This window comes from Triticum aestivum, chromosome 4A, assembly GCF_018294505.1.
Source record: "Triticum aestivum cultivar Chinese Spring chromosome 4A, IWGSC CS RefSeq v2.1, whole genome shotgun sequence".
In the NCBI taxonomy this organism is placed as follows: domain Eukaryota; kingdom Viridiplantae; phylum Streptophyta; class Magnoliopsida; order Poales; family Poaceae; genus Triticum; species Triticum aestivum.
Genome location: NC_057803.1, coordinates 566,299,800 through 566,443,978, shown reverse-complemented (window position 1 = coordinate 566,443,978; position 144,179 = coordinate 566,299,800). Strand labels below are relative to the sequence as shown.

At 41.9% G+C, this 144,179-nt stretch overlaps 1 protein-coding gene across 1 annotated transcript; it reads left to right on the top strand.

The window, feature by feature from the left end:
* Positions 1–87,419: 87,419 nt before the first annotated feature.
* Positions 87,420–136,040, top strand: LOC123083918 (protein BZR1 homolog 1-like). The gene is made up of 4 exons (XM_044505782.1): positions 87,420–87,581; positions 129,910–130,173; positions 130,307–130,553; positions 135,928–136,040. The coding sequence occupies exons 1-4, from the start codon at positions 87,420–87,422 to the stop codon at positions 136,038–136,040; spliced, it is 786 nt and encodes a 261-aa protein (XP_044361717.1).
* Positions 136,041–144,179: the final 8,139 nt, after the last annotated feature.

Below are 144,179 nucleotides of genomic sequence, written 5' to 3'. Positions count from 1 at the left end.
ACAGGACGACTTGGAGTTGTACCTTGACCTTATGACAACTAGAACCGGATACTTAATAAAACACACCCTTCCAAGTTCCACAGACAACCCGGTGATCGCTTTTCCACAGGGCGACGAGGAGAGGATCGCCGGGTAGGATTATGCTATGCGATGCTGCTTGGAGATGCTACTTGGAGATGATACTTGGAGATGCTACTTGGAGATGATACTTGGAGATGCTACTTGGAGATGATACTTGGAGATGCTACTTGGAGATGCTACTTGGAGATGATACTTGGAGATGCTACTTGGAGATGCTACTTGGAGGACTTCAATCTACTCTCTTCTACATGCTGCGAGACGGAGGCTGCCAGAAGCGTAGTCTTCGATAGGACTAGCTATCCCCCTCTTATTCTGGCATTCTGCAGTTCAGTCCACCGATATGGCCTCCTTACACATATACCCATGCATATGTAGTGTAGTTCCTTGCTTGCGAGTACTTTGGATGAGTACTCACAGTTGCTTTTCTCCCTCTTTTCCCCTTTCCCTTCTACCTGGTTGTCGCAACCAGATGCTGGAGCCCTGGAGCCAGACGCCACCGTCGACGATGATCCCTACTACACTGGAGGTGCCTACTACTACGTGCAGGCCGCTGACGACGACCAGGAGTAGTTAGGAGGATCCCAGGCAGGAGGCCTGCGCCTCTTTCGATCTGTATCCCAGTTTGTGCTAGCCTTCTTAAGGCAAACTTGTTTAACTTATGTCTGTACTCAGATATTGTTGCTTCCGCTGACTCGTCTATGATCGAGCACTTGTATTCGAGCCCTCGAGGCCCCTGGCTTGTATTATGATGCTTGTATGACTTATTTATGTTTTAGAGTTGTGTTGTGATATCTTCCCGTGAGTCCCTGATCTTGATCGTACACATTTGCGTGCATGATTAGTGTACGATTAAATCGGGGGCGTCACATAAGCCTTGCAAGCATTGCAACTAATGAGTTAGTTGCGAGATGATGTATTACAGAACGAGTAAAGAGACTTGCCGGTAACGAGATTGAACTAGGTATTGGGATACCGACGATCGAATCTCGGGCAAGTAACATACCGATGACAAAGGGAACAACGTATGTTGTTATGCAGTCTGACCAATAAAGATCTTCGTAGAATATGTAGGAGCCAATATGAGCATCCAGGTTCCGCTATTGTTTATTGACCGGAGACGTGTCTCGGTCATGTCTACATTGTTCTCGAACCCGTAGGGTCCGCACGCTTAAGGTTTCGATGACAGTTATATTATGAGTTTTGATGTACTGAAGTTAGTTCGGAGTCCCGGATGTGATCACGGACATGACGAGGAGTCTCGAAATGGTCGAGACATAAAGATTGATATATTGGACGGCTATATTCGGACACTGGAAGTGTTCCGGGTGATTTCGGAGAAAACCGGAGAGCCGGAGGGTTACCGGACCCCCCCCGGGAGAAGTAATGGGCCATATGGGCCTTAGTGGAGAGAGAGAGGGGCAGCCAAAGGTGGGCTGCACGCCTCCTCCCCCCTGGTCCGAATTGGACTAGGAGAGGGGGGGGGGGGGCGGCGCCCCCCTTTCCCTCTCCCTCCCCACTTCTTTCTCCCTCCTAGTAGGAGTCCTACTCCTACTAGGAGGAGGACTCCTCCTTGGCGCGCCATAGAGGGCCGTCCGGCCTCCTCCCCTTGATCCTTTATATACGGGGGCAGGGGGCACCCCTTGACACACAAGTTGATCCACGTGATCATATTCTTAGCCGTGTGCGGTGCCCCCTTCCACCATAGTCCTCGATAATATTGTAGCGGTGCTTAGGCGAAGCCCTGCGACGGTAGTACATCAAGATCGTCACCACGCCGTCGTGCTGACGGAGCTCTTCCCCGACACTTTGCTGGATCGGAGTCCGGGGATCGTCATCGAGATGAACATGTGCTAAAACTTGGAGGTGCCGTAGTTTCGGTGCTTGATCGGTCGGGCCGTGAAGACGTACGACTACATCAACCAAAGTTAACGCTTCCGTTGTCGATCTACAAGGGTACGTAGATCACACTCTCCCCCTCTTGTTGCTATGCATCACCATGATCTTGCGTGTGCGTAGGAATTTTTTTGAAATTACTACGTTCCCCAACAGAAACCACCTCGAAGCTATTCTTTCCGATCGATCTATCCAAGAGTTCATACTAAAATAACACCAAATAATTTCAGATTCATAACACTCAATCTGACACAAAGAACCTCAAAGAGTGCCCCAAGATTTCTACCGGAGAAACAAAGACAAGAACGTGCATCAAACCCTATGTGTAGATTACCCCGATGTCACCTCGGGGATCCGCGAGTTGAGTGCCAAAACATATATCAAGTGAATCAATACAATACCCCATTGTCACCACGAGTATTCATATGCAAGACATATATCAAGTTCTCTCAAATCCATAAAAGTATTCAATTCATAAAACGAAATCTCAAAGGGAAAACTCAATTCATCACAACAAGATAGAGAGGAACACCATATGATCCGACTATATTAACAAAGCCCACGATACATCAAGATCGTGACATCTCAAGAACACGGGAGAGAGAGAGATTAAACACATAGCTACTGGTACAAACCCTCAGCCCCGAGGGTGGACTACTCCCTCCTCATCATGGTGGCCGCCGGGATGATGAAGATGGCCACCGGTGATGATTTCCCACTCCGGCGGAGTGCCGGAATGGGGTCTATATTGGTTTTTAGTGGCCGCAGAGGCTTGCGGTGGCGGAACTTCTCATCTAGGGTTACCCCCAGGGTTTTTGGAATATTTGGGAATTTATAGGGTGAAGAGGGGGTGCGGGAGGCCACCGAGGTGGGCACAACCCACCTGGGCACGCCTGGGCCCACTACAAAAAAGACACATCCGTGACATTTTGGGCCGAACGATTTTTTTCCTATCATGCTTATGACACTTCTATGACGATAATTGTGACAAAACCCGGTATCATCGTAGATGTGGTGGATCCTATTTCTATGACAAAGAATCATGACAGAAAATGGGCTTTTCGTCCTGGGCGGGCCGGAGACGCAGCTGCATGAAATACTTTGGGCCGTGCATGATGGAAAAAACCATGGTAGAAGCGAGGGCGAGGAAAATATCGGGGGAGTTCCCGGTTACGGTGGGTGGTCGAGGGCCGAGCGATGCGCGTTTCTCTCATACTTACGCGCGTGTGTGCGAGGCGTTCCACTCTCACTAAACCCGAGCGAGGTGTTGGGCTCTAACTGAACCCGAGCGATTGCACTCCAGGCCATGCGTTACTGAACCTGAGCGATCGATCCCTTGTTGTTAACTGAACCAGAGTGATTCCTTTTCTACTGCTGCTAACTGAAGCCGATCGATGCTGCCTCTTCATGAATAATGGAGCGTTGTTGGGGGGCTTGGATGAACAGTTCCCGGTGGGGGGTTGGATGAAAAGGACCCCGTGGAAGTAGAGGTTGTTGCCACTGGATGAACAGGACCCCGATCGAGCCGGTTGGGGGTGGATGAACAGGACCCCGTGGAGGGCTGGATGAACAGGACGACCCCGTGGAGGGCTGGTTGAACAGTAGCCGGTGGAGGGCTGGATGAACAGTATCCCATGGAGGGGTGGTTGAACAGGACCCCGTGTAGAGGGCTGGTTGAACAGTAGCCGGTGGAGGAGAGTGCGGTGGAGGCTGGATGAACAGGAGCTCATGGATGAATAGTCGCAGGTGTAGGCTGGAGGAAGTCGACGGTGGATGAACAGTAGCCCGTGGAGGAGGTCGACGGTGGAGATGAACAGTATCCCGTGGAGTCCTATTTTGTGGTACGCCACACCCCTCCCGATGAACAGGACCCCGTTTCGACCGTAGCGCTCCAACACAAGTCCGTTTCCTTCATTTTGCGGTATGCCACACCCCTCCCGATCAACAGGACCCCGTTTCGACCGTAGAAGGTCCAAGAGAAGTCTGTTTCCTCCATTTTGCGGTACGCCAGACACCTCCCGATGAACATGATCCCGTTTCGACCGTGGTCGGTCGAACACAAGGCCGTTTCCTTCGTTCTGCGGTACGCCAGGCCTCGTTTCCATCGGATGTTCCGTCCAAGCCAGTTGGCTCCTGATGAACAACACGTGTTCTGTTGCCTCCCGATGAACAAGGCGCATTCCGTTGCCCCCCCATGAACACGATGACGATGCAGTTTCTCCATTCCGACGCAGCCATGTACATGAGCCCTGGTCGTACGTATGCATGAGTAGGCGTTCGAGACCCTGCCCATATGTATGTACGTGGCCGTATTTACTTTCTTGCACCCTGGTCGCTGTACGTACGTGTACATGCTACGTGAGCGCCTCTACTACGACACGTGCGTGTCTCTACATCGACCAATATGTACGTACATGTTCGCGACCAGAATGACAATGCTACTTATGCTTCGACCAGGTGGGTCCTGACTGTCAAACACTTCCTTCCGTGCGAAGATGTAGCTGGTGGGTCCGAGAAGTCAGGGGGGAACATTTTTTCATGAAATACGGTGTCCCGTCCATGGGTCCCTGCTGTCAGGTGGAGGAATCATTATTTTGCGCGTAATAAGGAGGCATTTCCTTGTGTGCAGCCGTGGACCCAGCTGTTAGCCTCTCCACATACAGTCCACGTCCGATGGATGTCGTTCGTTGACCATGTTGACCACGACGCGCCGATAGCACCAGGGCGGTGGACGACGACGAGGCCTAAGTAGGGAACGACATGGAGCCGGGGAAGACTCGACAGTGTTTGCCCATGCGATGGGGAGTACGAGGGTTTACTGGCCCGGCTGCCGTTGCCAGAAAATAACAGGAGGTGTGGGTGAGTTGAGGAATGGCCTGACCAGCAATGGAGTAGTGTGGGGCAGTGCAGCCTGTGCGGCAGCACAACCGGCCACGAGAGGCGGGAGCAGGCAGTTCCACCGGCGTTGGTTTGGGCGGCTGGAGCAAGAAGACCAGAGGTTGAAGAAGCACTATGATCGTTGGATGGCCATCGTACGGTCTCTGCAACTAGAATCGTTTATATTGACTAAAGTTGACAAAGCCCTTGGTACGCATCAACTTAGTATGCCCACAGGTCAGCCTCCAAAACAGTGCGCCCTAGATGTCAGGGGTAGGAATCATTTTTTGGGCGGTTGAAGCTAGAATATCCGAGATTGAAGAAGAAGCACGACATCCGTTGGATGGACATCCAACGGCCACTGCTACTAGAACCGTGTGTTGACTATAAGTTGACAAAGTCTTGCATACGCGTCAACTTACTTTTTTCTTGAGGGGGCGCGTCAACTTAGTAGGCCCACAAGTGTGTGGCAGAGAACTTATAGTCCATTTGTGATTTGTAAGAATGTACAACCCATTTTTGAATTCTAATGGAATTTACTATAGCCCATTTACAGTTTGTTAAAAGTATAGCCCATTTTCTAGCTAGGACAATGATTAATGATTTCAATCAACCGTTCATAATAAAATTTCCCACATTTTGATGGGATCCGAAATATTTTTATCCCGAAATTTTTAGTCAAATTAAATACAATTTCAATATAAATTTGTATTACATAAAAATCCAACCATTGCGCGCGCAACAATTAATGGAATTAAAATTTTAAAAATCCAAAAAAAATTATAAACTAATTACGTGTTTGGTGCATTTTTCTATAGTTACTGCCCAGGTTTATAATTACATCTCATTTATTATTTCTTAAAGACCATTTTCTTGTTAAGCCTAATGCAACCCTCCTTGGAAAGATTTGCAGCCTAGCGGGGTGGAGAATAACAAGCTGACCTTACCTGGATATTCCTAAAAAAAGTATAGTTGGGCTAGCCATTTTCAGCTTGAAAATTTAATATCTGGACTGGATATTTGGCCTGGGCTAAACGGGCCACAACCCGCCTAGTTAATACCCCGCTCTCCTCTGAAGAACAACGAAAACATCACTCAAGAAAAACTCTGCAGTGCTCACACCTCAGAAACACAAATACTGCTCGAGCTGCTTGGTCCCAGCTGTCTACCTCTCCTTGTGCAATTCTCTCGTTTATTGACTACATAGATTGACAATGGTGTGGGATCGTGATGTTAGGAAACCAGGAGGAAGCAAAAAAATTATAGTTGTATATAATAAGGAGGCACTTGCATATGTGCGGCTAGGGCCCTGGTGGGTCCCCACTATTATCCTCTCCAAGTAAAGTAATCTCCTCATTCCTCATGTCCGTTGACCATGTTGACAACGCGAGACGGCGGTGCCACGGTGAGCGCAACAACTCGAAGAACGACGGAGAGGGCCTCGCGGGCCCTACGGATGGTCTGATACAGTGCCCGCTGCTCATTCGGGAAGACAGGATCATAGGGCCACATGTCTGCGACGACATTTTCATTCGCTTGTTCACCGGTGCTCGTTGAGGAGACGGAGGTTGCAACACAGGTCCTCTTGCGCTGGTAGCTCTTCCACCATTAGGGCGTCGAAGTGCGGTCGCACTTGCTCTATGATGAACACGACATGAACCGTCTTGGACAGTGGCGTCGGCTCCTGGTCGGAAGCTACGTCCATCGTCTAATTGTCGATGCTCAGCTCGGTGAGCTCACTCGCAAGCCAGCATGTCCGGCTGCTGGACCGACCCGCTACCATGCACGACTCTGACTGCCCTGGCCCACCCAGACCGCCTCCCTTGCCCGCGCGCGCTTTCCGTCCGAAACGGTCAGCGTCGCCCGCCCCGCTTCCTGGTGCAGGCGATTGCTCCGCCTTCAAACGACACAAGTGCCATCCGTCCATCCGTCTGACGCCCACATTAATGATACGCGGTTGCCGAGGCGACTACTCCGGCGCCACACGTCCGTCCCTCCGCCACCCACCATTGCTATATAAACTGCTGCACTGGCCATAGCCGCAGTCATCCGCCTCCATTCCCTTTTCCTATCCTGACCACTACTGCCCACCATGGCTTCCTCATGGTCCAGTGCTCTTCAGGACGGGTGGACGACGAAGCACAAGGAGATGGCAGCCATTACTGCTGACTGGCTGGCCGGCAGGCAGCCGGAGGACGACGACGTCCCAATGGATAACATGGTAGTCGATGATCTGGCGTCAACCCCCTCCTCCGCGCCATCATCGCCGGTGCATTGCACCATGACCATTGACGGTGTCCTGGACTAGGGGGTACTCACCACGTCGTCTCCCGACCTGTGGGTCGGGCCAAGGACCCCCATGGCGGTTCACTATTGGGCCACTTCGGGCAGCCCATGCCGAATACAAGGAGGATTCCACAAAGACTTGGCGCCCAAGACGAGGACTCCTCTAAACCTTAGGCCTATGGTGCATATATAAAGCGAGGCCAGGCTAGTCAATAGACAATCTCATATTCATTACTATCATCTCGTGGTAGATACATGTACTCTATACTACACCCATATCTATACAATCAAAAGCAGGATGTAGGGTATTATCTCTTCGAGAGAGCCCGAACCTGGGTAAAACTCTGTGTCCATGTTACCATCGTTCCAAGACGCCTAGCTTACGACCCCTACTACGAGATACACCAGATATAGAACCGACATTGCTGCTTTCATTGAGAGCCTACTGGTAGCCTCCACGGTGCGATGGGAATTCAGTTCATCCCCGACGCAATTTACGTGTCAGAACGGAGTTTTATTGTCGATGTCGGCATCTTCGTCGCCGGCTCAACTAGTAACCTTGGCTCGACCGAGGATTGCGCTCTATCTCAGATCATTATGTTCAGATGAGGGCCTTCATCATCAACTCTAATCTCTATCAAGATCATGGAGGAATCATCGATGGAGCTCGGGGGCTCAACGTCAACATTGCCCTTAGATGATCGTGCTGTTTTTTTGGACATCAAACTTGTATCCGCTGCCACCGCCTCCTCGAGCGTCGCTTTGATGATTTCCTCGTCGGAATTGTGCGGAATTGAGTGTACAACAACCCTGTAAAATTTCGTCGCGTTCCGATGGAGGAACCTTTTATACATTCCCGCATTCGTGTGACAAGCATGCCGTGTTTTTTTTGCGTGGGAGTCATTGGGATTTAAATTATAATCATGTCATGTGGCTCTGGTGGTAAGGTCTTTTGGGATTTAAAGCAGTGTTGGTAGTACAGAAATAATGCAGCCTTAGTCACCTTACCTCTCTCCACGTAGAAAAATTAATAAGAGGGTGAAACAAACAAATTAATAAGAAAAATTAAAAGCGCCAGCGGTGTATCTTACCTCACACATCTCGCTACTGCTCGTGAACACTGTCTAATTGATCCCTTGATATGTCTACAACGTATCTATAATTTTTGATTGTTCCATGCTATATTATATTTTTTTTTGGACGTTACTGGGCTTTATTATACACTTTTATATTATTTTTGGGACTAACCTATTAACCGGAGGCCCAGCCCAGAATTGTTGTTTTTTGCCTATTTCAGAGTTTCACAGAAAAAGAATATCAAACGGAGTCCAAACGGAATGAAACCTTCGGGAACGTGATTTTTGGAATGAACGTGATCCAGAGGACTTGGACCCTACTCAAGAAAGCTACCAGGAAGGCACGAGGGAGGGGGGCGCGCCTACCCCCCAGGCGCGCCCTCCATCCTCGTGGGGCCCATGTTGCTCCACCGACGTACTTCCCCCTCCTATATATACCTACGTACCCCCAAACTACCAGACACGGAGCCAAAAACCTAATTCCACCGCCACAACCTTTTGTACCTGTGAGATCCCATCTTGGGGCCTTTTCCGGAGCTCCGCCGGAGGGGGCATCGATCACGGAGGGCTTCTACATCAACACCATAGCCTCTCCGATGATGTGTGAGTAGTTTACGTCAGACCTTTGGGTCCATAGTTATTAGCTAGATGGCTTCTTCTCTCTCTTTGGACCTCAATACAAAGTTCTCCACGATTCTCGTGGAGATCTATTCGACGTAATCTTCTTTTGCGGTGTGTTTGTTGAGACCGATGAATTGTGGGTTTATTATCAAGTTTATCTATGAACAATATTTGAATCTTCTTTGAATTCTTTTATGTATGATTGGTTATCTTTGCAAGTCTCTTCGAATTATCAGTTTGGTTTGGCCTACTAGATTGATCTTTCTTGCAATGGGAGAAGTGCTTAGCTTTGGGTTCAATCTTGCGGTGTCCTTTCCCAGTGATAGTTAGGGGCAGCAAGGCACGTATTGTATTGTTGCCATCAAGGATAACAAGATGGGGTTTATATCATATTGCACGAGTTTATCCCTCTACATCATTTCATCTTACTTAAAGCGTTACTCTGTTCTTTTGAACTTAATACTATAGATGCATGCTGGATAGCGGTCGATGTGTGGAGTAATACTAGTAGATGCAGTCAAGAGTCGGTCTACTTGTCTCGGACGTGATTCTTATATACATGATCATACCAAGATATTCTCATAACTATGCTCAATTCTGTCAATTGCTCAACAGTAATTTGTTTACCCACCGTAATACTTATGCTCTCGAGAGAAGCCACCAGTGAAACCTATGGCCCCGGGTCTATTTTCCATCATATTAATCTCCCGTCAACAAGCTATTTCTGGCACTGTTTATTTTGCTTTCTTTACTTTGCATCTTTATCATAAAAATACCAAAAATATTATCTTATCATATCTATCAGATCTCACTTTCGTAAGTGACCGTGAAGGGATTGACAACCCCTTTATTATGTTGGTTGTGAGGATTTTATTTGTTTGTGTAGGTGCGAGGGACTCGTGCTTGGCCTCCTACTAGATTGATACCTTGGTTCTCAAAAACCGAGGGAAATACTTACGCTACTTTGCTGCATCACCCTTTCCTCTTCAAGGGAAAACCAACACAGTGCTCAAGAGGTAGCAAGAAGGACTTCTGGCGCCGTTGCCGGGGAGTCTACGCAAAAGTCAACATACCAAGTACTCATCACAAACCCTTATCTCCCGCATTACATTATTTGCCATTTGCCTCTCGTTTTCCTCTCTCCCACTTCACTCTTGTCGTTTTATTCGCCCTCTCTCTTTTCCGTTCGCCTCATTTTCGCACGCTTCTTGTTTGCTCGTGTGTTGGATTGCTTGCCTGTCATGATGGCTCAAGATAATACCAAATTGTGTGACTTTACTAATACCAACAACAATGATTTCCTTAGCACTCTGATTGCTCCTCTTACCGATACTGAATCTTGTGAAATTAATGCTGCTTTGTTGAATCTTGTCATGAAAGATCAATTCGCTGGCCTTCCTAGTGAAGATGCCGCCACCCATCTAAATAGTTCGTGGATTTGTGTGATATGCAAAAGAAGAAAGATGTGGACAATGATATTGTTAAATTGAAGTTATTTCTTTTTTCGCTTAGAGATCGTGCTAAAGCTTGGTTTTCATTTTTGCCTAAAAATAGTATTGATTCTTGGAATAAGTGTAAAGATGCTTTTATCTCTAAGTATTTTCCTCCCGCTAATGTCATCTCTCTTAGAAACGATATCATGAATTTTAAGCAACTTGATCATGAACATGTTGCACAAGCTTGGGAGAGGATGAAATTAATGATACATAATTGCCCTACACATGGTTTGAATTTGTGGATGATTATACAAAAAATTTATGCCGGATTGAATTTTTCTTCTAGAAATCTTTTAGATTCGGCCACGGGAGGCACTTTTATGGAAATCACTTTAGGAGAAGCTACTAAACTCCTATATAATATTATGGTTAATTATTCTCAATGGCACACTGAAAGATCTACTAATAAGAAAGTGCATGCGATAGAAGAAATTAATGTTTTGAGTGGAAAGATGGATGAACTTATGAAATTATTTGCTAATAAAAGTGTTTCTTATCATCCCAATGATATGACTTTGTCTACTTTGATTGAGAATAATAATGAATCTATGGATGTGAATTTTGTTGGTAGGAATAATTTTGGTAACAACGCGTATAGAGGAAACTTTAATCCTAGGCCGTATCCTAGTAATTCCTCTAATAATTATGGTAATTCCTACAACAATTCTTATGGAAATTATAATAATATACCCTCTGATTTTTAATCTAATATTAAAGAATTTATTACTTCACAAAAGAGTTTCAGTGCTTTGATTGAAGAAAAATTGCTTAAGATTGATGAGTTGGCTAGGAACGTTGATAGATTTTCTCTTGATGTTGATTCTTTGAAACTTAGATCTATTCCACCTAAGCATGATATGAATGAGTCTCTCAAAGCCATGAGAATTTCCATTGATGAGTGCAAAGAAAGAACCGCTAGGATGCGTGCTAAGAAAGATTGCTTTATAAAAGCGTGTTCTTCTAGTTTTCATTATAATGAAGATGAAGATCTAAAAGTTATTGATGTGTCTCATATTAAATCTTTGTTTTGCAATATGAATCTTGATAATGATGAGATTGAAGATGAGCCACCTTTACCTAGAAGGCGTTCCAAAAATTCGGAGTCTTTAGATCTTGATGCTAAAATTGTTAAAAATGGGATTGAAGAGGTTAAAACTTTAAATATCAATGAACCCACTATTTTGGATTTCAAGAAATTTAATTATGATAATTGCTCTTTGATAGATTGTATTTCCTTGTTGCAATCCGTGCTAAATTCTCCTCATGCTTATAGTCAAAATAAAGCTTTTACTAAACATGTCGTTGATGCTTTGATGCAATCTTATGAAGAAAAAATTGAGTTGGAAGTTTCTATCCCTAGAAAACTTTATGATGAGTGGGAACCTACAATAAAAATTAAAATTAAAGATCATGAGTGCTATGCTTTATGTGATTTGGGTGCTAGTGTTTCCATGATTCCAAAAACTTTGTGTGATTTGCTAGGTTTCCGTGATTTTGATGATTGTTCTTTAAACTTGCACCTGGAGGATTCCACTATTAAGAAACCTATGGAAAGAATTAATGATGTTCTTATTGTTGCAAATAGAAACTATGTGCCCATAGATTTCATAGTTCTTGATATAGATTGCAATCTTTCATGTCCTATTATTATTGGTAGACCTTTCCTTAGAACGATTGGTGCAATTATTGATATGAAGGAAGGGAATATTAGATTCCAATTTCCATTAAGGAAAGGCATGGAACACTTCCCTAGAAAGAAAATTAAATTATCATATGAATCTATTATGAGATCCACTTATGGATTGCCTACCAAAGATGGCAATACCTAGATCTATCTTCGCTTTTATGCCTAGCTAGGGGCGTTAAACGATAGCACTTGTTGGGAGGCAACCCAATTTTATTTTTATTCCTTGATTTTTGCTCCTGTTTAGTAATAAATAATTTATCTAGCCTCTGTTTTGGTTGTGTTTTTTGTGCTTAATTAGTGTTTGTGCCAAGTAGAACCGTTGGGAAGACTTGGGGAAAGTCTTTTTGATCTTGCTGTAGAAAACAGAAACTTTAGTGCTCACGAGAATTGCTGCCATTTTTATTTGGAAGGTGATATTTAGTTAATTATTTTTCAGATGATTAATAGATAAATTTCTCACATCCAGCAATTTACTTTAGACTTTTTGGGGTTCCAGAACTTGCGTTAGCTACATATTACTACAGACTGTTCTGTTTTTGACAGATTCTGTTTTTCGTGTGTTGTTTGCTTATTTTGATGAATCTATGGCTAGTAAAATAGCTTATAAACCATAGAGAAGTTGTAATACAGTAGGTTTAACACCAATTTAAATAAATAATGAGTTCATTACAGTACCTTGAAGTGGTGTTTTGTTTTCTTTCGCTAACGGAGCTCACGAGATTTTCTATTTTGAGTTTTATGTTGTGAAGTTTTCAAGTTTTGGGTTAAGTTTTGATGGATTATGGAACAAGGAGTGGAAAGAGCCTAAGATTGGGGATGCCCATGGAAACCCAAGGTAAAATTCAAGGACACTCAAAAGCCTAAGCTTGGGGATGCCCCGGAAGGCATCCCCTCTTTCGTCTTCGTCTATCGGTAACTTTACTTGGAGCTATATTTTTATTCACCACATGATATGTGTTTTGCTTGGAGCGTCTTGTATTATTTGAGTCTTTATTTGTTAGTTTGCCACAATCATCCTTGCTGTACACACCTTTTGAGAGAGACACACATAATTCAGAAATTGTTAGAATACTCTATGTGCTTCACTTATATCTTTTGAGCTATATAGTTTTTGTTCTAGTGCTTCACTTATATCTTTTAGAGCACGGTGGTGGATTTGTTTTATAGAAACTATTGTTCTCTCATTCTTCACTTAGATTATTTTGAGAGTCCTACAAAACAGCGTGGTAATTTGCTTTAATTATGATAGGCATTCAAGATTAGATTTTTTTTTCTTATGAGTGTGTTGAATACTATGAGAAGTTTGATACTTGGTAATTGTTTTGAGATATGGAGATGGTGATATTAGAGTCATGCTAGTTGAGTAGTTGTGAATTTTAGGAATACTTGTGTTGAAGTTTGTGATTCTCTTAGCATGCACGTATGGTGAACCGTTATGTGACGAAATCAGAGCATGATTTATTTATTGATTGTCTTCCTTATGAGTGGCGGTCGGGGACGAGCGATGATCTTTTCCTACCAATCTATCCCCCTAGTAGCATGCGCATAATACTTTGTTTCGATAACTAATAGATTTTTGCAATAAGTATGTGAGTTCTTTATGACTAATGTTGAGTCCATGGATTATACGCACTCTCACCCTTCCACCATTGCTAGCCTCTCTAATACCGTGCACTTTTCGCCGGTATCATACACCCACCATATACCTTCCTCAAAACAGCCACCATACCTACCTATCATGGCTTTTCCATAGCCATTCCGAGATATATTGCCATGCAACTTTCCACGGTTCCGTTTACTATGACATGCTCCATCATTGTCATATTGCTTTGCATGATCATGTAGTTGACATTGTATTTGTGGCAAAGCCACCGTTCATAATTCTTTCATACATGTCACTCTTGATTCATCGCATATCCTGGTACACCGCCGGAGGCATTCACATAGAGTCATATTTTGTTCTAAGTATTGAGTTGTAATTGTTGAGTTGTCAGTAAATAAAAGTGTGATGATCATCATTTTTAGAGCATTGTCTCAAGTGAGGAAAGGATGATGGAGACTATGATTACCCCACAAGTCGGGATGAGACTCCAGACTAAAAAAAGAGGCCATAAAAAGAGAAAAGGCCTAAATAAATAAAAAATGAGAGAAAAAGAGAGAAGGGACAATGCTACTATCCTTTTACCACACTTGTGCTTCAAAGTAGCACCATGATCTTCATGATAGAGAGTCTCCTATGATATCACTTTCATATACTAGTGGGAATTTTTCATCATAGAAGTTGGCTTGTATATTCCAATGATGGGCTTCCTCAAAATGCCCTAGGTCTTCATGAGCAAGCGAGTTGGATGCACACCCACTTAGTACCTTTTGTTGAGCTTTCATATACTTATAGATCTAGTGCATCCATTGCATGGCAATCCCTACTCACTCACATTGATATCTATTAATGGGCATCTCCATAGCCCGTTGATACGCCTAGTTGATGTGAGACTATCTTCTCCTTTTTTGTCTTCTCCACAACCACCATTCTATTCCACATATAGTGCTATGTCCATGCTCACGCTCATGTATTGCGTGAATATTAAAAAAGTTTGAGAACAACAAAAGTATGAAACAACTGCTTGGCTTGTCATCGGGGTTGTGCATGATTTAAATAATCTGTGTGGTGAAGATAGAGCATAGCCAGACTATATGATTTTGTAGGGATAACTTTCTTTGGCCATGTTATTTTGAGAAGACATAATTGCTTAGTTAGTATGCTTGAAGTATTATTATTTTTATGTCAATATTAAACTTTTGTCTTGAATCTTTTGGATATGAATATTCATACCACAATTAAGAGAATTACATTAAAATTATGCCAAGTAGCATTCCACATCAAAATTATGTTTTTATCATTTACCTACTCGAGGACGAGCAGGAATTAAGCTTGGGGATGCTTGATACGTCTCCAACGTATCTATAATTTTTGATTGTTCCATGCTATATTATATTCTGTTTTGGACATTATTGGGCTTTATTATACACTTTTATATTATTTTTTGGACTAACCTATTAACCGGAGGCCCAACCCAGAATTGTTGTTTTTGCCTATTTCAGAGTTTCGCAAAAAAAGAATATCAAACGGAGTCCAAACGGAATGAAACCTTCGGGAACATGAATTTTGGAATGAACGTGATCCAAAGGAATTGGACCCTACATCAAGAGAGCTACCAGGAAGGCACGAGGCAGGGGGCGCGCCTACCCCCCAGGCGCGCCCTCCACTCTTGTGGGGCCCACGTTGCTCCACCGACGTACTTCTTCCTCCTATATATACCTACGTACCCCCAAACTACCAGATACGGAGCCAAAAACCTAATTCCACCACCACAGCCTTCTGTACCCGTGAGATCCCATCTTGGGGCCTTTTCCGAAGCTCCGCCGGAGGGGGCATCGATCACGGAGGGCTTCTACATCAACACCATAGCCTCTCCGATGATGTGTGAGTAGTTTACCTCAGACCTTCGGGTCCATAGTTATTAGCTAGATGGCTTCTTCTCTCTCTTTGGATCTCAATACAAATTTCTCCACGATTCTCGTGGAGATCTATTCAATGTAATCTTCTTTTGCGGTGTGTTTGTTGAGACCGATGAATTGTGAGTTTATGATCAAGTTTATCTATGAACAATATTTGAATCTTCTCTGAATTCTTTTATGTATGATTGGTTATCTTTGCAAGTCTCTTCGAATTATCAGTTTGGTTTGGCCTACTAGATTGATCTTTCTTGCACTGGGAGAAGTGCTTAGCTTTGGGTTCAATCTTGCGGTGTCCTTTCCCAGTGACAGTAGGGGCAGCAAGGCACGTATTGTATTATTGCTATCGAGGATAACAAGATGGGGTTTATATCATATTGCATGAGTTTATCCCTCTACATCATGTCATCTTACTTAAAAGCATTACTCTATTCTTTTGAAATTAATACTCTAGATGCATGCTGGATAGCGGTCGATGTGTGGAGTAATAGTAGTAGATGCAGGCAGGAGTCGGTCTACTTGTCTCAGATGTGATGCCTATATACATGATCGTGCCTAGATATCCTCATAACTATGCTCAATTCTGTCAATTGCTCAATAGTAATTGTTTACCCGCCGTAATACTTATGCTCTCGAGAGAAGCCACTAGTGAAACCTATGGCCCCCGGGTCTATTTTCCATCATATTAATCTCCCGTCAACAAGCTATTTCTGGCACTGTTTATTTTGCTTTCTTTACTTTGCATCTTTATCATAAAAATATCAAAAATATTATCTTATCATATCTATCAGATCTCACTTTCATAAGTAACCGTGAAGGGATTGACTACCCCTTTATTGCGTTGGTTGCGAGGATTTTATTTGTTTGTGTAGGTGCGAGGGACTCATGTGTGGCCTCCTACTGGATTGATACCTTGGTTCTCAAAAACTGAGGGAAATACTTACGCTAGTTTGCTGCATCACACTTTCCTCTTCAAGGGAAAACCAACACAGTGCTGAAGAGGTAGCATCCCTCTGTTCGCTCACGTACTATTTTAAGTGAATCCTTATTATAACATGCACACAATTTTGGGCACTTGTATTCGACCTAAGTCAGTGTGCCACCGTATCTCATACTACTCCCTCCGTCTAGGTGTAATAAGTCATGTTAGAAGGTGCAGCGGGACCAAGGCGCAAGCAGATTGGAGGAGAATGAGAAACTTGACCGGTCCTTCCTCCAATCAAAGCCCTGATTTATGTCTCTAAACGCAACAATGAGTCACAACAACTAAGAGATGTCATTTTAGCTACCATGCAGGGCCACGTATTAACTCGCATGCAAGCCGACTTTGATTTCTTGATTAATCAACGTGTAGTTGCACTCCATGCATTGGGTTTTCGGGGGAGATAACAAGGCAGAGTAAGGAGCGTTTGGTTACATTGCTAGGCTGGTCATAGTGGTGAGTAACTTGGACTAGTAACATGCGTATGTTACTAGTCTATGTTACTACCTTCATAGTGGATAGTAACATATGGATGGTAACATGCAAGTCTTCATTAATTGAGATATAGACTCATTTTACCTTGGCGCGCGCGCGCGTGTGTGTTTAACAACATGTGTGTGTTAGAGAGAGCGACACATCAACCTACTCCTACAGAGAGATGATGTGTAGTGTACGATTTAGCCGCGAGAGTCGATGCATCCTCTCGTTTCCAGGCGTCCGGTCGGGACAGTCGAACAGCTGCCACGCCCGCTCCTGACCAGCCTGGTCCACCCAAAGCCCCTCCATCGCTCGCACGCACTTCCCGCCTGAAACAACCAGCACCGCTCCAAAGAATCGGTGCCGCATTCATGACCGGGCAGAGCGGACTTGACCTCTCACTGGCGCCTGCATTGAAGGGAGAAGCGGATTCAAGAGTGATGGTTGCTTCGTCCATCCAACTTACTGCTGGATCTATGTGATTTGAGGGCTCATTAGTCATTATTACCGAGGTGGTACGTCTGCTAGATGTCCCATGCTTTCGACGAAAGGAGGTACTACTAGATTACAATTTTCTCCATTCTTATAGCGGAGAAGTGCGAAAGTAGTGAAACACGCAGGCTCAGTGATTACATGGCCCATCTCACACTATCACCATATTTTCTGGACACCGTGCGACACCTAACTCTTTACATCGTACTGTACTAGTATAGTATGTACTGTAATTTCTCAACGAGATAAATTTGTACAATGCTATGAAGCTTCCAGCTTTTGTTTCATATATCTTGCGTCCAAGGTTGCCCGTTGCAACATTTCATAAAATACAAAGGAGATTAACATGTATGCTATTGCATCTCAATGATTGACAGATCATAGTTAATATGTACTCCCTCCATTCCAAAATAAGCGTCTCAACTTTATGCAAACTTTAGTCAAAGTTGTACTAATACTAAAGTTGACACTTATTTTGGAACAGAGACAACTAAAGAAAAAAAGATCCATGCAGTCCCTAGACCTTGAACTGTAAACCCTAACCAGGCTTTAATTTGCTGGCAATGTTGGAGCTTCTGAAGAAATGAAGTTTGATGATCATTTTGTGCAGTTTCACCAAAATCGAGATGAGCACCCCTGTGGCAAAGAAATTGAAGAAGCGTGATTACAATAAGATTACTGGGACTAGTTGATGAGACATGAAATCATCACAAATACAGTACGTAGAAGCCAGTAGAGGTATGTGCGGGGCAAAGAAGTAGAGAAATATCCACATGGAGTGATGTGGGCAGCTGGAGTAGTGGTGCAAGCCGGCTGTAAAGGAAGTTGTACCTGAGGGATGTCGGGACGTAGCTCAAACTAGAGGAGGGTGGGGGAGGCGGCAACTTCCCATGTCGCGGCATTGAGCAAGGGACGAAGGCAACCTCACCGGCTTTGTGAGAGAAAACAATGAGGACCCTTGACCGGGACGTGCCGACAGTGGGTTTTCGCCCTCGGCGACGGCGACCGCATCTACACTAAGCATCCACCCTTCCCCTGGCGGGCGTGATCTGCCAGGATGTTAGAGATGTGGCCACAGTCGTTTTGTGCGAGAGAGTGTGAAGAGAGCAACCCCAGCAAGCAACTGTGTAGGCTCGTCCTGGCTATATATATAGTGAAGCGGTTTCCTTTTCTCTCCATATGAACCTATTTATATTGTGTATGTGGCACTGAAGAAAAAAACCTTTATTTATAAATGACGCGGCACCGTTCACGCGTCAAATTATCACGTGGGCTGCATCATCTTACAGAAATAAGCTCCACCGTGTCACGTGTGTGGTTGGGGAGGACGCAAAAGACGCAAAGAGTGCTACTAGTACACTACGTGCGTGGGTGCGTGCACCTCTTCTCTTCGAGCATGGTTATTAAAAGTATAGCCCACTACTGTACTACCACGCGGTTACTATATATGGGCAAAGAGTATAGGTAGTGAAATAACGAGGCCCATCTTTCTCTATGTTTGACCAAGGAAGCAACCATCATTTCATTCCTCGTAGAATATCCATCCGCTTCTACCTCCGCGAATAAATAAAAATCCGCTTCTACCTCTGTAGCATGGTTAATAATATAGCCATGTCAATCACGACGTAGAAATATCATTCACTGATACAATAGGGCTGGATCTAAGGCTGGTGATTTTTTTTTACTTTGTCTCCTTCTCTGTTTGTCTCATTTACTCATTTTACATAGGAGCACATGTAGAGGATGGCTATTCCTTTTGATGGGACTTCTTCATGGGGTTTAAGACTAAGCAACTCCAAATCATGCCCACTGCCCACCACTGTGAATCATGCCATCTATGATAGGGAGTAGTCCCATTGCAACATGAGGTCCACTAGGTCTAGCATGTCCTGTAAGAGAGACTGTCATGCAAAACATACATCTTGTTGCCTTCTTCCTCATATAGTACGTACTACTACTACTACTCTTACTGATACTGCTACTGCTACTACTACTACTCTTACTGCTACTACTACTGCTACTCCTACTACTACTGCTACTACTACTGCTACTTTCCCCAAGTCTTCCCAACGGTTCTACTTGGCACAAACACTAATTAAACACAAAAAACACAACCAAAACAGAGGCTAGATAATTTATTTATTACTAAACAGGAGCAAAAAGCAAGGAATAAAAATAAAATTGGGTTGCCTCCCAACAAGCGCTATCGTTTAATGCCCCTAGCTAGGCATAACAAGCAAGAATAGATCTAGGTATTTTCATCTTTGGTAGGCAATTCTTCAATGAGGCATCTACCATCTTTAGGAAATTCTTTCTTTTTATTAATTATCAAGCTTTTAGGCACAAGATCAAAAAATTCATTTGTAACAAATGGTTCCTTAATGATAGCAAAAAGATTGGGATGAACACTTATAGATTTGAGATCCGCATTTTCCTTACTAGATGATTCACCCTTATTTTTAGGAACGTACATAAGTTTGGCAACTTTAGTGGAAGGACTCGGAGTGTTCTTTACGGAAGAAAAAGCGGTTCCCAAGTTGGAAATAATATTCTCAAGTTTATCGATCCTAACGGAATCGTGATTTATTTTCTCATTAACTATGGGTTCCTTTTCTTTAATATCTTTCAAAGTAACTCCTACTTTAGATCCATATTGAGAGATTCAGTTGTGCATATTTTTATCCAAATTTTCAATCAATTCTACGGTAGCAACCTTATTTTCAATAATCTCAAGCCTTTGCATAGTTCCTTTAACCAAGAGAGGGGGTGAGCCAAATAAATCTAACATAGCATTATAAGAATCAAAAGTATGGCTACCCAAAAAGTTCCCTCCGGTAATAGTATCAAGAACATAACGGTGCCAAGGAGTAATGCCTACATAAAAATTGTGAAGGAGAATGGTAGTAGATTGCTTCCTAGTAGATTTATTTTGAGCATTGCAAATTCTATACCAAGCATCTTTTAGATTTTCACCCTCCCTTTGCTTAAAATTTAGAATTTATTCTCGGGAGACAACGGAGAAGATAAGGGACTAGCCATAACGACAAGCAAGCAAACTAACACACAAGCAAACAAAAAGCAAGCGAACAAAAGGAGGCAAATAGAGGGAGGATAGGGAGGGAGAGGGCGAATAAAATGACAAGGGTGAAGTGGGGGGGGGGAGGAAATCGAGAGGAAAATGACAAATAATGTAATGCGGGAGATAAGGGTATGTGATGGGTACTTTGTATGTTGACTTTTGCGTAGACCTCCCCGGCAACGGCGCCAGAAATCCTTCTTGCTACCTCTTTTAGCACTGTGTTGGTTTTCCCTGAAGAGGAAGGGATGATGCAACAAAGCAGCGTAAGTATTTCCCTCAGTTTTTGAGAACCAAGGTATCAATCCAGTAGGAGGCTACGCGCGAGTCCCTCATAGCTGCACAAAACAAATAAATCCTCACAACCAACGCAAATAGGGGTTGTCAATCCCTATAAGGCCACTTACGAGAGTGAGATCTGATAGATATGATAAGATAATATTTTTGGTATTTTTATGATAAAGATGCAAAGTAAAGTAAAGGCAAAGTAAATAACTAAGTAAATAACTAAGTAGTAGTAGATTGATATGATAAAGATAGACCCGGGGGCCATAGGTTTCACTAGTGGCTTCTCTCAAGAGCATAAGTATTCTAGGGTGGGTGAACAAATTACTGTTGAGCAATTGACAGAATTGAGCATAGTTATGAGAATATCTAGGTATGATCATGTATATAGGCATCACGTCCGAGACAAGTAGACCGACTCCTGCCTGCATCTACTACTATTACTCCCCTCATCGACCGCTATCCAGCATGCATCTAGAGTATTAAGTAAAAACAGAGTAACGCCTTAAGCAAGATGACATGATGTAGAGGGATAGACTCATGCAATATGAAGAAAACCCCATCTTGTTATCCTTGATGGCAACAATACAATACGTGCCTTGCTGCCCTTACTATCACCAGGAAAGGACACCGCAAGATTGAACCCAAAGCTAAGCACTTCTCGCATTGCAAGAAAGATCAATCTAGTAGGCCAAACCAAACTGATAATTCGAAGAGACTTGCAAAGATAACCAATCATACATAAAAGAATTCAGAGAAGATTCAAATATTATTCATAGATAGACTTGATCATAAACCCACAATTCATCGGTCTCAACAAACACACCGCAAAAAGAAGATTACATCGAATAGATCTCCACAAGAGAGGGGGAGAACATTGTATTGAGATCCAAAAAGAGAGAAGAAGCCATCTAGCTACTAACTATGGACCCGTAGGTCTGAGGTAAACTACTCACACTTCATCGGAAGGGCTATGGTGTTGATGTAGAAGCCCTCCGTGATCGATGCCCCCTCCGGCGGAGCTCCAGAACAGGCCCCGAGATAGGATCTCATGGATACAAAAAGTTGCTGCGGTGGAATTAGGGTTTTGGCTCCGTATCTGATCGTTTGGGGGTACGTGGGTATATATAGGAGGAAGAAGTACGTTGGTGGAGCAACAGGGGGCCCACGAGGGTGGAGGGTGCGCCGGGGGGGGGGGGGGGTAGGCGTGCCCCCCTACCTTGTGACCTCCTGATACGTGTCTTGACATAGGGTCCAAGTCTCCTGAGTTGTATTCAATGAGAAAATCACGTTCTCGAAGGTTTCATTCCGTTTGGACTCCGTTTGATATTCCTTTTCTTCAAAACCCTAAAACAGGCAAAAACGGCAATTCTGGGCTGGGCCTTCGGTTAATAGGTTAGTCCCAAAAATAATATAAAAGTGGATAATAAAGCCCAATAATGTCCAAAATAGTAGATAATATAGCATGGAGCAATCAAAAATTATAGATACGTTGGAGACGTATCAGGGAACCATGTGTTTGGTAAGCAAACCTAACTAGATCTGTAGATCAATTGTTGTTTATCGGAGGAAGGGAGAGACATAACTAATGAGGTAGATCGATCGACGCGTGGGGAAAACAAGTTATAAGGACCTAGCTAGCTATATGTATAGCGGGAGATCGGTCGGTGTACATCCATTTGTTAGAGGCAAATAAGGCCCAGCGAGATGGATAGACAGAGAGAATGGAGTTAGGAGGTGGTGCGAGAGGTCGAGCTACTAGCTAGATAGGGGGAGGAGTGTGCGATTGTGAGATCGATGAAAAGATGGGCGAGAGTTTACATGTGTGTGGGACCATATGAGAGACACGATGCATGGACACAGAAAGGAGGATATGGAAGGTGCGTGTGTATGTTGTAGGCAGACATCGCTGGAGAGGTTTATCGATCGGTGTGTGTCAGAAAGGAGTTGTGGAGACTGTGGGAGAACGACCTAAAGAAAAAAAACGAATGTGCACGATGGATAGAATGCTGAGGGAGGGGAGGGCGAGGAGGGCGTGTGCATGCACGAGAGAAAGTTAGTGGTAGCTACAAAGGTTAGAGGATTGTGTGGGTGTAAGAGACTAACAAAGATGATAATTTGATATGAAAGTGGATTCATATATTTGAATAGGTGATCATAGTGTTATAAACATATGCATGCATGAATATAGCGGTGGTACGCGTGCTATGGTTTTGCACATGTTATACCATAACATGATAATGCATGGCGTTTGCAACTCACAACTAAATGTCGAACAATCTAAACCATACTATACATCGAACAATCTCACATTTTATTTGAATTTGTGATAATGTGTGGCGTTTGCAGCTTACAACTAAGTATCGAACAATCTAAACAATACTATATATCAAACAATCTCACATTTTATTTGAATTTGTGGTAATGTGTGGCGTTTGCAACTCACATCTAAATACTTGTAGGAGTAGGGGGCGGGGCACCATACATTATGTGATAAACACATTATACATATAAGACATGGTTTAGATTATGAAGATCTAGCTACAGCTTGAAATGTACTATGATTTGAAATCAACATAAAGTGGATTCAAATAATCGAGTTCAAGTTCATATAGTACACATAGTTCATATCTAACTCGACAGTAATCATGTGGTGTGCTATGAAGATAATACACAAACGATGGTTTAACTTGACAATAATGATGATTGTAGATCTTATTAAAATAGAGAAACAAATTCAAATGGTTTGACTTCTCAACAATCATTATTGCAGATCTTATTCAAATAGAGAAATGAATTCAAATTTAGTTCATATTGAAGCAGTAATATATATGTTTGGAATGCACTAAAGCGTTCATTTGAGTAGCAGCTTGCATGCATTATACACGTAGCGAAATATTTTAATTGAACATAACATGAATTTAAAGTTTTGAATGACATTTGTAGTGCAAATTGATTTGATACAGTACATGGGAGTAGACTCTCTTGTGTGGTGCGAATTGGTTTCTTTTTGTTTTTTCGTCGACGGAAGTGCGAATTGATTTGGTACAGTACATGTTAGGCTTGTCCGGAAATTTCAACCCGCGCCTTGTTACCCCGAAATATTTAAGATATATCTTTGTCTCGTTGTGCTTCGAAAACTCCCTGCATCTCAACCCGCACCTTGCTATCCCAAAATTACAACGCGCGTGAAAACTTCCACCTCCTGCGAAATCCTGACACACGAAATGCCCGTGATACCCCTGAACCGAAAGAACCGCCTAGCATAAATCGGTGGGGTACTTCCGTAACTTACCCCACATTTTGGACAGGTGTGTCCCTAAGCCATGGTTCCCCACTCCCACCCCATCAGCCCACCCATTCGTACACCGAGGCCGCGAGAACCCGCGAAGCCCCACACCCTCCTGCATCCGCCACCCAGCCAGAGCCTCTTCCCCGACGACGTCATCCACAACAACACCTCGACGTCCCTCATCCACCGTACCGGATGAGGATCCATCATCGATCTCGTTGTCGTGCCGGTTCAACCACCCCGTCCTCCACCTCCAAGGAGCTGCCTCGATGTTCCCCTCGTCTTTCGCGCTACCTCCATTCCCACACCGCCGTCTTCACCCGCACCATCGGAAGAGCATCATTATAACCGTTTCCTCAGATGAAGCTGAGACCTAATCGGCGCCACCAAAGAGGTTGTACACTAATCCCGCATTTTCTTCTTGATTCGATCTCATGGTGCTGCCCGGCGCTCGGTCCTGAGCCGACATGGCGCGGCTCCATCCACAGCGGCGTCACCGGCCACTTCCTCAACGGCGTCGCTCCCTCGGTGGCGACGTCCACATCAGTAGGAGTTGCTGCTGCTTTAGCTCTCGCTCGCGCTGCTGCTCTGCTCTTGCTCTTGGTCCCCTGCCTGGTCTGCTCTTGCTATTTCTCTTGCTCTTGCTCACGATGCTGCTCTCGCTCTTGCTCTTGCTTGCGATGCTGCTCCGATTTGGCTACACTTCAGTCGACTGAATCAACTTTTGGGTCAGTCGATTTTCAGGGGGTGGGGGGCTCGATGAGTTAAGGAAGAACCAGCCGCAGCGGGGAGGGGGGCTCGCCGGAGTGGTACCCCACTATCTATCTTAGGGTTTAGGGTGGGGACGGTGGTCGCCGGCGGCGGTGGGGCGGTGGCGTGGGGATTGCCGAAGAAAAGCTCGGCACGGGGGGCCTAGAGGGATGGACGGGGCGGCGGCGGACCGGCGGCGAGGAGTGGTTTCGGGGCGGGCGGGGGGGGGGGGGCTGTTTGGCCGATGGTGTTAGTCGACTGATGCTGCTACATGACCAGCTGCTCCGGATCTCGCACGAGCTGCAGCTACTGCTTTTCTGCTACTAGTGCGTTCTATTTCGATAGTAAAATTCAGTTTTGACAGCAAAATTCAGTTTTGACAGTTAAGTTCAGTTTCGACAATTAAATTCAGTTTTGACAGTTAAGTTCAGAGATGAGCGGCTGATGTATTTTACATCTAGCACTTTGTGGTTATGTATTTTACGTCATCTATTGGAGATGCTATTACAATTCCACTCAGATTAACGTTGTTTCTCTTGTCCTGCTTCAGCCTCGGCGTCGTACAACTCACCGGAGCTGCTCCAACGAATAAACCCTCCATCACATCGGAGCAGTATGCCAGGCTCCATCTCTAGACGCCTAAGATCTTCTTCCCCTCCTCCGACAACCAAGTCAGCTGGAGCATCTCACCGACCACCCCATCACGCTGAGATCAACATGGCTTCGCCAAAGAGGTTGTGCACTTGTTGCATCTCTTTTTTACTCTACATGTTATATATATTATCCACTGAGCACACGTAGTAACGTGAAATACGATTATTTTATCCTACTATATGACAAGCAGTGAGGTACTAGGAAACTTAGCTATTTGTGATGGACTTTCTTGAACACCATCATTATTTATCTCTGCGTGTTTGAGCCGTGCATTTGTCGATGGGCCTGGGAGTTTAGCTAGTAGGGCAGTGGCCTGGGTCCAAACTAGTAGAAGTAGCAGAAAACATTTTTTGAGTGTAGGATTTTCCTTGCTCAAGCCTGCCTACTAGAATCGCCAGTGCTTGAAAGGAAAAGTGAAGGAAAACCATAGGAATTGGAAAGTTTCCTATGGTACTACTATTCATGCATTTGGTTCAAAGGAATGGAGCAAAGGAAAATTGTAGGATTTTTTCCTTTAGTGTCTCCTTGAAAGAAAAACCATAGGAATTTAAATATCCACTTGTCCTCCTTTTCAAATTCCTATTCATGAAGCACAAGACTAAGAGATAGTAGCATAATAGCATTATAACTTTACATTTTCTTGTGGTTTGACTTCATCTCACCATTCTTATTTGCATCCTGTAATCTTCCAATTCTAGTGAACCAAACACCCAGATTGGCAGAAATCCTGTGTTTTTAAATTCTCTGTTTTGCACGTGCATTCCTATCCTATTACTGTGTATTTCCTATCCATGCATTGTTACAATCCTCCAATTCAAATGAGCCCTTACAGAATTACTTCTCTTACAGATATTTGTCAAAGAAAACCTTGTGAGGTTTGTCCTGCTCCTGTTGCGCCATCGTCCACCCAGCTCATCTGCTCCAACGACAGAAGGGTCCAACATAGCAGGGATCCAGCCTCCAGACTGTCTTTCACCTTCTCAGATCTTCTTCCCCGCCGCGGGCAGCCATGACAACTGCATTACCATCATCAACCGAGCATATGACCTCGAGGACTACATGGGTCCGCAAGAGAGGTCACACTCTTTCATGTCTGCTTACGTTATGCATCGCTTAATATTACATGCTACTTTATCATCCTGTTCACCTATTAGACTCTGAGTCAGCTCCAAACTAATGGTCAAACTTGAGTTTTTAAATGGTTGTGGGGTACATATCGGGGCCGCAATCAATAGTATCTATCTACTATCTGGTTAATCTCTGGTGTCTACTATGAGTTTCATGTTGGGTGGGAAACCAACAGTAAAGAAGCCATTATTGGTACTTTTTAACTGAAGCCATTATCTGCCTGCTATCATTGGTTTTGGGTCTATCCACATGTTGCTACCATCACTCTGGATTTCTGCATGCACTCCTTACATAATCTCACTATGTTTTATTCCTACGCATGTCAGTTATTGTACACAATTGAGCTGAACATGTAGAGCAAAAGAGACGAGCCTTGCATGGTAATAAAACTTCATGTAGACGTCGCTCCATGGTAGGCGCAAAGGCAGCCCCCCTCCACCCATTTCAGATTGTAATCGAGAGCAAGATATCTGTTCTGAGGGGGATTCAAAAGGAGAAGACCACTCCTATTTACCCCCTGAGGTCTTCGCTCTAACTTGACATGCTGATGTTGATTATATCATGCATATGGTGCCTTGCATTGCTTACTTTATACATCAAATATGTCATCTACTTAGTTTAGACATGCTTTGTGCGAATGCCATCTGTTTAGTATATTCATCATTTATGTGAATTATGCAACACCATCTTGTTTAGCCAGGCATCATATATGTGAATTTTGCAGTGCCATCCTGCTTAGCCAGTCATCTTATATGTGAATTATATCAGGCCATCCTTTTTTTCGTTACGTATTACATTTGTCAACAATGTTAGTACATTCAACTACTATTCGTGTGCATCAGCCATTTGACACGGTGATGGAAAATTCTGGAGTGAAAACAAGGTCTGCAGAGCAGACTATGCTATCTGATGAAGCACATATCTCGCTGGTTACGGATAGCTCCTTAGAGGAGGATTCATAGATAGATGACCAGTCCTATTCCCCCCGAGATGTATGCTCTAACTTGGCAGGGTTATGTTGTTGATATCGTGCATATGGTGTCCTGCATTGCTATGTCATTTGATTAGTTTAGACATGCTTTGTGTGAATGCCACATGTTTAGTGTCTAATTACCATATATGTGAATTATGCATTGCCATCTTGTTGCAAGACATTATATATGTGAATTATGCAATGATATCTTGTTGCAAAGGCATTATACATGTGAATTATGAAATGACATGCTGTTTAGTGCTACCTCTTGAGCATGCGTTGGTTTTCCCTTGAAGAGGAAAGGGTGATGCAACAAAGTAGCATAAGTATTTCCCTCAGTTTTTGAGAACCAAGGTATTAATACAGTAGGAGACTACACGCAAGTCACCTAGTACCTGCACAAACAAACAAGAACCTCGCAACCAACGTGATAAAGGGGTTGTCAATCCCTTCACGGTCACTTACGAAAGTGAGATCTGATAGAGATAATAAGATAAATATTTTTGGTATTTTTGTTGTATAGATGGAAAAGTAAAGATTGCAAAATAAACGGCGATAGAAATAGCTAGTTGACGGGAAAATAATATGATGTAAAGTAGACCCGGGGGCCATAGGTTTCACTAGTGGCTTCTCTCAAGATAGCATATATTACGGTGGGTGAACAAATTACTGTCGAGCAATTGATAGAAAAGCGCGTAGTTATGATGATATCTAGGCATGATCATGAACATAGGCATCATGTCCGTGTCAAGTAGACCAAAACGATTCTGCATCTACTAGTATTACTCCACACATCGACCGCTATCCAGCATGCATCTAGAGTACTAAGTTCAAAAGAAAAGAGTAACACATTAGGAAAGATGACATGATGTAGAGGGATAAACTCAAGCAATATGATATAAACCCCATCTTTTTATCCTCGATGGCAACAATACAATACGTGTCGGTTCCCTTTCTGTCACTGGGATCGAGCACCACAAGATTGAACCCAAAGCTAAGCACTTCTCCCATTGCAAGAAAGATCAATCTAGTAGGCCAAACCAAACTGATAATTCAAATAGACTTGCAAAGATATCAAATCATGCATATAAGAATTCAGAGAAGCAAATATTGTTCATAGATAATCTTAATCATAAACCCACAATTCATCAGATCTCGGCAAACACACCGCAAAAAGAATTACATCGAATAGATCTCCAAGAACACCGAGGAGAACTTTGTATTGAGATCCAAAGAGAGAGAAGAAGCCATCTAGCTAATAACTATGGACCCGAAGGTCTATGTTAAACTACTCACACATCATCGGAGAGGCTATGCTGTTGATGTAGAAGCCCTCCATGATCGAATCCCCCTCCGGCAGATCGCCGAAAAAGGTCCCCAGATGGGATCTCACGGGTACAGAAGGTTGCGGCGGTGGAAAAGTGGTGTCATGGTTCCCCAGGATGTTTTCAGGGTATAAGAGTATATATAGGCGAAAGAAGTAGGTCGGTGGAGCTATAAGGGGCCCACGAGGGTGGGGGGCGCGCCGCCCTACCTCGTGGCCGCCTCGCTGCTTCCTTGACGTCTGCTCCATGTCTCCTAGATTGCGTTTATTCCAAAAAAAATCCTCGTGAAGGTTTCATTCCGTTTGGATTCCGTTTGATATTCCTCATTCCGTTTGGATTCCGTTTGATATTCCTTTTCCGCGAAACACTAAAATAGCCAAAAAAACAGCAATTTGCACTGGGCCTTTGGTTAATAGGTTAGTCCCAAAAATAATATAAAAGTGTATAATAAAGCCCATAAACATCCAAAATAGATAATATAATAGCATGGAACAATAAAAAATTATAGATACGTTGGAGACATATCAAGCATCCCTAAGCTTAATTCCTGCTCGTCCTCGAATAGGTAAATGATAAAAACAGAATTTTTGATGTGGAATGCTACCTAACATAATTTTCAATGTATTCTTTTTATTGTGGCATGAATGTTTAGATCCGAAATATGCTAGACAAAAGTTTAATATTGACATAAAAATAATAATACTTTAAGCAATGCTAACCAAGCAATCATGTCTTATCAAAATAACATAGCCAAAGAAAGCTTATCCCTACAAAGTCATATAGTTTGGCCATGCTTCATTTTAGTCACACAAAATGCTCCCATCATGCACAACCCCGATGACAAGCCAAGCAATTGTTTCATACTTTAGTATTTTCAAACCTTTTCAACTTTCACGCAATATATGAGCGCGAGCCATGGATATAGCACTATGGGTGGAATAGAATATGATGATGGAGATTGTGTGTGAAGACAAAAAGGGAGAAAGTCTCACATTGACGCGGCTAATCAACGGGCTATGGACATGCCCATCAATTGATGTCAATGCATGGAGTAGGGATTGCCATGCAACAGATGCACTAGAGCTATGAATATGTGAAAGCTCAACAAAAGAAACTAAGTGGGTGTGCATCCAACTTGCTTGCTCACGAAGACCTAGGGAATTTGAGGAAGCCCATTGTTGGAATATACAAGCCAAGTTCTATAATGAAAAATCCCCACTAGTATATGAAAGTGACTACATAAGAGACTCTCTATCATGAAGATCATGGTGCTACTTTGAAGCACATGTGTGGAAAAAGGATAGTAACATTGCCCCTTCTCTCTTTTTCTCTCGTTTTTTTCTTTGGGCTCTTTTTTTATGGCCTTTCTCTTTTTTTCGAAGAACTTTCCTCACATGGGACAATGCTCTAATAATGAAAATCATCACACTTCTATTTACTTTACAACTCGATACTTAGAACAAAATATGACTCTATGTGAATGCCTCCGGCGGTGTATTGGGATATGCAATGAATCAAGAGTGACATGTATGAAAGAATTATGAAAGTGGCTTTGCCACAAATACGATGTCAACTACATGATCATGCAAGGTAATATGACAATGAGGGAGCGCGTCATAATAAAAGGAATGGTGGAAAGTTGCATGGCAATATATCTCAGAATGGCTATGGAAATGCCATAATAGGTAGGTACGGTGGTTGTTTTGAAGAAGATATAAGGAGGCTTATGTGTGATAGAGCGTATCACATCACAGGGTTTGGATGCACTGGCGAAGTTTGCACCAACTCTCGAGGTGAGAAAGGGCAATGCACGGTACCGAAGAGGCTAGCAATGATGGAAGGGTGAGAGTGCGTATAATCCATGGACTCAACATTAGTCATAAAGAACTCATATACTTATTGCAAAAATCTACAAGTCATCAAAATGAAGCACTACATGCATGCTCCTAGGGGGATAGATTGGTAGGAAAAGACCATAGCTCGTCCCCGACCGTCACTCATAAGGAAAGCAATCAAAGAACACCTCATGCTTCAAATTTGTCACACGACGTTTTCCATACGTGCATGCTACGGGACTTGCCAACTTCAACACAAGTATTTCTCAATTCCATAATTACTCAACTAGCACAACTCTAATATTACCATCTTTATATCTCAAAACAACTATCAAGAATCAAACTTGTCATAACATTTAATGCACTCTATATGAAAGTTTTTATTATACCCATCCCGGATGTCTATCATATTAGGATCAATTTCACAACCAAAGCAAATTGCCATGCTGTTCTAAAAGACTCTCAAAATAATATAATGAAGCATGAGAGATCAATAATTTCTATAAAATAAAACCACCACCGTGCTCTAAAAAGATATAAGCGAAGCACTGGAGCAAAATTATCTAGCTCAAAAGATATAAGTGAAGCACATAGAGTATTCTAATAAATTTCGTTTCATGTGTCTCTCTCCCAAAAGGTGTGTACAAAAAGGATGATTGTGGTAAACTAAAAAGCAAAGACTCAAATCATACAAGATTCTCCAAGCAAAGCACATATCATGTGGTGAATAAAAATATAGCCTCAAGTAAAGTTACCGATAGATGAAGACGAAAGAGGGGGTGCCTTTCGGGGCATCCCCAAGCTTAGGCTTTTGGTTGTCCTTGAATTTTAACTTGGGGTGCCTTGGGCATCCCCAAGCTTAGGCTCGTTCCACTCCTTGTTCCGAAATCCATGAAATCTTTACCCAAAAACTTGAAAACTTCACAACACAAAACTCAACAGAAAATCCCATGAGCTCCGTTAGTATAAGAAAACAAACCACCACTTTAAGGTACTATAATAAACTCATTCTTTATTTAAATTGGTGTTAAACCTACTGTACTACAACTTCTCTATAGTTCATACCCCCCGATACTTGCCATAGATTCATCAAAATAAGCAAACAACACACGAAAAATAGAATCTGTCAAAAACAGAACAGTCTGTAGGAATCTGTAGGTTTCAAATACTTCTGTAACTCCAAAAATCCTGAAAATTAGGACATCCTAAATGCTTTGTATATTGACCTACTACAGCTGGACTCTGTATTTTATCACTCTCTGGTTATAAATGAAAATTATACTCGTGAGCGCATACTTTTTGTTTTTTTAGCAAGACCAAATAACAATCATCCAAGAAGATCCTAAAGGCTTTACTTGGCACAAATACTAATTAAAACATAAAAAACACAATCATAACAGAATATAGATGATTTATTTATTACTAAACAGGAACAAAAAAAGCAAGGAACAAAAATAAAATTGGGTTGCCTCCCAACAAGTGCTATCGTTTAACGCCCCTAGCTAGGCATAAAAACAAGAATAGATCTAGGTATTATCATCTTTGGTATGCAATCCATATGTGGCTCTCATAATAGATTCATAAGGTAATTTAATTTTCTTTCTAGGAAAGTGTTCCATGCCTTTCCTGAATGGAAATTGGAATCTAATATTTCCTTCTTTCATGTCAATAATTGCACCAATCGTTCTAAGTAAAGGTCTACCAAGAATAATAGGACATGTAGGATTGCAATATATATCAAGAACAATGAAATCTACGGGCACATAATTCCTATTTGCAACAATAAGAACATCATTAATCCCTCCCATAGGTTTCTTAATGGTGGAATCCGCAAGATGCAAATTTAAAGAACAATCATCAAATTCACGGAAACCTAACACATCACACAAAGTTTTTCGAATCGTGGAAACACTAGCACCCAAATCACATAAAGCATAGCATTCACAATCTTTAATCCTAATTTTAATAATAGGTTCCCACTCATCTTAAAGTTTTCTAGGAATAGAAACTTCTAGTTCAAGCTTTTCTTTATGGGATTGCATCAAAGCATCAACGGCGTGTTTAGTAAAAGCTTTGTTTTGATCATAATCATGAGGAGAATTTATCACGGATTGTAACAAGGAAATACAATCTATCAAATAGCAATTATCATAATTAAATTCCTTGAAATATAAAGTAGTGTGTTCATTGCTATGTAAAGTTTTGACCTCTTCAATCCCACTTTTACCAATTTTTGCATCAAGATCTAAAAACTCCGAATTATTGGGACACCTTATAACTAAAGTTGACTCATATCCAGTCCCATCTTTATTAAGATTCATATTGGCAAACAAAGATTTAATAGGAGACACACCAATCACTTTTAGTTCTTCATCATTATTATCATGAAAACTACAAGAACACGCCTTCACAAAGCAATCTTTTTAGCACGCATCCTAGCAGTTCTTTATTTGCACTCATCAATGGAAATTCTCATGGCTTTGAGAGACTCATTGATATCATGCTTAGGTGGAATAGATCTAAGTTTCAAAGAATCAACATCAAGAGAAATTCTATCCACGTTCCTAGCCAACTCATCAATTTTAAGCAATTTTTCTTCAAGCAAAGCATTGAAATTCTTTTGCGAATTCATAAATTCTTTAACACTAGTATAAAAATCAGAGGGAACCATATTAAAATTTCCACAAGGGTTGTTGTAGGAATTACCATAATTATTAGAGGAATTACTAGGAAACGGCCTAGAATTGAAATTTCCTCTATACAGGTTGTTACCAAAATTGTTCCTACCAACAAAATTCACATCCATAGATTAATTATTATTCTCAATCAAAATGGACAAAGGAATATCATTAGGATCGGAAGAAGCACTCTTATTAGCAAAAAAATTCATAAGTTCATCCATCTTTCCACTCAAAAAAATAATCTCTTCTATCGCATGCACTTTTCTATTAGTAGATCTTTTGGTGTGCCATTGAGAATAATTGACCATATTATTATCTAGGAGTTTAGTAGCTTCTCCTAAAGTGATTTCCATAAAAGTGCCCCCCCCCCCATGGCCGAATCTAAAAGATTTCTAGAAGCAAAATTAAATCCAGCATCAAAATTCTGTACAATCATCCATAAATTCAAACCATGTGTAGGGAAATTACGTATCATTAATTTCATCCTCTCCCAAGCTTGTGCAACATGCTCATGATCAAGTTGCTTAAAGTTCATAATATCATTTCTAAGAGAGATGATCTTAGCGGGAGGAAAATACTTAGAGATAAAAGCATCTTTGCACTTATTCCATGAATCAATACTATTTTTAGGCAAAGAAGAGAACCAAGTTTTAGCACGATCTCTAAGCGAAAACGGAAATAGCTTCAATTTTACAATATCATTATCCACATCTTTCTTCTTTTGCATATCACATAAATAAACTAAGACGTTTAGATGGGTAGCAACATCTTCACTAGGAAGGCCAGCAAATTGATCTTTCATGACAAGATTCAGGAAAGCAACATTATTTCACAAGATTCAACATCGGTAAGAGGAGCAATCGGAGTGCTAATAAAATCATTATTGTTGGTATTGGAAAAGTCACATAATTTAGTATTATATTTAGCCATCATGACAAACAATCAATCCAACAAACAATCACACAAGAGGCAAGTGAAAAGAGGCGAACGAAAAGGAGGCAAATAAAACGGCAAGGGTGAAGTGGGGGATAGGAAAACGAGAGGAAAATGGCAAATAATGTAATGCGAGGGATAAGAGTTTGTGATGGGTACTTGGTGTGTCTTGACTTGAGCGTAGATCTCCCCGGCAACGGCGCCAGAAATGGCTAGTTGTCAGGAGATCAAATCTCGACTTGACTTGGTGCAAATCTCCCCGGCAACGGCGGCAAAAATCCTTCTTGCTACCTCTTGAGCATGCGTTGGTTTTCCCTTGAAGAGGAAAGGGTGATGCATCAAAGTAGCGCAAGTATTTCCCTCAGTTTTTGAGAACCAAGGTATCAATCTAGTAGGAGACTACACGCAAGTCACCTAGTAGTTGCACAAACAAACAAGAACCTCGCAACCAACGCGATAAACGGGTTTTCAATCCCTTCATGGTCACTTACAAAAGTAAGATCTGATAGAGATAATAAGATAAATATTTTTGGTATTTTTGTTGTATATATGGAAAAGTAAAGATTACAAAATAAATGGCGACAGAAATAGCTAGTTGACAGGAAAATAATATGATGTAAAGTAGACCCGGGGGCCATAGGTTTCACTAGTGGCCTTTCTCAAAATAGCATATATTACGGTGGGTGAACAAATTACTGCCGAGCAATTGATAGAAAAGCGCATAGTTATGATGATATCTGGGCATGATCATGAACATAGGCATCTGCTACCTCTTGAGCATTGCGTTGGATTTCCTTAAAGAGGAAAGGATGATGCAGCAAAGTAGCATAAGTATTTCCCTCAGTTTTTGAGAACCAAGGTATCAATCCAGTAGGAGGCTATGCGTGAGTCCCTCGTACCTGCACAAAACAAATAACTCCTCGCAACCAACGCGATAAGGGGTTGTCAATCCCTTCACGGTCACTTACGAGAGTGAGATCTGATAGATATGATAAGATAATATTTTTGGTATTTTATGATAAAGATGCAAAGTAAAATAAAAGCAAAGGAAGTAACTAAGTATTGGAAGATTTAATATGATTAAGATAGACCTGGGGGCCATAGGTTTCACTAGTGGCTTCTCTCAAGAGCATAAGTATTTTACGGTGGGTGAACGAATTACTGTTGAGCAATTGATAGAATTGAGCATAGTTATGAGAATATCTAGGTATGATCATGTGTATAGGCATCACGTCCGAGACAAGTAGACCGACTCCTGCCTGCATCTACTACTATTACTCCACTCATCGACCGCTATCCAGCATGCATCTAGAGTATTAAGTTCATGAAAACAACGTAACGCCTTAAGCAAGATGACATGATGTAGAGGGATAAATTCATGCAATATGATAAAAACCCCATCTTGTTATCCTCGATGGCAACAATACAATACGTGCCTTGCTGCCCCTACTATCACTTGGAAAGGACACCGCGAGATTGAACCCAAAGCCAAGCACTTCTCCCATTGCAAGAAAGATCAATCTAGTAGGCCAAACCAAACTAATAATTCAAAGAGACTTGCAAAGATAACCAATCATACATAAAATAATTTAGAGAAGATTCAAATATTGTTCATAGATAATCTTGATCATAAACCCACAATTCATCGGTCTCAACAAACACACCGCAAAAAGAAGATTACATCGAGTAGATCTCCACAAGAGAGGGGGAGAACATTGTATTGAGATCCAAAAAGAGAGAAGAAGCCATCTAGCTAATAACTATGGACCCGAAGGTCTGAGGTAAACTACTCACACTTCACCGGAGAGGCTATGGTGTTGATATAGAAGCCCTCCATGATGGATACCCCCTCCGGCGGAGCTCGAGAACAGGCCCCAAGATGGGATTTTGTGGATACAGAAGGTTGCGGCGGTGGAATTAGGTTTTTAGCTCCGTATCTGATCGTTTGGGGGTACGTAGATATATATAGGAGGAAGGAGTACGTCGGTGGAGCAACAGGGGGCCCATGAGGGTGGAGGGCGTGCCTGGGGGGGGGGGAGGGTAGGCGCGCCCCCTACCTCGTGGCTTCCTTGTTGGTTGCTTGACGTAGGGTCCAAGTCTCCTGGATCTTGTTTGTTCCAAAAATCACGTTCCCGAAGGTTTCATTCCGTTTGGACTCCATTTGATATTCCTTTTCGTCGAAACCCTAAAATAAACATCAATTCTGGGTTGGGTCTCCGGTTAATAGGTTAGTCCCAAAAAATAATATAAAAGTGGATAATAAAGCCCAATATTGTCCAAAACAGTAGATAATATAGCATGGAGCAATCAAAAATTATAGATACGTTGGAGACGTATCGGCATCATGTCCGTGTCAAGTAGACCGAAACGATTCCACATCTACTACTATTACTCCACACATTGACCGCTATCCAGCATGCATTTGGAGTATTAAGTTCAAAAGAACAAAGCAACGCATTAGGCAAGAAGACATGATGTAGAGGGATAAACTCAACCAATATGATATAAACCCCATCTTTTTATCCTCGATGGCAACAATACAATACGTGTCGGTTCCCTTTATGTCATTAGGATCGAGCACCACAAGATTGAACCCAAAGCTAAGCACTTCTCCCATTGCAAGAAAGATCAATCTAGTAGGCCAAACCAAACTGATAATTCAAAGAGACTTGCAAAGATATCAAATCATGCATATAAGAATTCAGAGAAGAATCAAATATTGTTCATAGATAATCTTAATCATAAACCCACAATTCATCGGATCTCGGCAAACACACCGCAAAAAGAATTACATCGAATAGATCTCCAAGAACATCAAGGAGAACTTTGTATTGAGATCCAAAGAGAGAGAGGAAGCCATCTAACTAATAACTACAGACCCGAAGGTCTGTGGTAAACTACTCACACGTCATCGGAGAGGCTATGGTGTTGATGTAGAATCCCTCCATGATCGAATCCCCCTCCGGCAGATCACCGAAAAAGGTCCCCAGATGGGATCTCACGGGTACAAAAGGTTGCGGCAGTGGAAAAGTGGTTTTGTGGTTCCCCTAGATGTTTTCAGGGTATAAGAGTATATATAGGCGAAAGAAGTAGGTCGGTGGAGCTGTGAGGGGCCCACGAGGGTGGGGGAGCGCCGTCCTACCTCGTGGCCGCCTCGCTGCTTCCTTGACGTCCACTCCAAGTCTCCTGGATTGCGTCTGTTCCGAAAAAAATCCTTGTGAAGGTTTCATTCCGTTTGGATTCCGTTTGATATTCCTTTTCTGTGAAACACTAAAATAGGCAAAAAACAGCAATTTGCACTGGGATTTCGGTTAATAGGTTACTCCCAAAAATAATATAAAAGTGTATAATAAAGCCCATAAACATCCAAAACAGATAATATAATAGCATGGAGCAATCAAAAATTATAGATATGTTGGAGACGTATCATTTAGCCAATCATCATTTTATGTGAATTATATCATGCTACCATTTTTTTGTATTATGTGTTCCATATGTCGACAACGTTTGTATATTGAACTACTTTTCGTGTGCATCAACCATTTGAAGCAGTGATGGAAGTATCTGGAGTGAAAACAAGGTATTCAGAGCAGACAATGCTACCTGCTGAAGCAGACATCTTGCTGGTTACAGAGAGCTCCTCAGAGGAGGATTCAGAGACTAATGACTAGTCCTATTTCCCCCTGAGGTCTATGCTCGAACTTGGCAGGGTTATATTACCCATGTCATGCATGTTGTCTTCCATTGCTTAGTTTTTACATCATATATGGATTGCTATCTGTTTACTTGCTTACTATATAAATCATATATTTGAATTATATCATGCCATCATGTTTACATACACAGCGTCTATCTGAATTATGGCATGGCAACCCATTTAATAAAGACACTGTATAGTTATATCAACTCATCCTGTTTAGTGTTTACAGTCATCATAATTTGAATTATGTCATTCTATCCGTGAATTATATCATGCTATCATGTTTCCATAGGCGGCATGTATGTGAACTATGGCATGCCAACCTATTTAATAAACACATTATATAGTTATATCATGTCATCCTGTTTACATAGTCAACATATTTTAAACTATGTCTTTCCATCTTTTTAGCTAGCCATCATAATGTGAAATTGTGTCATGCTATCCTATTTAGTTAGCCATCATATATATGAAATCATGTCTTGCTATCCTATTTGGTTAGACAACATAAATGTGAATTATTTCATGCCCTCTTTTATTCCCCACCATCCATTGCACCTGTCTATCATATGATGTTTGTACATTCAATTACTTTTCTTGTTTATCAGCCAGTTGAATTGGAGAGGGTGATGGCAGTATCTAAGGGAGTAACAACATGGTCATTTGCTTGAAATATTAACTTCAACTCCTGGAACATCTCATATGCTCCCTGATGTTCAAAACATCGTTGAAGTCTCGGTTCTAAGCCGTAAAGCATGGCACACTGAACTATTGAGTAGTCATCAGTTTTGCTCTGCCAGGTGTTCATAACATCTGGAGTTGCTCCTGCAGCGGGTTTGGCATCTAGAGGTTCTTCCAGGACGTAATTCTTCTATGCAGCAATGAGGATAATCCTCAAGTTACAGACCTAGTCCGTGTAGTTTCTACCATCATCTTTCAACTTAGTAGGAACACATTAAAATTCAACGGAACAACAGCAAGGGCCATTTATCTACAACAACATAGACATGCAAAATACTATCAGGTACTAAGTTCATGATAAATTAAAGTTCAATTAATCATATTACTTAAGAACTCCCACTTAGATAGACATCCCTCTAATCATCTAAGTGATCACATGATCCATATCAACTAAATCATGTCCGATCATCACGTGAGATGGAGTAGTTTTCAATGGTGAACATCACTATGTTGATCATATCTACTATATGATTCATGCTCGACCTTTCGGTCTCAGTGTTCCGAGGCCACATCTGCATATGCTAGGCTCGTCAAGTTTAACCCGAGTATTCTGCTTGTGCAAAACTGGCTTGCACCCGTTGTATGTGAACGTAGAGCTTATCACACCCGATCATCATGTGGTGTCTCGTCACGACGAACTGTAGCTACAGTGCATACTCAGGGAGAACACTTATACCTTGAAATTTAGTGAGAGGTCATCTTATAGTGCTACCACCGTACTAAGCAAAATAAGATCCATAAAGGATAAAGATCACATGCAATCAATATAAGTGATATGATATGGCCATCATCATCTTGTGCCTTTGATCTCCATCTCCAAAGCACCGCCATGATCACCATCGTCACCGGCTTGACACCTTGATCTCCATCGTAGCATCGTTGTCGTCTCACCAACTATTGCTTCCATGACTATCGCTACCGCTTAGTGATAAAGTAAAGCAATTACATGGCGATTGCATTTCATACAATAATGCGACAACCATATGGCTCCTGCCAGTTGCCGATAACTATGTTACAAAACATGATCATCTCATACAACAATTTATATAATCACGTCTTGACCATATCACATCACAACATGCCCTGCAAAAACAAGTTAGATGTCCTCTACTTTGTTGTTGCAAGTTTTACATGGCTGCTACGGGCTTAGCAAGAACCGCTCTTACCTACGTATCAAAAATCACAATGTGGTATAGTGATTGCTTTTTGATCTTTAGAAAGAACCCTGTTCATTGAATCCGATTCAACTAAAGTTGGAGAAACTGACACCCGCCAGCCACCTGTGTGCAAAGCACGTCGGTAGAACCAGTCTCATGAAAATGGTCATGTAATGTCGGTCCGGGCCGCTTCATCCAACAATACCATCGAATCAAGAAACAACTAGTGACGGCAAGCAATATGTATATACCCACGCCCACAACTCCTTTGTGTTCTACTCGTGCATATAACATCTACGCATAGACCTGGCTCGGATGCCACTGTTGGGGAACATAGTATTTCAAAAAAAATCTACGATCACACAAGATCTATCTAGGAGATGCATAGCAACGAGAGGGGAGAGCGTGTCTACGTACCCTCATAGACCGAAATTGGCAGCATTGAGTAACGTGGTTGATGTAATCGAACGTCTTCGCGATCCAACTGATCAATTACCGAACGCACGACACCTCCGCGATCTGCACACGTTCAGCTCGGTGACATCCCTGGAACTCTAGATCCAGCTGCGGCTGAGGGAGAGTTTCATCAGCACGATGGCGTGTTGACGGTGATGATGAAGTTACCGACACAGGGCTTCGCCTAAGCACTACGACAATATGACCAAGGTGGAAACTTGTGGAGGGGGCACCGCACACGACTAAGAAATCAACTTGTGTGTCTGTGGGGTGCCTCCTCCCCCGTATATAAGGGAGTGGAGGAGGGTGCCGGCCAGCCTCATAGGGCGCGCCCCAAGGGGGGAATCCTACTCCTACTAGGAGTAGGTTCCCCCCTTTCCTAGTCCAACTAGGAGGGGGAAGGAAAGGGAAGAGGGGAAGAAGGAAAGGGGGCCGGCCCGCCTCCATAATTCGGATTGGGCTTGGGGGGCGTGCCCCTCCTCTTGGCCGCCCTATCTCTCTTCCACTAAAGCCCACGAAGGCCCATAACCCCCCGGGGGGTTCCGGTAACCCCCCGGTACTTCGGAAAATGCCCGAACCTATCTGAAACCTTTACGGTGTCCAAACATAACCTTCTAATATATCAATCTTCATGTCTCGACCATTTAGAGACTCCTCGTCATGTCCGTGATCACATCCGGGACTACGAACAACCTTTGGTACATCAAATCACATAACTCACAATACATATCATCATCGAACGTTAAGCGTGCGGACCCTACGGGTTCGAGAACTATGTAGACATGACCGAGACTCATCTCCGGTAAATAACCAATAGCTGAACCTGGATGCTCATATTGGTTCCTACATATTCTATGAACATCTTTACCAGTCAAACCGCATAACAACATACGTTGTTCCCTTTGTCATCAGTATGTTACTTGCCCGAGATTCGATCGTCGGTATCATCATACCTAGTTCAATCTCATTACCGACAAGTCTCTTTACTTGCTCCGTAATGCAACATCCCGCAACTAACTCATTAGTCACATTGCTTGCAAGTCTTATAGTGATGTGCATTACCGAGAGGGCCCAGAGATACCTCTCCGACAATCGGAGTGACAAATCCTAATCTTGATCTATGCTAACTCAACAAACACCATCGGAGACACCTGTAGAGCATCTTTATAATCACCCAGTTACATTGTGACATTTGATAGCACACAAAGTGTTCCTCCGGTATTCGGGAGTTACATAATCTCATATTCATAGGAACATGTATAGGTATGAAGAAAGCAATAACAATAAACTAAACAATCATAGTGTCAAGCTAACAGATGGGTCATGTCAATCACATCATTCTCTAATGATGTGATCCCGTTCATCAAATGACAACTCTTGTCCATGGCTAGGAAACTTAACCATCTTTGATTAACGAGCTAGTCAAGTAGAGGCATACTAGTGACACTCTGTTTGTCTATGTATTCACACATGTACTAAGTTTCTGGTTAATACAATTCTAGCATGAATAATAAACATTTATCATGATATAAGGAAATATAAATAACAACTTTATTATTGCCTCTAGGGCATATTTCCTTCAGTCTCCCACTTGCACTAGAGTCAATAATCTAGATTACATTGTAATGATTCTAACACCCATGGAGTCTTGGTGCTGATCATGTTTTGCTTGTGAGAGAGGCTTAGTCAATGGGTCTGCAACATTCAGATCCTTATGTATTTGCAAATCTCTATGTCTCCCTCCTTGACTTGATCACGGATGGAATTGAAGCGTCTCTTGATGTGCTTGGTTCTCTTGTGAAATCTGGATTCCTTTGCCAAGGCAATTGCACCAGTATTGTCACAAAAGATTTTCATTGGACCCGATGCACTAGGTATCACACCTAGATCGGATATGAACTCCTTCATCCAGACTCCTTCATTTGCTGCTTCCGAAGCAGCTATGTATTCCGCTTCACACGTAGATCCCGCCACGACGCTCTGCTTAGAACTGCACCAACTGACAGCTCCACCATTCAATAAAAATACGTATCCGGTTTGTGACTTAGAGTCATCCGGATCAGTGTCAAAGCTTGCATCGACGTAACCGTTTACGACGAGCTCTTTGTCACCTCCATAAACGAGAAACATATCCTTAGTCCTTTTCAGGTATTTCAGGATGTTCTTGACCGCTGTCCAGTGATCCACTCCTGGATTACTTTGGTACCTCCCTGCTAAACTAATAGCAAGGCACACATCAGGTCTGGTACACAACATTGCATACATGATAGAACCTATCGACTGAAGCATAGGGAATGACTTTCATTTTCTCTCTATCTTCTGCAATGGTCGGGCATTGAGTCTGACTCAACTTCACACCTTGTAACACAGGCAAGAACCCTTTCTTTGCTTGATCCATTTTGAACTTCTTCAAAACTTTATCAAGGTATGTGCTTTGTGAAAGTCCAATTAAGTGTCTTGATCTATCTCTATAGATCTTGATGCCCAATATATAAGCAGCTTCACCGAGGTCTTTCATTGAAAAATTCTTATTCAAGTATCCTTTTATGCTATTCAGAAATTCAGTATCATTTCCAATCAACAATATGTCATCCACATATAATATCAGAAATGCTACAGAGTCCCACTCACTTTCTTGTAAATACAGGCTTCTCCAAAAGTCTATATAAAACCATATGCTTTGATCACACTATCAAAGCATATATTCCAACTCCGAGATGCTTGCACCAGTCTATAAATTGATCGCTGGAGCTTACACACTTTGTTAGCACCTTTTGGATCGACAAAACCTTTTGGTTGCATCATATACAACTCTTCTTTAAGATATCCATTAAGGATTGCAGTTTTGACATCCATTTGCCAAATTTCATAATCATAAAATGCGGCAATTGCTAACATGATTCGGACGGACTTAAGCATCGCTACGGGTGAGAAGGTCTCATCATAGTCAACTCCTTGAACTTGTCGAAAACCTATCGCAACAAGTCAAGCTTTGTAGATAGTAACATTACCGTCAGCGTCTGTCTTCTTCTTGAAGATCCATTTATTCTCTATGGCTTGCCGATCATCGGGCAAGTCAACCAAAGTCCACACTTTGTTCTCATACATGGATCCCATCTCAGATTTCATGGCCTCAAGCCATTTTGCAGAATCTGGGCTCATCATCGCTTCCTCATAGTTCATAGGTTCGTCATGGTCAAGTAAGATGACCTCCAGAACAGGATTACCGTACCACTCTGGTGCGGATCTTACTCTGGTTGACCTACGAGGTTCGATAGTAACTTGATCAGAAGTTTCATGACCATCATCATTAGCTTCCTCACTAATTGGTGTAGGAATCACTGGAACTGATTTTTGTGATGAACTAATTTCCAATAAGGGAGCAGGTACAATTACCTCATCATGTTCTACTTTCCTCCTACTCACTTCTTTCGAGAGAAACTCCTTCTCTAGAAAGGATCCATTCTTAGCAACGAATATCTTGCCTTCAGATCTGTGATAGAAGGTGTACCCAACAGTCTCCTTTGGGTATCCTGTGAAGACACATTTATCTGATTTGGGTTCGAGCTTATCAGGTTGAAGCTTTTTCACATAAGCCTCGCATCCCAAAACTTTAAGAAACAACAACTTGGGTGTCTTGCCAAACCACAGTTCATATGGTGTCGTCTCACCGGATTTTGATGGTTCCCTATTTAACGTGAATGCAGCCGTCTCCAAAGCATAACCCCAAAATGATAGCGGTAAATCAGTAAGAGACATCATAGATCGCACCATATCGAATAAAGTGCGGTTACGACATTCAGACACACCATTACGCTGTGGTTTTCCAGGTGGCATGAGTTGCGAAACTATTCTGCATTATTTCAAATGAAGACCAAACTCTTAACTCAAATATTCACATCCACGATCAGATCGTAGAAACTCAATTTTCTTATTACGATGATTTTCCACTTCACTCTGCAATTCTTTGAACTTTTCAAATGTTCCAGACTTATGTTTCATCAAGTAGACATACCCATATCTGGTCAAATCATCTGTGAAGATCAGAAAATAACGATACCCGCCACGAGCATCAACACTCATCGGACCGCATACATCAGTATGTATTATTTCCAATAAGTCTGTTGCTCGTTCCATTGTACCGGAGAACGGAGTTTTAGTCATATTGCCCATGAGGCATGGTTCACAAGCATCAAGTGATTCAAAAAACCCATCAGCATGGAGTTTCTTCATGCGCTTTACATCAATATGACCTAAATGGCAGTGCAACAAATAAGTTGCACTATCATTATTAAACTTATATCTTTTAGCTTCAATACTATGAATATGTGTATCACTACTATAAATATTTAGTAAAGATAGACCACTCATCAAGGGTGCATGACCATAAAAGATATTACTCATATAAATAGAACAACCATTATTCGCTGATTTAAATGAATAACTGTCTCGCATCAAACAAGATCCAGATATAATGTCCATGCTTAACGCTGGCACCAAATAACAATTATTCAGATCTAAAACTAATCCCGATGGTAGATGTAGAGGTAGCATGCCGACGGCGATCACATCGACTTTGGAACCATTTCCCACGCGCATCGTCACCTCATCCTTAGCTAATCTTTGCTTAATCCGTAGCCCCTGTTTCGAGTTGCTAATATTAGCAACAGAACCAGTATCAAATACTCAGTCCCTACTGTGAGCATTAGTAAGGTACACATCAATAACATGTATATCAAATATACCTTTCACTTTGCCATCCTTCTTATCCGCCAAATACTTGGGGCAGTTCCGCTTCTAGTGACCAGTCCCTTTGCAGTAGAAGCACTCAGTCTCAGGCTTAGGTCTAGACTTGGGTTTCTTCACTTGAGCAGCAACTTGCTTGCCGTTCTTCTTGAAGTTCCCCTTCTTCCCTTTGCCATTCTTCTTAAAACTGGTGGTCTTGTTGACCATCAACACTTAATGCTCCTTCTTGATTTCTACCTCGATAGCCTTTAGCATCGCAAAGAGCTCGGGAATTGTCTTATCCATCCCTTGCATATTATAGTTCATCAGGAAGCTTTTGTAGCTTGCTCGCAGTGATTGAAGAACTCTGTCAATGACACTATCAACCGAAGTTTACTCCCAGCCGAGTCAAGTGATTGTGGTATCCAGGCATTCTGAATATGTGCTCACTAACAGAACTATTCTACTCCAATTTGCAGCTGTAGAACTTATTGGAGACTTCATATCTCTCAATCCGGGCATTTTCTTGAAATATTAACTTCAACTCCTGGAACATCTCATATGCTCCATGACGTTCAAAACATCGTTGAAGTCCCAGTTCTAAGCCGTAAAGCATGGCACACTGAACTATCGAGTAGTCCTCAGCTTTGCTCTGCCAGGTGTTCATAACATCTGGAGTTGCGCCTGCAATGGGTTTGGCATCTAGCGGTGCTTCCGGCATGAAATTCTTCTGTGCAGCAATGAGGATAATCGTCAAGTTATGGACCCAGTCCATGTAGTTGCAACCATCATCTTTCAACTTAGCTTTCTCTAGAAACACATTAAAATTCAATGGAACAACAGCACGGGCCATTTATCTATAACAACATAGACATGCAAAATACTAGCAGGTACTAAGTTCATGATAAATTAAAGTTCAATTAATCATATTACTTAAGAACTCCCGCTTAGATAGACATCCCTCTAATCATCTATGTGATCACGTGATCCATATCAACTAAATCATGTCCGATCATCACGTGAGATGGAGTAGTTTTCAATGGTGAACATCACTATGTTGATCATATCTACTATATGATTCACGGTCGACCTTTCGGTCTTAGTGTTCCGAGGCCATATCTGCATATGCTAGGCTCGTCAAGTTTAACCCGAGTATTCTACTTGTGCAAAATTGGCTTGCACCCGTTGTATGTGAACATAGAGCTTATCACACCCGATCATCATGTGGTGTCTCGGCACGACGAACTATAGCAACAGTGCATACTCAGGGAGAACACTTATACCTTGAAATTTAGTGAGAGGTCATCTTATAATGTACCGCCATACTAAGCAAAATAAGATCCATAAAGGATAAACATCACATGCAATCAATATAAGTGATATGATATGGCCACCATCATGTTGTGCCTTTGATCTCCGTCTCCAAAGCACCGTCATGATCACCATTGTCACCGGCTTGACACCTTGATCTCTATCATAGCATCATTGTCGTCTCGCCAACTATTGCTTCCACGACTATCGCTACCGCTTAGTGATAAAGTAAAGCAATTACATGGTGATTGCATTTCATACAATAATGCGACAACCATATGGCTCCTGCCAGTTGCCGATAACTGTGTTACAAAACATGATAATCTCATACAACAATTTATATAATCACGTCTTGACCATATCACATCACAACATGCCCTGCAAAAACAAGTTAGACGTCCTCTACTTTGTTGTTGCAAGTTTTACGTGGCTGCTACGGGCTTAGAAAGAACCGTTCTTACCTACGTATCAAAAATCACAATGCAGTATAGTGATTGCTTTTTGATCTTTAGAAATAACCCTGTTCATTGAATCCGATTCAACTAAAGTTGGAGAAACTGACACCCGCCAGCCACCTGTGTGCAAAGCACGTCCGTAGAACCAGTCTCATGAACGCGGTCATGTAATGTCGGTCCGGGCCACTTCATCCAACAATACCGTCGAATCAAGAAACAACTAGTGACGGCAAGCAATATGTATATACCCACGCCCACAACTCCTTTCTGTTCTACTCATGCATATAAATCTACGCATAGACCTGGCTTGGATGCCACTGTTGGGGAACGCAGTATTTCAAAAAAATCCTATGATCATGCAAGATCTATCTAGGAGATGCATAGCAACGAGAGGGGAGAGTGTGTCTACGTACCCTCGTAGACCGAAAGCGGCAGCGTTGAGTAACGCGGTTGATGTAGTCCAATGTCTTTGCGATCCAACCAATCAAGTACCGAACGCACGACACCTCCGTGATCTGCACATGTTCAGATCCATGACGTCCCTCGAACTCTAGATCCAGCTAAGGCTGAGGGAGAGTTTCGTCACCACGACGACATGTTGGAGGTGATGATGAAGTTACCGACGCAGGGCTTCGCCTAAGCACTACAACAATATGACCAAGGTGGAAATATGTGGAGGGGGGCACCGCACACGGCTAAGAAATCAACTTGTGTGTATATGGGTGCCCCCTCCCCGTATATAAAGGAGTGGAGGAGGGGGCTGGCTGGCCTCATAGGGCGTGCCCCAAGGGGGGGGGGAATCCTACTCCTACTAGGAGTAGGTTCCCCGCTTTCCTAGTCCAACTAGGAGGGGAAGGAAACAGGAACCATTCCGACCGTGAAGCCACCTGGGAACGCGAGGATCACCTCCGTTCTGAGTACCCGACGTTCTTCCAGTCCTAGATCTCGGGACGAGAGCCTTTCGTAGTGGTGGAGTGTTGTAACACCCCGAATGTAATTTACCTAATATGTAATCCAACTCTTGCCGTTTCCGGCGTTAAGTTATTTTATTTTCTCGGTTTCGGGTTTTTGTCTCTGTGTGTTGTTGTCTTTGTCATGCATCTCATATCATGTCATCATGTGCATTGCATTTGCATACGTGTTCATCTCATGCATCCGAGCATTTTCCCCGTTGTCCGTTTTGCATTCCGGCGCTCCTATCTCCTCTAGTGGTCATTTCTACCCTCTTTTCGTGTGTGGGGGTTAAACATTTCTGGATTGGACCGAGACTTTCCAAGCGGCCTTGGTTTACTACCAGTAGACTGCCTGTCAAGTTTTGTACCATTTGGAATTCGTTTGATACTCCAACGGTTAACCGAGGGACCGAAAAGGCCTCGTGTGTGTGTTGCAGCCCAACACCCCTCCAATTTGGCCCAAAACCCACCAAAACCCTCTCCATCATCTAGAGCGTTCGATCACGATCGTGTGACCGAAAACCGCACCTCATTTGGACTCTCCTAGCTCCCTCTATGCCTATAAATATACCCCCCCTCCGAAATTCATGGTTCCTCTCCCCGAAACCCTAGATCTGCTCCTCCGCGCGCCGGACATTGTCCGCCGGCGCCGGACACGCCACCGCCAGCCACTCCCGCGCCGCCACTTGGCCCAAGTCACCGCCTCCCGCCGCCGGCCCGCGAAGCCCGAGCCAGGCCCCCGCGGCCCAGCTCGTCGCCGCCTCGCTCGGTAGGCGCGGCCCCCGAGCGCCGCCCGCCGCAGCTTCTCACCTGCGAGCGCGTGCCGCCACACTCATCCGCCGTCTCCCGCCGCCCCGGCGACCGTCCGCCGCCGCAGGTCGCCGCCTCGTCGCCCCCTCGCCATCCGTGCCAAGTCCCGCAGCTCTCCGGCAAGTTCCCCTCCGGCCGGCGAGCTCCTCGGCAAGTCCGGCGACTCTCCGGCGCTGACCCCGGTGATCCTCGTTTTGCGTGCCCATCCGGATCCAGATCCAGATCTGAAAACCCTAGGGTTGACTCCTTTTCCCCCCTAAGTCTGCAGATTATATTGCCATGCTCATCGTGCCATAACTTTACATCCGTAGATCTGTTTTGGGCATGTAGCATATCAAAATGTTCGGCTCAGAGAGCACATCATTTCATCTCATTGCATCATTTTCATTTGAGCTCATCTTAATGCCCGAAATGCCGTTGGAAGAGTGCTATTTGAGTTAGTTGTCAGATCTGCTGCTCCAAATTGCTATTTGTCATTTTTGCCATGATTAATGTGTGCATGATATGCTCATGAGCTCTACATGTGTTTTGTTATATGCTTTGCCATCTTTCCAGAGATGCTATCCATGTATTTTTGTGATGTGTGTGGTGACTAGCACAAGCTTGCAAAGTGGTGCATTCGTTAATGCTGATTTCAGGGACTTAGCAATTCCACAAAGTCATTGATCTGTTTTTATCAATATGCCATATGTCCATGTTGTTTCCTAGTGATCCGTGCCTCTTTTGAGGATGATCAGTAAGGGTGATTTGTTAATATTGTAGTGCTCTATCCATCCATGTCTTTGTTTGCATTATGGAGTACCCTAGCTTGAGTCAATCGAGCTCTACTTTTGCTATTTCCTGAATCTGGGCAGATTGTCTACTTGTTAGCGATTTTGCCAAGGATCTTGTGGTTGATCCGTGCATGCAATGTTGTTGTTCTTGCCATGTCTTGCTTGTATAATGTGTATTCTTGATGGGTGTATGCTTAGATTGTCATGACATGCTCTGTAGTGAGTGCATCGAGCTCGTAAACATGCCTACTTGATATCTGATTTGCATGCTCCAGTTTTTCACTAAGTCCGAGATCTGACTATGTTTTTGCCATGTTCACATGCTTGCAATTGTATTTTCTGATCCCTTTTGGCTCAAGGTCACTAAGGGACTTTTGTTAAGCTCTTTGAGTAGCTCCATGCCATGCTTTACTTTGCCATGTTAAGGTCCTGTAGAATATAGTTTTCTTGCTCCAAAGTGTGTTACCTGATCTGAAATTCCAGGCTTGTGTTAATTTCACTAAGTCTGAAACCTGTTTACCAATTGCACTTTTTCCATGCTTGTTTGAACCTGTTAATGGATGAATTTGCCGTAGCTCAGTGTTCATCTTTCGTTAAGCTTCATGAATGGATCCCTGCCATGTATTTTGTTGCCACGTTTTGAGTGCTGTAGCATAATTATCTTTTTGTATTTAGATGGTTACTTGCTGTATATCGCAGACCGGTGCCATATTTGAATTGCTTGCCATTTCCAAACCATGCCTCCGATTCCGATGATCTTTATATCGTTTTCAAGCGAAATCACCTCACCTTTCCAGTGGCACACTTGGATTTCCAAGTTGAGGCCATGTTCATTCATTCCTTGTCAATTCTTGCATATGCATCACATATCGCATCCCGCATAGCATACCATGGTTGCATCATGTTGTTTGAGCTTTGCACATGGTTGATTGTGTCATCTTTGCTTGTTTGTCTTGTTTGGGTAGAGCCGGGAGACGAGTTCGCTAACGAGGAGCCCGTTGAGTTTGCTTTCGAGGATCCAGTCAACTCTGACAACTTTGCAGGCAAGATGATCATGCCTCCCAAATTGCCATGCCAAACCTCTAACCCACCATGTCCTAGCAAACTGTTGATTGACTATGTTACCACTTTGCTCAGCCCCTCTTATAGCGTTGCTAGTTGCAGGTGAAGATTGGAGACCGTTCCTTGTTGGAACATTATTTTTCTTGTTGGGATATCACTATATTATCTTGTTATCTTAATGCATCTATATATTGGTAAAGGTTGGAAGGCTCGGCCTTTTTGCCTAGTGTTTTGTTCCACTCTTGCCGCCCTAGTTTCTGTCATATCGGTGTTATGTTCCCGGATTTTGCGTTCCTTACGCGGTTGGGTAATAATGGGAACCCCTTGACAGTCCGCCTTGAATAAAACTCCTCCAGCAATGCCCAACCTTGGTTTTACCATTTGCCACCTAGCCTCTTTTTCCCTTGGGTTTCCGGAGCCCGAGGGTCATCTTATTTAAACCCCCCCGGGCCAGTGCTCCTCTGAGTGTTGGTCCGACCGAGTAGACTGCGGGGCCACCTCAGGGCAACTTGAGGTTTGGTTTTACTTGTAGGATGTCTCATCTGAGTGTGCCCTAAGAACGAGATATGTGCAGCTCCTATCGGGATTTGTCGACACATTCGGGCGGTGTTGCTGGATTTGTTTTAACTTGTCGGAGTTGTCTTGTAGAACCGGGATACCGAGTCTAATTGGGATGTCTCGGGAGAAGGTATATCCTTCGTTGACCGTGAGAGCTTGTCATGGGCTAAGTTGGGACTCCCCTACAGGGATTTGAACTTTCAAAAGTCGTGCCCGCGGTTATGGGCAGATGGGAATTTGTTAATGTCCGGTTGTAGATAACTTGAACCTTAACTTAATTAAAATGAATCAACTATGTGTGTTACCGTGATGGTCTCTTCTCGGCGGAGTCCGGGAAGTGAACATGGTGTTGGAGTAATGTTTGCCATAGGTTGGTTCTCTAGTTCTTCGTTCGCGCTTTGCCTTCTCTTCTTGCTCTCTTTTGCGAACAGGATTAGCCACCATATATGCTAGTCGCTTGCTACAGCTCCACATATTACCTTGCCTTACCTATAAGCTTAAATAGTCTTGATCGCGAGGGTGCGAGATTGCTGAGTCCCCGTGGCTCACAGATTACTATCAAACAGATGCAGGGCCTGATGACTCCGTTCCAGATGATGCGCTTGAGCTCAAGTGGGAGTTCGACAAGGACTCACGCCGTTACTATGTGTCTTTCCCTGATGATCAGTAGTGGTGCCTAGTTGGGGCGATCGGGACCGTGTCGCATGTTGGGTTGGTCTTTTATTTTGGTACCGTAGTCGGACCATGAGTGATTGGATGATGTAATGCTATTTATGTACTTTGTGTGACGTGGCGAGTGTAAGCCAACTATATACCTTCCCTTTTATTATCTACTTACATGGGATGTTGGGAAGATTGCCTTACTTGCGACATTGCTTTCAATGTGGTTATGCCTCTAAGTCATGCTTCGACACGTAGGAGATATAGCCGCATCGAGGGCGTTACAAGTTGGTAATCAGAGCCTTCCCCGGCCTTAGGAGCCCCCACTGCTTGATCGTTTTTAGCAGCCGTTGTTGAGTCTAGAAAAATGTTTTGAGTCATTTAGGAATTATATATCGGAGAGTTTAGGAATTCTTTTTACTCCCCAGTCCCCTCATCGCTCTGGTAAAGCATCCTGACGTAGAGTTTTAACTCTTCTCTTCTCAAATTTCACTAAAAAAATTTCTGGATCACGCGGGTATCTTGGAATCGTTCCGATGGTTTTGTGATGAGAACATTGTTCTTGGTGCCTCCTGTCATTTAGGGGTTGTGGCAGTGTCCCGGGGAGTTGAGCTCCAAGGTGTTGTCGTCGCAATTTTATCGTTGCAGTTCTGGAATACTTGAGTTTAGTTCGCCGACATTGAAAATCTCTTTTATGCAGTTGTTGGTGAGATAACCTCGACGCCACCCAGTACTGGGGCGGGGGTTCGGGAGTATTGCCATAACTTGTATAACGGATGCTTTTCGAAGGTTGAGGTAGATGGTTTCCGAAGTTTTTCTCGGTTATGTGTTGAAGGATGGATACAGCTCGATGTAGGATTTGCTAGATTTGGGTGAGATATTATGCTTCCCCTGTATCCCCAACACATGATTGCATAACCGGAAAGGTTCGGGAGTTTCATAGGTGGGAATTCTTGTAGCTCTAGCTTTTTCTTCCACGGATATTTGGTTTGAGATTGGGATTTCTTACCGAGTATTCGTTCTTGACCCGTACCTTGTTGATTTATTCCTCTACCTAAATTCTAAGTGGCTTCTCAATTTATGGATATGTGACCATTTCAAGTGGAATGCATTTGTTCTTACGTTCGGATGTGAAGACTATATGTTGCAATTTCAACCCGCTTGATTCAGCTTCAATTTTATCTATCAATGTGCTAATGGATGTCACCCTCTTCAGGACGGCTCCCGCTAAGAGCAGCAATCAGAATCAGAATCAGGATCCGCCACCACCTCCACCTCCTCCGGAGGCATGGCAAGCTGTGATGGCCGCAACCAATGCAAACACGCAGTTGATCATGCAAATTCTTCAAGAGCGCAATCAAGCGAACCAAGGCAACCAAGGCAACAATTAGAATCACTTTGCTACACTCAACCAGTTCCTTGCTAACCAGCCAAAGACCTTCAGCAATTGTGTTGAGGCAACTGATGCTGACGATTGGCTCGTGGACTTATGCAAGCATTTCGAGTGCAGTAACGTCAGGCCTGAGGACTTTGTCAAGTTCGCTTCCTTCCAACTCAAAGACCAAGCAGCAGAATGGTTCCAGTAGTACAAATATTCTAGAGGAGGCCGTGTGATTACCTGGGATGAATTCCGTCAAGACTTCAAAGCTCATCATATTTCTCAGAGCGTGGTTGAAAGCAAGCGTGAGGAATTCCGCAACCTGAAGCAAGGCTCTTTGTCTGTCTATGACTACAACAAGTTGTTTCAGAAGCTCGCCCACTTTGCTAAGCAGGACATCCCCGACGAGAAGAGCATGATATACCAGTTCAGGGGTGGTCTCAGAGAAGAAACCCAGCTAGCTCTTGTTCTCTTTGAGCCCTTGAGGTACAATGAGTTCTACAACATGGCATTGAAGCAAGAGGCTGCTCAACTGAAGTGTGATGCTTCCAAGAAGCGAGTCAGAGATGCTACTCCTTCTTCCTCCACTCAAGTGGCCAAGCAGCAGAAGTATTGGCTTCCTCCTCCTCCGTTCCGTCAGCCATATCAACAGAAGAGCAAAGGTGGCAGTGGATCTTCCCACCCACCCAACCCTGGCTTTCAGAACAAGACTTCGTCTCAAGCTCCAAGATCGAGTGCTCCATATCACCGTCCGCTTTCAGAGGTCATGTGCAACAAGTGCCAACGGAAGGGTCACTATGCCAACAAATGCTTCAATCAGAGGCGTCTCCCACCTCCTCCTCCTGTGAGATCGGCAAGTACAGCTGTGGTCAAACATAACCCCAAGCACGCCAAGGTTAACTTGATGAATGCAGCTCAGGCAGAGGACTCGTCAGATGTCATCATGGGTAACCTTCTTGTTAACGATGTTCCTGCAAAAGTACTTTTTGATACTGGTGCATCGCATTCTTTCTTGTCATGCCCATTTGCATCGAAGCACAATGTTGATACTGAGGTCATGCCCAAAGTCATGCAAGTTGTTTCTCCCGGTAAGCTTTTGACTTCTAGTTTGGTTGCTCCCGATATCTCTATCACGTTGGGCGACTACAAGTTCCTTTCTTCCCCAATGGTCCTTGGTAACTCGAATATTGATCTCATTCTCGGAATGGATTGGCTTTCTAAGCACAAGGCGCATCTTGATTGTGCTGCCAGGCAGATTCAATTGACTCATTCGTCTGAGTATGTAATTGTCTTTGCCGCTCGTGATGATACCATCCGTCTGTTTTCTCTCAATGAGAAGGGTGAACTGGATGCCATCTCGCAAATTCCAGTCGTTTGCGAATATCAAGACGTCTTTCCAGAAGAGCTTCCAGGAATGCCTCCGCACCGGCCAGTGGAATTCGTCATTGATCTTGAGCCTGGCACGGAACCGGTTTGCAAGCATCCCTACAAGCTCGGACCTGAAGAGTTGAAGGAGCTGAAGAAACAACTCGATATTCAAGAGCGAATGGGTCTCATCCAACCTAGTTCCTCTCCGTGGGGTTGTGGAGTACTCTTTGTGAAGAAGAAGGATGGAACGGACCGACTTTGTGTTGACTACCGTCCATTGAACAAGAAGACTATCAAGAACAAATACCCACTTCCCAACATCAATGAGCTGTTCGAACAACTCAAAGGTGCCCAAGTATTCTCCAAGCTTGATCTCCGTATGGGTTATCACCGGATTCAAATCCGTGAGCAAGATATTCCCAAGACGGCTTTCAGAACAAGCTATGGTTCATATGAATACACTGTCATGTCTTTTGGCCTCGTCAACGCTCCTCCGACTTTCTCTCGCATGATGAACTTCATCTTCAACGCCTACACCAATGACTTCGTTTTGGTCTATCTCGACGACATTCTGGTCTTTTCGAAGAACAAGGAAGATCATGCCAAGCACTTGCGTTTGGTGCTCGATAAGCTCAGGGAATACCAGTTCTACGCCAAGTTCTCAAAGTGCGAGTTTTGGCTCGATGAGGTTCTTTATCTTGGGCATATCATCTCTGCCAAGGGCATTGCGGTGAATCCCGAGAAGGTGTCCGCAATTGTGAATTGGGAACCACCTCAGAATGTGAAGCAACTCCGTAGCTTCCTTGGTCTCGCAAGCTACTGTCGAAGGTTCATGGAGAACTTTTCGAAGATCGCGAAGCCTCTTTCAAATCTTCTCCAGAAGCACGTCAAGTACATTTGGTCTCTGGAATGTGACATCGCTTTCAACACTTTGAAAGAGAAATTGGTCACTGCTCCAATTCTGACTCCTCCTGATGAATCCAAACCGTTCGAGGTCTTCTACGATGCCTCTCTTCAAGGTCTTGGTGCAGTTTTGATGCAAGAGAAGAAAGTTGTGGCTTATACCTCTCGCCAGTTGAAGCCCAACGAGAAGAACTACCCCACTCATGACCTTGAGTTGGCGGCAGTTGTGCATGCTCTTTTGACTTGGAGACATCTCTTATTGGGAAGAAAAGTGGACATCTTCACTGACCACAAGAGTCTCAAGTACATCTTCACTCAGCCTAATCTCAACCTCAGGCAGACTCGATGGGTCGAAATGATTCAAGAGTATAATCCGAGTATCGAGTATACTCCAGGCAAGGCCAATGTGATTGCTGACGCATTGAGCAGGAAGGCTTATTGCAACAGCCTGATTCTCAAGCCTTATCAACCCGAGCTTTGTGAAGCTTTCCGCAAACTCATCTACAAGTTGTTCCTCAAGGTTTCCTCGCCAACCTTCAAGTCTCTCCCACCTTGGAAGACCAGATTCACAAGGCTCAACTTCTTGATGCTATGGTGAAGAAGGTGAAGATTGGGATTGCCAAGAGTCAACCCAAGTACAAGTGCTACCGCCTTGATGACAAGGATACTCTTTTCTTCGAGGATCGTATTGTTGTGCCCAAAGGCGATCTTCGTAAAGTTATCATGAATGAGGCTCACAATTCACTCCTCTCCATCCACCCTGGGAGTACGAAGATGTATCAGGACCTCAAGCAGGCTTATTGGTGGAGTCGAATGAAGCGCGAGATTGCTCAGTTCGTGAATGAGTGTGATGTCTACAGAAGAGTGAAGGCAGAACACCAAAGGCCAGCTGGTCTCCTCCAACCTCTTGCCATTCTAGAATGGAAGTTTGACCACATTGAGATGGACTTCGTGACTGGGTTTCCAAAGTCCAAGCGTGGCAATGATGCTATATTCGTTGTCATCGACAAACTCACTAAAGTGGCTCACTTTCTGCCTATCAAAGAGTCTATCACTGCAGCTCAATTGGCGGAGCTCTATACCTCTCGAATTGTCTCGCTGCATAGTATTCCACAGGTGATCTCTTCAGACCGTGGCAGCATCTTTACCTCCAAGTTTTGGGATTCTTTTCAGAAGGCCATGGGCACCAACATCCGCTTCAACACAACTTTCCATCCTCAAACTAGCGGTCAAGTCGAGCGTGTCAATCAGATTCTTGAAGATATGCTCAGGGCTTGCGTGATCTCCTTCGGCATGAAGTGGGAAGATTGTCTTCCATATGCTGAATTCTCCTACAACAACAGTTTTCAAGCAAGTTAGGGCAAGGCCCCATTCAAAATTCTGTATGGCAGGAAGTGACGTACCCCTCTCAACTAGTCTGAAACCGGTGAACGTCAACTTCTGGGAAATGACTTAATCACAGAGGCAGAGGAGATGTGCAAAGTCATTTGAGATAACCTCAAAGCAGCGCAATCGTGCCAGAAGAGCTACTATGATAGTAAGCACCGCGATTTGGCTTTCGAGATCGGAGATCATGTTTACCTCCGCGTCTCTCCAATGAAAGGTACTCATCGCTTCGGTATCAAAGGGAAGCTTGCCCCTAGATACGTGGGTCCTTTCAAGATCGTCAGCAAGAGAGGTGATCTCGCCTATCAACTCGAGCTTCCTTCAAACTTTCCAAATGTGCATGACGTGTTCCCTGTCTCTCAGCTCCGCAAGTGCTTCAAGACTCCTGACCGCACCGTCAACTTCGAAGACATTGATTTCCAAGAAGATCTCTCTTATCGTAAGCACCCCATTGCTATTCTTGAAGAGACTGAACGCAAAACTCGCAATAAGTCAATCAAATTCCTCAAAGTCAAGTGGTCACACCAATTCGACCGTGAAGCCACCTGGGAACGCGAGGATCACCTCCGTTTTGAGTACCTGGTGTTCTTCCAGTCCTAGATCTCGGGACGAGATCCTTTCGTAGTGGTGGAGTGTTGTAACACCCCGGATGTAATTTACCTAATATGTAATCCAACTCTTGCCGTTTCCGGCGTTAAGTTATTTTATTTTCTCGGGTTCGGGTTTTTGTTTCCGTGTGTTGTTGTCTTTGTCATGCATCTCATATCATGTCATCATGTGCATTGCATTTGTATACGTGTTCATCTCATGCATCCGAGCATTTTCCCCGTTGTCTGTTTTGCATTCCGGCGCTCCTATCTCCTCCGGTGGTCATTTCTACCCTCTTTTCGTGTGTGGGGGTTAAACATTTCCGGATTGGACCGAGACTTGCCAAGCGGCCTTGGTTTACTACCGTAGACCGCCTGTCAAGTTTCGTACCATTTGGACTTCGTTTGATGCTCCAACGGTTAACCGAGGGACCGAAAAGGCCTCGTGTGTGTTGTAGCCCAACACCCCTCCAATTTGGCCCAAAACCCACCAAAACCCTCTCCGTCATCTAGCGCGTTCGATCACGATCGCGTGGCCGAAAACCGCACCTCATTTGGACTCTCCTAGCTCCCTCTGCCTATAAACATACCCCCCTCCAAAATTCACGGTTCCTCTCCCCGAAACCCTAGATCTGCTTCTCCGCGCGCCGGACATTGTCCGCCGGCGCCGGACACGCCGCCGCCAGCCACTCCCGCGCCACCACGTGGCCCCAGTCACTGCCTCCCGTCGTCGGCCCGCGAAGCCCGAGCCAGGCCCCCGCGGCCCAGCTCATCGCCGCCTCGCTCGGCAGGCGCGCCCCCCCCCCCCGAGCGCCGCCCGCCGCAGCTTCTCACCGGCGAGCGCGCGCCGCCACTCTCATCCGCCGGCTCCCTCCGCCCCGGCGACCGTCCGCCGCCGCAGGTCGCCGCCTCGTCGCCCCCTCGCCATTCGCGCTAAGTCCCGCAGCTCTTCGGCAAGTTCCCCTCCGGCCGGCGAGCTCCTCGGCAAGTCCGGCGACTCTCCGGCGCAGACCCCGATGATCCTCGTTTTGCGTGCCCGGCCGGATCTAGATCCAGATCTGAAAACCCTAGGGTTGACTCCTTTTCCCCCTAAGTCTGCAGATTATATTGCCATGCTCATCGTGCCGTAACTTTGCATCCGTAGATCCGTTTTGGGCATGTGGCATATCAAAATGTTCGCCTCAGAGAGCACATCATTTCATTTCATTGCATCATTTTCATTTGAGCTCATCTTGATGCCCGAAATGCCGTTGGAAGAGTGCTCTTTGAGTTAGTTGTCAGATCTGCTGCTCCGAATAGCTATTTGTCATTTTTGCCATGATTAATGTGTGCATGATATGCTTATGAGCTCTACATGTGTTTTGTTATATGCTTTGCCATCTTTCCAGAGATGCTATCCACGTATTTTTGTGATGTGTGTGGTGACTAGTACAAGCTTGCAAAGTGGTGCATTCGTTAATGTTGATTTCAGGGACTTAGCAATTCCATTAAGTCCTTGATCTGTTTTTATCAATATGCCATATGTTCATGTCATTTCCTAGTGATCCGTGCCTCTTTTGAGGATGATCAGTAAGGATGATTTGTTAATCTTGTAGTGCTTTATCCATCCATGTCTTTGTTTGCATTATGGAGCACCCTAGCTTGAGTCAATCGAGCTCTACTTTTGCTATTTCCTGAATCTGGGCAGATTGTCTACTTGTTAGCGATTTTGCCGAGGATGTTGCGGATGATCCGTGCATGCAATGTTGTTGTTCTTGACATGTCTAGCTTGTATAATGTGTATTCTTGACGGGTGTATGCTTAGATTGTCATGACATGCTCTGTAGTGAGTGCATTGAGCTCGTAAACATGCCTACTTCATATCTGATTTGCATGCTCCAGTTTTTCACTAAGTCTGAGATCTGACTATGTTTTTGCCATGTTCACATGCTTGCAATTGTATTTTCTGATCCCTATTGGCTCAAGATCACTAAGGGACTTTTGTTAAGCTCTTTGAGTAGCTCCATACCATGCTTTAATTTGCCATGCTAAGGTCCTGTAGAATATAGTTTTCTTGCTCCGAAGTGTGCTACCTGATCTGAAATTCCAGGCTTGTGTTAATTTCACTAAGTCTGAAACCTGTTTACCAATTGCACTTTTTCCATGCTTGTTTGAACCTGTTAATGGATGAATTTGCCGTAGCTCAGTGTTCATATTTTGTTAAGCTTCATGAATGGATCCGTGCCATGTATTTTGTTGCCATGTTTGAGTGCTGTAGCATAATTATCTTGTTGCATTTAGATGGTTACTTGCTGTATATCGCAGATCGGTGCCATATTTGAATTGCTTGCCATTTCCAAACCGTGCCTCCGATTCCGATGATCTTTATATCATTTTCAAGCGAAATCACCTCACCTTTCCAGTGGCACACTTGGATTTCCAAGTTGAGGCCAGGTTCATTCATTCCTTGTCAATTCTTGCATATGCATCACATATCGCATCCCGCATAGCATACCATGGTTGCATCATGTTGTTTGAGCTTTGCATGTGGTTGATTGTGTCCTCTTTGCTTGTTTGTCTTGTTTGGGTAGAGCCGGGAGACGAGTTCGCTAACGAGGAGCCCGTTGAGTTTGCTTTCGAGGATCCAGTCAACTCTGACAACTTTGTAGGCAAGATGATCATACCCTCGAAATCACTTCTATCTTTGCTTTGCTAGATGCTCGCTCTGTTGCTATGCCTATGCTACGATGCCTACCACTTGCTTATCATGCCTCCCAAATTGCCATGCCAAACCTCTAACCCACCATGTCCTAGCAAACTGTTGATTGACTATGTTACCACTTTGCTCAGCCCCTCTTATAGCGTTGCTAGTTGCAGGTGAAGATTGGAGACCGTTCCTTGTTGGAACATTATTTTTCTTGTTGGGATATCACTATATTATCTTGTTATCTTAATGCATCTATATATTGGTAAAGGGTGGAAGGCTCGGCCTTTTTGCCTAGTGTTTTGTTCCACTCTTGCCGCCCTAGTTTCCGTCATATCGGTGTTATGTTCCCGGATTTTGCGTTCCTTACGCGGTTGGGTAATAATGGGAACCCCTTGACAGTCCGCCTTGAATAAAACTCCTCCAGCAATGCCCAACCTTGGTTTTACCATTTGCCACCTAGCCTCTTTTTCCCTTGGGTTTCCGGAGCCCGAGGGTCATCTTATTTAAACCCCCCCGGGCCAGTGCTCCTCTGAGTGTTGGTTCGACCGAGTAGACTGCGGGGCCACTTCAGGGCAACTTGAGGTTTGGTTTTACTCGTAGGATGTCTCATCTGAGTGTTCCCTAAGAATGAGATATGTGCAGCTCCTATCGGGATTTGTCGGCACATTCGGGCGGTGTTGCTGGATTTGTTTTAACTTGTCGGAGTTGTCTTGTAGAACCGGGATACCGAGTCTGATCGGGATGTCTCGGGAGAAGGTATATCCTTCGTTGACCGTGAGAGCTTGTCATGGGCTAAGTTGGGACTCCCCTGCAGGGATTTGAACTTTCAAAAGCCGTGCCCGGTTATGGGCAGATGTGAATTTGTTAATGTCCGGTTGTAGATAACTTGAACCTTAACTTAATTAAAATGAATCAACTGTGTGTGTTACCGTGATGGTCTCTTCTCGGCGGAGTCCGGGAAGTGAACATGGTGTTGGAGTAATGTTTGCCGTAGGTTGTTTCTCTAGTTCTTCGTTCGCGTTTTGCCTTCTCTTCTCGCTCTCTTTTGCGAACATGATTAGCCACCATATATGCTAGTCGCTTGTTGCAGCTCCACATATTACCTTGCCTTACCTATAAGCTTAAATAGTCTTGATCGCGAGGGTGCGAGATTGCTGAGTCCCCGTGGCTCACAGATTACTTCCAAACAGATGCAGGGCCTGATGACTCCATTCCAGATGATGCGCTTGAGCTCAAGTGGGAGTTCGACGCGGACTCACGCCGTTACTATGTGTCTTTCCCTGATGATCAGTAGTGGTGCCCAGTTGGGGCGATCGGGACCATGTCGCATGTTGGGTTGGTCTTTTATTTTGGTACCATAGTCGGACCATGAGTGATTGGATGATGTAATGCTATTTATGTACCTTGTGTGTCGTGGCGAGTGTAAGCCAACTATGTACCTTCCCTTTTATTATCTATTTACATGGGATGTTGTGAAGATTGCCTTACTTGTGACATTGCTTTCAATGCGGTTATGCCTCTAAGTCGTGCTTCAACATGTAGGAGATATAGCCGCATCGAGGGCGTTACAACCTAGTTCAATCTCGTTACTGGCAAGTCTCTTTACTCGTTCCGTAATGCAACATCCTGCAACTAACTCATTAGTCACATTGCTTGCAAGGCCTATAGTGATGTGCATTACCGAGAGGCCCCAGAGATACCTCTCCGACAATCAGAGTGACAAATCCTAATTTCGATCTATGCTAACTCAAAAAACACCATCGGAGACACCTGTAGAGCATCTTTATAATCACCCAGTTACATTGTGACGTTTGATAGCACACAAAGTGTTCCGCCGGTATTCGGGAGTTGCATAATCTCATAGACATAGGAACATGTATAAGTTATGAAGAAATCAATAGAAATAAACTAAACGGTCATAGTGCTAACATAACGGATGGGTATGTCAATCACATCATGATCTAATGATGTGATCCCATTCAAAAAATGACAACTCATGTCTATGGCTAGGAAACTTAACCATCTTTGATTAACGAGCTAGTCTAGTAGAGGCATACTAGTGACACTCTGTTTGTCTATGTATTCACACATGTACTAAGTTTTCAGTTAATACAATTCTAGCATGAATAATAAACATTTATCAAGATATAAGGAAATATAAATAACAACTTTATTATTGCCTCTAGGGCATATTTCCTTCAATGTTCTCATGTCATGCACATTACAAGTGTTGTTATTGCTCTATAGTTTCCCACACTTATATTCTGTCTATTCTGCTTTGTCTTGAACAAATATTATTTGAACTGTGTCTCTATCTTGATTTGGCAACAAAAACTAGAATGATATAGACCATAAAGTGACCATGGTACATAGATATATGTTTGTTTCATGTTGTTAACCTGTCCGCTTTACTATTGAACTGATTTACCAAAATGAGTTTCATATACAACATGGTAAACCTATGATGTTTCTGCTTGTTTCTCTTTTAGAATGTGAACAAAATATTGGAGAACAGTACCCCGTTATGCAATGGTAAAGGAAGTAATGTAGATAAGGTTCAAGATAGTGAGACATCCCTGTCGGTCTCCAAGAAAGATGATAAAAACTATCTTGACGACAGTGAGAGAACCCAAAAGTCCTGTCTTGTTGTAGTGTTTGAGTTACTGGCCACTACTGCTGGCACAAGCTCTTCGAACTCGCTGTTTGAATCAGTTCGTCTTCTTGAGTCTCAACTTCAAGTTAAAAGACATTGATCAGATGTGCTGCGACAGGAAGCTGAAGGACTGAGGAAGTCCCTGCAAAATTTAGATGCATACTTTCTGGTGCAACAGCAAGCGCTGGAGGATTTAAGCGCCAAACAAGAGAAAGTTAATTAGCTTGCTAAGCATCTTGCCAGCATTATGGGTACCCAGGATATTGTTTCTTGAGCTCTTCTGAAGTGGTTTCAGTTGTAGACTTGTTTTGCTGCGGCGTTTATTTGCACTGGTCACCAACTTTGACAACCAGTGTATATGATATGCTGCTTTGTTCCCTATATTTGCACTGGTGGCGAACTTTGATGCCTAGTGGATGTAATATGTGTATTAGCCGTGATAGCCTAGAGTAAGTTGCTTGCTTATTTATTTCCTTGTTGTCTTGTTTATTTCTTTGCTTGTAGTCAGTGCAGTTATTTTTCCATGGTTTGCTAGTGGCCGCAATAACCTATTTTTTAAAACTAGGCCACAATAACCATGGGCTACATATTTACTGTAGTTACCATGGGCCTCCTATGGGCCGTAGAAAGAATGGGCCTTCTATGGGCCCTAGCATCAATGTGCCTTCTACGACCAGTATGATCGATAGGCCAAATGTGGGCCAATAACAGACCGCATTATGGGTCGTAAACGGGCTAGATTTGGAATCGTCCGTTCATGGGCTGATAATAACGGGCCGTCGTTAATCGGCCGTTTTTATGACGCTATGAAAACGGACCAACGAATTAACGGGCCGCAAACGGGCTGATTGTAACCACGAGCTGAATTTGGCCCACAAGCACAAAAGGCGAGTATCGGGCCGTAAGTAACCGAATACTGGAAATGAGCCAAGAATAAATGGGCCCTGAGAAGGCCGAAAGATAAGACGGGTTGGAAATGGCCCAATGGAATAATGGGCCGCTGATGGGTATAAAGCGATACAATGTTCATTGCGGGCCAGATTCACCACGGGCCGTTAATGGGCCAAGAGTAACAAATGGCCTCATATGGGCCGAAAGACATCACGGGACATACATGGGCCGGAAGTTACAATGGGCTGGAATCATATTGGATGGCCCAGATGAAGCTACTGGGCTTAATTCCGATAGGCCGTAACAGGCCGTGAATTAGCGGGCCATAAATGGGCTATATACGAACATGCCATTAACATGCTTTCCGTGGGCCGGCCCGTTACCTTTTGACCAAGTCAAACGAACCGGCCTTTTCAACGGAATGAGCCTCTGTTGGGCCGTGCCACATGTCGACGTATCGTAGGCGCCTCCTGTCCAATGAAAGGATGACATTTGTCCCAACGGTGAGCCAACACGTGTTTCCTCCAGCCAATGAGAATTTTACACGTGGAAAATCCTCATTGGTCCGGGCTGTTAGTAGGTTATCGGATCCAAAAACCGGACCTGATAGCTTAATGGTGACCCGTTATGGCGGATGCCACGTGTTAGTCACCCTTGACGAAAGCACTTCCATGACGCGCCATTTATCGTCATGGAAGTGGACACTTCCGTGATGATAATTTTGGTATTGTCACGGAACACTTCTACGACAGCACATGTATGACTAGCTTGATTCTGTCATAAAATCATCATGGATGTACATGCATGATAGAAAACATGACCTACTGTGACAAACACGTATCATCACGGAAGTGTATTTTTTTTGTAGTGGCCCCCAGGCGCGCCCTGGTGGGTTGTGCCCCCCCTCGGGGCACCCGCGAGGTGCTGCTCTGGACCATTGGATGTCTTCTGGTCCATAAAAAATCCACAAAAGTTTCACGGTGTTTGGAATCCGTTTGATATTGATTTCCTGTGATGTAAAACACAAGCAAAAAATAGCAACCCGTGTGTTGCAACGAAAAAAGTTAATGTTTTGTGCACGCATAATGTCGTAGCACTGGATTCACTATGAAGAACATGCAATGCATCATCCTTTTACAAAGTGAACATAAAAAATAGGATGCAATTTATCCCCGTCCATATTTTCTTTGCGGGCATAATCTCCTACTAATTTCGTTTAAGTATAATTCTTCCTTTAGTTTTTTGACAGCATAATCCTTCCTTTAATTACCATGATGTCCTCACCCGTTTTATTCGGGAATAAAATCCTTCCTTTTCTAATTTAGTAGCCCCACCACAATGAAGCTTATGGATCCTTCCTTTTAGTTATCCTACCTTTTTACCTCAAATCTTTCATTTAATTAGCCCCATCTGTTTTAATATTCTATTTATCAAGCCCACAATCGTTTTTTAATTATTTCATCGGTTTGCCCACAATCCTTTATTTAATTAGCCACATCTATTTAAATATCCTATTTAAGCCACGTTCAATTCCCACAATGTTGATTATTGTTGACCCAATTTTTTCGCGGTCTCTATGAAAGCCCATAGAAGGCCCATCAACGTACAAGTACCTAGCTCAGACGGCTTACCGTGTGTACGAGCTAACCGTACGAAACTTTAGCGTGCGCTCATACCAAATGAAAATCAATGAAAAGGACTAAACCAAACTATACCTATTCCCACAATCGTTCTTTTAATTATTCAACCAGTTTACCCACAATCCTTTCTTTAATTAGCCACATCTATTTAAATATCACATTTAAGCCGCGTTCAATTCCCACGATGTTGATTTACATTGACCCAATTATTTTTTGCGGTTTGTAGACAGTCCATAGAAGGCCCATCCACATACAAGTACCTGGCCCAGTGGCTTACCGTGTGTACAAGCGAACCTTATGAAACTTTAGCGTGCGCTCATACCAAACGAAAATCAATGAAAAGTACTAAATACTAAACCAAACCAAGAATACATATTCCCTTTAATAGTAGGTATAGATTTCCTGCGATAAAAAACAAGCAAAACAGCAATTGGCACTGGGCACTGGGTCAATAGGTTAGTCCCAAAATATGATATAAAGTTGCTATTAAATGATTGTAAAACATCCAAGAATAATAATATAACAACATGAATAGTTCATAAATTATAGATACGTTGGAGACATATCAGCATCCCCAAGCTTAATTCCTACTCATCCTCGAGTAGGTAAATGATAAAAGAAATAATTTATGAAGTGTGAATGCTAGCAAAGTGCACAATTTTGATCAATGAAAATTTTGATCAGTTTTCCTAGCATCATAACAACAATTCTTTCCTATAAAACTTCTCATGTTAAAGTAGCAACCAATTCACATGTTAAGGTTCAAACAACGAATTCTCTTGAAACTCAACAACCTATGTTCTCGGTCACCAAGCAATTGTAATTCGTATTCAACATATATTAAGTAAGAGATCCTCATACTCAACCATCATATAGTCTTCTATGATTGCTAACACTCACCGCATACACATGAGCAAAACATTCCAACCAGACACATAGAAAGATAGGGGCTTATAATTTCGCCTCCCAACGTATTCACCTCAAGGGTGATGTCAACAATAATAACTCATGCTACCCATATCCAACTGGATATATGTGCCTAGATCTTTCCTCACCACATGATGCTTGCCAAAAGAGAAAAATAAAAAGGAATAGAGAGAAAGACTTTGACTCTTGCATGAAAGTAAATACATAAAAGTAAAAGGTAGGCCCTTCGCAGAGGAAGCAGAGGTTGCCATGCGCTTATTTGTTTGTACGCTGAACCCCTTAGTGCAAAAGAACGTCATGTTATATTGCCCCTTATGATATCAACCTTTATTATGCAGTCTATCGCTTTTATTCTTTGCCATCACAAGTTCGTACAACGCTCAATTTTCTCTTACACTAAATGATCTAACACTTTTAGAAGCAATTTTTATTGCCTTATTGCACCGATGACAACTTACTTGAAGGATCTTGCGCAATCCTTAGGTAGGTATGGTGGACTCTTGAAAATAAGATTTGGGTTTAAGGGTTTTTGGATGCACAAGTAGTATCTCTACTTGGTGCGGGATTTTTGTCTAGCAAAGATGGGGGGCAAGCACCACACGTTGAAGGATATATGACAATATAACTTCTATGTGAATATGAACAAACATAAATCATTACGTAGTCTTCCTTGTCCAACGTCAACAATTTTGGCATAAAATATTTTGATGGGGGCTCACAATCACAAAAGATTTCCAAGATAGTGTATTTGCATGTGAAAGTTCTCTTCCTTCTACTAATCATTCATGAATTGCTTGTATGACCAATATTATGACTGTCAAGCTTCAAAAGATTTCACTTTCTAAACCCAATGTGAAGCTACCACTAGGCTTGATATGAACATATAATTCTAGCTTCATTATATTCAATTTATTTAGCAATTAACTCATGGGATATAAGTGAAGCACAAGAGTAAATGACAAGCTACTCCAAAAAGATATAAGTGAAGATTAAACAAGTAGTTAAGTAAATGGGTAGCTATTTGAGGACTCTCTCTTATTTTTTTCAGATCTAAGTATTTTATTAAAACAGCAAGCAAAACAAAACAAAATGACATTCCAAGAATAGCACAACTCATGTGAAGAAGAAAAACTTAGGCTCAACCGATACTAACTGATAATTGTTGAAGAAGAAAGGTGGGACGCCTACCGGGGCATCCCCCAGCTTAGATGCTTGAGACTTCTTGAAATATTATCTTAGGGCGCCTTGGGCATCCCCAATATTTATTTTTTGTGTCTCCTTAATTCCTCTCATATCACGGTTTTCCTAAATCTCAAAAACTTCATCCACACAAAACTCAACAAGAACTCGTGAGATAAGTTAGTATAAATCAATGCAAAACCTTACCATTCTCTACTGTAGAGAATCACCAAAATCATTATTCAACATTGCATACTAAATGCCTCTGCATATTTAATACTCCTATCCTCAAATAGAATCATTAAACAAGCAAACATATGCAAACAATGCAAACATAACAGTAATCTGCCAAAACAATACAGTTTGTAAAGAATGCAAGAGTATCAATACTTTTTTAACTCAAACAATTATGAAAAATTACCACAATGTAGAAAATTTATCATAGCTTACACTGCTAAAAGTTTCAACATTTTATCCCATTCTGAATTTTTTCAAGAATTCATGTACTAGCGTACAACTTTCTGTTTTCAAATAGCCACATATAGACTTGCAAAATAAGCATGGCAATGGCTATACTTGACATTTTTATTGAAGTAAAAGATGCAAAACATTATTATAAATAACATCAAGCAAATCCTAATAAAATAAAATGACGCTCCAAGCAAAACACATATCATGTGACAAATGAAAATATAGCGCCAAGTGAGGTTACAGATAATGTTGGAGACGAAAGAGAGGATGCCTTCCGGGGCATCCCCAAGCTTAGTTGCTTGGATCTTCCTTGGATACTAACTTGGGGTGCCTTGGGCATCACCAAGCTTAGTTGCTTGGATCTTCCTTGGATATTAACTTGGGGTTCCTTGGGCATCCCCAAGCTTAGGGTCTTGTCACTCCTTATTCTCCTCATATTGATATCTGACCCAAAACTTGAAAACTTCAATCACGCAAAACTTAATGGAAGTTCGTGAGATAGGTTAGTATGATAAAGCAAATCATTAACTCTGGTACTATCAAAGAGAAGAGTCATAATTGTTCTCACACAATGCCTACTGTAGCATATGATTTCCACAATTTATATTGAGAAATATAAGCCACAGAAACTAGAAAACAAGCAAACTATGCATTGAAAACAGAATTTGTCGAAAACAGAACAGTCTGTAGTAATCTGTACTCCAACCATACTTTTGCTACTCGGAAAAAACTGAAAAATCAGGAAAACCTGGGAAATTTGTCTATTAATTTCTACAAAAGAATCAATATTTTATCACGCTTCTGTTAAAAATGAGAATTGTTTTCCTGAGCACAAAGTTTCTGTTTTTCAGCAAGATGAAATCAACTATCACCATACACCATCCCTTATTTGGCACTTTATTGAAATGAAAGCTATAAACATGATTACTACAGTAGCTTAATCATGTCAGCATGCAAAAAAAGTAGGTAAAAGTGTTGGGTTGTCTCCCAATAAGCACTTTTCTTTAATGCCTTTTTAGCTAGGCATGATGGTTTCAATGATGCTCGCATAAAAGATAAGAACTGAACACAAAGAGAGCATCATGAAGCACATGGCAGGAACATTTAAGTCTAACCCACTTCCTATGCATAGGGATTTTGTGAGCAAACAACTTATGGGACCAAGAATCAACTAGCATAGGAAGGCAAAATAAGCATGACTTCAAAACTTTCAACACATAGAGAGGAAACTTGATATTATTGCAATTCCTACAAGCATATGTTCCTCCCTCGTAATAATTTTCAGTGGCATCATGAATGAATTCAACAATATATCCATGACATAAATCATTCTTTTCATGATCTAGAAGCATAGAAATTTTATTACTCACCACATAGGCAATTTTTTTCTCATCAATAGTAGTGGGAGCAAACTCAACAAAATAACTATCATGAGAGTGAAAATTAAAATCATGATAACAAGTTTCATGGTTATCATTATTCTTTATAGCATATTTGCCGTCACTATAATCATCATAGATAGCAACTTTGTTTTCATATTCAATTGAAGCCTCATCCAAAATGGTGGATTCATCACTAAATAAAGTCATGACCTCTCCAAATCCACTTTCATCATTATAATCATCATAAATAGGAGGCATTCAATCATTATAACAAATTTGCACATCAAATCTTGAGGGACAAAAAAATATCATCTTCAACAAACATAGCATCCCCAAGCTTATGGCTTTGCATATTGTTAGCATCATGGATATTCAAAGAATTCATACTAACAGCATTGCAATCATGCAACCTCAATTCCATTTTTGTAGTTTTATTTTATAAACAAAACTAGTGATAAAACAAGAAACTAAAAGATTGCAAGATCTAAAGATATACCTTCAAGCACTCACCTCCCCGGCAACGGCGCCAAAAAAGGGCTTGATGTCTACTACACAACTTGTTCTTGTAGACTCGTGTTGGGCCTCCAAGCACAAAGTTTTGTAGGACAGTAGCAATTTTCCCTCTAGTGGATGAGCGCTACCTATTGAGCACTACGTTGGTTTTCCCTTGAAGAGGAAAGGGTGATGCAGCAAAGTAGCGTAAGTATTTCCCTCGGTTTTTGAGAACCAAGGTATCAATCCAGTAGGAGGCTACGCGCGAGTCCCTCGCACCTGCACAAAACAAATAAATCCTCGCAACCAACGCGATAAGGGGTTGTCAATCCCTACACGGTCACTTACGAGAGTGAGATCTGATAGATATGATAAGATAATATTTTTGGTATTTTTATGATAAAGATGCAAAGTAAAATAAAAGGCAATGAAAATAACTAAGTGTTGGAAGATTAATATGATGAAGATAGACCCGAGGGCCATAGGTTTCACTAGTGGATTCTCTCAAGAGCATAAGTATTTTACGGTGGGTGAACCAATTACTGTTGAGCAATTGACAGAATTGAGCATAGTTATGAGAATATCTAGGTATGATCATGTATATATGTATCACGTCCGAGACAACTAGACCGACTCCCGCCTATATCTACTACTATTACTCCACTCATCGACCGCTATCGAGCATGCATCTAGAGTATTAAGTTCATGAAAACAGAGTAACGCCTTAAGCAAGATGACATGATGTAGAGGGATAAATTCATGCAATATGATAAAAACCCCATCTTGTTATCCTCGATGGCAACAATACAATACGTGCCTTGCTGCCCCTACTGTCACGGGGAAAGGACACCGCAAGATTGAACCCAAAGCTAAGCACTTCTCCCATTGCAAGAAAGATCAATCTAGTAGGCCAAACCAAACTGATAATTCGAAGAGACTTGCAAAGTAACCAATCATTCATAAAAGAATTCAGAGAAGATTCAAATATTGTTCATAGATAAACTTGATCATAAACCCACAATTCATCGGTCTCAACAAACACACCGCAAAAGAAGATTACATCGAATAGATCTCCACAAGAGAGGGGGAGAACATTGTATTGAGATCCAAAAAGAGAGAAGAAGCCATCTAGCTAATAACTATGGGCCGGAAGGTCTGAGGTAAACTACTCACACTTCATCGGAAGGGCTATGGTGTTGATGTAGAAGCCCTCCGTGATCGATGCCCCCTCCGGCGGAGCTCCGGAACAGGCCCCAAGATGGGATCTCGTGGATACAAAAAGTTACGGCGGTGGAATTAGGGTTTTGGCTCCGTATCTGATTGTTTGGGGGTACGTAGGTATATATAGGAGGAAGAAGTACGTCGATGGAGCAACAGGGGGCCCACGGGGGTGGGGTGCGCCTGGGGGGTAGGCGTGCCCCCTACCTCATTGCCTCCCTGTTGGTTGCTTGACGTAGGGTCCAAGTCTCCGGGATCTTGTTCGTTCCAAAAATCACGTTCCCGAAGGTTTCATTCCGTTTGGACTCCGTTTGATATTCCTTTTCTTCGAAACCCTAAAATAGGCAAAAAAACAACAATTCTGGGCTGGGCTTCGGTTAATAGGTTAGTCCCAAAAATAATATAAAAGTGTATAATAAAGCCCAATAATGTCCAAAACAGTAGATAACATAGCATGGAGCAATCAAAAATTATAGATACGTTGGAGACGTATCAAGCATCCCCAAGCTTAATTCCTGCTCGTCCTCGAGTAGGTAAATGATAAAAATAGAATTTTTGATGCGGAGTGCTACTTGGCATACTTTTAATGTAATTCTTCTTAATTGTGGCATGAATATTTAGATCTGAAAGATTCAAGATAAAAGTTCATATTGACATAAAAATAATAATACTTCAAGCATACTAACTAAGCAATTATGTCTTCTCAAAATAACATGGCCAAAGAAAGTTCATCCCTATAAAATCATATAGTTTAGTCATGCTCCATTTAATCATGCACAACCCCGATGAAAAGCCAAGCAATTGTTTCATACTTTAGTAATCTCAAACTTTATAAACCTTCACGTAATACATGAGCGTGAGCCATGGATATAGCACTATGGGTGGAATAGAGTATAATGATGGGGGCTATGTGGAGAAGACAAAAAAGGTGAAAGTCTCACATCAATGAGGCTAACCAATGAGCTATGGAGATGCTCATCGATTAATGTTAATGCAACGAGTAAGGATTGCCATGCAACGGATGCACTAGAGCTATAAACGTATGAAAGCTCAACAAAAGAAACTAGTGGGTGTGCATCCAACTTGCTTGCTCACGAAGACCTAGGGTACTTGAGGAGGCCCATTGTTGGAATATACAAGCCAAGTTTTATAATGAAAAATTCCCACTAGTATATGAAAGTGACAAAACAAGAGACTCTCTATCATGAAGACCATGGTGCTACTTTGAAGCACAAGTGTGGAAAAAAGGATAGTAGCATTGTCCCTTTTTTTATTTGGCCTTTCTATTTTTTGCCTTTCTCTCTCTTTTTTATTGGGACAATGATTTATTAAATGATGATCATGTCACTTCTATTTATTTACAACTCAATGATTAGAACTCGATACTGGAACAAGGTATGACTCTATATGAATGCCTCCAGCGGTGTACCGGGATATGCAATGAATCAAGTGTGACATGTATGAAAGAATTATGAACGGTGGCTTTGCCACAAATATGATGTCAACTACATGTGCAAATCAATATGACAATGATGAAAGTGTCATGATAAACAGGATGGTGGAAAGTTGCATGGCAATATATATCTCGGAATGGCTATGGAAATGCCATAATAGGTAGGTATGGTGGCTGTTTTGAGGAAGATATGAGGAGGTTTATGTGTGAAAGACCGTATCATATCATGGGGTTTGGATGCACCGGCGAAGTTCGCACCAACTCTCAATGTGAGAAAGGGCAATGCACGGTACCGAAGAGGCTAGCAATGATGGAAGGGTGAGAGTGCGTATAATCCATGGACTCAACATTAGTCATAAAGAACTCACATACTTATTGAAAAAATCTACAAGTCATCAACAACCAAGCACTATGCGCATGCTCCTAGGGGGATAGATTGGTAGGGAAAGACTATCGCTCGTCCCCGACCGCCACTCATAAGGAAGACAATCAAAGAACACCTCATGTTTCAAATTTGTTACGTAACGTTTACCATACGTGCATGCTACGGACTTGCAAACTTCAACACAAGTATTTCTCAATTTCACAACTACTCAACTAGCACAACTTTAATATCACTACCTCCATATCTCAAAACAATCATCAAGCATCAAACTTCTCTTAGTATTCAAAACACTTATAAGAAAGTTTTTACTAATCTTGAATACCTAGCATATTAGGATTATTTAAGCAAATTACCATGCTATTTAAGACTCTCAAAATAATCTAAGTGAATCATGAGAGATCAATAGTTTCTATAAAACAAATCCACAACCGTGCTCTATAAGATATAAGTGAAGTACTAGAGCAAAACTATATAACTCAAAAGATATAAGTGAAGCACATAGAGTATTCTAATAATTTACGAATCATGTGTGTCTCTCTCAAAAGGTGTGTACAGCAAAGATGATTGTGGTAAACTAAAAATCAAAGACTCAAATCATACAAGACGCTCCAAGCAAAACGCATATCATGTGGTAAATAAAAATATAGCTCCAAGTAAAGTTACCGATAGAAGTAGACGAAAGAGGGGATGCCTTCCGGGGCATCCCCAAGCTTCGGCTTTTAGGTGTCCTTATATTATATTGGGGGTGCCATGGGAATCCCCAATCTTAGGCTCTTGCCAATCGTTGTTCCATAATCCATCAAATCTTTACCCAAAACTTGAAAACTTCACAACACAAAACTCAAAGTAGAAAATCTCGTGAGCTCCGTTAGCGAAAGAAAACAAAAGACCACTTCAAGGTACTGTAATGAACTCATTGTTTATTTATATTGGTGTTAAACCTACTGTATTCCAACTTGTATATGGTTTATAAACTATTTTACTAGCTATAGATTCATCAAAATAAGCAAACAACACACGTAAAACAGAATCTGTCAAAAACAGAACAGTCTGTAGTAATCTGTAGGTAGCGCAATATCTGGAACCCCAATTTTTTTTAAAATAAGTTGCTGGACGTGAGGAATTAATCTATTAATCATCTTCAAAAATAATTAACTAAATAGCACTTTCCAAATAAAAATGGCAGCAGTTCCCGTGAGCGCTAAAGTTTCTGTTTTTACAGCAAGATTAACAAGACTTTCCCCAAGTCTTCCCAATGGTTCTACTTGGCACAAACACTAATTAAACACAAAAAACACAAACAAAACAGAGGCTAGATAAGTTATTTATTAAATAACAGCCGGGAAAAATATTGGGTTGTCTCCCAATAAGCGTTTTTCTTAAAGCCTTTTTAGCTAGGCATTGATAATTTTAATGATGCTCACATGAAAGACAAGAATTGAAGCACAAAGAGAGCATCATAAAACATGTGACAAACATTCTTAAGTCTAACATACTTCCTATGCATAGGCATCTTATAGGCAAACAAATTATCAAGGCAAGCAAAAACTAGCATATGCAAGGAAGCGGAAAGAAACAATAGCGATCTCAACATAACAAGAGGTAATTTAGTAACAAGGAAATTTCTACCACCATATTTTCCTCTCTCATAATAATTGCATGTGGAATAATAAGCAAATTCAACGAAATAGCTATCACATAAAATATTTTTAACACGATCCACATGCATGCAAAGTTGACACTCTTCCAAAATAGTGGGATTAACATTAACTAAAGTCATGACCTCTCGAAACCCACTTTTATCAAAAATTTCATAAGATCGAATGTTCTCCAAATATGTGGGATCTAAAGTTAACACTCTTACAAACTCACTTTCAATCATATCACAAACACTATTATCAATCTCATATTCATCATGGGGCTTAAATAAATTTTCAAGATCAAAAGAAGAATCACCCCAATCATGATCATTGCAACAAGTAGAGGACATAGCAAAACTAGCATCCCCAAGCTTAGGGTTTTGCATATTATTAGCACAATTGACATCAAGAGAATTTATAGTAAAATCATTGCAGTCATGCTTTTTATTCAAAGATCTATCGTGAATCACTCCATAAAGTACTTTATCAAAATTTTCAGATTCACGAATTTCAAGCAAAACTTCATAAAGATAACCTACTACACAAAACTCACTAGCAATTGGTTCATCATAATTGGATCTCTTAAAAAGATTAGATAGTGGATGAGGATCCATAGGTCTTAGGTTCTCTGTTTAGTAATAAATAAACAACTACTCCAACCATAAGAGCAAATAAGAAACGGGCAAAAGAGGCAAATAGAGAAAGAGAGGGAGGATAGAGAGAGAGGGCAAATAAAACGGCAAGGGTGAAGTGGGGGAGAGGAAAATGAGAGGCAAATGGCAAATAATGTAATGAGGGAGATAAGGGTTTGTGTGGGTACATGGTATGTTCACTTTCGCGTAGACCTCCCCGGCAACGGCGCCAGAAATCCTTCTTGCTACCTCTTGAGCACTGGCGTTGGTTTTCCCTTGAAGAGGAAAGGGTGATGCAGCAAAGTAGCATAAGTATTTCCCTCAGTTTTTGAGAACCAAGGTATCAATCCAGTAGGAGGCTACGCGCGAGTCCCTCGCACCTGCACAAAACAAATAAATCCTCGCAACCAACGCGATAAGGGGTTGTCAATCCCTACACGGTCACTTACGAGAGTGAGATCTGATAGATATGATAAGATAATATTTTTGGTATTTTTATGATAAATATGCAAAGTAAAATAAAAGGCAATGAAAATAACTAAGTGTTTGAAGATTAATATAATGAAGATAGACCCGAGGGCCATAGGTTTCACTAGTGGCTTCTCTCAAGAACATAAGTATTTTACGGTGGGTGAACAAATTACTGTCGAGCAATTGACAGAATTGAGCATAGTTATGAGAATATCTAGGTATGATCATGTATATAGGCATCACGTCCGAGACAAGTAGACCGACTCCTGCCTGCATCTACTACTATTACTCCACACATCGACCGCTAGCCAGCATGCATCTAGAGTATTAAGTTCATAAGAACAGAGTAACACCTTAAGCAAGATGACATGATGTAGAGGGATAAATTCATGCAATATGATAAAAAAACCATCTTGTTATCCTCGATGGCAACAATACAATACGTGCCTTGCTGCCCCTACTGTCACTGGGAAAGGACACTGCAAGATTGAACCCAAAGCTAAGCACTTCTCCCATTGCAAGAAATATCAATTTAGTAGGCCAAACCAAACTGATAATTCGAAGATACTTGCAAAGATAACCAATCATACATAAAAGAATTCAGAGAAGATTCAAATATTGTTCATAGATAAACTTGATCATAAACCAACAATTCATCGGTCTCAACAAACACACCACAAAAGAAGGTTACATTGAATAGATCTCCACAAGAGAGGGGGAGAACATTGTATTGAGATCCAAAAAGAGAGAAGAAGCCATCTAGCTAATAACTATGGACCCGAAGGTCTGAGGTAAACTACTCACACTTCATCGGAAGGGCTATGGTGTTGATGTAGAAGCCCTCCGTGATCGATGCCCCCTCCGGCGGAGCTCCAGAACAGGCCCCAAGATGGGATCTCGTGGATACAGAAAGTTACGGCGGTGGAATTAGGGTTTTGGCTCCGTATCTTATCGTTTGGGGGTACGTAGGTATATATAGGAGGAAGAAGTACGTCGGTGGAGCAACAAGGGGCCCACGAGGGTGGAGGGCGTGCCTGGGGGTAGGCGCGCCCCCCTACCTCGTGGCCTCCCTATTGGTTGCTTGACGTAGGGTCCAAGTCTCCTGGATCTTGTTCGTTCCAAAAATCATGTTCCCGAAGGTTTCATTCCGTTTGGACTTCGTTTGATATTCCTTTTCTTCGAAACCCTAAAATAGGCAAAAAAAACAACAATTCTGGGTTGGGCCTTCGGTTAATAGGTTAGTCCCAAAAATAATATAAAAGTGTATAATAAAGCCCAATAATGTCCAAAACAGTAGATAATATAGCATGGAGCAATCAAAAATTATAGATACGTTGGAGACGTATCAATGACCTAAGGTTTATCAATCCGTGGGCGGCATAGGATGAAGATGGTCTCTCTCAAACAACCGTGCAACCAAATAATAGAAAGCCTCTTGTGTCCCCAACACACCGAATACGATGGTAATTTGTATAGGTGCACTAGCTCCGCGAAGAGATGGTAATAAAAGCGTAGTAATGATAGTAGATATTGATTTTTGTAATATGAACAATAAAAAACAGCAAGGTAGCAATTGATAAAACGGAGCACAAACGGTATTGCAATGCTTGAAAATGAGGCATAGGGTCCATACTTTCGCTAATGCAATCTCTCAACAATGCTTATATAATTGGATCATATAACCATCCCTCAAAGTGCAATGAAGAATCACTCCAAAGTTCGTATCTAGCAGAGAACATAAGAAGAAATCGTTTGTAGGGTACGGAACCACCTCGAAGCTATTCTTTCTGATCAATCTATCCAAGAGTTCGTACTAAAATAACACCAAATAAGTTCAGATTCATAATACTCAATCCGACACAAAGAACCTCAAAGAGTGCCCCAAGATTTCTACCGGAGAAACAAAGAATAGAAAGTGCATCAACCCCTATGCGTAGATCACCCCAATGTGACCTCGGGAATCCGCAAGTTGATTGCCAAAACATATATCAAGTGAATCAATATAATACCCCATTGTCACCACGAGTATTCATATGCAAGACATATATCAGGTGCTCTCAAATCCATAGAAGTATTCAATCCGATAAAACAAAATCTCAAAGGGAAAACTCAATTCATCACAACAAGATAGAGAGGGAGAAACACCATATGATCTGACTATATTAACAAAGCCCGGGATACATCAAGATCGTGACATCTCAAAAACAAGAGAGAGAGAGAGAGAGGGAGATTAAACACATAGCTACTGGTACAAACCCTCAGCCCCGAGGGTGGACTACTCCCTCCTCATCATGGTGGCTGCCGGGATGATGAAGATGGCCATCGGTGATGATTTCCCACTCCGGCGGAGTGCCGGAACGGGGTCTAGATTGGTTTTCAGTGGCTATAGACGCTTGTGGTGGCGGAACTTGTCATCTAGGGTTAACCTCAGGGTTTTTGGAATATTTGGGAATTTATAGGGCGAAGAGGGGGTGCAGGAGGCCATCGAGGTGGGCACAACCCACCTGGGCGCGCCTGGGCCCTGGTGGGTTGTGCCCCCATCGGGGCACCCCCCCCCAAGTGCTGTTGTGGCCCATTGGATGTCTTCTGGTCCATAGAAAATCCACAATAACTTTCACGGTGTTTGGGCTCCGTTTCTCTTTGATTTCCTGCGATGTAAAAAACAAGCAAAAAACAACAACTGGCAGTGGGCACTGGGTCAATAGGTTTGTGCTACCTCTTGAGCATGCGTTGGTTTTTCCCTTGAAGAGGAAAGGGTGATGCAGCAACGTAGCGTAAGTATTTCCGTAAGTTTTTGAGAACCAAGGTATCAATCCAGTAGGAGATAACACGCAAGTCACGTAGTACCTGAACAAACAATCAAGAATCTCGCAACCAACACGATAAAGGGGTTGTCAATCCCTTCACGGTCACTTACAAAAGTGAGATCTGATAAAGATAATAAGATAAATATTTTTGATATTTTTGTTGTATAGATTGCAAAATAGTAAACGAGATGCGATGTAAATAAAAGAGATGCAATATAATAAGAAAGAGACCCGGGGCCATTGGTTTCACTAGTGGCTTCTCTCATGATAGCAAGTATTACAGTGGGTGAAAAATTACTGCCGAGCAATTGATAGAAGAGCGCATAATTATGAGAATATCTAGGCAATGATTATGAAATATAGGCATCACGTCTGTGTTAAGTAGACCAAAACGATTCTGCATCTACTACTATTGCTCCACACATCGACCGCTATCCAGCATGCATCTAGAGTATTAAGTTCATAAGAAAAGAGTCATGCTTTAGGCAAGATGACATGATGTAGAGGGATAAACTCAAGCAATATGATATAGACCCCATCTTTTTATCCTCGATGGCAACAATACAATGCATGCCTTGCTGCCCCTACTGTCACTGGGAAAGGACACCGCAAGATTGAACCCAAAGCTAAGCACTTCTCCCATTGCAAGAAAGATCAATCTAGTAGGCCAAACTAAACCGATAATTCGAAGAGACTTGACAAGATATCAAATCATGCATATAAGAATTCAGAGAAGAACCAGATATTGTTCATAGATAAACTTGATCATAAATCCACAATTCATCGGATCTCAGCAAACACACCGCAAAAAGTACTACATTGAATAGATCTCCAAGAACATCGAGGAGAACTTTGTATTGAGAACCAAAGAGAGAGAAGAAGCCATCTAGCTAATAACTATGGACCCGAAGGTCTGTGGTAACTACTCACACATCATCAGAGAGGCTATGATGTTGATGTAGAAGCCCTCCGTGATCGAATACCCCTCCGGCAGATCGCCGAAAAAGGCCCCAGATGGGATCTCACGGGTACAGAAGGTTGCGGTGGTGGAAAAGTGGTTTCGTGGCTCCCCCTGATGTTTTTAGGGTATAAGAGTATATATAGGCGAAAGAAGAACGTCGGTGGAGCTCCGTGGGGCCCACGAGGGTGGGGGGGCACGCCCTCCTGCCTCGTGGAAGCTTCACGGAGTTCCAGACTTCTACTCCAAGTCTCCTGGTTTGTGTTTGTTCCAAGAAAGATCCTCGTGAAGGTTTCATTTCGTTTGGATTCCGTTTGATATTCCTTTTCTACAAAACACTAAAATAGGCAAAAAAACAGAAACTGGCACTAGGCCTCCGATTAATAGGTTAGTCCCAAAAATAATATAAAAGTGCATATTAAAGCCCATTAAACATCCAAAACAGATAATATAATAGCATCAAACAATCAAAAACTATAGATACGCTGGAGACGTATCAAGCATCCCCAAGCTTAATTCCTGCTCGTCCTCGAGTAGGTAAATGATAAAAATAGAATTTTTGATGTGTAATGCTACCTAACATAATTTTTGATTTAATTTCCTTTATTGTGGCATGAATGTTCACATCCGAAAGATTCAAGACAAAAGTTTAGTATTGACACAAAAATAATAATACTTCAAGCATACTAACCAAGCAATTATGTCTTCTCAAAATAACATAGCCAAAGAAAGCTCATCCCTACAAAATCATATAGTTTGTCCATGCTTCATCTCCGTCACACAAAATGCTCCCATCATGCACAACCCCGATGACAAGCCAAGCAATTGTTTCATACTTAGCCCTTTCAAACTTTTTCAAGTTTTCGCAATATATGAGTGCGAGCCATGGATATATCACTATGGGTGGAATAGAATGGTGATTGTGGAGAAGACAAAAAGTAGGAAGATAGTCTCACATCAACTAGGCGTATCAATGGGCTATGGAGATGCCCATCAATAGATATCAATGTGAGTGAGTAGGGATTGCCATGCAACGGATGCACTAGAGCTATAAGTGTATGAAAGCTCAACAAAAGAAACTAAGTGGGTGTACATCCAACTTGCTTGATCATGAAGACCTAAGGCAATTTGAGGAAGCCCATCATTGGAATATACATGCCAAGTTCTATAATGAAAAATTCCCACTAGTATATGAAAGTGACAACATAAGAGACTCTCTATCATGAAGATCATGGTGCTAATTTGAAGCACAAGTGTGGAAAAACGATAATAACATTGCCCCTTCTCTTTTTTTCTCTTTTTCTCATATATATATATATATATATATATATATATATATGAAAATGGTTGTGTACTCCTGGGAGTACGTACTCCCGCTCCTCATATACCGCATAGATGAATGTTTTATACCTTTTTATTATTTTTAATATACTTCATTAGTAATTATTAGATACCCCAAAATGAGTTTCATGAAAAAATTTATGTGAGTCTATGTATTTTTAAATATTTATGTATATACTGATGTGTTTGTACGTGAAAAGGTATATTACAAAAAGTACGTCACAGATAATATTTTTTTAACTAAACTCATATTGGGGTATCTTATAATATTTAATGAAGTATATTGAGAATAATAAAGAGGTACAATTAATGCGTATATGAGGTATATTGAGGATGGGAGTACATACTCCCAAGAGTACAGAAGAGGAGTCCTATACACACACACACACACACACACACACATCTGGGCTATTCTGTTACGCGTAACAGAATATTATTCTGTTACCCTTTTTGAACTGACAGTTTCAAGTGGTTGTACTGATGTTTTCGAAGCGGTTGAACTGATGCTTTCAGTTGTGTTTAACAGATCGTCTTCTTTAGTTCAAAAACTTTTTGTAATTTTTTTGTCGAAAATGTGGCGTGTAATATATCGTTGGAAAGCTCTTGACAACCATATTTCAAGTATATTGAACGTTTTTGCAAAATCATTACGGTTTAAGAACAGTTTTGAAAAAACCATTTTTTTCAAAACCGAAAACGTGAATCGTATTTTGGACTCAATATTCAAACGGTTTGTCGAAATTGAGCAAATAAGATGGCGTTGGAAAGCTAGTGAAAATCCGCATCTTCCATATATGTATTGTTTTTTTCTAATTCTATATGATTTAAAAGTAATTTGAAAAACGGTAAAATTCTGGGCGAAACGTATTTTCGCGATTTTTTGCAAACAGTTTGTCGGATTGAAGCAAATGATACGGTGTTGGAAAGCTATGTAAAATGCGCAACTTTTTCGTATAGAAATGTTTTTTCTAATTCCTTCCGATTTCAAAACGAATTCGAGTACGGTCAAATTAGATTTTGAACGCTATTTTTTTTAAAAAGTTTGTCGAAATATGGCAAATAATATACCGTTGGATAGCTATCGAAAATGCGAAACTTAGTCATGTTGAACGTTTTCTCTACTTCGCAACCTTTTAAGAGTAATTTTGAATACGGCATGACGGATCCTGCTGTTTTCTCGTGTGAAAAACCGAGTAGTTGTACTGATATATATGTATATTTGTACTGAGCTATTTTTTGTAGAGTAATTTTGAATAGTTCCGAAAAAGGGTAGTTGTACTGATGCTTGCATGGGTTTGTACTAAGTGTGTTTTCACTAACTAGACTTTGCTATTTTTTGTAGAGTAATTTTGAATAGTTCCGAAAAAGGGTACTTGTACTGATGCTTGCATGGGTTTACTGTATCATCGCCCCTGTACTTGTATAGTTTCTATCATCGAACTGAATGATATTTTATTCAAAAAGAAAATGTGTTTGTTTTGTTTCCTTTTTTAATTCAACATTTTTTTGACAATGTTGTTCTGAACTTCTCTCATTTTACGACTTGTACTGAGGTACTTACTAAGCAGGATTTTCATGGGGTTTCTTTTTTGCTTGAACTTTACAATTTGACTTTCTGCCATTTCTTTTATTCCGAACGGACCACCGTTTTTACCTCGTACTGAGGTACTTACTACGCCCGAACTGGGGTGGCTGTCGCGTGTCTCGGCGTGTTTTGAACTCGATGATATTTTTTCATCAATTTACTGGCCATTTTTTCATCACACTTGAGAGCGTGATTAATAGGTTTACTTACTGGCCAGTAACACATGAACTCCTCAGGCAATAATACATGAACTACTAGGAACATAAATTTTCATCGAGCACTTGAAAACATAAAACATTACATAAAAAGAAGCACCGAACAGTGAATGTAAAAATAACTCCCACATCCATCATATACTGGGAGCTTCCACTTGAATAGGAAAATTTCTTTATACCTCATCAATTAAAACACGAAACCTGAAGAAAAGAAGTGTTGGTTTCTCATTGACATAATAACAAATAGGAGCACAAAATCATAGCTTTTCATCAATGTCAGCATGATGCATTGTTGCATTTTGTTGTTGTTGTTGTTGTTGTTGTTGTTGTTGTTGTTGTTGTTGTTGTTGTTGTTGTTGTTGTCTTCCTTGACTATTGAAAGTGCTCTTCTTGGTCATTTATTGTGATGGCCAATAACGCCTGAAAGTGCTCTTCCAGGTCTCACTCTCCCGAAATCCCTAAAACATTAAAAATCAACAGATTTACACAACGAATATAGAAATGCACAAATGAATCTCCTCCTCAAGATCAGTGATGAAGGATGCAATAAATATCATCAACCAAATGCCAAAGCGTATTATAAATGAGATACGTGCTTCTCAAGCCTTAACAAAGGCAAAAAAATTGATTTTTCAATGCATAATAGGCAAGAACGGATCCAAGTCAGTACTGATGCGATTTATTCCATCGAACCACTACGAAAGTTTCTCTATATTGTTATGTTTTTAACACACAAGTATCGAACTATTTGCTGCCTTTCCATTATGAATTGATGGCGTAATACATGTTGAACTGTTATTCAAGAGTGAAATTCAGAAATACATATATATTGGCATACTCCAAATAAGTGCATTTTTAGGAACAAAACTTTCTGAATCTTCTATACAAAAGAACTTGAACAATCAGTCCAAAATATAATTCAAGTTGAACGATCATTTTCCTTACCGAGTGTTAAGGAAAATGAAATTCTTTGTCCAATGACAACGTAAGAGTCATGACTAGTAATCGCAAACAACACTAGCTTGACCACCCGTCATGTGTGTGCGGCAAGGGGAGGAGATACTCTGATGCATACAAAAGATGAACTGAATCACCATCTCTGTACTGAACTTATGTATCTATACAATGCAATCCTATTATTATATCTTGTCAAAAATCTCAAATTAAAATTTGAACTTATCGAACATGCACATGGAATGGACAACAATTCACATAAATACTGTGTTACTTCCCTAGATGCTTCTACAATCACGAGAAATACAAGTCTACCCATACTAGTATCCCAACCAAAATTGAAACTTGCATTCACAGGTTGTTGTGGAGTTTTCAACTTGTAACAACTAAAACACTTTAGCCGTAGTGTAACATCAAACCTTAAGAAAAAATGACAGTTCTCATTGGGCATATGAACAATCAATCACCTTCTCTGCATCAATGGAAAATCATAGTTCAGTACAAGAAATCAAATTAGCAATCAATTTTTGTAGGTGAGAGATAAGAGAGAGGAGATACGAACGGGGAGTTCAACCCCGCTGCTACATCCTCCTCGGCAGAGGCACGCAGCGAGGATGCCACTTCGTTGCTATGCTTACAGGCAAACTGATTGTTGAAGTGCAGCAACAAGTTATTTGCCACATGGTGAAGCAAACAATAGCAGCGGAGGGTGCCCAAATGGACAAAGAACTTGCTTCGGGTTTTATTTTCAACTTTCCTGGAAGTAATACTTGTACTCTAGTCCCAGTACAAGTATCATGCCTATAATTTGTAAACAAAAAAAAGATGCAGAATTTACAAATGAAAAGATTAAAATAAAAGTTGAAACAACAGAGAAACTATTAAGCAAATAGCATGAGTGATCTTCTAGTTCAAGCACTATATTTTACTGATTTTTTTGTCGGTGAACTTTTGTAATTTAGGTACTAGAACTCACTGATGTTATTTACTCTTTGTTTTTTGAAGGCATTTTTCAGTACATGTTGAACTCTTTTTTAAACACACCCACAGTTGAATTGGATTAGTACATGCGGAAAATATCAGTTTTTCATAAGAAAAACTTGCACTGAATTAGTTAAACTCTGAATATGTGCAGAGAACATTAGAGTCTCAAGCTACTCTAGGCCACACACCGAACCAAGCTTTTCAGCATGATGCATCTTCTCTTATGGAATGTATATACGGAAACAAAACAATTTCTTATAACACTTCCTAGCCCATTCGCTTCAAGCTTTAGAAGAAAAACTTTTTTTGGAGGGGGGGGGGGTGGGGGAGAAAAGAAGATGGATTTCTAAACTACATTTCTCTGCACTGAATTCCTATCAGATGTTGAACTTTCTAACCTGCAGTTGCCCAGAAGCCATCCCAAGTTCTTCTTGGACTGATGTCCGCGTTCCACTTGAACGGCTGCCAGTGACCATGGTGGACGAGCTCGTGGCCAAGTGTGGCCGAGGCGACCACCGGGAACTGTAGGTGCTTGTGCAGCAACACATTTTGCCCGACTTCTCGACTCCCTGCCCAATTTTCCTGAGAAGCAAGATAGAAAAGAGAGATATTCTTCTCTCTTACAGCTGAAAAATTAAACGCATAAAAAACACATTTTTTATGCTCTCAACCTCCTGCATATATATTTAAACTGATGATTTTCTCTCACTGAACATTACTGCCTCACAAGTCTGAACTATGCGAACTTTATTCTGGCCAAACTATTACAAATTTTCTATACAGCGAACTACCATACAATATAAAACTGATTTTTTAATACGCACATTGCACTGATTCAGCTTTCCTTTATGAACTGATGATAAAATATATACTGGGCTGCTACACCAGCAGCAAATTCATGAATACATGACATTTTTTGGATAGCAATCTAACAAGTGTTATAGCAAAGCAGGGAACAAGTACACGTTTCGAACTGCTCATGAACACGCATCAAGCAAAAAGTACAAACCAGTTCTGGTTCACTAAAACATGAGTTAATTTTCAATATAGATTCACTAAAACGGCTTCTGATTTTTTTTAACATCTAGCTTCTTACTTTTTTACAATTTGAACTCACTTGTTTTTTCTGTATTTTCGCAACACAAAAATGAAGCAGTAAACAAGAGATGGGACGGGGTGAGTACCTGTCGGTGCCGACAGAGAAGCGCAGTAGTCTTGCCAGCGAACATGGTGCTAACGATGATGTGAATCACGCCAAGTTGGAATGTACTGCAGACATTAAAACAGAATAAACAGAGAACATGTTGACCAAATCAGGACACCCTTAAGAACCTTCGGCCTAGTAAGATAGATATCACAATGCAATAGTGGTATACAAATAGTGAACATTTCAGTTAGCAACGTGAGTGCACCATCAGGGTTCAGTGACCGCACCCCCTCTCTTTAACTTACTTTTGTTTCTGAACCACATTCTGGTAGGTGTTTCTCAACAATGCAAGATCATTATTCACTTGCAGTTGACAAATTAACCAATGGTTGACTATAATGAAGTGCATATATAGTTAAAAGAATTAAAACGTTGATCAACTTATACTAGATTCTTTTTTAAAAACTAACATGTACTGTTTTGGTTAGTCTAGGATGGATTGTTAGAATTTCTAAAGGCACTTAATTACCTTCAAGACTGCAAGAGTGAAGGATGCCTTTTTCATATTTTATTTATTTATGCTACTCATTCACATAATTTTACAAATGGACAACACTTGCTGTACAAAGTACTAAAAAGATTCATGTAGAAACAATACTACAAGATTTGTGAACAAAAGGTCGTACATAAGTTGTACTGATCCACGGAAAGATTTGCTACTTGCAAGAAAATAAATATGAAATCTATCTTGGAGATTCGACATATGTTCCATTGATTACATTCAATCATGTATGTACTGAAGAAACAAAATGCAACTCCACCATTTAGTAGTTCATGGTTGAATAGTTGAACTTCACAGAATGACAATTTTTGAACTTAGCCAAGGAATAACTTTTCTCAAATTCATGTTTGAAATTGTAGAAGCAACAACACACTTTGCCCCCCCCCCTCGCCGACTCCCATCCCAATCTTCCTCAAAAGAAGGATAGATAGAGAGAAATTGTTCTCTTTTTCAGCTGAAAAATTAAATAGAACAAAAATATCAGTTATTTTGGCTCACAGCCTCCTTTATATATTTTTTGAACTGATGTTTGTTCTCATTTGAACTGATGTATCTTTTGTAGCTGAAACATTGCAAAATATGTAGTTGTCCTTTTTTCTGTAATTGAAGGGAAAAAAACACATAAGAAAATACAACCATGCTTCTTAACCTCCTTTAGTTCTTTTTTAGGAAGGAATTCAATTCAACAAAACATATGCAAACATCTCGGCTACGAACTTCTGTATTTTTTTTCTTTGAGCTTACTTCTCTCGAGATTTTGAGCTGATTTGTGTTACAAGCACAGGAAAAACTCTGAATGAGCTGATGTTAGTACATGTAAAAAAGATGACCATGTTCATGTATATTAACCGGAGAAGTTAATAAAGGAACTTCATCTTCACCATACTGACTAGACCAATATTGAAAATCTAAAGTACAAGAGGAGGCCAGCTTAAGGAATTTAGTAATTTATAGTAATTGAACTGCTGGTCCTTTTTGTGCGCACTGAAGAACTACTACAGAAATATACCAGAAAAAATGGAGATGAGTGGCGGTGCGAGTGTAGCACGGCGTCCTCGCCGGAGAAGCAGCACACCAGTACCCCAACACGCGAGCACCCACCACCACGCTTCTGCCGTCGACGGCCAGCCGAGCACCCAGGGCGAGGAGGGCGGCCCAAAGCCCTTGCTTGCGGACGGAGGGGCTGGGGGGCGGTGGTGCGGCCATGGGACCTCGCAGGGAAGGCGGCCGGATCTCGGGGAGAAAGGCGGCCGGAGCACAGGGAGGGAGGCGGCCGGAGCAAGGGGAGGGAGCTGGCCGGAGCACGGGGGAGGGAGGCGGCCGGTGCGCGGGGGAGGGAGGCGACCGATGGGCGGGGAGGGCGGCGGCCGCTGCGCGGGGGAGGGCGGCGACCGATGCGCGGGGAGGGCGGCGGCCGGTGCGCGGGGGAGGGCGGCGGCCGGTGCATGGGGGAGGGCAGCGGCCGGTGCGCGGGGGTGGGCGGTGCCGGCGTGGGAGGGAGACGGCGAGGTTTTTTTGGTGGGATCGGGTCGAACCTGGTGTGTTTTGTTTTGGGTTTCGGGGTGGGCTTGTTTCTTTTTGTCGTACCGATTCAGATCCTATAAGGGGAACGGGGATCCTATATATATAGTGTTACTATTCATCACCCAGGGTGCAGAATAAGTTATTCTTCACCCGAGGTAATCTTACGATCATTTCATAATTAAATTACGTTTCAAATTCAAATAGTTACATTCTTATTGATTCACTACGTAAAATTTGACATAAGAAAATAAAAATATAGGTCATAAGACAAGAAAATTTGTAGTTTATGTGTATTTTAGACTATATTTTTACGTTTGTAATTTTACATAACATAAAATATTTTTTACGGCGATTATATATTTTTGTTACGGTCCCTTTTTACGTCGGAAATAAGACAAAACTTACGAAACGTAAAATTATGGTGCATTGATGGTAAAATAGAGGGGGGTGAAGAATAACTATTCCTCACCTAGGGTGATGAATAGCGCGACCCTATATATTCTTTTTTATCGCCTCTTTTTTCGTCCGGAGTCTCATCCCGACTTGTGGGGGAATCATAGTCTCCATCATCCTTTCCTCACATGGGACAATGCTCTAATAATGAAGATCATCACACTTTTATTTACTTACAACTCAATACTTAGAACAGAATATGACTCTATGTGAATGCCTCCGGCGCTGTACCGGGATGTGCAATGAATCAAGAGTGACATGTATAAAAAATTTATGAATGGTGGCCATGCCACAAATACGATGTCAACTACATGATCATGCAAAGCAATCTGACTATGATGAGCATGTCATAATAAAAGGAACACTGGAAAGTTGCATGGCAATATATCTCGGAATGGCTATGTAAATGCCATAATAGGTACGTATGGTGGCTGTTTTGATGAAGGTAAATGATGGGTTTATGGTACCGGCGAAAGTTGCACGGTACAAGAGAGGCTATCAATGGTGGAAGGGTGAGAGTGCGTACAATCCATGGACTCAACATTAGTTATAAAGAACTCACATACTTATTGCAAAAATCTACAAGTCATCAAAACCAAACACTACGCACATGCTCCTAGAGGGATAGATTGGTAGGAAAAGACCATTGCTCGTCCTCGACCACCACTCATAGGGAAGGCACTCAAAGAACACCTCGTGCTTCAAATTTGTCACACAACGGTTACCATATGTGCATGCTACGGGACTTGCCAACCTGAACACAAGTATTTCTCAATTCCACAGTTACTCAACTAGCACAACTCTTATATCACCATCTTTATATCTCAGAACAATTATCAAGTATCAAACTTCTCATAGTTTTTAATGCACTCTATATGAAAGTTTTTATTATACCCATCTTGAATGCCTATCATATTAGTACTAATTTTATAACCAAAGCAAGTTACCATGCTGTTCTAAAATACTCTCAAAATAATATAAGTGAAGCATGAGAGATCAATAATTTCTATAAAATAAACCACCACCGTGCTCTAAAAGATATAAGTGAAGCACTGATACGTCTCTAACGTATCTATAATTTTTGATTGCTCCATGCTATATTATCTACTGTTTTGGACATTATTGGGCTTTATTATCCACTTTTATATTATTTTTGGGACTAACCTATTATCCGGAGGCCCAGCCCAGAATTGCTGTTTTTTTGCCTATTTTAGGGTTTTGAAGAAAAGGAATATCAAACGGAGTCCAAACGGAATGAAACCTTCGGGAACGTGATTTTCTCACCGAACATGATCCAGGAGACTTGGACCCTATGTCAAGAAATAAAGGAGGAGGCCACGAGGTAGGGGGCGCGCCTACCCCCCTAGGCACGCTCTCCACCCTCGTGGGCCCCCTGTTGCTCCACCGACGTACTCCTTCCTCCTATATATACCTACGTACCCCCAAACGACCAAGTACAGAGCCAAAACCCTAATCCCACCGCCGTAACTTCCTATATCCACGAGATCCCATCTTGGGGCCTGTTCCGAAGCTCCGCCGGAGGGGGCATCCATCACGGAGGGCTTCTACATCAACACCATAGCCTCTCCGATGAAGTGTGAGTAGTTTACCTCAGACCTTCGGGTCCATAGTTATTAGCTAGATGGCTTCTTCTCTCTTTTTGGATCGCAATACAATGTTCTCCCCCTCTCTTGTGGAGATCTATTCGATGTATTATTCTTTTTGTGGTGTGTTTGTTGAGACCGATGAATTGTGGGTTTATGATCAAGATTATCTATGAACAATATTTGAATCTTCTCTGAATTCTTTTATGTATGATTGGTTATCTTTGCATGTCTCTTTGAATTATCAGTTTGGTTTGGCCTACTAGATTGATCTTTCTTGCAATGGGAGAAGTGCTTAGCTTTGGGTTCAATCTTGCGGTGTCCTTTCCCAATGACAGTAGGGCAGCAAGGCACGTATTGTATTATTGCCATCGAGGATAACAAGATGGGGTTTTTATCATACTGCATGAATTTATCCCTCTACATCATGTCACCTTGCTTAAGGCGTTACTCTGTTTTCATGAACTTAATACTCTAGATGCATGCTCGATAGCGGTCGATGAGTGGAGTAATAGTAGTAGATGCAGGCAGGAGTCGGTCTACTTGTCTCGGACGTGATGCCTATATACATGATCATACCCAGATATTCTCATAACTATGCTCAATTCTGTCAATTGCTCAATAGTAATTCGTTCACCCACCGTAAAATACTTATGCTCTTGAGAGAAGCCACTAGTGAAACCTATGGCCCCCGGGTCTATCTTCATCATATTAATCTTCCAATACTTAGTTATTTCCTTTGCTTTTTTACTTTGCTTTTATTTTACTTTGCATCTTTATCACAAAAATACCAAAAATATTATCTTATCATATCTATCAGATCTCACTCTCGTAAGTGACTGTGAAGGGATTGACAACCCCTTATCATGTTGGTTGCGAGGAGTTATTAGTTTCGTGCATGTACTAGGGACGCGTGCACAACCTCCTACTGGATTGATACCTTGGTTCTCAAAAACTGAGGGAAATACTTACGCTACTTTGCTGCGTCATCCTTTCCTCTTCGGGGAAATCCAACGCAGTGCTCAAGAGGTAGCAAGAAGAATTTCTGGCCCCGTTGCCGGGGAGGTTCGTGCAAGTCAAGATTTGACTCCCGACAACGAGCCATTTCTGGCGCCATTGACGGGGAGTCTACGCAAAATTCAATATACCAAGTACCCATCACAACCCTTATCTCCCGCATTACATTATTTGCCATTTGCCTCTCGTTTTCCTCCCCCCCACTTCACCATTGCCGTTTTATTCGCCCTCTCTCTCTATCCTCCCTCTCTTTCTCTATTTGCCTCTTTTTGCCCGTTTGCTTTTTGTTTGCTTGTGTGTTGGATTGCTTGCTTGTCACGATGGCTCAAGATAACACTAAATTGTGTGACTTTACCAATACCAACAACAATGATTTTATTAGCACTCCGATTGCTCCTCTTACCGATGCTGAATCTTGTGAAATTAATGTTGTTTTGCTGAATCTTGTCATGAAAGATCCGTTTTCCGGCCTTCCTAGTGAAGATGTCGCTACACATCTAAATAGCTTCGTTGATTTGTGTGATATGCAAAAGAAGAAAGATGTGGACAATGATATTGTTAAGTTGAAGCTATTTCCTTTTTCGCTTAGAGATCATGCTAAAGCTTGCTTTTCGTCTTTGCCTAAAAATAGTATTGATTCTTGGAACAAGTGCAAAGATGCTTTTATCTCTAAGTATTTTCCTCCCGCTAAGATCATCTCCCTCAGAAACAATATTATGAATTTTAAGCAACTTGATCATGAACATGTTGCACAAGCTTGGGACAGGATGAAATTAATGATACGTAATTGCCCTACTCATGGTTTGAATTTGTGGATGATTATACAAAATTTTTATGCCGGATTGAATTTTGCTTCTAGAAATCTTTTACATTCGGTCGCGGGAGACACTTTTATGGAAATCACTTTAGGATAAGCTACTAAACTCCTAGATAATATTATGGTTAATTATTCTCAATGGAATACTGAAAGATCTTCTAATAAAAAGGTGCATGCGATAGAAGAAATTAATGTTTTGAGTGGAAAGATGGATGAACTTATGAAATTATTTGCTAGTAAGAGTGTTTCTTCTGATCCTAATGATATGCCCTTGTCTACTTTGATTGAGAATAATAATGAATCTATGGATGTGAATTTTGTTGGTAGGAATAATTTTGGTAACAACGCGCATAGAGGATATTTTAATCCTAGGCCTTATCCTAGTAATCCCTCTAATAATTATGGTAATTCCTACAACAATTCTTATGGAAATTATAATAAGTTTTCCTCTGATTTTGAATCTAATATTAAAGAATTTATTACTTTGCAAAAGAATTTCAATGCTTTGATTGAAGAAAAATTGCTTAAGATTGATGATTTGGCTAGGAACGTGGATAGAATTTCTCTTGATGTTGATTCTTTGAAACTTAGATCTATTCCACCTAAGCATGATATCAATGAGTCTCTCAAAGCCATGAGAATTTCCATTGATGAGTGCAAAGAAAGAACCGCTAGGATGCGTGCTAAGAAAGATGCCTGTACAAGAGCGTGTTCTTCTAGTTCCTATGAAAATAAAGATGAAGATCTAAAAGTTATTGATGTATCCCCTATTAAATCTTTGTTTTGCAATATGAATCTTAATAATGATGGGATTGATTATGATTCACCTTTACCTAGAAGGCGTTCCAAAAATTCGGAGTTTTTAGATCTCGATGCTAAATTTGATGAAAGTGGGATTGAAGAAATTAAAACCCTAGATGTTGCTAAACCCACTATTTTGGATTTCAAGGAATTTAATTATGAAAATTCCTCTTCGATTGATTGTATTTCCTTGTTGCAATCCGTGCTAAATTCTCCTCATGCTTATAGTCAAAATAAAACGTTTACTAAACATATCGTTGATGCCTTGATGCAATCTTACGAAGAAAAACTTGAGTTGGAAGTTTCTATCCCTAGAAAACTTTATGATGAGTGGGATACAACTATTAAAATTAAGATTAAAGATCATGAGTTCTATGCTTTATGTGATTTGGGTGCTAATGTTTCCACGGTCCCAAAGACTTTGTGCGATTTGTTAGGTTTCCGTGATTTTGATGATTGCTCTCTAAACTTGCACCTTGCGGATTACACTATTAAGAAACCTATGGGAAGAATTAATAATGTTCTTATTGTCGCAAATAGGAGTTATGTTCCCATAGATTTTATTGTTCTTGACATAGATTGCAATCCTTCATGTCTTATTATTCTTGGTAGACCTTTCCTTAGAACGATTGGTGCAATTATAGATATGAAGGAAGGAAATATGAGATTCCAATTTCCGTTAAGGAAAGGCATGGAACACTTTCCTAGAAAGAAAATTAAATTACCTTATGAATCTATTATGGGAGCCACTTATGGATGGCCTACCAAAGATGGCAATACCTAGATCTATCCTTGCTTTTTATGCCTAGATAAGGGCGTTAAACGATAGCGCTTGGTTGGAGGCAACCCAATTTTATTTTTATTCCTTGTTTTTTTCTCTGGTTTATTAATAAATAATTTACCTAGCCTCTGTTTTGGTTGTGTTTTTTGTGTTTAATTAGTGTTTGTGCCAAGTAGAACCGTTGGGAAGACTTGGGGAAAGTCTTGATATCTTGCTGTAAAAAACAGAAACTTTAGCGCTCACGAGAACTGCCGCCATTTTTATTTGGAAAGTTCTATTTAGTTAATTATTTTTGAAGATTATTAATAGATAAATTCCTCACTTCCATCAATTTATTTTAAATTTTTCGGGGTTCCAGATCTTGCGCTAGCTACAGATTACTACAGATTGTTCTGTTTTTGACAGATTCTGTTTTACGTGTGTTGTTTGCTTATTTTGATGAATCTATGGCTAGTAAAATAGTTTATAAACCATATAGAAGTTGGAATACAGTAGGTTTAACACCAATACAAATAAATAATGATTTAATTACAGTACCTTGAAGTGGTCTTTTGTTTTCTTTCGCTAACGGAGCTCACGAGATTTTCTACTTTGAGTTTTGTGTTGTGAAGTTTTCAAGTTTTGGGTAAAGATTTGATGGATTATGGAACAAGGAGTGGAAAGAGCATAAGGTTGGGGATGCCCATGGCACCCCCAAGATAATCTAAGGACACATAAAAGCCAAATCTTGGGGATGCCCCAGAAGGCATCCCCTCTTTCATCTACTTCTATCGGTAACTTTACTTGGAGCTATATTTTTATTCACCACATGATATGTGTTTTGCTTGGAGCGTCTTGTATGATTTGAGTCTTTGCTTTTTAGTTTACCACAATCATCTTTGCTGTACACACCTTTTGAGAGAGCCATACGTGATTTGGAATTTGTTAGAATACTCTATGTGCTTCGCTTATATCATTTGAGTTATATAGTTTTGCTCTAGTACTTCACTTATATCTTTTAGAGCACGGTGGTGGATTTGTTTTATAGAAACTATTGATCTCTCATGATTCACTTAGATTATTTTGAGAGTCTTAAATAGCATGGTAATTTTCTATAATCCTAATATGCTAGGTATTCAAGATTAGTAAAAATCTTCCTATGAGTGTTTTGAATACTAAGAGAAGTTTGGTGCTTGATGATTGTTTTGAGATATGGAGGTAATAATATCAAATTCGTGCTAGTTGAGTAGTTGTGAATTTGAGAAATGCTTGTCTTGAAGTTTGGAAGTCCCATAGCATGCACGTATGGTAAAGTTATGTAACAAATTTGAAACATGTGTTCTTTGATTGTCCTCCTTATGAGTGGCGGTCGGGGACGAGCGATGGTCTTTTCCTACAAATCTATCCCCCTAGGAGCATGCGCGTAATGCTTGGTTTTTGATGACTTGTAGATTTTTGCAATAAGTATGTGAGTTCTTTATGACTAATGTTGAGTCCATGGATTATACGCACTCTCACCCTTCCATCATTGCTAGCCTCTTCGGTACCATGCATTGCCCTTTCTCACATTGAGAGTTGGTGCAAACTTCGCCGGTGCATCCAAACCCTGTGATATGATACGCTCTTTCACAAATAAACCTCCTTATATCTTCCTCAAAACAGCCACCATACCTACCTATTATGGCATTTACATAGCCATTCCGAGATATATTGCTGAGGGAGTCCTGGATTAGGGGGTCTCCGGACAGCCGGACTAGATCCTTTGGCCGGACTGTTGGACTATGAAGATACAAGATTGGAGACTTCGTCCCGTGTCCGGATGGGACTCTACTTGGCGTGGAAGGCAAGCTAGGCAATACGGATATGGATATCTCCTCCTTTGTAACCAACCTTGTGTAACCCTAGCCCCCTCTCGTGTCTATATAAACCGGAGGGTTTTAGTCTGTAGGACAACATACAATCATACCATAGGCTAGCTTCTAGGGTTTAGCCTCTCCGATCTCGTGGTAGATCAACTCTTGTACTACTCATATTATCAAGAATAATCAAGCAGGACGTATGGTTTTACCTCCATCAAGAGGGCCCGAACCTGGGTAAAACATCGTGTCCCCAGCCTCCTGTTACCATCCGCCTTAGACGCACAGTTCGGGACCCCCTATCCGAGATCCGCCGGTTTTGACACTGACATTGGTGCTTTCATTGAGAGTTCCTATGTGCTGTCACCATAAGGAAGAATGCCTTGTCTCGTTGTTAAGAACAACATCACCGCCGGGGGAGCCTTAGCTGCCGGCCAAACTCTCCGGCTAGGCAGTTTCATCATGACCGACCGTTCGGCTGCTGCCCCGACGATGACTTCTCGGGTCATCGAAAACAACCTCCACGTCGGCTCGGAATTCGCCGAGCAGATGGGTCCAATGGAGCTCTCTTCCCTAAACGAGCTCTTGGATCGCATTGCCACCTTGGGAGTCGCTACGGACAATGATCGGATTGGGCTTAAACCCGATCAAAGGGAGATTAACTCTCCACCAGTCACCCACCATGTTGCGGTGGTGGAGGAACAATACGACGATTCCTCTTCTATCTTGAGGACTAACTATGTACGGATTCCTAAGCTCTCCGAGCCGGATACCCGTTTACGGGAGGACATCACCCAAGCCTTGAACCTAGCGTCACGCAGCGGGCCAGACTTATCGGGCAATATACCGGAACCCGAAATTCCAATATTGGAAACACCTCGGCCCCTGGGTCTCAGATTGGGTAGGGGTTCGGACTCAATTCCACCCACCCGCCCAGACATAAATGATCTTTCCCACATCACGCAAGAGCCCCATGAAATATTACATCATTATTGGGCCAGATTCCTCCTTGTAATGAACAAGGTTAAGGACTGTCGCGAGGAAGACGCAGTCTCATTTTTCTGTAATAACTGCACGGACAAGGGAATCCTTAACGCCTTAAGTCACCGTGACATATCACGCTTCGCTGACTTGGCATCCATAGTACGAAAGTATTGTGCGATGGAAAGCGCCTGGAAAACCAAAACGAAATTTTGGGATAATCCGGCTAAGAATATACACCCAGTCCGAAGTAAAAGGGTGCACTATCATAAGACACCCGAGTTAGTTACAAAGAAACAAAAACCCTCTACAGGGCATGGAACCGTATTGGAGGGATGGCTTAACGGACCCTGCAAAATTCATAGCACAGCGGATACCATACCAACGCACAACCTCAGAGCATGTTGGATACTCCGGCAGGTGGCCAAAAGTGGCGAGGGTCTTTTTATCCCAAATACCACAGATTACCATCCCGTGGATAAAAATACGGTATTAACTGTTTTTGAAACCTTCGCATTAAATAATAGGCGCAAGCGAACACTCCGCAGCCTCGCCGAAATCTGCCACGTAGCAGCAATGAATCCATGGAGTGACACGGCTATTACCTTCAATGCCAGTGACGAACCTAAATTCTGAACTGCCCGAGCACCAGCTGCACTGGTCCTCAGTCCAATTGTGGATGGCTTTCGACTCACCAAAGTACTCATGGACGGCGGCAGTGGATTAAACCTCATCTATGAGGAAACTCTTCAGAAAATGGAAATAGACTGGAACCGCATTGAGCAAAGTAGCACAACCTTCAGAGGAATCATCCCCAGTCGGGAAGCATGCTGTGATGGGAAAATCACACTAGATGTGGTATTCGGCATGCCGGAGAACTATAGGTCCGAAGAAATTACATTCCATGTGGCCCTGTTTAGTAGTGGATACCACGCCCTTTTAGGACGGGAGGCGTTCACGATCTTCCAAGCCATACCCCATTATGGGTACATGAAGCTCAAAATGCCCGGGCCCAACGGAATCATCACTCTCGCTAGTGATCCGGACACAACACTCCGTGCCGGAAACAAAACAGCCGCATTGGCCCTCGAGGCATTATCCGAAGCCCTCTCGGCCGAGGAATTAACTGCGCTACACTCCATGGTGGACAGGGACGATGTAATACTTGACAAGAGATCCAAGTCCACCTCTTTTAAACCAGCGGACGAAATAGTCAAATTCCAAGTCCACCCAACGGACCCTACAAAAACAGCTTCCATCGGGGCATAGTTAAACCCCGCCGTGGACGCCGCACTACGAGAGTTCCTGCGTGAGAATTGGGACATATTCACCTGGCACCCCTCAGACATGCTAGGAATCCCACGCAGGCTGGCCGAGCACAGCCTCAGTATCGTAAAGGGATTCAAGCCGGTCAAGCAGGCTCTTCGGTGTTTCTCTGAACCTAAGAGACAGGCTATGGGAGAGGAACTAGCCAAGTTATTGGAGGCCGGATTCATTAGAGAAATAAAACACTCGGACTGGCTAGCAAACCTGGTGATGGTACCAAAGAAGGACAAATCCTGGCGCCTCTGTGTCGATTTCAAGGACCTCAACAAGGCTTGCCCAAAGGATCCCTTCCCCCTCCCCCGCATCGATCAAATTATCAATGCTACCGCAGACACGAGTCATTGTGTTTCCTCGACGCATACTCCGGCTACCACCAAATCAAGATGGCGGAGTCTGACCAAGCCGCAACGACATTTATCACACCATACGACCCATTCTGTTTCAACACAATGCCTTTTGGGCTCAAAAACGCCGGCGCAACGTATCAGCGCATGATTCAGACATGTCTGGAGAAACATATCGGTAAAACAGTAGAGGCATAAATAGATGATGTGGTCGTCAAAACCAAACACGTCGACTCTCTAATAGACGACTTGAGGCTCACATTCGACAACCTCCGAACATACGACATCAAGCTCAATCCGAAAAAATGTGTTTTCAGCGTGCCAGCCGGAAAACTCCTGGGTTTCATTGTCTCCAGTAGAGGAATTGAAGCTAATCCGGCCAAAATTCGAGCTTTGTCACCGTTGGCTACCCCAACAGACCTCAAGCAAATCCAGAAATTAACTGGATGTGTGGCAGCTCTAAGCCGCTTTATCTCCCACTTAGGAGAAAAGGCATTACCCCTTTATCGCCTCCTTTGATGCACCGAACACTTTGAGTGGACGGACGCCGCCACAGCCGGATTGGAAGAAATAAAAGCCATACTGGCAACCAACCCAATCCTGGCCGCGCCAAACATCGGCGAACCAATGTTGTTGTACATTGCGGCAACTCACCAAGTTGTAAGCGCAGTGCTCGTCGTTGAACGAGAAGCTGACAGACATAAATTCCCTCTTCAAAAGCCGGTATACAATGTATCCACCGTCCTCACTCCATGCAAATCACAGTACCCACATTACCAAAAGATAGCCTATGCGGTATTCATGGCATCCCGGAAGCTGCGACACTACTTTCAGGAGTGTTCGATTAAAGTAGCCTCGAAAGTGCCACTTAATGATATTATAAACAACCGCGATGCTACGGGCCGGATTGCCAAATGGGCAATTGTGCTCCTCCCGTTCGACATAACATACAAACCTCGGTGAGCCATTAAATCGCAAGTATTGGCCGACTTTGTCGCTGAATGGACGGAAGCCGAACTCCCTAAAGAGTACGGCGCATACTCCAATTGGATCATGCACTTCGACGACTCTAAAATGCTGGCTGGTCTAGGGGCTGGCGTCGTCCTGACGTCCCCAACCGGAGATACCGTTCAATACGTGCTGCAGATACTGTATACAGACTCCAACAACGCAGCCGAATACGAAGCTCTACTGCATGGTCTTCGGATGGCAGTCTCCACGGGCATTCAACGCCTGGAGGTGCGTGGGGATTCAAACCTTGCAATATCCCAAATAAATGGAGACTTCGATGCCAAGGATCCGAAGATGGCGGCCTATCGAAACGCCGTCCTAAATATGTCAGCTCGGTTTAAGGGGCTCGAATTTCACCATGTGGCTCGGGAAAACAATCAGGCGGCGGATATCCTCGCCCGCATCGGCACAAAACGCAACGCGGTCCCCCCAACATCTTTTTGGAGAGGTTGTTTAAGCCATCGGTGGTATGGGAAGGGGACACCGGTAACAATAGTCCGGACCCGGCCAAAACGCCCGACACCGAACACTCTGACATAATCGGAGGCTCTGCCACCGAAATAACACCTTCAGCCCACGTAATAATGGTCGTCATCGCCCCGTGGACAAAACCATTCCTGGCCTACCTAACTAGGCAGGAACTTCCCGAGGACCAAAATGAGGCACGCTGCATAGTGCGGCGATCTAAAGCCTACAGGGTCCACGAGGGAGAGCTATATAAAAAAGCACTACCGGAGTCCTTCAAAGGTGCATCTCCGAAGAGGAAGGGCGGAAGATTTTGGCAGAAATTCACGCCGGACTCGGCGGTCATCACGCTGCAGCCCGGGCCCTCGTAAGCAAGGCCTTCCATACAGGTTTTTATTGGCCGACGGCCCGGGCAGACACATAGGACTTGGTCCAACACTGCGCCGGTTGCCAGCTTTTTGCAAACCAAAGGCATATGCCACCCACCGCCCTCCAAACAATCCCCATTACCTGGCCCTTCGCGGTCTGGGGGCTTGACATGGTCGGACCCCTTAAGGGGGGAACCCACAAGAAAAAATACCTACTGGTCATGGTGGATAAATTCACCAAATGGATAGAAGCCAAACCTGTTAAAACAGCCAAATTCGGACCGGTGATAGACTTCATATCCGGGGTTGTACACCGTTATGGCGTCCCCCACAACATCATCACTGACAACGGCACGAACTTCACGGCCGACAAGGTCAAACTCTCGTGCAGCAACATGGGCATCAAGCTCGATTATGCTTCCGTCTATCACCCACAAACCAACGGCCAAGTCAAGCGAGCAAATGGTCTTATCATGAGTGGCATTAAACCCAGATTAGTGCGGTCCTTAACAGAGTCTAACTCGCACTGGGTAGAGGAGCTCGACTCCGTACTCTGGGGGCTGTGGACCACGCCGGATCGCAGTACCGGATATACACCCTTCTTTATGGTATACGGCGCAGAGGCAGTCCTGCCCTGCGACATAATTCATGACTCACCTCGAGTGCACATGTACGAAGAAAGAGAGGCCGAGCTCGATCGGCAGGACAGTCTAGACACCCTGGAGGAAGAGCGCGACGTGGCAAAAGCCCGTTCCGCATTTTATCAGCAACAAACTCGCAGATACCAAAACAGAGAAGTACGGGCCAAAACTTATAACATTGGCGAGTTAGTTCTACGCCTGCCGGAGAAGAAAAAGTCCAAGCTCAAGCCCAAATGGGAAGGTCCCTTCATTATTGACCAAGTTCTGACTGGTGGAGTGTACCGTCTGCGGGATGCATCGAATAATCGACTTGAGCCAAACCCATGGAACGCAGCCAGGCTCCGAAGTTTCTACGCCTAGCGCCGGACTCTATGTTTGTCTTCTTCCTCTGCCCATTTTTTGCATATATATATTATCTGTCTTTTTTCTCTTTCTTTCTTTTATTCTTTTTGAAGGCCTTCAAGGGCCAACTTGTGCCTCGCTTGCACATTATAGATACGCTAACCATGCTCAATATACCTGGGGGCTTCTTACACACAAAAGCTTAATTATCCATCTGGGCTTCATGCCCAACACATGTGTTATTCTTCCACATGTACCTTTTCTTCGCCATTATATGCATCGATATGACTTAAGTTTTGGCCAAGCTGGGTCGCCTGGCTCTTGTATTTATGCCCTACGTTCCCTTTAATTCGGCTAGGGCATAAGGGGAGCACCTCTGCGATTGTTACTGCCGGGTCAGCTGGATGTGTACCTCAGACTAGGTGAAGCCGAAAGCTAGCGTTCTTAAGGGAATATTCGGTCGGTGAACAAAAGATGATTTTTTTTTATTTTCCATATGTGCCCCCAGATGTTTTTTCCTGCGTTTCCTCTCGCAGTCCGGACATGCACTTTAGGGCATGCATACCCAGGGAAAGGAACCCTTAATGGAACTATTCTCCCTGGAAGATGTTTCTTACTACCCATGTAATATAACATAACTAGTTGGGCACTTGTCTATTCAAGCACTAATGACCCCTACGCCTGGTCTCCACGCATACCCCGGTTCTTATATAACTGAGCGAGTATTCGGATACACTCCGGACTATCGGGTCCCGAGGTTGAAGCGAAAAGGTCCGCCCTGACAAATGATCTACAATCCGGCTAGAAGGCATTAAACATGTCATTTTAATTACATAGTCATGTGGACTGACTAAATTCCTCTTCTATACCGTCCAACAAGCGGTCTAGCCTACAATCCTATTGGGAATACTTTGCGGCTAATTCTACTTGCCCATAGACTAAGCTAACGGGGATCTCTTTCCCGTCGGGCCCCACAGGTCCGACCTCGGCCATGTGATTTGGGTCAGCCTTGGTATACCGCGTCTTCACCATGGCCCAGGCTTCCCTGGCACCTTGACGGCAGGCAGATATCTTCCATAATCGGAAGCGCCGCCGCGCTCCCTTGAGCTTCTCCACAAGCTCTCCAACGCCTTCTGGCAGGGAGACGGATGGCCACAAGGCCTGGGCAATAACTTGCATCACCCGCCGAACTTGTTCGTGCAGTTGTGAGAGCTCGGATAGAAGATCACCCGCAGACCCGGGCATCTCCTCCGCGGGATGACCCGTCAGCGTACCTGCAGACATAACTCTGTTAGCCGGCTTCTCCGCCGTCCCCTTTATTAAGGGTTCATTCAAGCACTTACTAAATATGCCATGTCGAAGCCTCTTATTCTCCTTCTCGGAGTCTGCAAGCTGGGCTCGAACATCTTTCAGTTCCACGCTCAGCTTGGTATTGGCGTCTTGGAGCTTGTTTTTCTCCCGCCTGACCTCAGTCAGCACGCGTTCGCTAGCCTTTAGCTATCGTACGGCATGCTGCTCCTCCGGATTCTCTCCGGATTCATCTGCAACATCTATTATTAGATCTGCAGCCATGCCGCATGCTATATGGTACCTATCATTCTTTGAAAAAAATGTTACCAGTTGGGGACTTTTTAGGTTCCTTCAATGCGGCAACAGCGGCCCGAAGTTGGCTCTTGCATTCCTCCAGCTCCTGTGACAGTCGACTATTCTTCTCTGTAAGAACCTACACAATAAGATGATTCTTAAATCAGTTCTGCTAACTGTTTCAAGTCTCAGGGGCTACTGATACATATAATCGTCAGATTTTCTTACCCGTACATCGTTTACATACTGGTCCGTGGCTCTGGCTAGACCATTTTGGGCAGCACGAAGGTACGCCTCTCCAGAATTGAAGGCATCAAATGCCTCTAGTGAGAAGCAAGCGTCACAGAGTACGGCCCGGCGACACCTATGATTCATGGTGCTCTCCACTTATGAATGTGTAGCGGATAACCTATCCACATCCTCTGTAGGGGGACTATCCGGCGTCCTCCCCATGTCGGCTTCCGCCTCTATGTCCTGTCCTGGAGCCCGACTGGTGGAAGCATGATCGGCAGCCTCACCGGACATATTTTGGCGAGCGTTTTTTCTATTAAAGAAACATGGACGTCATTACATCTCAAAAAAGATGACAACCACGGAGCGGGGTTTCTGTCATACCTCTGCGCCAGCGTCTCCGTCCTGACTGCCTTTCTTTTTGGCCTGCCCGGCCTCAGTGCCTCTTGTGGGCGAGTTGCTGCGGGTTCGGCATGGCGTCCCGAATGCCTTCCCTATAAAAACACCATATTTATATGGTAGGTGAAGTGTCTAAAAGGGGATCCTAGTTTTTGGAGTTGGGATTTTTGGTTTTTCTCACGTGCGACGCAGGAAGCAGTCTGAGATAGTCAGCCGTAATGGCCACCATGGCATCATCACAGCTTAATTGATAGAACTGCCGGTCTATCAGCTCCACGAATATGACCGGATCTTCTTCAAGTTCGGCACCAAGGGCCCGGTCAGGGTCCTCTGGTTGTGGAGATGGGCTGCTAACCTCCCTTATGGCTTTTCGCAGTTCCTGCCGCAAAATTTCAAGGTGAGTACCTACGACAAAGAATGCGGTAAGAACGGGAGTAAGAAGAGGTAACTCACCCAGCTTGGAGGGTTGTACATGGAGAATCCATCATGTGGCTTGATGCGGATGAACTCCTCTTCCTCTCCCTTGAACAATTCGGACAGAATTTTTGCTAAAGCGGCAGCGTTGTCCAGACCCTTACGCCCGCAACGGGTGGCATCATCTTCCCCGTTAAAACACCACAAGGGGTGCCCTCGATATTGAAGTGGTTGCACTCCCCGCATTATGCATATTGACATAACCTCGATTACTGTCAATCCTGATTGAGCCAGCACTTTAATCCGGTTCATCATGTAAAGGACTTCTCCATTGTCTTCCTCCTGGGGCTCCGTGGGTGCCAACTTCGGCGTTTCTTCAGAGGGGCATTGCTGAACTCAGGAAGACCCCGCCGAACAGGGTCCGGAAGGGGGACGTCCTTCATATAAAACCATTCCGAAGGCCAGTCTTCAGACTTTTTCTTCGGAGTACCGGACAGGTATCCGATTTCGGCGATGCGCCATATTTCGGCTCCGCCCACTTGATAAAGTGACCCCTTCTATGTGCGAGGGACGAGGCAAAATAACCTTTTCCACAGCTCGAAATGAGCCTCGCAGCCCAGGAATAACTCGCCGAGGGCAACATAGCCAGCGATGTGTAAAATGGAACCAGGGGGTGAAATTATGCAGTTGGAGGCCATAAAACTCCAGGAGCCCACGGAGGAACAGATGAATTGGAAATCTGAGTCCCCTCAATAAATAAGGGACAAGGCATACCCGTTCCCCCGTAGAGGGGCTGGGGAAGCTCTCTGCTTGCTCCCCGCCATTGTAGGTGGCGAGCCCGGCTCGGACGGGCACCATATATGCCGGAGGGAGAAATCCCTTAGTCTGCAGTTCAACTAATCGACTGTGTAGGACTGAACACCTCTCCCAATCACCGGGCTTGGGGCTACGGGGGCGAGAGGAGGAGCTGTGGAGGTCGGCCATGTTGGAGTGGATCTTTCCGAAGCACGTTCCGATGGATTCTCGCTGGGGGAGGATGGTATGGATTGGATCTAAGAATCCCCATCCCTTTAATAGACAATTTGTTTATCTGGCTAGGGGGGCGAATGTAAAAACGCCCTGGCGCCTCGCATTCATTCGACGCGTGGAATGTAGCCCTTATTGGGCACAGAAGCCAAGAGGTTCAACATTTATGGTACTGGACACTGCCTAACAAACGTTTGAAATTTGGAGAAGAACCCGCCGTGCAATGCCGAAGACAACACTGCGCACCGTACTCATCATCATTGAAGCCTGGTTCAGGGGCTACTAAGGGAGTCCTGGATTAGGGGGTCTCCGGACAGCCGGACTATATCCTTTGGCCGGACTGTTGGACTATGAAGATACAAGATTGGAGACTTCGTCCCGTGTCCGGATGGGACTCTACTTGGCGTGGAAGGCAAGCTAGGAAATACGGATATGGATATCTCCTCCTTTGTAACCGACCTTGTGTAACCCTAGCCCCCTCCGGTGTCTATATAAACCGGAGGGTTTTAGTCCGTAGGACAACATACAATCATACCATAGGCTAGCTTCTAGGGTTTAGCCTCTCTGATCTCGTGGTAGATCAACTCTTGTACTACTCATATTATCAAGAATAATCAAGCAGGACGTAGGGTTTTACCTCCATCAAGAGGGCCCAAACCTGGGTAAAACATCATGTCCCCAGCCTCCTGTTACCATCCGCCTTAGACGCATAGTTCGGGACCCCCTACCCGAGATCCGCCGGTTTTGACACCGACATTGGTGCTTTCATTGAGAGTTCCTCTGTGCCGTCACCATAAGGAAGGATGCCTCGTCTCATTGTTAAGAACAACATCACCGTCGGGGGAGCCCTGGCTATCGACCAAACTCTCCGGCTAGGCAGTTTCATCATGACCGCCCGTTCGGTTGCTGCACCGACGATGACTTCTCGGGTCATCGAAAACAACCTCCACATCGGCTCGGAATTCGCCGAGCAGATGGGTCCAATGGAGCTCTCTTCCCTAAACGAGCTCTTGGATCGCATCGCCGCCTTGGGAGTCGCTACGGACTATGATCCGATTGGGCTTAAACCCGATCAAAGGGAGATTAACTCTCCACCGGTCACCCACCTTGTTCCGGTGGTGGAGGAACAATACGACGATTCCTCTTCTATCTTGAATTCTAACTATGTCCGGATTCCTGAGCTCTCCGAGCCGGATACCCATTTACAGGAGGACATCACCCAAGCCCTGAACCTAGAGTCAGGCAGCGGGCCAGACTTATCGGGCAACATACCGGAACCCAAAATTCCAATATTGGAAACACCTCGGCCCCTGGGTCTCAGATTGGGTAGGGGTTCGGACTCAATTCCACCCACCCGCCCAGACATAAACGATCTTTCCCACATCACGCAAGAGCCCCATGAAATAGTACATCATTATTGGGCCAGATTCCTCCTTGTAATGAACAAGGTTAAGGACTGTCGCGAGGAAGACACAGTCTCATTTTTCTGTAATAACTGCACGGACAAGGGAATCCTTAATGCCTTAAGTCGTCGTGACATTTCACGCTTCGCTGACTTGGCATCCATAGTATGAAAGTATTGTGCGATGGAAAGCGCCTGGAAAACCGAAACAAAATTTTGGGATAATCCGGCTAAGAATATACACCTGGTCCGAAGTAAAAGGGTGCACTATCATAAGACACCCGAGTTAGTTACAAAGAAACAAAAACCCTCTACAGGGCATGGAACCGTATTAGAGGGATGACTTAACAGACCCTGCAAAATTCATAGCACAGCGGATACCATACCAACGCACAGCCTCAGAGCATGTTGGATACTCCGGCAGGTGGCCAAAAGTGGCGAGGATCTTCTTATCCCAAATACCACAGAGTACCATCCCATGGATAACAATACGGTATTAACAGTTTTTGAAACCTTCGCATCAAATAATAGGCGCAAGCAAACAGTCCGCAGTCTCGCCGAAATCTGCCACGTAGCAGCAATGAATCCACGGAGTGACATGGCTATTACCTTCAATGCCAGTGACGAACCTAAATTCCGAACTGCCTGAGCACCGGCTGCACTGGTCCTCAGTCCAATTGTGGACGGCTTTCGACTCACCAAAGTACTCATGGACTGCGGCCGTGGATTAAACCTCATCTATGAGGAAACTCTTCAGAAAATGGAAATATACTGGAACCGCATTGAGCAAAGCAGCACAACCTTCAGAGGAATCATCCCCAGTCGGGAAGCACGCTGTGCTGGGAAAATCACACTAGATGCGGTATTCGGCACACCGGAGAACTATAGGTTCGAAGAAATTACATTCGAAGTGGCCCTGCTCAGTAGTGGATACCACGCCCTTTTAGGACGGGAGGCGTTCATGATCTTCCAAGCCATACCCATTATGGGTACATGAAGCTCAAAATGCCCGGGCCCAACGGTCACTCTCGCTAATGATCTGGACACAACACTCCGCGCCAAAAACAAAACAGCCGCATTGGCCCTCAAGGCATTATCCGAAGCCCTCTCGACCAAGGAATTAACTGCGCTACGCTCCACCATTCCGTTTATCATGACACATTCATCATTGTCATATTGCTTACCATGATCATGTAGTTGACATAGTATTTGTGGCAAAGCCACCGCTCATAATTCTTTCATACATGTCACTCTTGATTCATTGCATATCCCGGTACACCGCCGGAGGCATTCATATAGTCATCTTTTGTTCTAGTATGGAGTTGTAATCATTGAGTTGTAAATAAATAGAAGTGTGATGATCATCATTTTCTAGAGCATTGTCCCAAGTGAGGAATATAAAAAAAAGAAGGCCCAAAAAATCGAGAAAAAGAGAGAAGGGACAATGCTACTATCCTTTGCCACACTTGTGCTTCAAAGTAGCACCATAATCTTCATGATAGAGAGTCTTTTGTTTTGTCACTTTCATATACTAGTGGGAATTTTCATTATAGAACTTGGCTTGTATATTCCAACAATGGGCCTCCTCAAGTGCCCTAGGTCTTCGTGAGCAAGCAAGTTGGATGCACACCCACTTAGTTTCTTTTGTTAAGCTTTCATACATTTATAGCTCTAGTGCATCCGTTGCATGGCAATACCTACTCCTTGCATTAACATCAATCGATGGGCATCTCCATAGCCCAGTGATTAGCCTCGTTGATGTGAGACTTTCTCTTTTTTTGTCTTCTCCACATAACCCCCATCATCATATTCTATTCCACCCATAGTGCTATATCCATGGCTCGCGCTCATATATTGCGTGAAGGTTGATAGGTTTGAGATTACTAAATATGAAACAATTTATTGGCTTGTCATCGGGGTTGTGCATGATGAGAGCATTCTTGTGTGATGAAAATGGAGCATGACTAAACTATATGATTTTGTAGGGATGAACTTTCTTTGGCCATGTTATTTTGAGAAGACATAATTGCTTAGTTAGTATGCTTGAAGTATTATTATTTTTATGTCAATATGAACTTTTATCTTGAATCTTTCGGATCTGAATATTCATTAAGAAGAATTACACTAAAATTATGCCAAGTAGCACTCCGCATCAAAAATTCTGTTTTTATCATTTACCTACTCGAGGACGAGCGAGAATTAAGCTTGGGGATGCTTGATACGTCTCCAACGTATCTATAATATTATATTGCTCCATGCTATATTATCTACTGTTTTGGACATTATTGGGCTTTATTATCCACTTTTATATTATTTTGGGGACTAACCTATTAACCGGAGGCCCAGCCCAGAATTGCTGTTTTTTGCCTATTTTAGGGTTTCGAAGAAAAGGAATATCAAATGGAGTCCAAACGGAATGAAACCTTCGGGAACGTGATTTTCTCACCGAACATGATCCAGGAGACTTGGACCCTACGTCAAGAAATAAAGGAGGAGGCCACGAGGTAGGGGGCACGCCTACCCCCCCCAGACGCGCCCTCCACCCTCGTCGGGCCCCTGTTGCTCTACTGATGTACTCCTTCCTCCTATATATATACCTATGTACCGCCAAACAATCAGATACGGAGCCGAATCCCTAATTCCACCGCCGTAACTTCCTGTATCCACGAGATCCCATCTTGGGGCCGGTTCCGGAGCTCCGCTGGAGGGGGCATCCATCACGTAGGGCTTCTACATCAACACCATAGCCTCTCCGATGAAGTGTGAGTAGTTTACCTCAGACCTTCGAGTCCATAGTTATTAGCTAGATGGCTTCTTCTCTCTCTTTGGATCTCAATACAAATTTCTCCATGATTCTCGTGGAGATCTATTCGATGTAATCTTCTTTTGCGATGTGTTTGTTGAGACCGATGAATTGTGGGTTTATGATCAAGATTATCTATGAACAATATTTGAATCTTCTCTGAATTCTTTTATGTATGATTGGTTATCTTTGCAAGTCTCTTCGAATTATCAGTTTGGTTTGGCCTGCTAGATTGATCTTTCTTGCAATGGGAGAAGTGCTTAGCTTTGGGTTCAATCTTGCGGTGTCCTTTCCCAGTGATAGCAGGGGCAGCAAGGCACGTATTGTATTGTTGCCATTGAGGATAACAAGATGTTTTTTATCATATTGCATGAATTTATCCCTCTACATCATGTCATCTTGATTAAGGCGTTACTCTGTTTTCATGAACTTAATACTCTAGATGCATGCTGGATAGCTGTCGATGAGTGGAGTAATAGTAGTAGATGCAGGCAGGAGTCGGTCTACTTGTCTCGGACGTGATGCCTATATACATGATCATACCCACATATTCTCATAACTATGCTCAATTCTGCCAATTGCTCAACAGTAATTTGTTCACCCACCGTAAAATACTTATGCTCTTGAGAGAAGCCACTAGTGAAACCTATGGCCCCCGGGTCTATCTTTATCATATTAATCTTCCAATACTTAGTTATTTCCTTTGCTTTTTACTTTGCTTTTATTTTGCTTTGCATCTTTATCACAAAAATACCAAAAATATTATCTTATCATATCTATCAGATCTCACTCTCGTAAGTGACCGTGAAGGGATTGACAACCCCTTATCATGTTGGTTGTGAGGAGATATTTGTTTTGTGCAGGTACTAGGGACGCGCGTGCAACCTTCTACTGGATTTATACCTTGGTTCTCAAAAACTAAGGGAAATACTTACGCTACTTTGCTGCATCATCCTTTCCTCTTCGGGGAAATCCAACGCAGTGCTCCAGAGGTAGCAAGCACTAGAGCAAAATTATCTAGCTCAAAAGATATAAGTGAAGCACATAGAGTATTCTAATAAATTCCGACTCATGTGTGTCTCTCTCAAAAGGTGTGTACGGCAAGGATGATTGTGGTAAACTAAAAAGCAAAGACTCAAATCATACAAAACGCTCCAAGCAAAAAACATATGATGTGATGAATAAAAATATAGCCTCAAATAAAGTTACCGATAGACGAAGACGAAAGAGGGGATGCCTTTCGGGGCATCCCCAAGCTTAGGCTTTTGGTTGTCCTTGAATTTTACCTTGGGGTGCCTTGGGAATCACCAAGCTTAGGCTCTTGCCACTCCTTGTTCCAAAATCCATCAAATCTTTACCCAAAAACTTGAAAACTTCACAACACAAAACTCAACAGAAAATCTCATGAGCTCTGTTAGTATAAGAAAACAAACCACCACTTTAATGTATTGTAATTAACTCATTCTTTATTTATATTAGTGTTAAACCTACTGTATTCCAACTTCTCTATGGTTCATACCCCCGATACTAGCCATAGTTTCATCAAAATAAGCAAACAACACACAAAAAGCAGAATCTGCAAAACAGAACAGTCTGTAGCAATATGGAGGTTTCGAATACTTCTGTAACTCCAAAAATTCCAAAAAATTAGGACGGCCTAAATAATATATTGATCTACTACAGTTGGAATTGGTATTTTATCGCTCTTTGGTAAAAAATGAAAATTATTCTTGTGAGCGCATACTTTCTGTTTTTATCAGCAAGATCAAACAACAATCACCCAAGAAGATCCTAAAGGATTTACTTGGCACAAACACTAATTAAAACATAAAAACACAATCATAACAGAGGCTAGATGAATTATTTATTACTAAACAGGAGGCAAAAGCAAAGAAGAAAAATAAATTTGGGTTGCCTCCCAACAAGCGCTATCGTTTCACGCCCCTAGCTTGGCATAAAAACAAGAATAGATCTAGGTATTGTCATCTTTGGTATGCAGTCCATAAGTGGCTCTCATAATAGATTCATAAGGAAATTTAATTTTCTTCCTAGGAAAGTGTTCCATGCCTTTCCTTAATGGAATTTGGAATCTAATATTTGCCATGATTTCAGATCTGAACCGTTTATGTTATCACCATTATATCCATGTTCTAGATCCGATCTTGCAAGTTATAGTCACCTACTACGTGTTATGATCCGGCAACCCCGGGGTGACAATAGTCGGGACCACTCCTGGTGATGACCACAGTTTGAGGAGTTCATGTATTCACCGTGTGCTAATGCTTTGTTCCGGTTCTCGATTAAAAGGAGGCCTTAATATCCCTTAGTTTCCAATAGGACGTCGCTGCCACGGGAGGGTAGGACAAAAGATGTCATGCAAGTTCTTTCCATAAGCACGTATGACTATTTACGGAATACATGCCTACATTATATTGATGAACTGGAGCTACTGCCGTATCGCCCTAGGTTATAACTATCTCATGATGAATATCATCCAACAAGACACTGATCCAATGCCTACGAATTTGTCTTATATTGATCTTGCTAAGTTACTACTACAATCGTTATTGTTGCACTTGTTAGAAGACTATTGCTATCACTGTTACCATTACCAAAACTATCATATTACTTTGCTACTGATCACGTTGTTGCAGATAATTAATCTCCGGGTGTGGTTGAATTGACAACTTAGCTGATAATACCTTCAAATATTCTTTGGCTCCCCTTGTGTTGAATCTATAAATTTGGGTTGAATACTCTACCCTCGTAAACTATTGCGATCCCCTATACTTGTGGGTTATCAGACGTCATCGAGCGGAACGTGTGCAGAACTCGGAGGTGACACACGTTCGGTGCTTGATCGGTCGGAATAAGAAGAAGTTTGACTACATCAACCGCGTTGTCAAACGCTTCCGCTTTCGGTCTACGAGGGTACGTAGACACACTCTCCCCCTTTCGCTGCTATGCATCTCCTAGATAGACCTTGCGTGAGCATAGGATTTTTTTTGAAATTGCATGCTACGTTCCCCAACACTACTTTCCAATTCGAGAGAAGGTACAATTACCTCGTCAAGTTCTACTTTCCTCCCACTCACTTCTTTCAAGAGAAACTCCTTCTCTAGAAAGTTTCCATTCTTGGCAACAAAGATCTTGCCTTAGGATCTGTGGTAGAAGGTGTACCCAATTGTTTCCTCAGGGTATCCTATGAAGATGCACTTCTCCGATTCAGATTCAAGCTGATCAGGCTGGAGCCTTTTGACATAAGTGTTGCAACCCCAAACTTTAAGAAACGATAGCTTAGGTTTCTTGCCAAATGAAAGTTCATACGGTGTCGTCTCAATGGATTTAGACAGTGCCCTATTTAACGTGAATGCAGCTGTCTCTAATGCATAACCCCAAAATGATAGTGGTAAATCGGTAAGAGACATCATAGATTGCACCATATCTAATAAAGTACGGTTAAGACATTTGGACACACCATTACGCTGTGGTGTTCTAGGTGGCGTGAGTCATTGTGAAACTATTTCAAATTGTTTTAAATGAAGGCCAAACTCGTAACTCAATTATTTGCCTCCATGATCAGATTGTAGAAACTTTATTTTCTTGTTATGATGATTCTATACTTCACTCTGAAATTCTTTGAACTTTTCAAATGTTTCAGACTTGTGTTTCATTAAGTAAATATACCCATATCTACTTAAATCATCTGTGAAGGTCGGAAAATAACAATACCTGCCGTGTACCTCAACACTCATCAGACCACATACATCGGTATGTATTATTTCCAATAAGTAATTAGCTTGCTCCATTGTTCCAGAGAAAGGAGTTTTAGTCATCTTGCCCATGAGGCATGGTTCTCAAGTATCAAATGATTCCTAATCAAGTGATTCCAAAAGTCCATCAGCATGGTGTTTCTTCACGCATTTTAAACCAATATGACTTAAACGGCAGTGCCACAAATATGTTGCACTATCATTATCAACTTTGCATCTTTTGGCATCAATATTATGAATATGTGTATCACTACGATCGAGATTCAGTAAACCATTTACATTGGGTGTATGACCATAGAAGGTTTTATTCATATAAACAGAACAACAATTATTCTCTGACTTAAATGAATAACCGTATCGCAATAAACATGATCCAATCATATTCATGCTCAACGCAAACGCCAAATAACATTTAGTTAGGTCCAACACTAATCCCGGAGGTAGAAGGAGTGTTCGATGGTGATCTTATCAACCTTGGAATCACTTCCAACACACATCGTCACCTCGCCCTTAACTAGTCTTTGTTCATTTTGCAACTCTTTTTTGGAGTTACTGATCTTAGCAACTAACCGGTATCAAATACCCAGGGGTTGCTATGAACACTAGTAAATTATACATCAATAACATGTATGTCATATATACCTTTTTTCACTTTGCCATCCTTCCTATCCGCCAAATATTTGGGGTAGTTCCACTTCCAGTGACCATTTCCTTTGTAGTAGAAGCACTCAGTTTCAGGCTTGGGTCTATCTTTGGGCTCCTCCACGGGAGTGGCAACTTTCTTGCCATTCTTTTTGAAGTTCCCTTTCTTTCCCTCAACCTTTTTCTTGAAACTAGTGGTCTTGTTCAACACATGATGCTCTTTCTTGATTTCTACCTTCACCGATTTCAGCATCGCATAGAGCTCGAGAATCATTTTCGTCATCCCTTGCATATTATAGTTCATCACTAAGTTCTAGTAGCTTGGTGATAGTGACTACAGAACTCTGTCAATCACTATCTTATCTGGAAGACTAACTCCCACTTAATTCAAGCGATTGTAGTACCCAGACATTCTGAGCACATGCTCACTGGTTGAGCTATTCTCCTCCATCTTGTAGGCAAAGTACTTGTCAGATGTCTCATACCTCTCGACACGGGCATGAGTCTGAAATACCAATTTCATCTCCTGGAACATCTCATACGCTCCATGGTGTTCAAAACGCTTTTGAAGTCCCAGTTCTAAGCCGTAAAGCATGGCGCACTAAACTATTAAGCAGTCATCATATCGAGCTTGCCAAACGTCCATAACGTCTGCATCTGCTCCTGCAATAGGCGTGTCACCTAGTGGTGCATCAAGGACATAATTCTTCTGTGCAGCAATGAGGATAATCCTCAGATCACGGACCCAGTCTGCATCATTGCTACTATCATATTTCAACTTAGTTTTCTCTAGGAACATATCAAAAAATATACAGGAGCAATATCGCGAGCTATTAATCTAGAACATAGATATGCAAAACTACCTAGACTAAGTTCATGATAAATTAAGTTCAATTAATCATATTACTTAAGAACTCCCACTTAGATAGACATCCCTCAAGTCATCTAAACGATACGTGATCCAAATCAACTAAACCATGTCCAATCATCACATGAGATGGAGTAGTCATCAATGGTGAACATCTCTATGTTGATCATATCTACAGTATGATTCACGTTCTACATGTCGGTCTCCAGTTCCGAGGCCATATCTGTGCATGCTAGGCTCTGATACGTCTATAATTTTTGATTGCTCCATGCTATGTTATCTACTGTTTTGGGCAATATTGGGATTTATTATCCACTTTTATATTATTTTTGGGACAAACCTATTAACCGGAGGCCCAGCCTAGAATTGCTGTTTTTTGCCTATTTTAGTGTTTCGAAGAAAAGGAATATCAAACGGAGTCGAAACGGAACGAAATCAACTGGAGAAGTTATTTTTGGAAGGAAAGCTACCGGATGGACTTGGACCCCACGTCAGGAGCCAAGGGAGGTGCTCATGAGGGTGGGGGGCGCACCCCCCCTAGGGCATGCCCCCTACCTCATGGCCCCCCCGAAGCTCCATCGACGTACTTCCTGCACCCATATATACCTACGTACCCTAAAACTTCTAGAAGAGACAATAGATCGGGAGTTCCGCCGCCAGAAGCCTCCATAGCCACCGAAAACTAATCTAGACCCGTTCTGGCACCCTGCCGGAGGGGCATCTTTCTCTGGTGGCCATCTTCATCATCCCGGTGCTCTCCATGACGAGGAGGGAGTAGTTCTCCCTCGGGGCTGAGGGTAGGTACCAGTAGCTATGTGTTTGATCTCTCTCTCTCGTGTTCTTGAGATGGTACGATCTTGATGTATCGCGAGCTTTGCTATTATATTTGGATCCTATGATGTTTCTTCCCCCCTCTACTCTCTTGTAATGGATTGAGTTTCCCCTTTGAAGTTATCTTATCGGATTGAGTCTTTAAAGATTTGAGAACACTTGATGTATGTCTTGCCGTGTGTATCTGTGGTGACAATGGGATACCACATGATTCACTTGATGTATGTTTTGGTGATCAACTTGCGGGTTCCGCCCATGAACCTATGCATATGGGTTGGCACACGTTTTCGTCGTGACTCTCCGGTAGAAACTTTGGGGCACTCTTTGAGGTCCTTTGTGTTGGTTGAATAGATGAATATGAGATTGTGTGATGCATATCGTATAATCGTACCCACGGATACTTGAGGTGACATTGGAGTATCTAGGTGACATTAGGGTTTTGGTTGATTTGTGTCTTAAGGTGTTATTCTAGTATGAACTCTAGGGCTGTTTGTGACACTTATAGGAATAGCCCGACGGATTGATTGGAAAGAATAACTTTGAGGTGGTTTCATACCCTACCATAATCTCTTCGTTCGTTCTCCGCTATTAGTGACTTTGGAGTGACTCTTTGTTGCATGTTGAGGGATAGTTATGTGATCCAATTATGATAGTATTGTTGAGGGAACTTACACTAGCGAAATTAAGAACCCTAGACCTTATTTCCACACATTGCATTACCGTTTACGCTCACTTTTATCATTCGTTACCTTGCTGTTTTTATAATTTCAGATTACAAATACCTTTATCTACTATCCATATACCACTTGTATCACCATCTCTTCGCCGAACTAGTGCACCTATACAATTTACCATTGTATTGGGTGTGTTGGGGACACAAGAGACTCTTTGTTATTTGGTTGCAGGGTTGCTTGAGAGAGACCATCTTCATCCTACGCCTCCTACGGATTGATAAACCTTAGGTCATCCACTTGAGGGAAATTTGCTACTGTCCTACAAACCTCTGCACTTGGAGGCCCAACAACGTCTACAAGAAGAAGGTTTTGTAGTAGACATCAGGCTCATCAAGTTTAACCCGGGTATTCCGCATGTGCAAAACTGTCTTGCACCCGTTGTATGTGAACGTAGAGCCTATCACACCCGATCATCACGTGGTGTCTCAGTAAGACGAATTGTCGCAACGGTGCATACTCAGGGAGAACACTTATACCTTGAAATTTTAGTGAGGGATCATCTTATAATGCTACCGCCGTACTAAGCAAAATAAGATGCATAAAAGATAAACATCATATGCAATCAAAATATGTGACATGATATGGCCATCATCATCTTGTGACTTTGATCTCCATCTCCAAAGCACCGTCATGATCTCCATCTTCACCGGCTTGACACCTTAATCTCCATCATAGCGTCATGGTCGTCTCGCCGACTATTTCTTCTACAACTATCGTTAACGCATAGTGATAAAGTAAAGCAATTACATGGCGTTTGCATTTCATACAATAAAGAGACAACCATAAGGCTGCTGCCGGTTGCCAGTGACTTTTACAAAACATGATCATCTCACACAATAACGTATATCACATCATGTATTGACCATATCACATCACAACATGCCCTGCAAAAATAAGTTAGACGTCCTCTACTTTGTTGTTGCAAGTTTTACATGGCTGCTACGGGCTTCTAGCAAGAATCGTTCTTACCTACGCATCAAAAACTCAACGGTGATTTTCAAGTTTTTTGTTTTAACCTTCAAAGGACCAGCCGCTGTCAAATTTGATTCAACTAAAGTTGGAGAAACAGACACCCGCTAGCCACCTTCATGCAAAACTAGTTGCATGTCTATCGGTGGAACCAGTCTCATGAACGTGGTCATGTAAGGTTGGTCCGGGCCGCTTCATCCAACAATACCGCCGAATTAAAATAAGACATTGGTGGTAAGCAGTATGACGATAATCGCCCACAACTCTTTGTGTTCTACTCGTGCATATCATCTACGCATAGACCTAGCTCGGATGTTGTGAGATCGTGGATGTCGCCTAGAGGGGGGTGAATAGGCACTTTCAAATAATTATGGTTTAGGCTTGAACAAAAGCGGAATAAACCTAGCGGTTAAATTATCAAGCACAAAACCTACAACAACTAGGTTCACCTATGTGCACCAACAACTTATGATAAGCAAGATAAATTACTAGGTGATAGCAAGATATATGACAAGAAACAATATGGCTATCACAAAGTAAAGTGCATTAGTAAAGGGCTCGGCTAAGAGATAACCGAGGCACGAGGAGACAATGATGTATCCCGAAGTTCACACCCGTGCCGATGCTAATCTTCGTTTGGAGTGGTGTGGAGGCACAATGCTCCCGAAGAAGAGAAAAGAGTCTTGATGACCCACAAGTATAGGGGATCTATCGTAGTCCTTTCAATAAGTAAGAGTGTTGAACCCAACGAGGAGCAGAAGGAAATGATAAGCAGTTTCCAGCAAGGTATTCTCTGCAAGTACTGAAATAAGTGGTAACAGATAGTTTTGTGATAGGATAATCTGTAATGAGCAACAAGTAACAAAAGTAAATAAAGTGCAGCAAGGTGGCCCAATCCTTTTGTAGCAGAGGACAAGCCTGGACAAACTCTTTTATGAAGTAAAGCGCTCCCGAGGACACATGGGGATACCGTCAAGCTAGTTTCCATCACGTTCATATGATTCGCGTTCGGTACTTTGATAATTTGGTATGTGGGTGGACCGGTGCTGTTTGGAAAACATCATCCGTGAAGTTTCAGGACTTTTGGAGCTGTGCAGAATAGGTCTCTAATATTTGCTCCTTTTCCAGCCCAGAATCCCAGTTGCCGACATTCTCCCCCTTTATGTAAACCTTGTAAAATAAGAGAGAATAGGCATAAGTATTGTGACATAATGTGTAATAACAGCCATAATGCAATAAATATTGATATAAAAGCATGATGCAAAATGGACGTATCAACTCCCCCAAGCTTAGACCTCGCTTGTCCTCAAGCGAAAAGCCGAAATCGAAAAAAATGTCCACATGTTTAGAGATAGAGGTGTCGATAAAAATAAAATACGGACATGAGGGTGTCATGATCATTCTTAGAACAGCAACTTACATAATTCTTTGTCATATAATATCTGATGCTAGAGTAATAATTCAATCACAATATCAAGTATGAATCGTAAACTTCATTGAAAACTAACAAACTACAATCTCGGTCATTGAAACAATTGCAATTTATCATAACATAGGAAAGAGTCAATGTATAAGAGCTTTTCAGCAAGTCCACATACTCAACTATCATATAATCTTTCACAATTGCTGACACTCACGCAACACTTATGGGTATGGAGTTTTAATCGGACACAGAGAAAGATATGGGCTTATAGTTTTCCCTCCCAACGGTTTACCTCAAGGATAATGTCAACAGTAATTGTTCATGAAAACTCACATCCAATTAGCCATATATACCAGGATCTTTCCAACATATTGTGCTTGCCAAAGGATAAAATGTAAAAAGGAAGGCTGAAGATCACCATGACTCTTATGCAATGTAGGAGATAAAAGTAAAAGATAGGCCCTTCGCAAAGGGAAGCAGAGGTTGTCATGCGCTTTTATGGTTGGATGCACAAAATCTTAATGCGAAAGAACATCACTTTATATTGCCACTTGTGATATGGACCCTTATTATGCAGTCTGTCGCTTCTATTACTTCCATATCACACGCTCGTATAAAGCTTATTTCCTCCACACCAATCAATCATACATATTTAGAGAGCAATTTCTATTGCTTTCACTGATGACAACTTACTTGATGGATCTTGCTCAATCCATAGGTAGATATGGTGGACTCTTATGGCAAGACTGGTTTAAGGGTATTTGGAAGCACAAGTAGTATATCTACTTGGTGCAATGAATTTGGCTAGCATGAGGGGGAAAGGCAAGCTCACCATGTTGGAAGATTCAAGACAATATAATTTATCTCAGATGTAAGAAAACATAACCCATTACGTTGTCTTCCTTGTAATGTCAACTCTTTAGCATGTCATATTTTAATGAGTGCTCACAATTATAAAAGATGTCCAAGATAGTATATTTATATGAGAAGACCTCTCTTTCTTTATTACTTCCTATTAATTACAACGATGACCAAAACTGAGTTTGTTAACCCTCAACAATTTTTATTCATCATACTCTTTCTATGTGAGCTCATTACTCTCCATAAGACTCATATGATCTCTTTGTTTCTTTTCATTTCTTTGTCTTTTCTTTTATTCCCTTAGGATCATGGCAAAATAATCAAGCCCTTGACTCAACACTAATCTTTTTTATATAGCTCACGGACTCGATTACATAGAGGGAAAATAAAGCAAAACTCACAACTAGATCATACTAAGAACTTTTATTCTATTAGATCAAGATATTACCAAAAGGATCAAACTAATAAAAACGGTAAAGATAAGATACGATACCGGGGCACTTCCCCAATCTTGGCAGTTGCCAAGTGGGGTGCCCATACCAGATACTCAATTCTTCTTTGTTGGTGGAGACGGTGGTGATTTTGTTGATGGCGTAGGCTTGTCGTCCTCCTCCAAGGCATAGGCTCACCATCATAGAAGGATGACCGAGTCTTCGGGATCCTCAAATCTGCAGCCAAACTCATCCTTTTGAATCTATATTCATACTCACAGTTTTGGTTTTGCAGGTCATAGATTTGAGCTTGAAGGTGCTCGATTTTCTCGTGAAGCTTGAAGATGGTCTCCCCGATGTTGTCGGCATCCAGCTTGTGTTTGTTGGTGAATTCTGTGATCATCATGTAGTTGGAGTTGAGTCCACGCTCCACCATCCCTTGACACTTGAAAACTTGTTGCTCCATTGCTTCAAGCCTCGTCTCCACGCTTCCGGTCCCCTTTGGTCCCTCAGCATCATGGATGTGCAGCAACCCATCACGCATCTCAATGGTTTGAGGGTGTCGCTGCACCTCCACGAGGTAAGGGTTGATGACCTTCTCGAAGAACTTATCCTTGGTGGCACTTGGAGACGTCATGATAACCTAGATCTGTCAGAAAAACAGCTCGAAACAAAGACAGGAGATTTTTGCGTGATATGGGAGTCAAAACCCCCAGGAGATTATATAATGAACTTTTACTGACCAAAATACGTGTCGTGTATGAAAACAAAGTCCGTAGAGCACACGAGGTGCGCACGAGGTAGGGGGCGCGCCCTCCACCCTCGTGTCCTTCCCGGACTGCTCCTTATTTTTCTATTTTTCTAAATATTCCAAAACGGAGAAATATTGCCTTAAAAACTGTTTTGGAGTCGGTTTACTTGCCGCACCACATACCTATTCCTTTTTGGAGTCTGAAACGTTCCGGAAAGTGTCCCTTATGTATTCCTCCGGGGTTACGGTTTCAATAACATTGGTTTCAACATTTATGGGATTACCTGAGATATAGTGTTTGATTCTTTGACCATTCACCACCTTCGGATTGGTGCCTTCGAAGTTGTTGATTTTTATGGCACCTGAACGGTAGACCTCCTCAATAACGTAAGGACCTTCCCATTCAGAGAGAATTTTTCCTGCAAAAAATCTTAAACGAGAGTTGTATAGCAATACATAATCACCTACATTAAACTCATGCTTTTGTATCTTTTTGTCATGCCATCTTTTAACTTTTTCTTTAAACAACTTGGCATTTTCGTAGGCTTGGGTTCTCCATTCATCAAGTGAGCTAATATCAAATAACCTCCTCTCATTGGCAAGTTTAAAATCATAATTAAGTTCTTTATAAAATAGCCCAATAAGCCTTGTGTTCTAGATCGAGAGGTAAGTGACATGCTTTTCCATAGACCATTTTATACGGAGACATACCCATAGGATTTTTATATGCACTTCTATAGGCCCATAATGCATCATCAAGTTTCTTGGACCAATTCTTTCTAGACCTATTAACAGTCTTTTGCAAAATTAATTTGAGCTCTCTATTACTCAATTCTACTTGACCACTAGACTGAGGGTGATAAGGAGATGCAATTATATGATTACCATCATATTTAGCAAGCATTTTACGGAAAGCACCATGAATAAAATGTGAACCACCATCGGTCATTAAATATCTAGGGACTCCAAATCTTGGAAAAATAACTTCTTTAAGCATTTTAATAGAAGTGTTATGATCAGCACTACTAGTTGGAATAGCTTCTATCCACTTAGTAACATAATCAACAACAACTAAAATATGTGTATAACCATTAGAGGAAGGAAAAGGTCCCATATAGTCAAAGCCCCAAACATCAAATGGTTCAATAACAAGTGAATAATTCATAGGCATTTCTTGACGTCTATTGATATTACCAATTCTTTGACATTCATCACAAGATAAGACAAACTTACGGGCATCCTTGAAGAGAGTAGGCCAATAAAAACCAGATTGCAGTACCTTATGTGCAGTTCTATCTCCAGCATGGTGTCCTCCGTAAGCTTCGGAGTGACACTTGCGTAGGATCTGGTCATGTTCATGCTCAGGTACACAACGTCTAATAACACCATCTACTCCTTCTTTATAAAGATGTGGGTCATCCCAAAAGTAATGCCTCAAATCATAGAAGAACTTTTTCTTTTGCTGGTATGTGAAACTAGGTGGTATAAACTTAGCAACAATGTAATTAGCATAATCAGCATACCATGGAGCAGCATGAGAAGCATTTATGACATTTAATTGCTCATCAGGAAAACTATCATCAACAGGTAGTGGGTCATCAAGCACATTTTCTAACCTAGACAAGTTGTCTGCAACGGGGTTCTCACCTCCTTTTCTATCAACAATGTGCAAATCAAATTCTTCTAGTAAGAGAACCCATCTAATAAGTCTAGGTTTAGCATCTTTCTTTTCCATAAGATATTTAATAGCAGCATGATCAGTGTGAATAGTTACTTTAGAATCAACAATATAAGGTCTAAACTTATCACAAGCAAATACAATTGCTAAGAATTCTTTTTCAGTAGTAGCATAATTTCTTTGAGCATTGTCTAGAGTTTTACTAGCATATTGAATAATATTTAGTTTCTTATCAACTCTTTGTCCTAGAACAACACCTACAACATAATCACTAGCATCACACATAATTTCAAAGGGTAAATTCCAATCAGGTGGCTGAACAATAGGTGCAGAGATCAATGCTTTCTTAAGTATTTCAAATGCTTCCACACAATCATCATCAAAGACAAATGGTATATCTTTTTGTAATAAATTAGTCAGAGGCCGAGAGATTTTTGAGAACTCCTTAACGAACCTCCTATAAAAATCGGCATGACCAAGGAAACTTCTTATACCTTTGATGTCCTTGGGACATGGCATCTTTTCAATAGCATCAACCTTGGCTTTATCAACTTCAATACCTCTTTCAGAAACTTTATGCCACAAGACAATACATTCATTAACCATAAAGTGGCACTTTTCCCAATTCAAGGCAAGATTAGTTTCTTCACATCTCTGCAAAACTTGATCAAGGTTGCTTAAGAAATCATCAAAAGAAGATCCATAGACGGAGAAGTCATCCATGAAAACCTCACAAATCTTTTTAGAAAAGTCAGAGAATATAGCCATCATGCATCTTTGAAAGGTAGCAGGTGCATTACATAAACCAAAAGGCATACGTCTATAAGCAAAAGTACCAAAAGGGCATGTAAAAGTAGTCTTTGATTGATCTTTGGCTGACACAGGTATTTGATCGATAAAAGGTAAGGGGTAATGATCTTTTCAGTAGCCTTATTTAATTTGCGGAAATCAATTACCATCCTATAACCTATAATAATTCTTTGAGGAATCAATTCATCTTTATCATTAGGAACAACAGTAATACCTCCCTTCTTAGGGACACAATGGACAGGGCTTACCCATTGACTATCAACAATGGGATAAATTATACCTGCCTCAAGGAGCTTTAGTATCTCCTTTCTTACCACTTCTTTCATTTTAGGATTCAGCCGGCGTTGATGATCACGAACTGATTTAGCATCTTCTTCCAAATTAATTTTATGTTGACATAGAGTGGGACTAATGCCCTTAAGATCATCAAGAGTATACCCAATAGCAGCACGGTGCTTCTTCGGAGTTTTCAATAATCTCTCTTCTTCATGCTTTGAAAGGTTATCACTAATAATAACATGATATATATCTTTTTTCTCATCAAGATAAGCATATTTAAGGGTATCAGGTAACGGTTTAAGCTCAAACACGGGATCACCCTTGGGTGTAGGAGGATCCCCTAGGATTTCAATAGGTAAATTATTTTTCAGAATAGGTTCCGGTTTAAAGAATACTTCATCTAATTACCTTCTTTCATTCATAAACATATCGTTTTCATGGTCTAGCAAATATTGTTCTAAAGGATCACTAGGAGGTACGACAATAGAAGCAAGACAAATAATTTCATTCTTACTAGGTAATTCTTCTTCGCAGTGTTGTCTACTAAATTTAGAAAAATTAAATTCATGAGTCATATCATCTAAACCGACAGTAACAACATCTCTTTTGCAATCTATGGTAGCATTAACAGTGTTCAAGAAGGGTCTACCAAATATAATGGGACAAAAGCTATATTGTGGGGAACCAAGAACAAGAAAATCAGCAGGATATTTAGTTTTACCACATAAGACTTCAACATCTCTAACAATTCCCATTGGTGAAATAGTATCTCTATTGGCAAGTTTAATTGTGACATCAATATCTTCCATCTCAGCAGGTGCAATATCATGCATAACTTCTTGATATAAAGAATAAGGTATTGTATTAGCACTAGCACCCATATCACATAAGCCATGATAACAATGATCTCCTATTTTAGCAGAAATAATAGGCATGCCTACTACAGGTCTAGGTTTATCTTTATCACGGGGTTTAGCAATTCTAGCGGTTTCATTACAGAAATAAATAACATGCCCATCAATATTATCAGACAAGAGATCTTTAACAATAGCAATATTAAGTTCAACTTTAACTTCCTCAGGAGGTGTATATGTTTTAATATTTCTTTTACGAACCACAGTTGAAGCTTTAGCATGATCCTTTATCCTAACAGGGAAAGGTGGTTTCTCAACATAAGAAGTAGGGACAATAGGATCATTATAAGTAATAGTATTTTCTTCAACTTTAATAGGTGCAGCTACTTTTACTTCTATGGGAGGATGATATTTGAACCACTTCTCCTTGGGGAGATCAACATAAGTAGCAAAAGATTCACAGAAAGAAGCTACTATCTCAGAGTCAAGTCCATATTTAGTGCTAAATTTACGAAAAATATCGGTATCCATAAAAGATTTAACACAATCAAAACTAGGTGTCATACCTGACTCCTTACCATTGTGGAGGTCCTAATATTCAGTGTTGCGTTTAATTCTTTCCAATAAACCCCATTTGAATTCAATAGTCTTCATCATAAAAGAGCCAGCACAAGAAGTATCAAGCATGGTGCGATTGTTACCAGAAAGCCGAGCATAAATTTTTTGAATAATCATTTCTCTTGAGAGCTCATGATTGGGGCATGAATATAACATTGATTTAAGCCTCCCCCAAGCTTGAGCGATGATTTCTCCTTCGCGAGGTCAAAAATTATATATATAATTGCGATCACGATGAACAAGATGCATAGGATAAAACTTCTGATGAAATTCCAATTTCATTCGTTTGTAATTCCAAGACCTCATATCATCACATAGCCTATACCATGTCGATGCATCTCCCCTCAAACATAAGGGAAAGACCTTCTTATTAAGAACATCTCTGGGTACACCTGCAAGCTTAAATAATCCACAAACTTGATCCACATATATCAGATGTTCATCAGGATGTTTTGTTCCATCTCCTAGAAAAGGATTAGCTAGCAGTTTTTCTACCATACCAGAAGGAACTTCAAAGCAAGCATTTTCATTTTCATTTTCAGTGGGTTCAGTAGGTTCAGGAGCAACTCTTTGCTCTATTGGTTGGGGTGAAGATACCCCGAACAAGCCCCTCAGAGGATTACCTTCCATAGTGACAAGTGACAGTAAATTTCAGCACACTATATAAATTTTTCCTTACCAAATTCCACCTACCAAATGCGCTTCACTCCCCGGCAGCGGCGCCAGAAAAGAGTCTTGATGACCCACAACTATAGGGGATCTATCGTAGTCCTTTCAATAAGTAAGAGTGTCGAACCCAACGAGGAGCAGAAGGAAATGATAAGCGGTTTCCAGCAAGGTATTCTCTGCAAGTACTGAAATAAGTGGTAACAGATAGTTTTGTGATAGGATAATCTGTAATGAGCAACAAGTAACAAAAGTAAATAAAGTGCAGCAAGGTGGCCCAATCCTTTTGTAGCAAAGGACAAGCCTGGACAAACTCTTATGTGAAGTAAAGCGCTCCCGAGGACACATGGGGATATCGTCAAGCTAGTTTTCATCACGTTCATATGACTCGCGTTCGGTACTTTGATAATTTGGTATGTGGGTGGACCGGTGCTTGGGTACTGCCCTTACTTGGACGAGCATCCCACTTATGATTAACCTCTATTGCAAGCATCCGCAAATACAACAAAAGTATTAAGGTAAACCTAACCATAGCATGAAACATATGGATCCAAATCAGCCCCTTACGAAGCAACGCATAAACTAGGGTTTAAGCTTCTGTCACTCTAGCAACCCATCATCTACTTATTACTTCCCAATGCCTTCCTCTAGGCCCAAACAATGGTGAAGTGTCATGTAGTCGACATTCACATAACACCACTAGAGGAGAGACAACATACATCTCATCAAAATATCGAACGAATACCAAATCATGACTACTAATAGCAAGACTTCTCCCATGTCCTCAGGAACAAAAGTAACTACTCACAAAGCATAAACATGTTCATAATCAGAGGGGTATTAATATGCATATAGGATCTGAACATATGATCTTCCACCAATTAAACCAACTAGCATCAACTACAAGGAGTAATTAACACTACTAGCAACCTACTAGCACCAATCTCGGACTTGGAGACAAGAATTGGATACAAGAGATGAACTAGGGTTTTGAGATGAGATGGTGCTGATGAAGATGTTGATGGAGATTGCCCTCTCCCGATGAGAGGAGCGTTGGTGATGACGATGGCGATGATTTCCCCCTCCGGGAGGGAAGTTTCCCCAGCAGAACAGCTCCGCTAGAGCCCTAGATTGAGTCCGCCAAGGTTCCGCCTCGTGGCGGCGGAGTTTCATCCGAGAAGATGGCTTATTAATTTTTTCCCATCGAAAGACTCCATATAGAAGAAGATGGCCACCGGAGGGCCACCAGGGGGCCCACGAGGTAGGGGGCGAGCCCTGGGGGGTAGGGCGCGCCCCCCACCCTCGTGGGAAGGGTGTGTCCCCCTTGGTGAGGTTCTTGCGCTCAGTATTTTATATATTTGGAAACCATCATCCGTGAAGTTTCAGGACTTTTGGAGCTGTGCAGAATAGGTCTCTAATATTTGCTCCTTTTCCAGCCCAGAATCCCAGCTGCCGGCATTCTCCCTCTTTATGTAAACCTTGTAAAATAAGAGAGAATAGGCATAAGTATTGTGACATAATGTGTAATAACAGCCCATAATGCAATAAATATTGATATAAAAGCATGATGCAAAATGGACGTATCAAGAAGCCACTAGGGCCACCATAACCTCCTCATGCCCTTGCACATTGCAAGATGTCATGATTCCACTAAGGGACCCTTGAGTGCGGTCACCGAACCCGTACAAATGGCAACCCTTGGGGGTGGTCACCAAACCCATACACTTTGGCAACCCTTGGGGGCGGTCACCGAAACCCGTCAAATTGCTCGGGGTAATCTCCACAACCTAATTGGAGACCCCGATGCTTGCTTGGAGCTTTACACCACAATGATTGAGCTCTGAACACGTCCAACTGTCTAGGTCGCCCAAGCACGCAAGAGGAACAAGCTCAAGGGTACCAAGCACCCAAGAGTAATAAGCTTCTCAACTTGTAACTTCCACGTATCACCATGGAGAACTCAAACTGACGCACCAAATGCAATGGCAAGGGCACACAGAGTGCCCAAGTCCTTCTCTCCCAAATCCCACCAAAGCAAAAAATGCTAGGGAGGAAAATGAGAGTAAGAACAAGAAGGAGAACACCAAGAACTCCAAGATCTAGATCCAAGGGGTTCTCCTCACATAGAGGAGAAAGTGATTGGTGGAAATGTGGATCTAGATCTCCTCTCTCCCCCCCCCCCAAAACTAGCAAGAATCCATTGAGGGATTGAGAGATAGCAAGCTCGAAGAAAGGTCAACAATGGGGGAAGAACACGAGCTCAAAGGATAAGGTTCATTGGGGAAGAAGACCCCCTTTTATAGGTGGGGAAAATCCAACCATTATGCTCACAGCCCGCACAGAGCGGTACTACCGCTCATGGGAGTGGTACTATCGCTTGGGCGGTGGAAGCCCATTGAAAAACAACAGAGAGAAGGCAAAAGGCCAGTAGAACCACCGGAGCGGTACTACCGCTCGTCCTCATGGTACTACTTCTAGGGGTAGCGGTACTACTGCCAAGGGTAGAGGTACTACTGCCAAGGGTAGCAGTACTAAAAAAATGCATCCGTGCCTACCACTGCTGGACATAATACGAGATTTTGGTCCGGAGCGGAAGTAGCCACGGCAGTAGTCGCGGTAGTACCGCTCTGGAGTGATAGTAAAAAATTACATCCCCTCCAAGCGGTAGTAGCTGCGGTAGTACCTTTGCAGCCTTTTAAGGACAACAAAACTGCCACAACTTCTGCAAACGGACTCTGAATTCAACGAACCCAAGTTTGTTAGAAAGCTAATGACATGGGCTAACAAAATCGTGATAGAAATAACAATAAGAAGCAAATGATAAAAGGCCCATAAGAAAATTGTGAGAACCCTTCCTCGAATAAGACCGGTAAAACATCCAACACCAAAAATGTAATAGAAGAAGCATATGAAATCCGTTTTCGATGTAGTAGAGCTTGTCACAAAGATAACCACAAGCTCTAAAACCTCAAAAAGAGAAAATACAAATAAGAATCAAGAAAGATGATGCAAGGATGCAATGGTTTGAGCTCTCGACGATCTATACGATCAAGCTACTCACTTGAGAGCCCCCTTGATAGTACGACTATCGATCCTATAACCCGGTCTCCAAACTATCACCATGAGACCAGTAAAATAGAAAACCTATCAAGGGAAAACCTTTGCCTTGCACGAAGTCCACTTGAGCTAGATGATGACGATCTTGACGCCCTCAAGTTGGACCACCTTTCTTCATTGCATTCGCTCGATGAAGACTAGTTGATTGCTCCCCATACTCCACTATGTGTGAGCCACTCTTTGGCACATCTTCCCAAGTCCATTGACACCATAATGGACAGCAAGATTCAAGGAAGATCTCTTCGTGATGCTCCACTTGAGCTTGCACCGCAATATTGATGATGATCACCACTTGATGTCATCCTCCATGGGTTGTATGAGATCTTCCTCTTGATGCAAACCCATGGAAACAAACCTAACCCCACATAGAACTCACACGTAGATCATGGGTTAGTACACAAAGCGTAATGGATAATGCTTACCATACCATGGGATCACTTGATCCCTCTTGGTACATCTTCTACGCTTTGTTAGTTGATCAACTTGATTTACTCTTGACTTAGTCTTGATCAACCTTGAACCTTTCCAATTCCCTTCATTTGGATGATGCCTTGAAGGTAAGCATGAATGATCACACAATCTTATTCTTCAAGACATGACCAATCTTTGGATAATTCCTTACTAGCACCTTGGTCAACACATAAACTCCTTGAAACCAACACATGGACTTCGATAAATGCCTATGGACAAATCCTTCAAATAGAACTCAATGTAACCATTAGTCCATAGAGAATGTCATCAATTACCAAAACCACACATGGGGGCATCGCATGTCCTTTCAATCTCCCCCATTTTGGTAATTGATGACAATCACTTTGAAGAGAGTTTATATAAGGAATTATGCATCACCTTGTAATGCAACAACCAATAATGCATGCGTATGAGATGCAAATGCTTAGGAACAAAACCAAAGCAAGAAGAAGAAGAAATAACTCTATAAACTTCTCCACAAAACTCTCTGGAACTTATCCCCCATTGACATCGATTGCCAAAATGGGCGAAAAGCTTAGAAGGCAAATATAAATTGTGGTCCTCCATAAATTGTGTATTTCTCAACAAGAGAGTGGAATTCAATACACATATCCAAAGGTAAGTACTTGGAGGAAGACAAACTATATTGAGGCACAAAGATTGCTAAGAATGATATGCCAAGAAATAACAAAGAGAGACACAAGCAATCTAGCAATCAAAAGATACCAATTGGAGCAAGAAATCAAAGGATATCAATTGAACCAACTAGACCAAAGATCCTATGAGCCACATGAATAAAGGATATTATGATATGAGCAAAGGAGTGTTCTAAAGAAACTAGACAAGCTCCCTGTGATTTGTGCACAAATAAGAATTTTTGTATTTGGATACAAAGTGCACAAAATAGGATCATCACTCCCCCAAAATAAATAGAAACACACAACAAGTGCAAGTGAGCATATAGGAAACTAAGCCTAGCACTTGCAACAAACACACGGTTGAGCAACATGTAAAAGAGGCAACTTAGGAATAGGCTCAACCAAAACTGATGTGTGCAAGTCAAGGCAATGCACTTGAGAAGACTAATGTACGGTTGAGCATAAATCATCAATATAGTCTTGACTCGATGAGATACACGGTGCAAGGCCTGTCATTCACACACACAACTAGCAAATGGTTTCACAAGCTCACTAAAGGCCTATAAAGCACCTATGCTTGTGACAACCTGTGGTGAAGATATAAAAGGAAGCTCCGTTAAGAGGAGGGATACCAATTGAATTGGCAAAAGCCTCATCATGACAACCAAGAGGAAAACAATCTTCACCACAAAAGAGTGCAACAAGATGCAAAGATATAAGATCCGCACTCAAGACAAATCCTTTCACGGATCCACCTAGGAAATACAAAGGAAAGAAAGGTGGACGTGAAATAATAAGGATATCCACTAAAGATGTAACTTCTATCAGGTGTATACGACTCTAGGTAGATGAAAATCATGATGATATCAATCCACAAAGAAGGATGCACACAAGAAATGGTTACTCAAGGAAAGAATATGATACCCAAACGGAAGTCATAAAATATGCTGATAAGATCTTTGCTTGAAAAGCACATAGCGCATGGCTTAATATTATCTTATCTCTACTATTAAAGGAGAATCGAACGTCATGATGGTTCGACCTCCTACGATGGTTCGACCTTCATGATCGCCTCGCTCCCCTCCACCCCACCCTCCTACGATTCCTAAAAAATTGGACTGCCTCCCCGCCCCTCCGCTCACGAGAAAAAGAAAAAATAAAAAAAAGAAAAACAACGCACGTCCCCAAGTCCTCGTGTCCCACCTCCCACTCCCTTCCCCAAATCCCTCACTCTCGATTCCCTATTCTCTCCAGAGAGGAATCACCGCCGCCGACCTCCTCCCGCCGATAGCGACGGAGGCGGACGTCGGGCTGGGTCGGACACCCACATGGAAGGAGCGGGAGAACAACAAGCGTCGCGAGCGCCGGCGCCGGGCCATCGCCGCCAAGATCTTCATCGGCCTCCGCACGCTCGGCAGCTACAAGCTCCCCAAGCACTGCGACAACAACAAGGTGCTCAAGGAGCTCTGCCGCGAGGCCGAATGGGTCATGGAGGACGACATCACCACCTACCGCAAGGTGAAGCCTCGCTTCTTGGTCTCGGGATCGAGATGCCCCCCCCATCCCATGTTTCTTCTCTCCTTCCATTTCCTGGATCTAGCTAGCCTTGCTTGGATGTGTAGATCTGTTTGTTTGGTTCGATTCATGGCAGGGATACAAGCCGCCGTCATCCAGGCCGTTCGGTGGGGTCTCGTCGGTGGGCATGAGCCCCTGCTCATCCTCGCAGCTGCTCAGTGCACCGTCGTCGGCGTTCCCGAGCCCGGTGCCTTCCTACCACCCCAGCCCGGTGTCATCCAGCTTCCTAAGCCCCACGCACCTCGAGAACCCCAGCCCTGCCTACCTCCTCTCGTTCCTCCGTGGCCTCCCCAACCTGCCCCTGCTCCGGGTCTCCAACAGCAAGGGTGAAGCAAACACTTATTGGGAGGTACTCAAAATTTGATCACTTTGTTGTAGAATCACGGTGCTAATCAACCAATCCTTGACTGATTTTGAATCTCTGCCAATAGTTCAACATCTTTTTTAATCACAAGGTCCAAAAGGTATCATTCAAAATCTGCTGATGATCAGTAGTGTCAAACCCACATCCTCGCTGCCATCTTCTACATGAACTGCTTTGTAAAAAGTGGAAAATTGTTGCTCGTAATGTTGATGTGCAGACTACCAAATTGGGATTTTTTTATCATGGTGAAACTACACTGTAAAAAGTGAATCATGATTTAAGTAATGTCTCCCAACTCTCAAATTGTTGCTTGTTATATTAATCTGGATACTACCGAATTGGAAGATTTTCAATCATGATATGGTTCTGAGAATGGATGCATGATTGCAGATGGCTGCCAAACCGTAAAATTTCAACATTCAAAAGATGTATTTTGTACTAGCAGTTTTGATGCATGATTGCAGCTGCATGTAGGTCTCGGTTTGTCCAAGAACTGTCTATGTATACCGATAATGATTACTCCATCCATCCCAAAATAAGTTTATTTTGTTTAGTACAGTTTATACTATAAAACTGTACTACATGTACTAAATCAAAGATACTTATTTTGGGACTGGGGGAGTACTCTGTTTTCAAATGGCGCCTGCTGTACGCATGACAACTGTGTGTGTATAAATTAGTATCATGTTGCCTGCACGTTGAACTTATAATTCTTTTTCTGAATAATGTCTCATATTTTGATTCTTGTCAAAATGACAATTGCTATTTGCTTTCTAGACATCTTGTATGTGGCTTGTGGTGATAACAATTTTTATCTTTCTCGGGATTTGATTATGGTCATGAAGGGTACATTACGATTTACGAGCATTTAATCTTCCATGATAATCAAAGCGCCGCATAGTCTTATGTGCATCATCAGAGCTATTCCACAATTTTGTTCCCACTTATGCCTTTTTACACTTTTATATGTGTAGCTTTTAATTTTTTTAAGACATTCATTCTTTTTTTCTAAGTCTTCATGTGTGCAGAATTACTTCTGCGGTGAGCCAGAGTGTGACGTCTTCTCACGGACTACTGTCATCAATCAAGGTGGTCATTGGTCTATATCAAGCTTGCCGAGTACTTCCTGGAGGCTGATTTCTGCTCCCGCCGCGTTGCTGACCGAGGCCCCATCTATGTGGGAAGCTGCTATTTTTTTGATAGATTGGCAGTGAGATGCTTGGTAGGAGAAAAGTGAATCAGAAGAGCATGAGAGATAGATGTTGAGAACCTAAATAATGCACACACATTTACATATTTCATGTGATGGTAGTATGTCGTCGTAGTTTTTGTGTTGGTTGTCCTACTGAATGTTCCTGTCAGTCCTAACTCATCAAATCACTCTCAATTTTTAATCATTCTTGGAGCTTTTATCTCTAACTCTACAAAATCAGAAAGCATGTCTAAAGCTCAAGGTAATGTTGAAACTTGGAGGCGATCAAACCATATGCTTTTTGGGCTGTAAGAGTTTAAACTAACTATTGCTTTTGGGGTTGTACGAGTTTGAACTAACTATCGCTAACATCCTGGCTTTGAATTTTCAGTTTGTATTTTTTTTGTTGCAAAAGTTGGTATTTGTCCATGGTCAAGATAGGGGGCACATAGAGCTTGGTTTGTTAAGCTTCTTTATATTCTCAAGGAGGTCAGGAGTTCCTCTTGAGAAGAAAGAGGACAGCCTTTAACTCAACCTACGCCTTCAGAGAGAACTGCTTGAACTCAAGATGCTCCTCCCAGTCATTTGATCGTTGTAGAAATAACCTTTTATGAGAGTGACCTAAAAGTCAGATGTTTTACATTAAGCTTACATCTCTTGTAGGTATATTTAACTTTGGGTTTGGGAGTATTATATGTTGTTTGAGAGGGTCTATTTTTTTAGAAAATATGATTTTTGTCTTTGTTTCTATACTTATCAAAGTTCATGTTTCTTTCTAGTTAGTTGTGAGAGGACTTTGTAAGTTTCCATTCAAAAAGGAGATCAAATAATATTTTGAATCGATGACATAATAAATGAAAATACAAGATTTTGAATAGGGCTTGCCCACACGGCACTGTGGAAAAGGTGAAGGGAAAGGAAGGGTGAGGAGAATAAAATGATGCAAGGGGGAGTTTTTAAAGACATGCGACGATTGCCTAGGAAGAAATAAGAGGGAGAGAATCAATTTGTCCAGGAATTGAAACCAGTCCTATCATATCCGACACGCATTTTTTAATTCAAAAAATTATTTGATCATAATGCGTTTTTTGACCCGTGGCAACGTATGGGCATTCGGCTAGTAGTATATAAATGAGCTTCAACCAAATGAACATCAAAGACATCACAACTATCAACAAGAGATCATTGTTGAGATGCTTTGAGAAGGGAAACGAGTATCACAAGAACTAATCAAGAAAAATTCATGCCATGATGTAACCTACACAAGGTTGTATGTAAGAAATGTATGCATGAGTAGATACTTGTTACCGAGATAACATTGGAAGGATGTAGTAGATACCAATTGAATGTAAATGATAGTATTTGATTGAACGTCCTAGCTTGACTCCAATAAGCACATGGTGAAACCACCTTCCTTTTGAATGAACTGAGCATCCAATGCATCTCTAGTTGTTCCTATAACAACACCACAAACAAAATGGTACCCAAGCTCATTGGGACCAAGGAGTTAGAGAACCAATAATACATAGGAAAAACTCCACATAAATATGTGCATATAGATATGAAAATGAATTTCATGCACATCTCATCCGATTTGAGACTTGGTGGAGTTTCCCCTAAATATTGGGTCAAAGAAAGAAAGCATGCCAAAGAAACTACATGAAGTTAATATGCATGATCAAGACTTTCAAGAGTTGATACCAATTGACAAAGAAATACCACGTGAAGAAAAGATACCAGATGAATAAATCATCACTTGGAATATATCACTTGAAAGATTCATCAAGGAATGAGATATCCATTGAAACACGAAAAAAAGAGATATCGAACTCCCAAAAGAGAGGATGGTTCCAAACAAACGAAGCCCTCTACTAAGTTTCATGATGGCACAAAGTACCAAAAAGGAACGGCTTGCCTTCCACCAACACACACTTGATAAGGATCACAAGATGAGAGTTTTATAGAAAACAGGATAGCTCCCCCAAGAGTAGTGCATTATAGAGAATTTGCATTTGAATACAAAATGCACAAGGTGGGATCACCACTTTCACTATATCTAGAAAACACTAGGCAAGATCAAGAAATTAACAAGATCCACAAGTGGTATGGAAGACAATGGGAGTTGACACAATCCTTGGCAAGAGATAAGGCAAATAAAAGCAAAGGCCAATGTAAAGATGATCAACAATTTCTACAACATAAATGATTACCAATTGTCAAGAGACAAGAAGTATTTGTAAATGATTCCCGGTGGTAGATTTCAATGATATCCATCATCATCTTCACACCAAATACAAAAGCAAATTGCAACTTGTAGAGCTAAAGTGCAACCTAGGAACAAGATAATTTATAATATAAATTCTAGGTGACAATATCTCAAATGTACACCTTTTCTAGGCTTGTAATTTGCACATAGCACATTACTCCCCCATAATGTGATACCAAAGAAAACTTCACAAGCGACAATAAGAATCCAACAATAAATAATTAATGGACTATTTAGAATTTTAATTTCTCATGAGAAGACATACCACATAGCGACTAGATGATCTTGTAATATCAATACTAGATGGTATTCCTCATGTACACACACTTATAGGATTGTGAGGTGCACAAGCACATCACTTCCCAAAAATGGGATTTTCCATTAATCTCTCACAAGAGCCAACTAAGATACAAACAAGATGTGCAAAGGCTCAATGCACGACACACACGTACATGATGTGAAAACCAACACACACATATTTGATTACTCAAGATAAGCAAATTGGTGGCACAACATATACAAACACATGCACGGAACAAAACCAAAACATGCAAAGGGGCAAGTAACTTTCAATGTAAACAATTTAAGTACAAGTTACCACAAGGAGGCACATTGGATATTGATATCTCTCCAACATATCTATAATTTATGAAGTATTCATGTTGTTATATTATCATTCTTGGATGTTTTACAATCATTTTATAGCAACTTTATATCATTTTTTGGGACTAACTGATACGTCTCCAACGTACCTATAAATTTTTTATTGTTCCATGCTATTATATTACCTGTTTTGGATGTTTAATGGGCTTTAATATGCACTTTTATATTATTTTTGGGACTAACCTATTAACCGGAGGCCCGGTGCCAGTTTCTGTTTTTTTTGCCTATTTTAGTGTTTTGCAGAAAAGGAATATCAAACGGAACGAAACCTTCGCGAGGATCTTTCTTGGAACAAACGCTAACCAGGAGACTTGGGGTAGAAGTCTGGAACTCTATGAAGCTTCCACGAGGCAGGAGGGCGCGCCCCCACCCTCGTGGGCCCCATGGAGCTCCACCGACATACTTCTTTCACGTATATATACTCTTATACCCTAAAACATCAGGGGAGCCACAAAACCACTTCTCCACCGCCGCAACCTTCTATACCCATGAGATCCCATATGGGGCCTTTTCCGGTGATCTGCCAAAGGGGGATTCGATCACGGAGGGCTTCTACATCAACATCATAGCCTCTCCGATGATGTGTGAGTAGTTTACCATAGACCTTCGTGTCCATAGTTATTAGCTAGATGGCTTCTTCTCTCTCTTTGGTTCTCAATACAAAGTTATCCTCGATGTTCTTGGAGATCTATTCGATGTAATACTTTTTGCGGTGTGTTTGTGTAACATCCCGATTCTCGGAATGTTTAAGAAAAAGTTTTCCAAAAAACAGGGCGAGAAAATTTCGTTTGTTTATTTGTTAACAAAGCTAATTGGACTTTTATAATTTAGATGATTTAATTTGAACTAATGCATACCTATATTAAAAATTTGAGTTTACTTCTTTTCTTTTAGTCGGGTTTTATTCTCTCGTCTTCGGCATAGTAATTTATGCACATATGCATTTTGGAACTTCTTTCGATTTTGTTTTGAGCTTCTGTTCCTTTAATATATTTTCCTTTAGGAAAATCTAATTAATTTCTTTCCCCAAACTCTTCGCAATATCCAATGGCTAATCTATCTTCTCTATTCTCTCTCACTGTTTCTTATTCCTGTCACCCGAATGGACCCAACCAATCTCTTTTATTTTCTTCCTCCATCTCCCTTGGACAACAGCCCAACAACCCCACTATTTTTCATGGCCTATACCTTCCTCATGGGCTGGCCCGATCTGGCCCATCACTCCCAACCTAACGAACCCCTCTTCTCCTTCCCATCAATCCCATCGGTTTCCAAAACTGAAGCCATCATATTCAGCGCCTCCACCTTCTCTTCCATTCCCGTAGCAACCCCTGCCCTCTTCCTTTCCCCTGTCTCCAAGGCAACTCCATGAACTTTGAAGCTCCGTGGACACCGATGCTCGATCCCGATGACTCGGACCATCTCTATCCGAATCCTTGTGCCATAAACTCCTCCTCCACGCCATGATTCCATTCAGGGAATAAGAAACACGATCCGTCAACCACACATGAAGAATTCTGCATGTCCGCGGACACTGTTCATCAAGTTCGTCGCACCGTTCCGTCAAACTCGGTGAGCCTCTATCAAATTCCTTTTGCACGCGTACTTGTCATCACCTAGTGTATTCCGTAGACATCATGATTCAACCTATCTTTGTCGTTGGCCGCGTGTGTACGAAACCTAGATCGATTGGTGGCAACGACATATCTTTTTTTGTTTTCCGTTCGTTAGATGGTCTTGAGGTCAACATATGAAATGATAGTTTTGGTCATAGGAACTCGGCGGTATATTTAGATTGTCGTTGTAATAGGTGTGTTGTGGGGTGGTTTTAATCATAGTTGTTTTGGGTAAAATTCAAGTGGGTTTCTTGTTTGGTTAACTTTTATGTTAATATGTTATTTTATTGCATGTTCATGACATGTCTAGAAGTTACTCCTAAATATTTCATAATGTTAGGAGTGCATGCTAATCATCTCATATATTTTACAGAGAGTGTCATGTGATTTCTTAGACGTATTTGTAGGATTATTTAAATTGTCAAATATAGTATGATCTTGATGGTATTTTTCTTTGGTGCATGCGTAGTCCTATGATATGTCTCTGTACAAGTCTTTGCAAATTCTTACCATGTGTACGAGTTGATTGGTGTATCGGATTATTATTGTTCGTACATGCTTGTCGGGTGTTACTATTTTAATTAGATTTGGAGCATTGATAGGTAATCGTATTGTTATCATTTAAATAATGCTTAGTATTGTTTATGGTTCTATGTTGAGAATGCGTACAGATTTTTGGTGAATTGTCTCCATGCTTAGGACTTTGTAAGATTATTCTAAGATTTGTTTGATTTCTTTAATTATTAAAGACTTCATGTTTTCTTATTTTCTTATTGTTTAGCATGAAGATATCTTAGATATGGTTTACATTTACATTTCCGTCCATGTCACATGTTTGTTTTATTGGTTTGAAAGCATGGCATGCCTTTGATAGTTATTAGGCATCATTTGTAGGTGTTTTGCATAGTTTTATTTATGCTAGATGTCAAATAAAATGCCTTGTTGTTTGGAAATGAGTGCATTATAGTTTGTTGTGTAGAATATAATTCCCAAGTTGTTCCTCTTCTTTCTAGATGTTTGTTATCCATGATTTCATGATTGGATGCTTTATGTCATTCATATTTGTATTGCTGTATAGAATCATTCTGATGGAATAAAACTAGTTTATTGCATATTGGTAATTATCATGTGTCTTTATTTATATTAGTTTATTACCATGCCGTGTTAACAATTGCTTACAGTAGAATGCATGTTTGGTTGTATGCATACCATGTACTATATCATTTCTAGTTTGCATTGTATGACTACGCATATGGTTAGCCTTGATTTACATTAGAGTAGTTTGTTGATCTTGTGCATTCTTTTATTGAGCAACTTCTTGCTTGATCAATACTATGCCATATTGTTGGGATTGTATAAAGAGATTGCATAACATGTGTGTAATGACCCGTGTGTTCTATGATGCCTAGGTTGTCCAGTTATGTATTAGCAAGTCTAGGTTGTACTAGGTAGAAATACATGTCTTGATGTTATTCATGCTAGTATATCACATTGCTTGATGTGATTGATGCCATGACCTAGATGTGTACTTGCTTAGTATGCTTTTCCCTTTTGCTTATAAGTCACAACTAGCATGATAGTGTTGTGTGCTAATGCCATTCTTGATAGTCATGTTAGTTGATATCAACTAAGTTATGTCGTAGTTATAAGTTGTATTCTACTGGTAGCATAGTTTGGCATCTTGTGTCATGATCATCCATCCTTAGCATTATATCTAGTCTACCACACTATTACATTGGGTATGCCTAGACTTCTTCATATCTACTTTATCTTGTTGAAGCATTGTTATATGTCTAGTTGTCACTCATGCAAGTGATCTTTCATGTCTTATTTTGTCTATGTGCTATAATTGAGTACTTAGTCTCTTGTGCATTCTTATGGATGATCACTTTGGTCTTATGATAGCCTCAGGAGTGTTGGGTCTTGTTGCGATAGTTTAGCACATGCTTAAGATAGTTTGCCTTTCATGTTAGTTGAGTTGTATCTTCCTCATATGCTTAGTGTGCATAGTTTGATCTATTATGTAAGCATGAAGTGGTAATCTTATTGCTAGTGGTTACTTGAGTATTAGTTGTTCTTTAGTAGTAAGACCAGATTCTAGTTTAGTATCTTATCATGATCACTCGTAAGTGTCATGCTTGTGTTATTTGCTTAGACATCTAGTGAATCTATACTCACATGTATTGTGTGAGATGTGTGTTATTATTAAGTTGTTTAATTAGTTTCTACCTTAATTAGTATTGGTTTGTCTTCTTTTATAGATATGCGTGCTAATAGTTTTTATGATTTATGTTTAATCTTTGATTGTTGTTAACCATTATAAGTATTTGGATTCATCCAAATATTTATTCTCGGTTGATTGTTACTCTTAATCATATCATGCCTAGGATAGATGTGCATCCATTTGTCCAATGTGTTGTGTAGTTCTTGTTAATTGTTTGACAAATGAATTAGTTTGATATAGTGAAGTTGATTCTATTTCCTTTGATAATATTTTAGGACTAGACTAAGATCATTTCATTTCATATTGTTGTATGATGTTTCGTTGCTTGACTAGAATGGTTTGTAATGTTGGTTTAGTTGTCTTATAGAATACTTGCTTTTGTTTGATTATATAGTTGTTGTATATGTTTGGTTGCAATTGACCATTATATCATGTCATGTTATGATTGAGTAGTTGAAATGCATCGGATGGATTATTCCATGTATGTTCATGCAATTTGGTTTGTTCGTAACAGTTTCCTATATAGTAAGCTGAGATGTGTAGTGGGCACTACTAATGGTTAGTACCATAGTTTGTATTAGAACGTTAGTATTGTTGGCAAGCCTTGATTATCCATCATCAACTAAACCCTGTCAATTCATCGAGTCCTCTACTTACCTTCCAGTCATGCTATCTCCTTTTGGAATCACCATCTGATCAATATCTTGCTATCCATCCACTCCTATTGTTGTTTTGGAAGTTATTAATTTCGAATCTATTGCTTTGGTATTTATTTGATTTTCATTTGCTATCGTTACGAAGAGTAGAGAGTGACGATGTTGGAGAAGGACATAAATAATCAGGTTATCGAAGGACTCAACAACGAAGGCATGCCTCCTTCTTTGATCATATTTATCCTATGTTTACAAAATTGCATTCTGTTTTATGGTTACTATATGCATGCTATTTTAATTCTTGTAGCTAGCATGTCGATTGACACATTACCTTGATCCGCTTGTCGCCTATTCAATTGACACTTGAGTAGAATATAGTATTCTGGTAGAGTAGAAATGCTTATCCATGCTTATTACCCTATAGGTGCTTTGTTGAATGACCTTTGAGTCATTGACACTTGAAACTTATCGCTGAGCTAGGCTGATTGGCCCTTGTTGATCTCCTCTACTCTCTTCTACTCTGGGTGAAACTTACCATCTGAATACTGGCGCAGGCGACAGCTGAGTCAAGGATTGAAGGAGCGATTGGCTTCCATTCACAGGTTGAAGGGGGCAATCAGTCGTCCGTGCTGCCTAAGGCCTAATAAGTATTGGATTTGAAGATTGTGATAACAGTACGGCCACATGCTATATGGGCACTGGCTTGGTCAAGTAAGCTAGTCAGCCTTAGGTGTCGATGTCGCTATACCACAGATGGGATATCTGCCCTACAGGGAGTATCCTCGGCACAGATGGGGGGCCGGTTTGAGGACGTACTCTCATTTCCGTGCACCAGACCCGGTGGGCTTGTCACATCTTTGGGGGATCTAGTCCAAAGACCTCGTCACAATCTCCCTGCCGGTATACCAGATGGTTTACTATGCTAGCGACGGCTAGTGGCAACAAGTCGGGATTGTGTCGTGTGGGTAAAGTGTACAACCTCTGCAGAGTGTAAAACTATTTGAATAGCCGTGTCCACGGTCAAGGACATCACATGAATCTTTCTTGACGTACATGACCTGTCTTGGTTATTCCCTCTTTGCCCCTATGCTTGAAACCTATGAAGGACGTGAGTTGATCGAGGATCCTCACTTGATGAAAGTTGTTCTGGAAATAAAACATGTTTTCATCTAAAACTGCTTTTATCCAACTACTTTATTTCACAAACAAAATTAGCATTATGCAAATGAGCCATACAACCTTCCTTTGAAGCCACATGTAGCTATTAGGTCCTTCCCCGAGGGAGGCATGTTGAGTACGTAATGTACTCATGGCAATAATTTTGTTGACAACAGAGTTGCATGAAGATGGAGGTGATGACTACGACTAGTATGGCGATCCGTAGGAGTGAGGTTACATGGACTACATCGACTGCCTGTGGCTGAGATGGAGTCGCTACGCATTGTACTTTCTGCTGTTTTTCTGAATGTAATAAGTGTCATGAGACATTTATCTAGGTATGCCTTGTGGCAAGATATATTTAAAATTGTAATACCTTTTATGTACTGTGCAATGATATGATTTCACTGTGTTGTCCACAATGATCATGGGGTTGACAAATATACACAGGAGGGTCTGGAAGTTAATTCCAGGTTCTCACAGTTTGTCGAGATCCGATGAATTGTGGATTTAAGATCAAGTTTATCTATGAACAATATTTGGTTCTTCTCTGAATTCTTATATGTATGATTTGAGATCTTTGCAAGTCTCTTTGAATTATCGGTTTAGTTTGTCCTACTAGATTGATCTTTCTTGCAATGGGAGAAGTGCTTAGGTTTGGGTTCAATCTTGCGGTGTCCTTTCCCAGTGACAGTAGGGGCAGCAAGGTACGTATTGTATTGTTGCCACCGAGGATAAAAAGATTGGGTTTATATCATATTGCTTGAGTTTATCCCTCTACATCATGTCATCTTGCCTAAAGCATTACTCTATTCTTATGAACTTCATACTCTAGATGCATGCTGGATAACGGTCGATGTGTGGAGTAATAGTAGTAGATGCAGAATCGTTTCGGTCTACTTAACACGGATGTGATGCATATATTTCATAGTCATTGCCTAGATATTCTCATAATTATGCGCTCTTCTATCAATTGCTCGACAGTAATTTGTTCACATACCATAAGTCAAACATATGGCCCCGGGGCCTCTTTCTTATTATATTACATCTCTTTTATTTACATTGCATCTCGTTTACTATTTTGCAATCTATAGAACAAAAATAGCAAGCTTTTTATCTTTATCGGATCTCACTTTCGTAAGTGACCGTGAAGGGATTGACAACCCCTTTATCACGTTGGTTGCAAGGTTCTTGATTGTTTATGCAGGTACTAGGTGACTTGCGTGTTATCTCCTACTGGATTGATACCTTGGTTCTCAAAAACTAAGGGAAATACTTACGCTACTTTGCTGCATCACCCTTTCCTCTTCATGGAAAAATCAACGCATGCTCAATAGGTAGCCAGAAGGATTTCTGGCACCGTTGCCAGGGAGATCTACACTCAAGTCAAGACATACCAAGTACCCATCATAAACTCTTCTCCCCCGCATTACATTATTTTCCATTTGCCTCTTTGTTTTCCTCTCCCGCACTTCACCTTTGCCGTTTTATTCGCCCCTTTTTCGTTCGCCTTCTTTCACAACCTTCTTGTGTGATTGTGTGTTGAATTGATTGTTTGTCACGATGTCTCAAGATAATACTAAATTATGTGACTTTTCCAATACCAACAACAATGATTTTGTTAGCACTCTGATTGCTCATATTACCGGTGTTGAATCTTGTGAAATTAATGTTGCTTTGTTGAATCTTGTCATGAAAGACCAATTTTCTGGCCTTCCTAGTGAAGATGCCGCTACCCATCTAAACAACTTTGTTGATTTGCGTGATATGCAAAAGAAGAAAGATGTGGATAATGATAATGTTAAATTGAAGCTATTTCCGTTTTCCCTTAGAGATCATGCTAAAACTTGGTTCTCTTCTTTGCCTAAAATAGTATTGATTCATGGAATAAGTGCAAAGTTGCTTTTATCTCTAAGTATTTTCCTCCCGCTAAGATCATCCCTCTTAGAAACGATATTATGAATTTTAAGCAACTTGATCATGAGCATGTTGCACAAGCTTGGGAGAGGATGAAATTAATGATACGTAATTTATGGATGATTATACAAAAAAATTATGCCGGATTGAATTTTGCTTCTAGAAATCTTTTAGATTTGGCCGCGGGAGGCAATTTTATGGAAATCACTTTAGGAGAAGCTACTAAACTCCTAGATAATATTATGGTTAATTATTCTCAATGGCACACCGAAAGATCCACTAGTAAAAAGGTTCATGCGATTGAAGAGATTAATGTTTTGTGTGGAAAGATGGATGAACTTATGAAATTGTTTGCTAATAAGAGTGTTTCTTCTGATCCTAATGGTATGCCTTTGTCCACTTTGATTGAGAATAATAATTAATCTATGGATGTGAATTTTGTTGGTAGGAACAATTTTGGTAACAACGCGTATAGAGGAAATTTTAATTCTAGTCCGTTTCCTAATAATTCCTCTAATATATATGGTAATTCCTACAACAACTCTTATGGAAATGTTAATAAGATGCCCTCTAATTTTGAGACTAGTGCTAAAGAATTTATGAGTTCGCAAAAGAATTTCAATGCTTTGGTTGAAGAAAAATTGCTTAAGATTGATGAGTTGGCTAGGAACGTGGATAGAATTTCTCTTGATGTTGATTCTTTGAAACTTAGATCTATTCCACCTAATCATGACATCAATGAGTCTCTCAAAGCCATGAGAATTTCCATTGATGAGTGCAAATAAAGAACCACTAGGATGCGTGCTAAAAAAGTTTGCTTTGTGAAAGCGTGTTCTTCTAGTTTTCATGATAATAATGATGAAGATCTAAAAGTGATTGATGTGACTCCTATTAAATCTTTGTTTTCCAATATTAATCTTGATAAATATGGGACTGGAGATGATTCAACTTTAGTTAAAAGGCGTCCCAATGATTCGGAGGTTTTAGATCTTGATGCAAAAAATAATAGAAGTGGGATTGAAGAGGTCAAAACTTTACATAGCAATGAACTCACTATTTTGGATTACAAGGAACTTAATTATGATAATTGATGTTTGATAGATTGTATTTCCTTGTTGCAATCTGTGTTAAATTCTCCTCATGCTTATGATCAAAATAAAGCTTTTACTAAACATATCATTGATGCTTTAATGCAAACCTATGAAGAAAAGCTTGAACTAGAAGTCTTTATCCCTAGAAAACTTTATGATGAGTGGGAACCTACTACTAAGATTAAGATTAAAGATTATGAATGCTATGCTTTGTGTGATTTCAGTGCTAGTGTTTCCACGATTCCAAAAACTTTGTGTGATGTGCTAGGTTTCCATGAATTTGATGACTGTTCTTTAAATTTGCATCTTGCGGATTCCACCATTAAGAAACCTATGGTAATTGTTGCAAATAGGAATTATATGCCCGTAAATTTCATTGTTCTTGATATAGATTGCAATCCTACATGTCCTATTATTATTGATATACATTTCCTTACACGATTAGTGCAATTATTGACATGAAAGAAGCACCCGGACCTAAAGTGACAAGCATTAAGCATGGCAAAGTCATAGCAACATCAATCTTAGAACATAGTGGATACTAGGGATCAAGCCCTAACAAAACTAACTCGATTACATAATGAATCTCAACCAACTCCTCACCGACCAGCGAGCCTATGAAGGAATTACTCACTCCTGGTGGGGAGCATCATGGAATTGGCGACGGAGAAGGGTTGGTGATGACGAAGAACGAAGATCCCCCTCTCCGGAGCCCCAAACGGACTCTAGATCTGGCCTCCTGATGAATAACAAGAGGTGACAGCGGCTCTGTCTCGTGGATCGTGATAATTCATTCTCCTTGATT

Excerpts from the sequence above, each read along its gene's own strand:
- LOC123083918 (XM_044505782.1), top strand. The coding sequence starts at position 87,420 with ATGGGCGGGGAGGGCGGCGGCCGCTGCGCGGGGGAGGGCGGCGACCGA. Across the intron at positions 87,582-129,909 it reads CGTGGGAGGGAGACGGCGAG|AGAGGAATCACCGCCGCCGA; the intron begins GTTTTTTTGGTG and ends TATTCTCTCCAG. Across the intron at positions 130,554-135,927 it reads GCTCCGGGTCTCCAACAGCA|GGCCCATCACTCCCAACCTA; the intron begins AGGGTGAAGCAA and ends CTGGCCCGATCT.